At 41.3% G+C, this 144,179-nt stretch overlaps 1 protein-coding gene and 1 non-coding gene across 4 annotated transcripts; both read right to left on the bottom strand.

The window, feature by feature from the left end:
- Positions 1–43,293: 43,293 nt before the first annotated feature.
- MTPN (myotrophin) lies at positions 43,294–92,460 on the bottom strand. 3 transcript variants are annotated; one of them, XM_067536126.1, is made up of 5 exons: positions 92,386–92,454; positions 92,032–92,240; positions 71,402–71,515; positions 70,258–70,341; positions 43,294–46,590 (listed from the first exon to the last, which is right to left on the bottom strand). In XM_067536126.1, the coding sequence occupies exons 2-5, from the start codon at positions 92,101–92,103 to the stop codon at positions 46,504–46,506; spliced, it is 357 nt and encodes a 118-aa protein (XP_067392227.1). In that variant the 5' UTR covers positions 92,104–92,240; positions 92,386–92,454; the 3' UTR covers positions 43,294–46,503. The 3 variants fall into 3 exon arrangements, with proteins under 3 accessions (XP_067392227.1, XP_067392226.1, XP_067392229.1); XM_067536125.1 differs by having other exon boundaries at positions 92,032–92,457; XM_067536128.1 differs by lacking the exon at positions 43,294–46,590 and adding an exon at positions 68,701–69,433 and having other exon boundaries at positions 92,032–92,460.
- Positions 92,461–96,721: 4,261 nt separating this feature from the next.
- Positions 96,722–96,933, bottom strand: LOC137145509 (small nucleolar RNA U3). Its single transcript, XR_010917672.1, has one exon. It is a non-coding gene; the product is annotated as a small nucleolar RNA U3 (small nucleolar RNA).
- Between the last annotated feature and the right edge of the window lie 47,246 nt (positions 96,934–144,179).

Here is a 144,179-nt window from a genome sequence, read left to right as displayed (position 1 = left end):
TGTTAGCTAACACATGTTAACAAACATGCTTTTAAGTCACTGTGGCCAGGCCTACACTACAAATTGTTGTCTGAATAGCTGTGTCAGTTAGGAATGTGATTTTGTTTGCTACGTTTCTGTGTTGGCAAAAGCCCTAGTGTAAACGCAGTTATACCGACAAAAAATGTTCTTGCCAGTATCGCTCATTTCTGTCACAGACCAAGGTATGGGAGGCCTGGCCTAGCGGTCAGAGCTACAGTTGGAGCCCAGGAGTCAGAGCCAAAGATCAAAGCCAGAGTCAGGATGGAAGCAGGGCTAGAGCAGACTGGAGCAGGATGGGGAGTGAGGCTGGGGACAAGGCAGGCACAGGTGTGATCACAGCTGCAGGCATAAATGTTAAGCAGCCATCGGTCTAATGCTGCTGCTGGTCTTAAGAAAATGTCTGTTGGTTCCTTTAGCCAATTGGCAGTCTGGCCAATCACAAGGTTCTGCTGTAAACCAAGCGTGATTCAGCTCTGAGTTCTCTGTTGCTCACTAGGGAGGTGGAGCTAGCAGATCCTAGGCTCTGCCACAACCCCTAATTCCTGACAATTTTACTCGCAGAACCAGTGTAAAATATACTGGCAAAAGCAATTGTTACATATTTGCTAGCTGAATCTCATTTTCCTAATCTAAATGTGGACACAATGTTGTGTTATCAGTTATTGAATGTACAATACATCAAATGAGCCTTACAAAATGGTCATGAAAATATACCAGCTCAGGCACATAATCTCTTCATCCACCCTTTACTACAATGATCGATGAGATTGAGAATAAATAAATAAATACATTGTACTCACCTTTGCCAAACAAAACTCCACACCCAGGAGTAATATGGGAATACACTTTCTGCAAGAATATATTAAAGCGGTATTGGAAAAAGGAGACAAAGAGGAACAATTTAAATATCAATCATCTGGTGTATAAGGCCCTGGATTAGGATGTGGGAAACCTGGATTGTTTTCCCAGCTCTGATCTGCTGTGTGAATTCAGGCAAGTCATTTTATCACTTTGTCCTCCATTTTTCCTCCCATCCTTTGTCTGTTTTGTCTATTTAGATTGTAGGGTAGATTCTCAAAGGTGCAAAGGGCCGTTAGGACCCTAGGTTCCATTGAAAGTCAATGGGATTTGGGCATCTCTCATTTGTGTCTGAAAATCTCTTTTGTAAGCTCTTTGCAGCAAGAAGTGGTACTTCTATGTGTTTGCACAATGCCTAGCAGAAATGGAGGCCTGATCTCAACTGGAGCCTTTAAGTGCCACTGTAATACAAATACACTGGCGTATGCTCAACTGGTCAAGTAAAAGCCTAGGATTTTAAACCCCTTTAATTTGAGAAGTTTAGCACATGCTAACGTACACCTTTGTCCTGACTACAATTTTAGAAGGTATTAGTTAGATCGGGCTAGGTAACTCACTCTAACATCAGACCTTTACTTCCTAATTTAGACAAGGCCTTAAAGTGAGTTGGCAAAATGCTAGAAAATATATGATAGGTAGCAATCCCGGATTGGCTGCAATGGACAGATTGAATGAACTAACAGGTCTTTTTCATCTCTGACTTCCATCAGAATTTTTCTCAGCTTTTTCTTAAACTTCAATCATAAGGCTTGGATCTGTTTTTAAAGAGTGCAAATCAGAGATAAAAAAAGAAGGAACTCCTGCCAGCTGAGCATAAAGCAGACGAATGTTAGAAGAAACTGAATGATTTGTATTGCCAATGAAACAAAACACTGGAGGAGAAGGGCGAGATCTTGTATATCTGTGTAACTCACGCCAGAAGCTGACAATTATGAAATATGTGTCTGATTCATTAGCTCTAAAGAGACCAGACATTATTGATCTGAAAATGGATTGTACTGAGGCTGCCCTAGGAAAGGAGGGGAGAATTCAGTAAGCAGCAGCAGCACTGAGCTATTGTCCCTATACGGAAGCAAGATAGATTATAATGAGAAAGGGACTGCACCAGGCACCATTATATCCATTGATGTAAAAGCCATTGTAGCTTTCCTTCCAACAACTCATGTGCTATGTCATGTGGCAAATATTCCCCTGGGACCTGGAAGCCTGGGGAAAAAAGTGGAATTATTTATAAATACGTAGTGTAATCACCCAATGCTAGGAGTAGTTTAGAGCACAGTAAAATTATCCAGCAAGTGAGGGCATCATTGCCTGCCTTCATAGGAAATTCAAAAGTGTGTGACACTAGAAGAAAGTCTGGGGGCAGGAGAGAATGACTCTCCTTTTCTGTTTCAGTAGTCTCCGAGGTCCAGTTTTTGCCCTAAATTACATCTAGATTCCTGCAGGTACCACTGGATATGCTGGAGTTCAGAAGGCAGAATTTTGTTCTGAGATGGCATACAAAAATCATTAGCTAAACAGAAGTGTCTGCAATAAAAGAATAAAAAGAAATCCATTCCTAAATGAAAACAATGGGCCAAACCCAGCCTTGGTGTCAGCAGGCGCATTTCTATTGATATTAATAGAGCTGCAACTGCTTTCACCAGGCCTGAGTTTGGCCCACTAATATTTTTTTTGTCCATGTTTTTGCTTATAAATCTAAATGTGAACTTTAATGTGACTAAACCTTACACAGTACATTATGACACTGCTTCTTACACAGCCAGATAATTTGCCTTTGAGGCTAAGTGAGCTGACTCCAGGCTGTGGAGCAAGGGACTGGCATTGCAAATTGAATCCAGGTCTCCTACATAGCAGTAAAGAGATCTAAACACCAGGTGACTGGGCCAACCTCAGAATACCATTGTAATCAATTTGGGACAGATCGACATTGTGAAGCTGCTTTAGCTTGATCCTATGAATTGGAATCTGTCCTTCATGTAGGTCATATAACTTAGCAAGGCATCCCACAGGCAAAACAACTCCTTTCCTATATATTATTGCCTGGTGACTTCACCAATGGCTCTTCACAGCAAATGCATGGATTCCCACTTCGATTGATATAGGCTTTCTTGCCAGTCCAGCCGTGTACCAGACATGGACTTAGTATCTGAGTTTATTCATCTAGGACACAGCCACTTCTCATTATTGAAATGCACATTAAGAAGGCAGCTCTGAAAATCTCCCTATAAACAAAGGCAATGTGATAAGAAACAAAATTGAGTTCCCTTTTCTGGCTGATTTTCCTTTGCTTGCTATCATCTTTGAAGGAGCTATCAGAGAGAGCTAGCCAGTCACTGTTAATCTTGAATGACTTCACAAAGCAGACCCTAGCCTTCAATAATGTCTTTCCAAAACGGTTCTAATTTCTGCACATGGCTATCAAGAGTGGCAGTAAAACAGCCTGCCATTTACTTGTGCTGTTTTCACAGTAACTCGAGAGATATGTGGCAATGCTGAAGCTCACTGAGGGGAAACCAGACTTTAAAGAGGGACATTTTCCCGTGAAACATACCTTGCTTCCATGGTCTGAAATAAGGTCTGCATTTGTATTTTCATTTTATGTGGGCGTGCGTGTGCGCATGTTTGTGACATCACTACATTACTCCAGAGAGATGGGAATATGTTGGGATACATTGCAAATGCAGGGCTGGGATAATGCTACTGTGGGCTTTCAACCCAGAAAGTCTAGCTCTTTAATGGTGAGATCATTGTCAGGAAAGTGACATGGTTTTAGATCTCGATTTTTGTTTGCTATCACATCCTGGCACAAAAGTTTTTTAAAGTCCCTAAATCTACCACCTGCTCTTGCTCGGTTTCTGCTCCATCCCCCACACATCTGCTCTCTCCCCTTTTGTTCTGCTTCCTTCTATTCTTTTCTCACTGTGTCCCAAACTGGCTGTTCCTGCTCATTTTTTTTATGTCCCAGACACATGTCTTGTGCTGCCTCTGCTTTCAACTTCCCTGAAACGTAAGAACTAGTCTACATGTCTGGATTCCCCTCTTCACATCAGTTCTCACTAGTGGTAACAACATACACAGTGCAACAGTAGCCTGAGTTCCTGTGAGTCGACGCGGGCCAGCTGCAGGTGTCTTATTGCAGCACAGATATACCCTAAACCCCAAAACACGAAAAACAATGGGAGCATCAGGATAACTGAAAAGCCTCTCCCCTGCCCCAGTTCTGTCTGTGGCTGTGTTCATGTCACTAACAACATGAAAGGTCGGTGAGTGTTCTTTGTATAGGGATGGGGTGATATGTGGGGGAAAGAATCAGACAGCACAAGCCTCTCTCCTCACCTTTTGTGAACCTTACCAAAGGGTGTCTCACCACTGTAGTCCCTGCTTTCAAGAGGCACACATCATATAACCCCTCCCCCCCCTGCTGCTCCCCTTCATGGAAAGATCCAGGTGCATCGAGAAAGCAGGAATCAGCATTTTAGGGGATGATTCAGCCTGTGCATTTCCCATGCCCCTGGCTGGTTAGGGGAGAAGCAATCCCTCCTTCAGCTCCCACTGGTGAGAGGGGGCTCGGCCCCATCATCAAAACAAACCAGGGCAACTGCCACACTTTCTCCCTCCGAGCAGTGCACTTCAGATTCTGCCCTGTCCTTACCAAATGTATTCAGCTACTTCTGTGTACGAGAAGGCAACTGCTTATCTCATGCTACCACCAGTTTCTGTTGGACATGAGCAGCAGCATCACACTTCAGTGTGCCCGTGGCTCTGAAAGGAGAAGGAATAAAGCTACCGAAGGTACCACCTGTAGTGTGTATTGTCCATGTATTCACTATTGACCAAATCCCAACTTTAAGGTCAGAAGGGACCATTATGATCATCTAGTCTGACCTGCTGCACAACGCAGGCCACAGAACCTCACCCACACACTCCTGTAATAGACCTCTAACCTATGACTGAGTTACTGAAGTCCTCAAATCATGGTTTAAAGACTTCAAGATACAGAGAATCCACCAGCAAGTGAGCCCTGCCCCATGGTGCAGAGGAAGGTGAAAACCCCCCCAGGGCCTCTGCCAATCTGCCCTGGGGGAAAAACTCCTTCCTGACCCTAAATATGGCAATCAGCTAAACCTTGAGCATGTGGGCAACACTCACCAGCTAAACTCCCAGGAAAGAATTCTCCGTAATAACTCAGAACCCACTCCATCTAACATCTCTTCATAAGCCTTGGGCATATTTATCGCTAGTCGTCAAAGATTAGCTAATTGCCAGAGCTCCACAACTCTTGGGCCTCCATCACTGCAGATCATCACTGGTGCCTTGAGGGGACAGGACCTGTTAGGCAGCAACAGCAGAGCTGCTCCATGTTTACTTAGTCCCCTCCCTCCCCTGGAGGCAGAGTTTGAGACTCCATCTCTGTGTATTTAGATATTTATGCCACCCATCACTTGGCTATGTGAGCACCTAGTGGAACTGTGAATCCAACAGGACGTTTAAACTTTTCTCCTTCTTAGGCTCTCTTGCCTCTTCCTCAGCACCAGTAAAGTAATTTTTAAAAGAAATCATATTATCAATGACTACTACTCTTATTTTTGTGAGGAAAGGTGTGGCAAGGAGATAGGCCTTGCATTTCATTTAGACCATGCTAAGATTTGTGATCAATCTCAGCTCCGGTGGGAGCAAATTCCACATGATGAACCAGTAATTTAGTGGGACTGGGAACCTTCTAATCTCACTTTGGGGGTGCAGATAGTTCAATTGTTCCTCTGGATCACAGCTAATGGGGTGATTCTTGGTCACCAACGGAGAGAACAGGTGGTCCTTGACTTAGCCCAAGCCTAGTCCATTGAAGAATCTGAAGTTCAAAACAAGGACTTTCAATACAACTTGGTATTTGACCAAGAGACAATCAAGAGATTGGTGCACTTGAGTGATGTACAGGTAACCCTAACAACCCAGGATGAAATTCTGCAGATCCCATGCACCATGTCACTAAATTGGCTTCTGCTCTTGTATGAAAAAAGCAGAAACCTGGACTTAAGCACTCATGTGCTGCCTCTCATATGTGTCTCAAATAAGGATTCAAGCCCAAATCACTCAGTCACTTCCTATGAAAGTAGATCTCTCCTTGCATTCTGCGGTGAGCACTGAGACCTACATGAGGCTGTTAGTATTCAGTGCTGGGCTGAGCTTGCTGTTCTGGAGTCTGGAGGGGAACATCATGCCCCTCTCCTGTCGGTGATGGCATCTTTCCAGCAGGGAGACTGCTGTTGATGAATTACTTAATACTGTTGTCCAATCCTATACAATCTCTCTCTCTGTTTAGGATTCCTCCTCTCCTGTGCAATTTACAGGGTCTCTGAGATGCAGGGCAAAAAGGCTGATGAAACGGTCAGATTCCTCCAAGATGGGGAGAGCAGGTGGAATTTTAAACAGCAGCAGGCGTGGGGACCTGCAGAAAAACAGCTTTTGTTTCAAACTAATGGCAGTGTCAAGTTATTCCAGCACGACCAAAATTACAGCTAAGGCGTAGTATATCACAGGGAATCAGTTCTTTCTGAAAGAAAAAAGAATTGGCACCAATACTCTGTAATCACTTCTGTTAGGTAACCAAGGGTCGCCTGGTGACAGATTTCAGCTGATGACTCGATTGGAGAGAGAGAGTGACAGAGCATACAAAACAAACCTTGAAAGCAGGCAGTAGGAAGCCAGAAAGGAGTGCTAGGTGTGCAGATACCGAAGTGTCCTCCCTTAGAAGGGAGATTACAGCTCTCTGGGGCCTAGTTTCCGTGCTACATTTCTCTCTTCTGCTCATTCACAAAGAAGCTCTGTTATGTGGGGAGGAGAGACTGGGCCTGGAGAACATAAACAAATAAAGAGAGACTTTTTTAAAGACTTTTTAAAAGTCTGCTCCCTTGACACATTTCAGCATGCAAGCTGTGTTTTATCCAGAAGGACTGCACAATGCTCTACAGTCTATATATCATGCCCAGCTATCCCTCCTCTCGTAGGGTAAAAAGATGTAACTGCTTAACAACAATCAATGTAAGGCAAAAAAGTGAAGTAGGAGAGATGGTCTTGTGATTAAGGCACCAAACCGATACTCAGGTAATCTGGATGCAATTTCAGGCTTTTCTGCAGACTCCTTTTGTGACCTTGGGCAAGTCACTTCCTCTTTCCGTGCCTGGGTTCCACATCTGTAAAATGGTGATAATAATACTTCCTTCCTCATGCTTTCTGACTTGCCTATTTAGACTGTAAGTTCTTTGGAGCCAGGATTGTTTCTCACTATGTGTTTCTCACTAGCATAATGGGGCCCCCATCTCAGTTAGGGTCTTTAGGCACTAACCCAATGTAAATAATTAATAAGAAGTTAAATTACTCTGGCCCCCTCCTCAGTGGTACGGGTTGGGCAGAACAAATCAGCCCTGCAGCTGCCACAGTGGGATGGAGGGAGCTCCAGGTCTTCTAGAAGCTGATGGGTCAAAGTGGGAGGGTTTGTAAAGCAAGAGCTAGGGACAAACACTCCCACATAATCATCAATTCTTAACAACAAGGGAGGGAAGGAATGACCAAGAACCTCAAACAGAGGCAAATGGATCAGGGATTCCCCTCACCACACATCCACTTATATAGGGTGGAATGCTATAAAAGACGTGTCTTGTGCTGAGGCCTCCAGATGAAGACACACAGATGCTGGTGAACCAAAAAGAGTGGCACATTTTAGAGTTGAGAACCATCCTTCATTGGTAATGCTTGGGGTTCAAAGCTAGGGGCTGACCGAGCAAGCACCTCAGCTGTCCTAAATTGTTGGGATGGCACTGGGGGAGAGGTAGCTAGGATCTAGCCAATGTAGGATTTACAAATGTAAGCCAACATGTAGACGCTAATAGTGAGCCAGTGCTGCATAAAGATTACAGGTGCAATGAGCACAGTACACCTTGCAAAATTAAGCAAGTGGCTTGCCTATGCCCTATAGTAGTTGAAGCCTTGGAATGGTCCAGAATACATTAGACTAGATGGACCTGGTCTGACAATTCCTATTTTTTTAAGTTTTTTTCTGATTAAAAGTGAAATTCTATTCCTATCATTATAGGGTTAAATGTTAGTGATAAATCCCGAGCTGCCTCCAACAGGCAAGGCAAAAACATCTAAACTTGCACACATACTGTACACAGAAAGTAAAATACATACATAAATCATACACATGCACCCTTGATATTGTTAAATATTAATGCTCACAATATTTTACCTTTCTCATAAAAAGAGCAGCAATATATTTGAGATCCTCGTATTGGTAGAAATCAATATGTACTTGAGTATTTGTGGGATCTCACTTACATTAAAATGGGGTTTTTTACTAAAAATGTGACTGGGATTCCTTGCTGTATTTATCCTTTATTCCTAGATTCCTTCTCAAGCCTTTGTATTCATTTTCTGCCCAGCCTTCCAATCTTAGGGGAGCATGTGTTTGTGAGAAAGATGCGGTATCATCCAATTCAAGATGTCCATATAGCTCCATGCTATAACTTATGAAGCTTTGATTAAGTAAAAAGACAGGATGATGGGGGAGAAAACCTACCACTAAGGATTAAGATCAGATAACACAAAACTCATTTCATTTGCAACCCAACCAGATTTTGCACCATCCCCCCCCCCCCCCTTTTTTTTTTTTTTGGCAGGGAAATGGCTGGTGTACCAACCACAGTATCTTTGATGTCTCCACTAATGCTTATCTTATCAGATGAAACATTCCTGCTTTGGCTGTCTACGTAAATGTATAAACAGGATCTGAGCTTTCAAAGACATTTTTTTCTATATTTTCTTTTCCGTTTGCAAAGTTGAATATGTAGACACTTTTAGATACCTACTGCCTGTCAGCTGATCCCGAACGGGAGACAGGGTTTAATTACAACATTTAATCTTCCCAAGTCTTCTACAGCAACGTCGTGTCAGGATATTTCCTGCCATGACACATTTGTTGAATACTTTTTCTCAGAAAGGCCATTCCAGGGAAATTTTATTAGTGAAGTATAAATGCCAGAGAATGAGGATGTCAACACCAGGGCTATGCTGCCTAAAGCCAATCTAAACTCTAGCTGGAAGAGGGGATGCTAGTTGTCAGCTAAGGCTAAAGTTCCTGGAGATTGTCATGCTTATTGTAGTTTCCTTGGGGGATTTGCCAGTTCTACAATCAAACAACCTAAAGCACCACAAAAAGAACATTTATGTTTGTGACAAGCATGAACAATTTACTCTGTGTTTTTATTGTCCCCTAGTGTAGGCATACAGACAACTGTTAATGGGGCACTCCTTATCCATGATTAGCAAAATCCACAATTACACACAGGGATAATCTCTCCTCCAGGGTGAAATTACAATTGACAGCCTACGTATGGAGGTCAGGTGGGTGAGGTAAACATTTTTCCTTGGACCAACTTTTGTTGGGTGCAGGAAACAAGATTTCGAGTTACACAGAGCTTGTCTTCAGTTCTGGAAAAGGTTTTCAGCGTGTGGCGGAGTGTTTCCCAGACCTGATGTTGAGCTCTGTGTAGTTCAAAAGCTTGCCTCTTGCATCTAATAAAAGTTGGTTCAATAAAAGTTATTACCTCACCTCCATCTTGTCTTTCTAATACCCTGGGAACAACATGGCTACAACACCACTGCAACAGGCTTATGGTCTACTATCAGAAAGGTGTTGAATGAAATTTTTAGGAGAAAGAAGGGAGAGCTAACTGAACATTATGCAAAGGTTTTGTAATTTTCTATAAAGGTTGGAGAGTCCCTAGGATTATATTTAAACAGGGAGACAATGGGAAAACCCCTCTGAAATGCAGAGAGATATAAATGTAGATTGGGAAATGAATTAATGGTTGCAAGAAGAAAAGCAGGTAATTATCATATGCATTCTCAAAACGGGTTGGTGACTGAAACAAAAGCTACTCTGTCTTTTGTCACATTCAGCTCAAAAGAATACACTGCAACCACAAAGGAAACTCCACCTTATAGGCTGAGTTTTCTAAAGCTTAGCACATTTGTTTCTCTGAAGAGAAGCCATTCTTAGATGTATTATAGTCCTGACAATTTCAGAGGCCAAATCTCTCTCTACAAGCCTCTGTAGTTCAGTAATCTTGCATAATATTGCACCTTAAGTTACACAGTCAATTTTCTTGGTCTTATCAAAGATGTCCTATAAAACCCTGTTCTGCAATGCTTTTTAACTACTCATTATTTCGGATTTCCCTTTTTCCTCTAAATGGTCCAAAAATAGCCTTTTAATTGAATTAAGGTTTCACTTATATTGGAGTGAAGTTTTTGGCTGGCACCTTAAAGGGAACAAAGTTCTCTCTGGGGAACTTGACAGGTGAATGTGACTTCATGTTTACAGGATCAGGCACACAGAGAAAAATGCTCTCTTCCTTCACAATGGTGCTGTAGAAGGACTGGTGATGGATATATAGGGCCTGATCCATAGCCTACTGGAGTCAATGGGAGTCTAAACTATTTTTCATTGGCAAAAGGTGGTTAAAAAAAAAGGTGGTAAAGGTGGTAGTTTTTTTGGAGAGTGGGGATGTGGAGGGGCAAGATTTAAGTTAGATGTCTCTAACTCCCTCAGACAGAGGCATGGCCAGAACTGAGTTTTTGGCAGGCCATTGGTTGACATGGGTGGACACAAGCTTTGTATCACAAAGCGAAACAGAGGCTGATTAAAAACGCAGGATGAATTGCTTAAAATCTGATTGGGTAGGCCTGCTTTCAAAGTGGGTGGACTATGACCCAACCAGGCCCACCTGTAGCTACACCACTGCCCTCAGATAATATTTAGGGGTGCTGGCAGCCAGTGAAGAGAAGCTGTCATTTTCAAGGTTCTTGGACTATACATGATTTGAGGTTAAACAAATTATTTTGGCAGAGAAAATCTAAGCAGGCTGGAGAAAGGTTCCTTTTTCCATTCCTTGTAGGAGACTAAAAGGACTCCATTTCCTAGGGCAACAAAAATTATTCCTTCATATGTAAATTATCTTCTTATTTCCATTATATCACACAGATAGATGTAAACCTCTTTGATACACAGTAAGGAATATTGGTCTGATTCAGTGGATAACACACAAACAAAAATCCCCCTTTACCACTTCATTTTAAGGAATTTGAATCATTCATTCTCCCTGTGAAAAACTGGATCTTGAATGCCCATTACACTGTTAGATAGGAGAAGCACAAGCTATTTGTTGTAGTCAGCTGTTTCTCCCTTGTCTTATACTTCAATTGTGAGCTCTTTGGGGCAAGCCCCATCTTTCTGTTATATATCGGTACAGTTTCTAGCCTAATAGGACCCTGACTGGGGCCCGCAGGTGCTACCACTATACAAATAAAGAATAGTAAAACAATAAATGATGAGGAGCTCTGTTGCAGAGAAAGTGGAATAACCAAGTGGAAGCTAAAAGGAAAAATAGTGGAAAACTTCTTTCATAGACCTGAGACAATTTTAATGAATGCTTGTGAGAAAAACCTCATAGGGAACTCCTTGATTTTATAGCACAATAAGTGGTAAATATCATAGAGGATAGCCTGACCATGAAACGAAACAAACATTTGTAAGCCTTCTGCGTTTTAAGCATTCCTTCCAGCCACACTCTCCTGAAAAAAAACCTTTGCCATTGTCCAGTCATGTACTCTACCTAGTGGATACTGTCAGGGAAACTAAACCCACAAATTAGATTAAAAGCTTTTTTCCTGTTCTAGGAAGATGTGTTACATCCATAGTAGAAAAGAGAACAGGCAATTCATCATCCTGTGTCACAGGATGGGATTGCAGAATTAGTATGGGGTTAGGAGGTTTCTCCTCCTGCTAGGAAATGGAGCTGCATTTCATAGAAATCATTTATAACAAGAGACAAGCTTTTTATCGGGCTGCAGCTCAGGTCTTTTATGAAACACTTTGCTATCCTATTTGTCAGGATGAAATTATTAGCACTCACTAATATTCAGTAAATTAGGTCGTCAGCCGGGACCCCTTGAATGGCAGATGAAATGTGTGCAGTCTGGGATCATGTTGCTTTCACATACTATCACTGCTTTGCATGGGATGTAGACTATATTATATTGCACATCCATAGAGCTAGAAGAAGAGTGCTGAACTGTATGAGCGTTGGGCCTAAAAGGTTAGTGTAGAGATGGAACTCTGACAGTTGGTCCGTGTCTGAAGAGAAAATTGGCCCCTCTCTCATGTTGTCGCTACAGGGACTCTATGGATATGGAATTTCAGGGAGAGCTGCAAAGGACCTGACATCTTCAAAAACCATCCAAGGGACGGTTAGGACAAAGCAAAATACCCCACAATTTTGCAAGAGTGAGATAAGAGCTCAAGAACCTCCACAGTCCATTGGTCACTGGTTCTCAGGAACATGCCAGATTGCTGCAATGCTGACTGCAGTGTTGTTATACATGGGTCAGCTCCCTGTTGGCACACCAGACTGCTGCAGTGCACTCTCTTCTCAGAGTGGCAATGTCATTTAAAAAGAGACTGGTTGTGATGAAAAAAAGCTATGCTTTGTTTTAGAATGGATTTACTTATTTAAAATAGGATTTTTAAACCCATTTAAATTAAATACAGGCGTATAATAACTTATTAAACTAGATTAAAATTGTTTAAACTAATTACAAAAAATTAGACAGTACATATTTGTTGCTAAGTCATAAAGAAAGTCAAACCACTGAACTGGAGGCAACAAAACAGCAGCAATGTATACACTACGGCGCTCTCCCTCCTTTCTTTGGCGACAAACTAAAACCATCTCGCTGAGAGGCGTAGGGCTTTTTGCGGCAAAGTTAAAGCGACAAAGCATCAGTGTAGACACTGTACGCCGTGACTGTCTCCAGGAGCTATCCCACAATGCCCACCCTGACCACTGCTCACTGGTTTGAACTCTGCTACACTCCCTGCATTCCAGCTACACAGGCTTGTGCCTCTTCCCCTTCAAAGCCCCAGCAAGTTTTGAAATCACTCTGCGTGGAGAGCTCACACAGCCACTGCCCAGCTGAGCAGGCCGGCTCCTGGCAGCAAAGCGGCCCAGCTCCTGCATGAACTGCAGGGGTGGGGGGCAGGGAATCATTCTCCTAGATCTGTGGAGAGATGAGGCTATAGGAGAATGCAGAGGGAATCAATCCTGCTCTCCTATGGCAGACATGCAGGCAGTGCGGGCTGCTGCTGGGGGAGTGAGGAAAGTCTCTTGATGGGCTGTGCAGATCCAGGGAGGGAGGTGGATGCCCCTTTCCCCGACCAGTGTACAGGTCTCTGCTGAGGATAGGTGGACACCAGCTGTCTGCACACCAGCTTCTGCCTCAGGACTGGTTGCTTCTGGCTGCTGTCTGAACTTAGAGACAGCATGAACACACACTAAATATCCCACAACTCACTCTTTCACTCACACTTCTGTGGGTTTCTCGAGTTTGTGTTCAGCAATGTCAGTTTGGCTGATGGGGAGTTTACAGCGGCTGTCAAACCAGTAGGGATGCCCATGGAACGAAGTGGATTCAGAAACCTTCATCATGCGATGCTGTACCTGCTCCATGAGGCATCGCAAACCCTTCCCAAAAGCACCCTGTATGCAGTTGCACAGTGGGACAGCTACCCACAGTGCACTGCTCCCTGTGTCCATGCACAAGCTGGTAGTTGAATGCACTTCACTGACACAAGGAGCATAGTGAGGACATGCAACAGCAGTTTAATTACAGCGGTGGCCGTACACCGGCATAACTTGTCTACATTACACTACACAGTGTTTGTTGACAAGGCCTAAATCAGCTTTTAACAGCAGTAGCCTTTTCTGCAGGTTGAGAGAATATTTTCTTCATTTCTGTTTATTCAACTAGTTCACTTTAACTACTAGTTCATTCAAAGTTAAGAAACCAGTTAAGAATTCAAAAAGTAGGAAAGTTTGGTTTTTCCTCTTCCAATCTATGAATATAAATTAGGTGTGAAAGGATAAGATGTACTCGTTCTAAACTCTTGCAGGACATGGCATGCTGAACTCATTGGTTCTGATCACCAACTAGAGATAATGATTACATTGTTTAATAAATCAATTAGTTTTAATTGCAAAACATGTTTGATTTTTCTATTCATGATTTGTGTCATGCTGCATTTGGATGGAAATTAGAATTCAATTAAAAATGCACAAACACAGCATTTTATTTATTAGTTGAATAAAACTACCCTTAATTGTGCTGGATACATAAGAAATAAGCTTATCAATCTAGTAAATAAGACAAGCATCATCCACCATTTTCTAACAGAATACAAATGTAAACATTAAAAATCTGAATGAATGTAAATTAAGCTATATAATTGCTTAATTAAATATGTATAGAAAGTGTATTTTCCTGGTTATCACAAAAGAATTATATTTAATGTAAAGATTATGGTTAGTTGCAAATCATCATATTTTAATGATTACCAACCAATGGGGAGAAAACAAAACAAAAAACCTTTCTTCAGGAAAATAACTAAAAAGTACAAATGCAAAACATGATTAAAATAGATAAAATTTCCTGCTTGCTGATTTCAATTATCTAAAGAATGATTAAAATTTGTTATTTAAATCAATCCACTGTGAAGCTAAGTATGGCATGAAGTCAGAAACACAGTGTGACAATAGTGTTTAAGGTATGGTATCTTAATATCCATTCTACTGGTCCCAAGCTCCCTCTTATTTCTATAACTTTCTCCTTAATACACACTCAGCAAGACAAACCAAGAATGTTCTTTCTACAGTTTCAACAAATGCAACAAATACTCTAATAATAGCATCTCCCTCATTCAACTGAGAGTCTGTGTCACACTCTGTCTGGTGCCAACCTCAGGCAGACTCCCAAGAAGCTGGGCAGAGACCCCAAACTGGTGGCATGTTCTATAATTAGATTTCACCAACCCACTAACAAGTGTGAACTCCTAAAGCACTGTAACAGTCTTACCCCGCAGTCACAGACAGATCCTTTGGACATTCCGGTCTATCTTAACACCCAGGCAAGCTGGATTTAGTGATAGATGGTTTCTATACAAAGATCACAGAATACTCAGGTTACTCTCAGTTCCAAAGGACCAGTCAGTCACTTACCTTAGGTCATCTTGTACCTTAGTTCTCACACCAAAGACTACTATAGGATTGGCTACAAGTATTAACTATCTAAGGATTTATTAACTAAGAAGGGGGAAAAAAAGAGTTATTACAAGGTTAAAGCAGGCAAAAATATATACACAAGTGAGTTACACTCTATGGTTCAAAAGGTGACAGTTGTAGTAATCTATCAGCTCTGACTGTGTTTTAGGCTAACCTAGGTTGACACTGGGGGGTCTCTGCTGCTGTTTTGAAGCTCCAGCCCTTTGAGTCTATGTCTACACAGCAAAGAAAACCCCGTGGCTGGCCTGTGCCAGCCAGGTTGGGTTCACAGGGCTTGGCCTGCGGGGTTTTCTTTGCTGGGTAGACATATCCTGAGAGTCCAAAAAGCAAAAAAGTGAAAAATTGTCGTCATTTTTATTTCCTTCTTCCACAATTCAAGCTGATGGAATGAGTCTGTTTGCACATGGCCTCTTCATGGATGAAAGGGGGCAATTAAAATCTATGTATTGTGATGTTCCACAATGGCCCATTTAGTTTTGATAAGCTTTCTTGATAATCCCTCCTGACTGGTTCACCGTTTCAGAGCAAACATTTTTTACAGTTTCAAAGCAAAAACTTAATTACCTTGCAGCATGTGTTAAAGAAATTATAAATTAGATTAATACATCCAGCAATTTACAAGCATTTCATAAAATGTAAGCACTAAACACATTGTTATAAGTCCAGTACTCATCTTAACCATACTAACACACAGGTGAAACAGACGAGTTTCCAGCAATGAATTTGTCAGTGCTCAGCTGGGGCCTAAAATCTTGGCGGGTGCTGGCACCTGGCCTGCCAACATCACAATCTGTTATAAATTGAGAGAAGGGGTATGTAATTATCAAATGTATAACTGCTGTAAGTTAAAATAAAATAAAAAATAAAGTCTTAAGAATGTTTAGTTAATTGAGATCTCAGACAGATTGAACAAACCTTTGTGGTTTAAAATTGCTGGGGTAGCATAGTATAGCGTAGCTACCACAGCATAATTCTCCTAGGCTGTCCTTGGAAGCCTTAGATGTTGTATCACAATTACGTGCACAAAATAGTGGGGGGGGGGGGGGATTTCCTGTTTGTGGTGACCATCATGTCATATCTAAAGTACTTGAGGTGTCTCAAATCAGCTTAACCACAGGAGATCATGGCAACCTAGGGCCTGATCCAGAACCTACTATAGTCCATGAGCTGTGTCATTGTCCGCAATGACAGCTAAATCAGGTTCATGAATAGTATCTTTCCCAATTAGCATTTCCCAAGTTTGTGTCTGAAGCTGAAGTTTACCTTTCAGCAGGAGTTTAAGAAGGTGGCAGACAAGCATGGGTGAGACCAGAATTTGAATCCTGACTAAAGATAGACAAATTTTTGTTAAGCACATAAGACTGAACTAGGACTTCCAATCAAATAACTCATGGGTGAAATCCTAGCCTCATTGAATTTGATGGCAAAATTCACATTGACTTCAATGGGGGCAGGATATTGTCCATGATGCCTACAAAACACTTGACATTGATTGGGAGCATGTGTGCTGTGATCATTGCTTATTAAAAGATGGGGCTACTGGCATCACCTATCATCAAGTTGCCTGACACTTTCTATTATAAAATCCTGTTTTCAGTGGCTCATAACGTTGCCAAATTTGAACCATTTGGGCTGAAATTTTCCATGTTGGATGTTTACTGAGGGCTGAATTTCTTTTGTGTTTTGAAAGTTTCAGTCAAAATAGTTCAGCCATTTCTGAGAATGAGATTAAGGGAAAAATACATTGTTCTGGAATGTTAAACTAATTATCTCAAAACTTTTCTTTGAGCAGCTCTAACTCCCCATGCTCAGGGACCTGAAATTTGGCAAAGGGGGGGGAGGGAGGTAACCTTTCTGCCGGGGATATGCCCTTTGCTGTTCCCATGAAAAGCTGTCCAAATTTGGCCATGTTTCAAAAAGCTCAATTTGCACATGCTCAGAGACTTCTTAGAGTTCAGCACTTAAAATCTCTGAAGATTCCATATGCAGTGGGCATGTTGGAGCCTCTTACAGCTTCTAATGCTGATGAGGCTACACAAGGACCATCCCCACAGAGCTGTAACATGCAACCAAACGTTGTGTGTGTGTGTGCACGCGCCATCCCCACAAAGCAATGTAAAATGGAGGGGGTCAGGGCATGGTGGAGTGATTTAAATCAAGGCGAATTAAATCATTGCTTTAAATCACCAAGAAAATTGTTGATTTAAATTAAGTTTCCCACTGATCCTTCTTCACATATTTCTTAAACAATGGTGCTAATCTGATCACTAGAACATGTGAATTTACAACTCACTACAGCATTTTACAACATCTAGGAGGGTGTACTTTGTGTAATCATTGAGATAAATTAATAAAAGTCAAATTAGGAAATAGTACATAATACTCATTACCTATGTCAAGCTGCAGATGCAGCAGCTGTACATTAAGAATAGTAAGAACTAATTCACACACACAAAAGCACGTATTTTATTAAACTAAATCTTAAATGCTACATAAATGTTTCACATTTGCAATTGCAGCAGTCTCCTGAGTTGCCGGCTGACGGCTGTCTTTAAATTCTTTGTTTTTTAAAATTTCAAATTGTATTAACTCTAACAGACAAGTCGTCACAACACTAAACGTACGCTGTCCTTAAAACTTCTACAACTAGCTCTCATCTTCCCCACTCCCACTGTCCTTTTTATTCACAGACAAACAGAAATACGAATGTTCCTGATTTTCAACTCCCAGTCGATTTCTTAGCTTTGAATGAATAATACTAAACGATGAAAATATTCTCTTTGTGCCTGTAGAGGAAGCTACTGCTGTGAAAAGTTGGCTTAGCAACTGAAGGAACTCTGTTTCAAGGTTCCTGGCTAATGATTTCCACCAATTCAGGGGAGTGACTTCGTTCAAAACATCACCAGTAAACCTGTACTGTTTAAATGGTTCCGCTCCAACCGTGAAATTTATTATGACTGGCATAACTGAGAAGTGATTTTGAGATGCCCGTGCCATGGCAGCAGCATCTTCTTCAGAAGTTAGGCATCTACCTTTATATCTGGGGTTGAGAATGTTTGCAAGAAAATGAAGTGGACTTAGTGCTTGATCCATTTGCTTCTTTATTGCCTGCAGTGTGGAAACGGAGAGGAAAACTCTCAGATAGGTTTGGTTTGGGATACGGGGGGTTAGCGAGACAGTGATGATTCTGGGGGTTTGCTTAATCAATAAACCCTTTATTTTACAATAAACAATCCTATCCTTATAATAAAACAGTTCTATTTCTATAATAAACAGTTTCACAGCAAGCAATTGCACAGCAAACAGTGATAGCAAAGGGCAGGAGAACTCCGTGCACGAAAGGACAAAATGTGCCACCCAAGACTTTAGCGTTTTGTGATCTCTCCTGGATCAACGCGTGGCTGCCAGCATGTGACACTAGGGTGCCCAGTTTTGGAGTTCCCCAAAGAAGTTACAAGACAAACACAACAGAAAACAGTTAATCCATACTCACAAATATTATATACAGGTATACCATGCTGGCAAATTCAGTTGCCGTTTGCTTTAGATACTGCAGACGGGAGAGAGCCACTGTGAGTGATCAGTTCACAGCAAAGCGGGCTGGGGAAGATGCGTCAGCCCGCCGAGCCAACACGACCAAGAGATACACAGGGTGCCAGGTAGATTCAATTCCTCTCTGCCTTCTGCTACCTGGGTTTGAACTTTTATAGTTTCCCACGGTCAGCAGAGACTAAGCCCCATTGGTTGCTATTTCCTGCATGACCTTCTAAGGTCATGGCTCGGAGTTTAGCCAGCCAGGTGCTCCTGATTTCCTGGGCAGGTATGAACCAGCCAACCAGGTGATTACAATTAGCCTGGGCAGTTGCTGACCACGCACCAGCAGGTGGGGTCACTTCATTTCCTTATAAGGAGACAGGTACATGCGGCTTGTGCTGCTGAGTCAACCCTCCCTAGGCTGCCTCTTTATCCACCGGGGGGGCAGTGCATGTGGTGCTGCAGACACCACTATGTGATTCAGTCTCCACATGCAGTTTAACTTTCTGGTGAGGTATTTCTTCAAAATATTCCCAGATAGGGTCTCTCTCATGCCCAGAAGCAATGACAGTTTTTCTATGGCAAAAGTGTGAGGGGAATATAGGAAGCTGTGCATGTACTGAATAAATGTCTTTTGCTTTCCAGCCCATGCCACTGTTCCTTTCTACTCTGCCTCCGTCCTTTGTCTCTGTCTTAAAGACAGTCTTAACTAACTCCTCTGCCTTTCTTGGCCCAGTTCACCATCACATAAGCACTGAACAACAACATTCCTATCCAGCCTGTGTCCTTCTTTGCACATGTGACTTTAGTCTGCTGAGAAACAGAAAGCCCAGAACTTTCAAGAAGCAAGAGCTGGTAGTTAAACTGGACAGACTAGAGCCATTAATTCATTTTTATGAGACTAAGTGTAGGTTTACCATGTTTTTGAGGAGGTTTAATTGTAACCGTTATTTTTTAAACAAGAGAGAAATTTAGTATTTTATTGATGATTAGATTTTTTTAATTTAAATAAAAATAATCCAATTTAAATTTAAAAAAGCCATTGATTTTTATGCATCCTGGGTCAGGTATAAAAAGCAGAGAGCCTGTCTCTCCTATGCTCTCAGTGACACTCCCCACCCGCTTTAGCTCCCAGGTAGAGGGGAGGAGAAAGCTGCATGACTCAAATCCAAAGGAGACAAGAGCCAGACTGGGGGGGAAGGTTGAAAATAGTAGATTGGGACAAGGAGCCTGGTGAGACCCAGACTGGAGGAGGGGAAAGAAACTGATGAGAATTTGGGGCTGGGGTGGGGGCAAGAGGCCAGCAGACTAGGACAAGGTGGGAAAGAGATGCTAGGATTGGTTGGGCAAGGAAACTGGGACCGGGAACCAGTGAGGGAACTGAGCTGAAGGAACAGTATGGGGAGGAGAGACTGGGGATTGGCTGGGCAAATAGACCTGTTCTGGGGATGGAATCGGGTTGTGTAGAGAAGGAGGCTGTTGTTTTGGAGGACCCCTTGCCTCATCTGCTGCAGAAGTTGGAAAGTCCATAAGGCAGAGGGATTGCAGGAAGAGAAAGAACAGTCTTATGATTAAGGCAGTTGAATACTGCCCCGGAGATCTGGATTCCATCCCAGCCTCTCTCACAGAGATCCTGTGTGATGCTGGGCAAATCCCTAAACCCAAATGTTTTACAGGTGGTCACAAATTGTGTGTGCCTCATTTTCTGGATGCTTAATCTGAGACCCTGAGGTCTGCTGTGCAGAACTGCTGAACACTCATAGCTGCAACTGAAGTCAATGGAACCTGTGCCTTGAACCCATGACGTGTTACATAATGCTCAGTATGCTGAAAAATCAAGTTCTAGGCAGCTCAAATTAGGAACCCCAAAATGAGTGGATATTTTTTTACCATGCCCTCACCTCCCCTCTGTAAAATGGGGATAATACCACCTCTTCACATCACAGGGATTTTGGGAAGCTACATTAATTAGGGTTTATGAAGCTCTCAGACACTGTAGTAATGAGTGCTGTAGAAAAGCCCATGAAGAAATTAATAATTCTGTCTTCAGAGCAGCAGGATTTGAATATTATGCAGTAAATAAAGCCTATGGCCACACATTGAAGAATGAGGATAAAATAAAATATTGAACAGCTGCTGACTAAATGAGACCATCCAACCTATGCACTGAATAAGGCAGGTGTCCTGTGGAAAACTAGCATGTGATCATGTAATTACAGACTATCAATGTGCAGACAACCTTAATGCTGGCATTTGTAACTTTTGAGCAACTGACTTTACAACTTCAGTATAGTTGTGTGTGTAATTATTAATTATTATGGCTTCACCGTCACCTTGTTTTACTCCTCTGTGTTTGTTGTATCCATCCATTGTCTCTCATCCCATGTTTAGTCCCAGTCCCAAAGATCTTAAACCTTTTGATTGTATGTACAGCATCTTGCACAATTCCTGACTGGGGACTCTACTCTCTACTACAATACAGTTAATAATAATAATAGCAGTTTATGAAAATTTTAACTAAGTAGCTTAGGAGCCTAAGTCCCATTGACTTTCAAGGAGATAGGCTCCAAGGTACCTAAGTCAATGTTGAAAATGGGGCTTGGGTTCCTAATTCACTTAGGCACTTTTAAAAATTGTACACAATGATTAACTAAAAAAAGTAGGTTGCATTCAAATGGAACCATTCATAACTCTTTTTTTTTAAACTGAGTCTGGTTAACTTTCAAATAGCAGTTTTTCATTTTAACAGAACACCCTAATTGTATTTCTTACCTGATTAGAAAAGGGAAATTTGTAATTTATTTCCCATTTTGTATCTTAAAAGAACCTGTCTCTATGCAGTTTCCAGCCAATCCTATATTGCACAGTCAGGAAACCTACCTTTTTGTTTAGATAAAGGCTAAAAGAGAATTCAAACACTTGAGTACTTACCTAACCTTTAAGTCATTTGACATTTGCTATTATTAGACGCATTCCTCAAGGCCATAGCAATAATGAAACTTTGAATAGAAAATTGACATGATGAGGACTAGTCCTGGCTCAGAAACACATAACATCAGAGAGGTTCACGTTATTCTTATCTAGCTCAGAATACGTGCGGCTATAACAATGCAAAGTTATATTACACTTACCTAGTTATCTGCTTCATGCAGCTAGATGAGCTGATGAAATCAGCTGCACTCTTAGAGCCAGCAGATGTCCTTTATAAGTATGCAGCTGTGAGGCTGGTTGTTCTAAGAGCCCTCAGACATAATCAGGACTAACCCAGACTTCCTGCACTTACATATGTGAGTAATGATTATTAAAGGAGACCTATTAAAGGACAATATTTATTTGTGCTTTTTTTTTTGCTTATTATTTCTATTAATGTAGCACCTAGGCCCCTAGTCATGGATGAGGACCTCATTGTGCTAGGTGTTGTATAAACAGAAAACAAAAAGAAAGTCCCTGCTCAAGGCAGCCTTAAAGTTTGAAGTTTTTCAGATATTTTTCTTCTTCTTTTTCACCTTAAAAATATTATCAGAAATGTCAAATCTTGTCTTCTCTGTTTTTGTTGGACTCTTTAAAGGGCTAATTAACTGGAATGGGAATATTTTCACTCTTTGAATGGGCTATTTGAATTTTCAACAAAGATCTTTCTTCTAAGAGATTATTAGTTTGAGATAAATATATGTTTAAAAACAAAGGGTTTTGTATAGTCTGATTAAAATTCCCTTCTCCTTTCAACTGCTCAGTTTCAGTCTATTGTGATATTCTAATCCTTTTAATTCTCCCATCAATGATAGCATTCCTCTGCAAAAGCAAAGTCTGTAAGATTTGATATTTCTAATCTAAGAAAAACAATCAGGGGAAAAAATACCTTAAAACTTATAAACCTTTTGAGGATTTCTTCAGACATCATAAAGAAGCAAAACATGGTTTCATGTACAGATTACACTCGGAACTTGTGTAGAACTTTTCATCCTCAGAACACTTATACATTGAATAATTAATTGCTCCTATGATGTTAATTATGAGGGCATATGGAGTGGAGCAATTCAGTAAATGATGAAACACTCCTTCCACCCTGGCCTCATGTTTTCCAAGGGCTCATAGCAATAGAAATAATTGGTGAACATAGAGCAGCTGGTTTGGCTTATATTAGTACTGTTGCAAGCTGTGGAAAGGATACCTTATTTCTTTAGATTTGCAGCCTGGCATGTGAGGTGTCAGAAGCACTTAAAGTGAAAACATACATTTGCCACATGACAAAAGAGCCACATGTAAGGAGTATAGCTTAGGTTTTATATGGAGTGAGCCAATAGAAGCCAATTATCTCCTGAGCTGGTCATGAGTATGTTTGGTTTGATTGCTTCTGTGAAGTGGGAACATTGGCCTAGCCACATCTATCTCATGACAGGTGGACAATTCAAATGAGGTGGAAGTAAGAGTTCTAGAAAAAACATGCAGTTATAGTGGATACCCCCTTACTTTGAGTGCTCTATGAAAGGCCAAAATGCCTTCAGCAAAGCGAGGAGTTTATATACTCTATCTGCACTGATTTGAAAGGTATTAGTGCTTTTATAAAATATTTATTTGGAATTGCCCGTAAACTCTTGTTCTCTTCTTACCACCATCCCTGCCTCGGCATTCCTGCTGGTTGTCTTGCATTTTCATAAACCAAGGATTTTGGTATGAAAAAGAGTATTTGTTTGTTAGATGTTGGTGATTTTGTGAGCAAGGTGGGTGTGTATGTTGTTTAATAAACACATTAACAAAAGCACATTCAATGCCTGGAAGAGCTTACAGTTTAACTTAGGCAGATGCAATATAAACAAAAATAGTTCATGCATAGTAATGTGTTAAGGACCAGATTCAGAAAAGAAAGTGGTTAATTGCCATTGATGTTAATCATTTTGAGTGCTTTGCTGAACTGCGACCTTATTGTGTCTCTAGACATTCCCATACTTGAATTGTATTTCTCTGTATTGTTCTAGTAATAGAATGTATTCCTATAAATTAATGCAATCTTCATAATATAGCAGAAAAGCTGTACATGTGTTTGCCTACCCATTACCTGTATGGAGATAATTAATAGTGCACAACAAAGTAATATATTAACTTTGAGACCTTATCGGAAATTACCTTTCAGATGCTATGTGGTAAAACCCTCACTTACAAATTATTTCGAAATAAATCAAGGCTAGCCATTCACACATGTGGGGTGTCCATTTCTACTGGATATTTCAGAAAATAATATATCATTCAGAAGATGATAATTATTTTTATCACCAACAACTGCGGACTTCTCCCTTCCTCTTATTCCAGAAGAGGGTGGTGCCATCCCGGGTAAAGTATCACAAGTTCTCTACCTAGGAGGAGGAAGGCAATCCTTTGTGAGGCATCCTAGGTTTATCAGGCTTCATTTCCAGCACTAATTTGTCTGAAGATAAGTGGCAGTACTAGTCTCTGGTGTGTATGTGGGTGTACTGTACATTTTCTCTATTCATGGGCGTGCATGTCTAATTAACATTAAAATGGAGTAGGTTGATGAAACCTCAAGTGCAGCAGTGCAAGCTCCTGCAGTCATGCTGGAGATGTCTGTCACAAATATTATACATTATTGCTCATTTGTTGCACATCTGTTCCAAATGAACTTTCTCCAAACAGGTCTCAGAAAAATTATCTTTCTCCCCTCCCCTGCCTCTTTCTTCCTTCCTTCTATGTTTGTGTGCTGGGGTTTCTGAAAAGAAATAATAAAGCCTCTCATTCTCCTTGTGTCACTCTTCAGATTACCCGAATGTCACTAGGGACCAGAGAGAAGAGAGTTGGAAGGTTAGAAAGGGGATGATATGCCACCCCTTTTGGAGGAAGTCTGGAATAGTCAGAAAGACTACCTGGAATAATTTCCTTTCTGTGTATGAATCCAAACTATATATCAGCAAAGAAATGGAATTATTCATGGTGTAAGGTATCACAATCTGGCCTCATTTATGTAAAGAGTACATGGGCTATTTGTTTACATCTTTTATTTTTACTAAACCCTTTCCCCACTTACTGCCGTCTTTTATTTGTAATATTTATTGTATCATATACGGAAAGGCTTTTGGATCTAGGGTACTGTAAACACATAACTACTACGATATCAAAGGAGTAATTATCATGAGATGATATTTCTGGGAGTCAGAGCATAGAGCCTTGTATTTATAACTAGGAATCACATATGAAGAGAATAACCAGCACAGTTCTACAGAAGACAGGTCCATTCTGTTTTAAAATACTGGGCGTGGTAAACACAATCCTTTTCACATCCCATATTTGCATTGGTTGAAGCCATCAACAGCTGTGAAGCATCAACAGAAGTTTTATTCTGTGGAGAAAGCTGTGATTAAGCAGCTGCAGAGTTTCCATAAATTCAATTAATTTAAAAACAAAATCCACAACAAATTGGCAGGAAGAAGTTTATTTTGCATAAATGCTGAATCTCTGGGACAGAAGCCCTATTAATTGGCAATGCAATGATGTTGAGGAGAACTGAGGATTTGTCAACACATACAAATTCCACTGCTTTAGCTATACTGGTATAATCCCCCTAGTGTGGATGCAATCTTCTTTGTATGGCTGATGTAAATGTAGAGCGACAACTATAAATTTAAATTCAGCTGGTTAAATTTTCACAGTTGCAGGAAATAAGAGGGGAGGTCAGACAATTATTTATTTATTTACAAATGCTGAGATTAAAAAAGTTAAAAGTTTTATAACTGTTTAAACACACAGTGTCAGCATCACATGTCAAAATACCCAAAGTAAATATCCTTAAATCAAACTCAAAGATGTTCTCAAGCAGCATTCTTGTTACTTTGCCTATCTGTACCTTTTGACGATTATCAATGGAAATATTTTTTGTCAGTTTCTGTGTCTATGGTGAAATTGATGTTTGTCAACAATTACCAATAAAAATCTAATCCTTCCAAGCCGAGTTAAATTATGTCCAGAACAAAATTGAACACTAAGGCTGGCCAGACCACCATGATCAAAGTGTTAGACTACTATCTATCAGCTCCCCAAACATAGCTATTATATTTCGCAACAAAATCAATGCTATGGCTCGAGCTCTTGTCTATTTTCTGGTTCTCACCATTTCTCTAGCCCCCAGTCCCTCCTAATTCTTGTATTACCTCTTTTTTTCCCTTACCTATGTCTCCTCCTCTTACTATACCATGGTTTTTTCATTCTTTTCTCTTCCGTACTGTTCATTCCCTTTTTCAGCTCTCCTATTCTTCTTCATCTACCATGCCTTCTCCTCTATCTTCTTCTTTCCTCTCCCTGGAGCAGATCCTTATCTAGTATTAATTGCCATCACTCCACAATTTCACCAGCTGAGGTTCTGCTCCCTCACCCCCGTTTCCCTACGTCTCCCCCCCCTTCTTTTCTCCTCCACATCTCTTCTGCTTCTTTTCCTCTGTTTCTCCTCTCTCGGACTTTGCTGCAGAATGTCACTTGGCTCTCAAAGTTCATCAGTTTACTTATTTATTTATAGTTGTCTCCATCAGAATCATTAGGCACAAACACAAGTCACAAGCAAAAACCTTTAACATATGTTATATTAACTATACGAAATACAGATCTCCTAAAAAACACCTTTCCCAAACCACAAACTCTATTCCAACAGCCCCCCACACCTTCTGGAAAAGCCTATAAAAATGAGCAACTCCTGTAGCATATCCTGAAGGTCACCAACTCTCGGCTCTGCCGCGCCATATTCTTACTGGCATACCTCACTACTAGTGTTGGTCAACATTTCTCAGTCAAAACTTTTTTAAAATGGCTCTTTTTTTACAATGAAATCTTTCACTGGAAAATTTCAAAACCTACAAAACGTTTCCATTTTTCAACCACAAAAATGAAAACCTGATTCCTTTCTTTCATCTGTTTTGCCATTGAAAAAGCCCAGAAGAGGGGAAGAAAAATAGGATAGAGAAGATGGGGAAAAAACCAAACTGAAATACTGAAAACTAAAATTTTGGTTTCAAAAACTGAAAAATTTTGCAGTTTTCAGAAAACGTCATTTGCTTTGCTTTTTCCATTTTTTATTTTATGGGTCAAAAAAATTAGAACAATTTTAAAAAATCATGACTTATGTTTCAACAAGCTGTACTCTACTTGTTCAGATTTTAACGGAACACAGAGCGAGAGGCAGGAATTTACCTAATTTAGGTACTTCTATTGTTCCTATCACTGGGAAACCTCCTTGTCTGCTATTTCCATCTCTAATTATTGTGGGGATGCAAAGTTCCCTGTGGAAGAAGCAAGTTTTAGCCTCTGAACCCCACAGATTACAGAGGATCTGGAACAGGCCAGGGCCCACCATGCTGAGCACCCTCTCCAATTCTGCAGTATGGCTTGTTAACTCTCAGACTGGGATCTGCCATTAGTGTGCTCAGGAATTGACACGACTCTCTTTCAATAATGACAGAAAGGCTTTAATTACTATACTTATAAACATATAAAATGAGCCCCCAAACCAAAAGTCCAGTATATTTCAGCTGCAAAAGCAATTATCCACACCAATGCAGGCAAAAGGTGGCTTACCAGCTTCCCCCAAGAGCCTGGATCCCTGGTCTCAGAAGACAGCCGGGCAAGATGGCAGGTCTCGTCAATTTCTTGTCCAGAGTGATTCTTCACTCTTTAAACTTGCTTGCCTTTTTCCAGTTCCATTGCTTCTCTTTTATATTCTTAAATTCAATGTTTTTCAAAGCATTTTGGTAACTGACATGAGTAAACACAGGATTTTCAGAAAAGAATACAAGAGGGAGAGACCCATGTGCTTTACTTAGTTAAAAGGCACTAGCCACCTAGATTTGTTGTTTAGTTTTGTAGGATGATTTTGTGTTGCTTGACTATAGCTACTCCATCTTAGCTAAGTTTCTTTGTTCATAACTGCAAGGCCGTTCCACTCTGTGCAAGGCTCATGGAAAGTTTTCAAAGGAATGCAAAGGAGATAAGCCTCGGCCGGATTAAGCAAGCTATGCAACCTTGATAGATAAGGTGTAGCTAGAAGTAAACCATCCTAAAAGCATCTTATGAATATGTAATGTCTTTATACGTAGAGAAAAAGATAAGGTAGGCCAATAGTTGTAGGAGAAATAGGTTTGTGCCCTCGTAAGGGGGATATGTATGCTTATGTTATGTGCATTTAGGTAATGATAAGGTATAAAACTGTCTGTAACTTTGAATTCGGGGTCTTTTTCCACTGCCTACATGTGGGCTTGGAGACTGGCCTCTGCAGAATAAATTGTTTATACGGAGACTGTCCAGACTGCATCTGTGTGGGTCTCTATCGGTGCAGGGAAACGAACTCTTGGGAATCTTTTTTTCCAACAGTTTCAGTGTTCCACCCTTCAAACAAAGGGGTATTGGGGTTATTGTGATTAAATTGAGCAATACCTGGGGTGGCATCCAGCCAATGTCTTTGATCATAAGGTATTTTTAGAGGTCTGGAGCCATGGAAGTCTAGCACGCCCTGCATTTAACACATTTCTGTTTGCTGCATAGATGAGTTACTCCCAGAGGATAAATTCATTAGGGAAGATGGTCCAGACAAGAGAGGCAATTAATAAACAGTTATCTTAATGAAATACCAGACATACTTTGAGAATGGAAAGACAGCATGAGTGTGTTGCAATGAGAAACAATCACTCCTTTTCAAAAGGAACTCCAGCCACCATTTCACATACTCTGCAATATGCATCTTATTAATATTTGGTAGCTTAATTTTATAAGTAGGCCCAGCCTAGCTGAAATTTCATGGTCTACAGGCTGCTGCTCACTTCGCCAACCCCTTCAGCTGGGATCAGGGAATGCAGCCATAGAGAGGTCCTTGTGTGTGTGTAAATACTGGTGGACTTGACTGGAAATTCTTGGAGAACTGTGAGTTCTAGATCCATCATTACTGGCAAAATGTAAACAGAGGCTTCTTGGGCTCATTTTATTTCCATGTAACTCCACAGCTCTCTTCAAATTGTTATGTTTTTACTGAGATGGACGTCAGTCTACTGATAGACCTCATGTTGTGGAGAATGGGAACAAAATGCCAAGCCAAGGCACTTAGTCTGCTCTTGGGAAGAGTTTTCTGCAGCTTAACGTGAACTCTGAGAAAACCAACCAGCCTATTCTTTCACTTCCATCCTGCTCCAACATAACATGAGGAGATTGGTGGAGGTACACAGGGAGGAGGGGGAAGGAAGGAAGGAGACGGAAAAGCCTAATGATGGTTTCTAAGTACAGCTCTGACTACCTGATGCCTATATACTATGGGCCAAGTTCTGACCTCACATCCAGTACAATCCTAGTAAGATCTGGGGGACTAAAGTGTGTAGGTGAAGGCAGAACTGGAGAATGGATATTTGAACTAATATATGGAGATGTCAGAGGATGGAAATGCAGGCGTCATTTGTGTATGGTTGACAGGCAGGACAGAAGTAGAAAGAATTGCACACTGTCTGGTCCCTTCTGGCAGTCATTGTGAATTAAATGGCCCTCTGCCCCAGGGATGGCAAAGGGGAGGAAGCTAGGGAAACTGGGTAAACATATACTTAGCCAGCAGTCAGCATGGTTCCTCCTCATCAGGTGGCAGCTCTCATTAAAATCTGATTTCATTTACAGACTGTCATCTCCTGAGCAGCATCCTATTAGCATTGCATTTCCATCAAATTTATCATGAGTTAACTATTTACTTACAAGCTTTGTCCCTGACGTGATTCTTTGCTTTCCCTTTAGATTGTTTATCATGGTGCCGAGGAAATCAGAAGTAGCTTCTCACTTTGTGAAATTTTATGCAAAGGCCTCGTGTGGTCTCCCGATCGCCGAGAAAGGAGGCTCTGAGGCAGAAAGACTATGTTCGTATTGAGTGTATAGGAGTACATTCCTTGTGTATTTTTCTGCTTGACAAACTGTACTTTATGGCTGTTAAGATATTCATGTATGCATTAAAATGTAAGCCTTATATATTTTAAACACTGACTATTTGACCAGTGTTTATGCGGTATTTAAAATACAGGGTTCAAGTAATGCATTCAAAGATGTCCAGGGGCAAAGTGGGGGAACATAGATGAGCACCGTATAATAAAACAGGGACACACCACCAGAGTTTTTTTAACATTAATTAGAATGATTACACAGTCAACAGAGGATCGTATACAGTAGTAGCCATATGTGGAAAAGGCAAGTTTGTTAAGACACAGCCTCTCTTTTTTTATTATATAGGTTTGGACAGCACCCAGCAGAATGAGGCTCTGATCCTTGACTAGGGCCTCAAGGCACTACCATTATACAGTAATAAATAATCAATTATTTGGAAAGGCAGAACCAGGCAGAGGATAACAAACTGGGCTGAGAGTCCAGAGACCTGGATTCTTGCCTAACTTCTGTCCTATAGATTTTAAATAAAACTAGCAGACAAAATTTATTTAGCCTTTCAAACGGCTTTTGATAAAATCCCTCACACGAGGCTATTAAAGAAACTTGGTAACTAGGATGACAGGTAAAGTCATGTCCTGGTTTAAAAACTAAATAAGAGATAGGATGGCATAAATGGCCATTTCTCACCGCTGACAGAGGTTAATACTGAGGTCCCCAGGAACCAATACTAGGACACTACTCAATATACGTATTAACAGTCTTGAAGAGCAGGTGAATAGTGAGGTGACTAAATGTGCCAATTATTTTGGCTGCTCACAGCCATGGAGGATTGTGAGGAACCCCAAAAAGGCCTAGCAAAACCAGGCAATGAGCCAGATGCAGTTTATCCACGGATAATTACATAAAATCTGTCCTTGCTACTAGGGCTCAGGGCTGCATCTACAAAATCTAACTAGTAAACGTCAACTGAAATCCCTCACAGTCTTCAGTGTATTTCTCTACAACACCTCTGTAATGCAGGATTGTGCTTATTATCCCCATTTTACAGATGGGGAACAGACGCAGAGGAAAACCAGGTGACTTGCCCAAGTCACAGAAGAAGTCGGTGGCAGAGTAGGAGATTGAATACAGATCCCCCAAGTCCCAGGCTACAGCCCTAGCCACTGAACAATTCTTCCTCTTTACAGCAGAAAGCAGCACAAGCTGAAGCTTTGTCTACTCAGGATTTTGTCAAATTCTCCCACAGTTGCACTAGCACTGGGGCTAGCGAGGGCAGGAGTGGCTAGGGTGGACAAGCTGCTGTGGATTTTACCAATGTAACATGTAACTCAGCCTAGAGCAAGCCTAGACACCATAGTGGTTAAAAACATATGTAAGTGGCCAATCAATATGTGCACTCCCACCATTGCTAACACGGTTGGAGCTGCACCAATGCTAGAGCATTGCTAGGGAAATTGAAGACGGTTGAGTTTGTTAACTTCAGGGTATGCTACCAGGTTTATATTTTCTCCCTGGCTTGCCAGGAGAGGGATTTGTGAAGGGAGAAGGGTTGCTGCTGCTGAATTTTGTGGAAAGGCTGACATTTTAGCATGTCTCTGTTGTTGCTGGACTATTGCATTGGGGCAGTGGTGCTCAACATTTTCCATATTGGGACAGTGTTGCAATAGAAAAAAGTTTCAGAACTGCATCTAGCCATAAAAGAGGTTGGTGCTCCCTGGAGGTGTGGGAGAGAGCCTGGAAACTTTGAGACTCAATGGACTAGGGTAATTGAAAATCTGGCTATTTACTGGTTTATTGTATATTTTTAAAACACATGTCAAAGATCCTAGACTTGGGGCAGGTGATCTTTTTGTGTACAATGTAAATTGAAAGGATCAGTGCTGTACATATTCTGCTGCATATTTTTCAATCCTATGGCATTTCAGAATGCTATTTTGATACTATAGCATTTCATGCAACACACAATAGTTTTACAATTCAGCATTAAATATCACAATTTATAAAATGAGTATACAAACTTCAGAGCTGCACCTTTCACTTCTCACATGAAATATCCTGTAAAGTATTTACAATAGTTTTAACATTTGTTCCTAGTCTCAGTGAAAAATAGAGTAAAACAATGAAAAAGTTCATTTCAATGATAATTTGCAATTAGATTCTAGATAATGTCCTCACATATAGACTTATTTCTCTCTCTCTCAAATTACTTCAGCATAAACAGCACACACAAACCTTCAACTGTTGTCACATTAGAAAGAGCTAGTTAAAGGTCTCTGGAGCAGAACCCATCTGACTGTGTAAACCTTGCAGCTCATTTGTGAAGCACTGCAGTGGAGAGGAATATTCCCCATTGCTTTCCATTTTCCATACAATCATGACTATTTCCACTGACTTGGCTACATAATAGTCCTGGACTGTTGTCTGTCACGATGTATACAGTAACCGAAGAACAGTGGCTTTAACCTCTCTCTCTGTTCTGCTAACATTTCATCTCATTATGCCGTTAACAATACTAATGCAAAACCTGTCACAATTTCATTTTGCCTGATGGTTCTCCCCTTTTGTGAAGCAGTACAGAGTTCCCCAGCTTTCCCCAGCTTCTTGTCACTGCTACCCCGCACCCTCAAGGATCTGTATTGTGACCACTATCTTTCATGCCATTTGAGAAACACTTTTGAAACTCAGTGTCACTCCTTCGGCAGACAGATTGTTATGGAGAGATGTGAAGAATTATGTCTCAACCAAGGACACCCACTGCTTCTGCTGCATTCCCAGTCCCTGGTGGGCTCAGCGGTGAGATAGTTGGACTAGTTGGTGGCCTCACAAAGAAGGGCACCACCATCCCATTGGGCAGCACACAGTCCAGACTCTGCTACTCAGCTACAGAACCTGGCTCAATGGGATCCTGCTGAGGCAGAGTGCCTACAGTCAGTGCTGTCCGTCGCCATCTCCTCTCCGGACGAGTCTTTTCTAGGAGCAGGCATGTAAACTCCCCGTGAGTATAAAGCTCACCAAGAGCCGTTGAAGAGGGTGACCCTTAAACCTGGCCCTACAGGTGGAGGTGATGAGTGTCCCCCCATACCCTAGTTGACATTTTAGCTGTTGCAGACCCCTCAAAATAGACCTGCTTTCAATGAGGCTAATAGGGACCCTGTTGTAACAAACCCCCACCTCCCTTCTCTGACATCAAAAAGGGCTGAGCAAAAATACTTTGTTCCCGCCCAGGGTTATGAGTTCTTGTACACCCTTCCCCAGATTCCTGGTGATATCCACTGCCAATGAGAGGGAGACAGTGGCATCAGGGTGCAACCCCGAAAGCAAAGGACTCCAAGGAACTTGATTTGTTCAGTAGGAAAGTTTATTCTACCGCAAAGGGGGTGTCAGGTCCACAGGCTTGGTGCTCATGAACAGCTCTGAATCAATCCCAGGCAGGACCCTCTTCAATTCCTCAGGGCACACACTCAGTGGGATAAACCTTTTAGGCTTCATCGCCTCAGGAGACCAAACTCAGAACGTCAGTACCCGTTTCATGCTGTGAGCTTCCTGCAGTGAGTCCACTGAAAGAAGACACATGGGGAAGCCTTAAATACATACCCAACTCCATCAGTTAGCAGTGACCCTCAGCCAGCGTTATAAAACAGAAGGGTTTATTAGTTGTCTGGAACAAAACGTAGAAAACTTCTTTGTTACACAGAGAGCCAGAAGTCACAACAAAGCCAATCTTGGTCAGAATCAAAGCCATGGCTCTCCCCCCAAGAGCCACACTGGGAAACGGATGTGCTTCCTACAGCCCACACTAAGTCACACCCATTTATCTTTCCTCTGTCCTTTGTGTTTCCTGGGCAAAACAGGGCACCTGGCCTACACCTCTTTTTATTCTCCAGCCCGTCACAACTGGCTGGCTTCTTTCAGAGGTTGGGCTGCCCAGTCATCAATTGCTAGGCTACAAAATATCCAGCCATTATCTAGACCCAGACAGTTAAATGGCAGTCACACCTGGTCCTCTGGGGGGTCTCTTCAAAGATCAAACACCCTTATCCCACCACCTGGTTAATCATGCAATATAGAGGGGAAACTGAGGCACACACATTAAGAAAATTCCCATTTTGTCACAGGGGGTTATAACTTAGAATTGGTACCATCATAGTACAACATGTAAGGCTGCATCTCAGGCCCCTACAGATGTGGCAGGCCTCAGTGTATTCACCAAACGACCATCTAGGAACGCAAAAGGAGCTAGCAGATCACCTTAGCAGGACTTTCTCTAGTCACCACGAGTGGTCCCTTCACCTGGTTGTGGCAGATTCCCCAGACAGACCTATTTGCAACCCAGTACAACAGAACGTGTCATCAATTCTGCTCCTGTGAGACCACAGGCCAGGTTCTATCACAGAAGCCTTTTTTCTACCATGAACAGAACACCTTTACTATGCTTTTCCCCCTATCCTGCTCATGCACAGAGTACTGCTAAAGATCAAGCGGGACCAGGCTCGGGTCATTCTGATAGTCCCAGCATGGCCTCGCCAACATTGATTCTCCACTCTGCTAGGCCTCTCAGTGGCACTCCCAATCCCACTTCCTGCACTCTGAGGACTACAGTCAGCTGCTCCACCTGAACCTGAGGTCCCGTCACCGAACACCCTGGAAGCTCCAGGGCTAGAGCCCAGAGAGTAGACTTGCTAAAAGTAAGTTTGTCGGGTGCTATTAGGTAGTAGGAAGCCCTCCACCAGTGCTACTTACCTTTCAAAGTGGAAGCAGTCCTATTGGCCTTCCAACGCGTAGTCTTGCCCACACAGTTATCTTTACAAAAAATACTCAAGTATCTATTGCACCTGAAGCAGCAAGCCTTAGCTATCTCCTCTATCAAGGTTCATCTTGAAGCAATATCATCTTCCCAGTCTTGGGTGGATAATCAACCCATTTTTTCAGATCACGTGTCTATGTACCCCTCAACGGCCTAGAAAGGCTATACCTCAATACCTGAACTTGGTCTTAAATCAAAGCTTATGGGACCAATGTATGAAACTCAGGGAACTTGCTCCTTATTACACCTCTCCTGGAAAATGGTTTTCTTAGTGGCCATCACTTTGGCCTGAAGGATATTGGAGCTCCAGGCCCTCACATCAGAGCCTCTGTACATAGTCTTCTTTAAAAATAAGGTGCATTTACATCCTCGCCCGTTTTCTCCCAAAAGTGGTTTTGCAATTTCATAGCAATCAGGCAATCTACCTACCTCTCTTTTACATAAACCCAAATAGGGAGGAACAATGCTTTCACTTATTGGATGTTAGATGGGCGTTAGCTTGCTATATAGAAAGGACTAAACCATTCCAGAAGTCTATCCAAACTGTTCACAGCTGTAGCTGACAGGCTGAAGGGTGTCCCAATCTCCTCAGACAATTTTGTCTTGGATCACTGCATGCATTCGTATTAGTTATAATCAGTTCTGATCAGACATTTGTTCTGCCCTCAGCTAATCTGAACTCCTCATTCCACAAGGGCACAAGCATCAGCAGCAACATTCCTAGCGCAGATCCTTATTCAGGACATTTGTAAAACAGCGACCTGATCATCAGTGCACATGTTCTCCTCCCATTGTGCCATCACTCAGTCCAAGGATGATGCCAAATTTGGTCAAGCTGTCCTGCGGTCAGTATGCCCATGAACTCCAGTGCCTCCACCTAGTCAACTGCTTGGGAATCACCTGGAGTGGAATGCACATGTGCAATCACTCAAAGAAGACAGTTACTAACCTTCTGTAAACTGTTGTTCTTCAAGATGTGTTGCACAAGTCCATTCCATGACCCACCCTCCTGCCCCTCTACATCAGAGTTTTCTGGAAAGAAGGAACTGAGGGCAGCACGGAGTCGGCTAGGTGCTTCATACCAGCACCAGGACTGTGTGCAGAAATTTAACTTTGACCCCTTTTAGGTGACTTCTGTGCCCTCCCCACTCCACCCACCACTGTGGTCCCGGGGCCAGATGGGTTGTGCCCCCCAACGATTATTGGAGAGGCCCATGCCACTACTTTGCCCCCTTGTGCATGCTCCTCACCGGCACTATGGGTGTGCAGCACCAGAGGGCGCCTGAGCCACCCCAATGGGTACCACTGAGAGGAAAATTTCCAGCAACTATGCTTGGGGCACACACATACCTAAAGCAAAATGGACATATCCAACACATCTCAAAGAACAGTAGTTACGGAAGGTTAGTAATCATTCTTGGTCTTGAGATTTGCGTCTGTTGTACATCCACATACACTACAAAAGAGATGCTCTCAATGCTTTTGCTTTTTCCCATTTCAAAGACATTGATTTCTCCCTGTTCACATCCCACCAATTTTTTCCCATGCAGTTTGAAACCAGTGCATGTTTGCTTGTACAATATTAACACCACTGTTAAAACATGCTATATCCAGAGTTAGCTGCAGCACCAGAAAGTGTTTCTGAAGTCTTCTGGAGCACAGTATCTGCTGTCCAGTATGAATTTTACAAGCATGATTTTAAAATTTTGTCCTATTGTTAATCTATGCAACCAGTAAACTGCCTGTGAAAAGGGCTATTTTTATTTGCATAGTAATTGAAGTCTCCAAAAGGTGATGGAAACAAATAATGGGACTCATGAAGCTTCATACAATCCTCTTACACCCAGATAAAGTTGTATCCCTTAAACTGCATATAGTTGTTGGAAGTAGCTTTCAAATGATTTTAAATGTTAGACCTTATTTTGAACCCCCTCATTAACATTAGGGTTTGCTTTATTTTAGTGTAAGTAGCAATGTGTGTGGTAGATTCAAGTGTGTGTGTTACTGTGTTTTAAATGTGGAGATTGTTCACTAGGCCATTTTAAATGTAGGAAAAAAGGCTGAACTTTATGGGCGTGTCCTTTAACTTCAAAGAACATGTGAAAAATCCCAGAATGTTTGTAGAACAAGACAGGCAAACTTCCAAGGACAGATACATGTTTCCAATACTAAAATCCAGGAAGTAGCAGTAAAATTGACCAGATGTAACTGACAAACATCAATGATAAATTACTTCTGAGCCACAAGTCAGAGGGTTTTCTACAGGAGTTGAACAAAGTCTAATTGAGGCTTCAAAAAGCAAAAGCATCAGGAATGGTAATATTTTCCCAGTGCAAATCCAGCCAGAAAAGCAAGCCTCGTACATTTATCAGATATAATTTTAGATGCAAGTCTGAAATGATACCTTCCAATTTCTCCCTCAAGGAGATGACAATTCTGTAAAGCGTGAAAACTCAGCTCTAACAAGGGAACTACTTTCCTTCTTAGTAACAGATTTTATTCTTGAATCCAAATGACCGCCATGGGGCCACTTTCTTTAATCCACAATCTGAGGTAAATTTAGCTATTAAAGTGAGTAATCGCTTCTTTATAAGCAATCTTGATTATGCAAATTTTATCTACATATGCTGCAGATGAATTACAAGAATTTGCTAGGCACTATTGGAAGGCCACTGAAGCTAAAAAATAGATGCGGATTATGTACAAAACTAAATAGCTTAATTAACTTTAATTCCCCCCATCTCTGACAATTGTTATCCACCATACTGATATTGAAACAATAATTCATAACGGATAGTTTTTGTAGAAAATTGCTATTGATCCTATTTTAAGCAAATTATTTTCATGATACTTAGTTTTCAGCAAGTTAAGACCTAGATGGCAACTTCCTATCTTCTGACAGGATGATCTGAAGCACAAACTAGTTAACAAGAAAACAGGGTTACTTACCAGTAACTGTTGTTCTTTGAGATGTGTTGTTCCAATATAGGTGAGTGCGTGCCACCATGCACTGGTTCCCAGAACTTTTTTCCCCTTAGCTAGCCCCGTAGGGTTGGCTTAGGCGCCCCCTGGAGTGCTGCGCTCATGCTGCGGTACATGAGGCACCGCTGACCCTGCGGGCCCTCAGTCCCTTCTTTCTGCCGACTCCGACAGCGGGGACAGAGGGTGAGTGTGGAATGGACATGAGCAACACATCTCAAAGAACAACTGTTACTGGTAAGTCACCCTGTTTTCTACTTCGAGTGATTGCTCATATCCATTCCAATATAGGTAATTAAATAGCCATACCTTGGAGGTGGGTAGGAGTCATCAGAGAGCTGCTCTCATAAGCACGGCCCTGCCGAAGCCCGCGTCCTCTCTCGCCTGTTGCATGATGGCATAGGAGAACGTGAAGGTGTGCACTGACGACCAGGTAGCTGCTTTGCAGATGTCCAGCAGGGGCACTCTCTCCAGGAAGGCTGCCGACGAGGCCTGGGCTCTGGTTGAGTGCGCTGAAACAGCTCCTGGAAGCGGCACCTTCGCCTGCTAATAGCAGCACCGGATGCAGGCGGTGATCCAGGCTGAGATGCACTGGGTGGAGACAGGTGCGCCCTCCATCCTGTCTTCCACCGCCACGAACAGCTGTGTCGATGTCCGGAACGGCCGCGTCCGCTCGATGTAGTAGGCAAGGGCTCGTCTCACGTCCAGCGAGTGCCATCTCCGCTCCTCCTCTGACCCGTGCGGTTTAGGAAAGAACATGGGGAGGAAGGTATCCTAGTTATAATGGAACTGGGACACCACTTTAAACAGGAAGGCCGGGTGGGGTCTCAGTCACACCTTGTCTTTATAAAAGATGGTGTAGGGGGGCTCCGAGGTTAAAGCTCTTATCTTGGAGACTCTCTTAGCTGGTGTAATGGCCACCAGGAAGGCTGGTCGATAATGGCAGCCATCGTGTCGAAGCGAGGCTGTGGGAGGAAGGCTCTGGCCTGAGTGGCATCCAGGGTGGCCCTGATAAAATCTATGCGCTGCACCAGGGAGAGAGTGGACTTCTGCTCGTTGATGAGCAGCCCCAGTCTGGTGCATGTTGCGCAGGTGAGTGCCAGGCTGTTCCTCATGTGGACCCTGGATCTGCCCCGGATCAGCCAGTCATCCAGATAGGGGAAGATCTGGACCCCTCTGCGGCGTAGATGGGCCGCCACCACTGCCATACATTTTGTGAAGACCCTGGGGGCAAACGAGAGGCCAAAGGGCAGAACCGAGAATTGGTAGTGGCAGCCAGCTACCACAAACCGGAGGAAGTGCCTGTATCTGGGAAAGATGCAAATATGCAAATATGCATCCTTTAGGTCAATGGCAGCGTACCAGTCTGCTGGATCCAGTGCGGGAATGATGGCAGCTAGGGAAACCATACAGAACCTGAGACGTCTGATGAACTTGTTCAGATGACGAAGATCTAATATGGGTCTCAGGCCCCCCTTTGCCTTGGGGATGAGGAAATACCTGGAGTAGAAACCCCTCCCTATTTCCTGAGGAGAACTGCCTCCACAGCCCCGAGGAGGAGGGAATTCACCTCCTGCAACAGGAGTTGCTCGTGAGAGGGGTACCTGAAGAGAGACGGGGGTGGGGTGGTGAGTCTGGAGGGAAGGCCGTGAGCTGAAGGGCATAGCCCGAGAACTATGCCGAGGACCCAGTGGTCTGATGTAATACTTCGCCACTCGGCGTAGTAGGGCCTGAGCCTTTCCGCAAACGGAAGGGACGGATCCAGGAGAAGGGTATTGGTGCCGCCCCCGGGTGCACCATCAAAACTGGCGCTTGTTGTTGAGCCTTGTGGCTGGATCCTGTTGGGAGGCTGCAGATGACCCCGATCGGTCGCGGCGGCCAAAGCCCGTTTCTGTCACGGCCCCTCCGGGGCTGAGAGGACCTGGGTGGTGGCTTAGGGGGCGGCTTGGCTTGGCACTGGGGCTGTGGCCGAGACTGACGCCTCAAGGCTGAGGGGTATATAAGCCCAGTGACCTAAGTGTGGTTCTAGAATCTTTCAGAGTGTGCAGCTTATTGTCCGTTTTATTGGAAAACGGACCTGCCCATCAAAGGGCAGGTCCTGGATGGCTTGCTGAACTTCTTGGGACAGCCCAGAAGACTGCAGCCACGAACACCTCCGCATGGCAATAGCCGAGGCCATGGCTCTGCTGGCTGTGTCCATGGCGTTGCTGGCTGTCTGCAAGGCCGCCCCTGCCACTGCAGCGCCCTCCTCCAGGACCATTGCAAAGTCCACCGCCTGGTCCTGGAGCAACCTCTCTGCGAACTGGCGCATAGAGGTTCAGAGGTTCAGATTATAGCAGCCGAGGAGCGCTTGATGGTTTGCGATCCTCAACTGCAAGGCCCCAGTGGAGTAGATCTTGCGGCCGAACAGGTCTAGTTTTTTGTTGTCTTTATTTTGTGGCGTGTTGCCCGGGCCGCCTTCTCTGTCCCTTTGGTTGGCAGCGTCAACCACTAGGGTCCCGGGGGCTGGGTGCCTGTAGAGGAATTCAAACCCCTCAGATGGAACATAGTATTTTTTTTCGGCGCCCTTGGAGGTGGGGACAACCGAGGCAGGGGTTTGCCAGAGAGCCTTAGCCAGCTTCAGGACTCTTGTGCACTGGCAGGGCCACGCTGGACGGTCCTGCCGACCCAGCCACCCCAAAGAGGGACCCCGAGCCGCTAGAGCCATGCCGGTGGTGTCTGTGGCTCCTGCCTGCCTTCGTCAAGGACCTGCTCCGTAATGATGCCGACAAAGACAAGGAGCGCTGGTGCCATTGCGCACGGTGCCGACGGGGAGGCATGTGGCTTGATGAGCTGGAGTACGATCTCTGTCTCGGTGCCGAGGTCTTGCGGCGGCGCTTCCCCTTCGGGAACCGGAAGTGGTGCCGGGCATGCCTTTTCGGTGCCAAGTCCGACTCCGAAGAGCGCGAGTGGTGGTGCGGTGCCGTGGTCTGCGCCGCTGGTGCCGGACTGCGGTCCGAGGATCGACACCGGTGCCGTGGTGATGAGGGACTCTGTGCCAGGGTGCGGGAACGGCATCGCCTCAAGCATGAAACCTCCCGTGCCCTGGACCATCTTCGGTGCCACGGTGCAGAGGAGCTCAATGACCCGGAGTCGGAGCTGGTGGGGAGCTGGCACGCTCCACCCTCTTTGACCATCTGGGGGGAAGACTTGGACTGCAGTTTCGACCACCCACCGGAGGCACCCAGCGTGGGTTTACCCAGAGATGCCTGTCCCTGCACCCTCAGCCAAGGGGGCGACAGAGGCGTGGGCTTGGCCATGAGAGCGCGTGCTGCGAGGAACGTCTCTGGCATTGACGGCTCTTGCAGGGGTGCTCCCCCGCCCCCAGGAGTCAGGGGAGGCTCCCTGTGTGGAGATGCAGGTACCGGAGTAAACAACTGCCCGTGGCTGGTGCATCTCCGGATTCCCCCCAGGCCGCGCAGGTGTGTCCTGGCGCTTGGTGCCCTGGCGCTTCTTCGACACTGGTGACTGGCGACGGTTCGACTCCAGCGCCGATGGAGAGCTCCGCACTGAGGAGATGCTCAGTACCATAGGGGAACGCGCAGGTTCAGAGTCCAGGTACAGCACCGACTCCATCAGGACAGCCTTCAGGCGCGCATCCCATTCTTTCTGGGTCCACAGCTTGGAGGCTTTGCAGATCCTGCACCTGTCCTTCCTGTGCTGCTCTCCCAGACAGCGGTCATGAGGGTCACTCACCGGGAAGGATTTGCCACAAGCGGTGCAGGACTTAAAACCCATTGAACCAGGCATGGCCCAACTCTAAGCCTCTAAGGGCTAATCTAATCTAATGCTAACTAACTATACTTAACAACTAAGAACTATGCTTAACAACTACTTAACTCTAATCAATCAACTACAAATAACGAGAACAGTTCAAAATGGGGAATGCTACTTGCAAAGGCAAGAGGCAAGATGTTCCAGTAACTGTCAGGGGTGGAAAGAAGGAACTGAGGGCCCGCAGGGTCGGCGGTGCCTCATATACCGCGGCATGAGCACGGCACTCCAGGGGGTGCCTAAGCCGACCCTACAGGGCTAGCTAAGGGGAAAAAAGTTCTGGGAACCAGTAGCACGGTGGTGCGCACTCACCTATATTGGAATGGATATGAGCAATCACTTGAAGTAGAATTTCATTTCCCAGACTTATTACCATTACTCTAAAGTGATACTAAATATACAAAGGTTTATAACAGGGGGGGAATCTGGATAAAATAAGATGTTTGTTTAAAACTAGTAATGTAGAATGGAGGCAACTGGAATGACAGTTCTCTCTATGGTACACAACAGTATGCAACTGTATCCAATACTTCATGCAAAGAAAGAAGAACTATATGAAGGAAAAGTGATCAAATTAATCTGAAATATTCTACAGATAGAGCAAGATTACTGAGGAAAGAAATGTTTTTAGAAGTTAGAAATTCCATACTACAATTGCTCTCCCCACATTGTGCCATATAATATGGGCCAGTAACTTGGCTTCTGTCCTCCCTTTAGGTGGCTGGATTTCACTAGTGTAGAATAGAAAAGCACTTTGGGTTGACTAGCATTGTATGTTCAAATTAACTTCTATTAACTGTGCCCTTTCAAGATATTACCACGACCAACATAAAAATACTTCGTTATCCTCTTTGGATGTACTCTATGTTTATTCAGATAATGAGATTGTCTTTCTTAGCCAAATGCAGCTAGGCAGACGTGGGTTAACCCATGTTATCTTACAAACACATCTGAATGTCAAATGACTGCATATATACACATACAATTATGAATTGTCATCGGAAGTGGCACCATTTGAACAGCTTTGGAATGCTAACAATGTGTGGTAATGTGTCCCACACCTATTTATCACTTTTTGAGAGATACACTGTCCATACAGCATTAGCAGATAAGTTTGTGATTTCAAAATTGAAAACTACAGAAAAAAATTCAAGCGTTTAAGTGAAGCTTCTCATTTTGGAATACTAATTTGTCCCTTTTTATCACTATTCCATTTCATTAAAAGAAATGCCACTCTGGACCATAAGTTATTTCCTTTAAAATACCTGCATTTAAAACATGAATTTGTTTTGTACAAAATTTAAACGAGACCTAGATTTCTTCTGCTACGTTAAACAGTATTAACTATTAAAATTCTGTTATCAGTGCTTTCTATTAAAGATACAGAAATCAATACAAAATGTGAATTTATATGCAACATTTACCTATACTCCAGCTATACTTACTTCTGTAAATGAGCTCTTAATTCAAGTGGACAGCAAAGTTGAGGAAGGAAGGAATTGCATTATTCTTGAAGGACAGTTGAGGCACACAGTCCAGAAAAGTTTTTCTCCCAGGTCATTTTAATCCACTCTAGAAGGTGATCTACAGTAAACTGATTTCAGGGACATCAGGCCTTTAGAACCATGCATTCCTATATAACAGGGAATAGCACAGACTCGGAGCAAAGGATGAGAAAAATGACATTTCTTTCAAGATGGGCACTGATGTAATTTGGAAACTACACTTGCACTTTGTTTCCGTATCAGTCCCTATTTTCACAATTTATTAATATCCCTTTTAACTCTGAAGTTGAGTTATCACAAAACATGAACTGGAGTTTATTTGCCTCGTAGGCAAGTAAGAACTGAAGCCAAGACAAACATAAGCATTCCCTTAGAGCAGCAAATCTCAATATGATGAATTGTCTATTGAACAGTAAAAGTCTCCATGCTCATTCAGTCCCAGACTTTTTTGAGGGGGTGAGGAGAAAGAAAGGGGTAGAAGAGACAGCATTTAGGTGCTCTAAATCACACATAGCTAATATGAAGATTAATGACCACTCAAGACCAAGACTAGTTTCTCAGATTTGTCCACATTATTTGTATTAATATAGTGGAAGTTACTCTACACAGTCCCAGTTAAATTGAACTACTACAGATCTGCACAGCTACATAGGTATGAACAGAGATGACAGATACAAAGTGTGGAGGGAAATAAAACTGCAGATTCTTCTGTAGCACAATTCAAGTTTATTTCATTCATTCTTGCAACAAACTTAAAAATACAGTTTCATTTAGCATTCTGATGTCCATGAACCATGATGATGATAAACCCAACTGTCAAAATAGCTACACTGGTGAAAAGAGGAAGTCAAATATCAAAATGCACAAAGCACTAATTTTCTTCCATCACTGCGTAGAAAGATATGATTGTTTCTTCATTTACAAAATATAATTAAGACAGTTCATTTTGAAATTTTGCATGCAACACTGCAATTGCTTGAACTAGGACACTCCACTCTTACCAGCCTCTTCTACAGACAAATTAATGCATTCAATGTTGTATTAAAGGAGGAGAAAGCTCCATTTAAGTCTCACACATTTTTTTTAAATAAGGAAGAGGAGCAGAGGGTGTAAGACCCAAAATACATTTTAGTTTTTAAATATTCAACCCAAATTTAAAAAGGAAAGCAATTAAAAACTAAGTGGATTTCCAAATGCATGCATTTCCAGTTGGCTTTGTCAAGATAATTAAGACCTTGTGTTGGACTATTCTACAGTTTTGTGTGTGTAAAAGAATTTACAGTTTGATAGTTTTACCTATCAAAGTGCTAGTGTGAGAAACAGGTAGTCACCCAATTTCTCTCACAATGTGATGAAAAGGAAGTAAATGAATTAACCTATTGTCTACACGCAACTATAAAACAGGAAGAGTAAAGTGTTTAACGTTTCTTAAAACCTGGACAAAAATGACAATCCTTTATGTAGTGCAAAAAGCAAACAAGTTTTTCTTCTTTAGTAAAAACAAGCATTTAAATACCATCTTTTAACTATTCTGGCAAAGTGGCTTGGACTCATATTATATTCAAATTAAACAAACACTCGCAGTTTTTTTCACGTGAAATAGGTCAAGAAAAATTAAAGTGTTTACATAATTGTAGGAAATGAAGGCTAAATAGTCTCCACTGTATCACCAGAAGAACTAGTACAAAGAAGGTTCAACTGATCCAGTGCTACAATAATGATCACTTAATTGGAGATGGGGGTGGGAGGATAAAGCAAAGAGAAAAGGACAGTAAGAGGTTCTGTTAGGGCCAGATACATCATTTGTTGACACTACTCACCACAAACAACTTGAAATTAAAAAAAGCTTTTCAGATTGCAGTTTTCTGGACTAGTATTTTAATAGCATAAAAAGAGATTAGTTTATGCCAACGTAGTACTAATTACTTTAGTGATATCTTACAGATAGTCAACTGTATTCAGAGTTCACACTACTGTAATGAGATGATAGTTCAGCACTGATTAGAGATGACAGATTAGAGTTCTTTAAGTAAAGACTTAATAAAAACAGTTTGCCAAATGTGCTCGTTCATTTATCAGTTACTCGGTGATTAGAAATAAGTTTAAAAACTGTAACCAATCTTTCCATTCTTCTTTGCCATCTATATCTCCAGTAACTCCAAGAAACCCATCAATAATTGCTCAGTATTGTTTTTCATTGGCCAGAATGACCGCATTCCCTGATTGTTTTTATCCTGTGGGATGTTGCATATGTATAAATCAGTTTGTTCTCATTTTACATTCTAAATACAATTGTTTATAATTTTTTTATAATTGAAGTACATTCAATTTTATGCAACATGGTTAAAATATAAAACCAAAACATCTCAGTATATATTTATCTGGATGGAAATCACCAAATACTTTATTGCTCAGCCTTCTGACATCACAACAATTTCAGACATGAGAAATCAAAATAAGATTTGCTTGTTTTGTTTAAACATACTCTGCATTAAACGTGATACACAACACATTATTTTCTGCATGTCAATGCATGAAAGCTGCATATGACACCCCAAAAGGTAAATATGCTATTTTATAACGTATGTGTTTGTTTGTTTTTTTAAAGCTACTATGAATTCTTTGGGTGAGCTAGTATGTGTCTAATGCCAATTAAAGATGAAAATCAAAAGCTCAGACTTTCCCAGGAGGAATGGGGTGGGAATCCCTTGTCACAATTTTAAATCTGCTTCCATGACTTATCAGTTCTACTGCTGAAATATTTACTAGTACAATAACTTTCACATGAGAGTTAAATATACTTGCAGGATCATAAATGCTACAGAAATGTAGCAGGAGCTTCAGAAGAAGCCTGGTGGTAACTTACAGATTTCACTGCAACTGTATTCAAGTCTTCCTTTTCCTGACAGTAGACTATAGAGAGCTTTTCATAAAACATTTTTTGAAACTATAAAAACATTTAGCAACTTTGATACTTGTTTCTACTGAGAACTTTAAGTAATTGTCAGCAGCACTAAGTTTAGATCATTTAAGGCAGCAGAGAAATTCTTCTTGGATACCAGGTGCCCTGGAGCTTTCACCATGTGCACCTATATAGTTTATATTGACACAGCGAATAAGGAAATTCCAATTGACAACCTAAAAGGGTTATCTGCATTGACATTTCTTATCACAACCACAAATATTACAAGTCAAACTGGTCAGTTCTGGATTAGAACAGCAGGGGAAAACCCAAAGTTCAATCCTCCCAAGATATCTTGGTAGCTCTTTTGGAATATAACAAGGTCTTGCCTAAACTGATCTTTACTGATTTAAAAGGAGGCAAAGAAAAGTTAGTGTGACATCTGATTAGTTCAGGTGGAGACACCTCCTTTAACTAGTATCAGAAGTCTTCAATACTTCAACATATGCTTTCAGGAAGAATGATGTATCTATGAAGAGAAAAGCAACCCAAATGCTTCAATTACTATGCTTTATATCATGGCAGACACTAACAGCATTGGACTACTGCCTCTTAGTTAAGATTTTAAGAGTACTTAATACAGTACTTTTGTCTAAACTGATCTTTCAACACAACTTAATAGAACTTAGGAACGTATCCAAACCAATTTTTAAGTGTATGTTCTCGCTCCCTCTTGGAGAAGTTTGTTTTCACTAGAAATCGGGGGGGGGGGGGCAGGGGGGAGGGGGAAGATTGTGCATGAAACAGAAAACCTAAAGGACAATGATTATATAGATTTCCATTCTCTCTAAACAGATTATCTTTTTGATAGAGGCCCCTAGTTAGTTTGATTTATTGTGAACTCCCCTCCCCCCCGAAGTATTTAGCTGAAGAAGCTGGAAGATACAAAGAGTGACAGACAGGCAGCAGTGTGAGGCCACAGAAAAGACATTAGTTGTATCAGTCCATCCGTCACTGAAGAAGAGCTTTGATTGCCTGGTTGTCAGTGGCTTCAAAGGCAGTTAATCCATCTGGGCCTTTCACAGTCTTATCAGCGCCCTGTAAAGACATGAGAATAGTCACTTAAAAAAGGAGCTTGTGCATCATAGTATTGGCAGTTTCTTGTGAAGGGGTTCTGCCACACTAGTAATTCACATTAGAGAACTATTTTGAACAACTCCTTTTGTGAACAATTCACAACATTTCCTTTACTTCCTGTCTATTTCTCAGTTAGAAACCACAAGCCACTTAGTTGAACAGCTAAATATATTCAATCATTTTGGTTTTCAAGTACACTGAATTTGAGCTAATATACAAAAATTGTTGTCAGTCCACTTTGAATGGTACATAGTGCTGCAGAAAAGTCATATTAAAACTATTTTATGAATTACAGTACAGACTATTTACTAGTATAGCACATTAGATGTCAGAAAATTAAAATTAAACCAGTTGTCATAAAATGGATGAAAAACAGTATTTCATTATGCATTCTCATTTTATTTGTTCACATATTTGCTATGATCCAAAATTCAGTAAGTCAGAATAGTTCCCAATTTCTATGAATTAGTAATATTATCCTGTATTCTTAATTATACAAATACCTTCAGAACAGCCTACTAAGATTCAATGAGGTGGAAATCAATTAAACAAGAAAAAATTAGTGAGAAACACCATTCAGCATCACATCAAAATTCTCAACGATTAGCCTGCTCACCAATAATTCACCATAATTTTGATACATTAAGTCCTTAGTGATGGCTAAATGTACTTGACTTCATAACTGTTATTCATCAAGATGTGTTGTATATGTCCATTCCATGTCAGGTGTGTGCGCGCTACATGCATTGGTAAGGGAGATTTTTTTTTTTCCTTCTGTGATATCCGTACGGCCGGCCCTAGCGCCTGCTAGGGTCACATGCATATGTGCCCATATAAAGGGCACCACAGGCCCAACCCCTCTTAGTTCCTTCTTGCCAAGAACTCTGACAGAAGGAAAGTAGTGTGTGTTGTGGAACGGACATGAGCAATACATCTCAAAGAACAATAGTTACGAAGGTCAGTAATAGTTCTTTCTTCGAGTGCTTGCTCACATCCATTCAATGTCAGGTGACTCTCCAGCAGTGCCTCTAGAGGGGGGCAAGGAGTTCATGGACATACTGATTGTAACATCACTCTGCCAAAGACCGCATCATTCCAGGCCTGTTGAGTAATGGGATACAAAGATATGAACGGACAACCATGTCACAGCTCTGCAAACTTCCTATATTGGTACCTGAGCGAGAAAGGCCACCGCCGATGCTTGAGCTCCTGTAGAATGAGTGGTCAATAGAGCCGGAGGTGTGACCTTTGCCTGCTGCAGGACTGGATGCAGGCAGTGATCCAGGATGAAATCCTCTGGGATGATACCGGCAGTCCCTTCATCTGTTTGGCAATCACAACCAACAGCTGCATGGATCTACAAAAAGGCTTAGTCCTGTCAATGTAGAAAGCCATAGCTCATCTGACATCAAGTGTATGAAGATGCCTTTCCTCACTAGAGTTGTGGGGCTTCAGGAAGAAGACTGGCAGGAAAATAGCCTGGTTGACATGAAGTTGTGATATTATGTTTGGCAAGAATGCCAGGTGAGGGCACAGCTGGACCGTATCCTTGACTTCCAAACCCCGTTACACAGTGTTGTACAAGGCCTTAATTTTGGAGACTCACCTTGCTAAAGTGATAGCTACCAAGAAGCAACTTTCCATGATAGGTGTAGAAGAAAACAAGATGCCAGGGGCTCAAAGGGAGGTCCAGTGAACCTTGATAGGACCAGGTTGAGATCCCATGGATGGATTGGGTCTCATACTGGTGGGAAGAGCCTCTCCAGGCCCTTGAGGAATCTGGTTGTCATCTCATGTGAAAAAACTGATCTGCCCTGAATAAGGGGATGAAAGGCTGATAAAAGCTGCCAGGTGTACCTTAACTGATGATAACACTAGACCTTGTTGTTTTAAGTGGAGCAGATATTCCAACATGGATTGAACAGATAACTTAGCTGGGAAAAGATTCCATTCAGATTTTCAGCAGGTGAAACGCTTCTACTTGGCCAGGTATGAAGCTCTGGTGGAGGGTTCTCCGCTTCCTAACAGGACTTGTTGGACTTGGGTGGAATAGACCCATTCCTCAAGGTCTAGCCATGGAGCATCCACACCGTCAGGTGAAGAAAGGCTAGGTTTGGATGTGAGATCAGGTCCAGTCTGTTTGGGAGGGCCCAAGGAGGGTGGGGGGGGGGGGGGTCACCAATAAATCTAGGAACATTCCGAGCCAGTGCTGGCGAGTCCATGCTGGAACTTTCAAGATGACTTGTGTTCTGTCTCTGTTGATCTTTATGAGGGCCTTGTGAATGAGGGGAATTGGTGGGAAGGCATACATCAGATCCCCTGACCATGATAGGAGAAAGGCTTTGGAAAGCAAGCCATTGTCGAGCCCTTGAAGGGAAGAGAAGTGATGACATTTTCTGTTCTATCTGGTAGCAAAGAGGCCCACTTGGGGAGCTCCCCACCTCTGGAAGATGATCTTGACAATCTGCGGATGTAGGGACAACTCATCGCGAGAGGAGAAGGAACTGCTCAGGTGATCTGCCAACGTGTTCCTGAACCCTGGTAGGTGTATAGCCTCCAGGTGGATAGCATGACCCACATAGAAGTCCTATATGCAAAGGGACTCTTGCAGAGGGCTGGGGACCACGCTCCCCCTTGCTTGTTGATGTAAACGTTGAAGCTGTGTTGTCTGTTAATGCTTGCACTGCCTTGCCAGACAGCTGGGGAAGAAACACCACACAGGCCAGTTGGGTCACTCTGAGCTCCCTCACATTTATGTTATGTCAGCTCCTCCTCGGACCAAAGGCCTTGGGTCCTGAGTGTGCGAAGGTGGCACTCCCCCCCCCCCCCCCAACTCTAAATGCGAAGCGTCCAATACCAGGAACAGTGCGGCTTCAACCACCTTGCTAGGGAGGTAAGTATTGGTGGAGGGATCTTGAGGGCCTCGTCAAATGGTACCTGGCTGGGGAGTAAACTGATGCCAGCCACAGTTGTAGAGGTCTGAGGTGTACCACGTAGGTGCAAGCTGCCATATGCCCTAACAGCCTGATGCATACCCACGCTGTGGTGAGGGGATAGGCTGTGACTTGGCTATAAGCTACAATATGGCCAAGAGGCTGGCCTTGGCTAGAAATGCTCCGGCTTGGGTGGAGCTGAGGACTGCACCGATGAACTCTATCTTCTGTACCACTACCAGTGTTGATTTTTGTTAGTTTATTAATGGGACAAGCGCTTGACAGGTAGCCCATATAACCGTGATGCTGTATTGGACTTGAGCTTTCGAGTGGCCTTTGATGAGCCAGTCATTGAGGTGGGGAAGACCTGTATGCCCTTCCATCTGAAGTAGGCTGCGACCCGAGGCAGGAAGACAAGAGGCCCAGCACAAGTCTTGCCTCTTCTCCTGTGCCCCTTTAATCCACTTCTTAGTGCTGGTGAGCCCCCTCTCCCGGTATGTCTTTTTGTGCTTCTTCTTAGGTACCGGGGATGGTGATCAGTGCTGGGAGTAACTCTGTGCCCGGGGTGTGTGTGGGTGGGTGGAGGATGGTTCTTCACCACGCTGCCAACATACTTGACCCAGAATCTGAACAGAGCGGCTCAGAGACCGGTCTAAGATCCGACTCCATCAGAAGTGCCCTCAGTCTAATGTCCCGTTCCTTTTTAGTGCGAGGTCTGAACCCTTTACAGATCCTCCTCGTCTTGCACATGAGCCTCTCCCAGGCACTTTGACCCACAACAAAGCTGTCTATTCATCACATAGGCTTCTTGCACAATGCACAAGGTTTGAAGCCCTGGGACTGGGGCATGCCCCGTCCCTGGGGCTATGTCTGCCGTCGAATCTACAGTATGACAGGTAAACTAAAAGGTAAACTAACTTTAAAGTATATACATTACTACTAGGAAAAGAACCACTGGGTTAGAAGAGCTTGACAAGGGAAGAGGACATTGCAGCACAGTCACAAGCAGTAAGAACGAACTGAGAGGGAGCGGGGGACTGGTAGTACCCTTTACACTGGCACATATGTGCGTGACCCCAGAGGACACTAGAGCCAGTCCTATGGATATCACTAAGGAAAAAAATCTCCAGCAGCAGTGCATGTGGCATACACACACCTGACAAGGAATGGACATGAGCAAGCACTCGAAGAAGAATGAATTTTAGAAGATCCAATGCAGTGTACTTAATTTTACACTATTTAAGGAAGTACTGAAATTTGGATGACTGTGTCTTTACTACACAGCCTTCCACAATGTTCTAGGACATGGAAACAAAGAAAATGAATAGCAATACATGGTTTTGATGTGTAAGACCCAAACCTAGTACAATACACTTTTCATCTGGTCAGTCCTAAACTACAGGAATATGAATAGGCTACTCTATACCACAGTTCAATGTTATTTACTAGTCTCATTTTTGTTCTTTTCCTTTCTAGATTGGACAATTTTCCTTCCTCTATATCATAGCAGGATCATTCTTCCCACCAAATTATAGAAGGTTAGGACAGTATGGAAGATGTGTCATTTGACATTTTAAAAAGTCTAGGAACATTCTAAAAGTGTGCAACCGTAACACTGGTAGGAAAAAATGGATTAACCAAAAGCAACATGTTTCTGAGAAGGGAAGCAACAGTTCCTTTTCATTACATACCAGTTCAACTACACTTACAATACTGTGTACATTTAGCTATACTAGTTTTCCCCCCCCCCCCCCCCCCCAAAAAAAAAAAAAAAAAAATCAGAGGGGGCTCAAAAAAGAACAAAAATATCAGAGCAGGAAGTAGAGATGACAGAAAAATTAGAATTGGATGGACCCATCTCCACTGCCTTGCACCTTCTGAGATCAATTATACTCACTCTGCAATTTGTGTAGTCACACGATGTATTACAGTGGAAACTAAGGACACATTACGGGTAATTTAGCTAAAATACTAAGAGGACATGGTAAGTGTGTAGATTAATTGTAAAATACAAAAGGAAAGGAATTTGAGACAGACAGAAAAGGAGTAAAAATTAATAGGATGAAAGGAAAAGTTATTCAGGAAAGATATTTCCTAAAAAATGAGGTATGGGACTCTCTTGGGAAGAGGTAGAAGACCCATTGATAGGGACATGTAAAGTTAGACTGGACAAGGTGCCAGAAAGTATGCTGTGATGAAGACTTGCTCTGGAAATCATTTCAGAGACTTCCCAGACGTTTTCCATCTTTAATTCTATGTACTACCCCATCCTTAAAATTAAAGAATGTACAATGCTTTTATTTCATATTAACACTATACTGAAAAAAGAAAAGTGTAGAAGGATACTGAATTACTACTTCAGCTGTATCCTAGAGAAGATATTATGCACTTGGAAACACTTAGTTGTTCCTAATTTTTAGGAGACTAAACCCATATATATAAACCTATAATTTGACGTTTCATGCTTAGTATTCATCAATTCCAATGACGACAAGTCCCAGGGCCTCATTAACCTCCTCTGTTGTGAGACCGTCTGTGATAACTTGGGAATCTGTACAATTTATTAATTCTAAGTAAGATTATGAACTTCATGTATCTCTCTCTACCAAGCTGCAAACTCCATTTTGAATGTAGGTTTAAATACCTTCTCTGTGGTCTGAACACTTCCATTTTGGACTGAAATTCCACAGTGTAGTGATGCAGGGCTGACATAGAGGGTCAAACATCCTCAACAATAGGTGGGGCTCCAACACAGAAAAAAATGGTTTACTGGGGAGAGGTCACCTGTTGAGGCTGGTCAAAATTTCACTTGACAATAGAATGGGAAGATTATAAAAGGCCAGATTATTTATTTGGGTTCTTTTGGGCCATTTTCACCAACTCAAGATGAGGGCGCTTCTGCAGGAGCCAGATGAGTCAGGCAGAAGCCTACCTACCTGAAATCAGATGTCTCTCACCATTCAAGGGTGAGCAAGGGGCATCAAATTCAGGGTATTTGTTATTTTCTATATGACCTGTATTCTCTCTCATGCTTAAATAAGAGCAATAGTACTGTAAATGCCTATACAAAGTGTAAAACGGTTACTGACTTTTTAACTGTTGTTCTTTGAGATGCATTGCTCATGTCCATTCCAAGACCCACCCTCCTACCTCTCTGTTGGAGTTATCTGGCAAGAAGGAGCTTAGAGGGTGTGGGGCCACAGCACTCCTTATACTGGTGCATAAGCGCACGGTTCCAGAGGGCACTAGAGGTGACTTATCAGATAACACTGAAAATTCCCTGGCAACAGTGCATGCATATACATACACTTAGCATGGAATGGACATGAACAACACAGCTTGAAGAACAGTTACAAAAGGTTAGTAACTTTTTTCTTTGAGTGCTTGCTAATTTCCATTCCATGCTACATAACTCACAAGCAGTCCCCCAGGAAGTGGGCTCGGAGTTCACGGACATGCTGACTGCAGCAATGCTCTTCCAAAACTGGTGTCATCATGGGTCTGTTGGATGATGGCATACTGTGATGCAAAGGTATGCACCGACCATCAGGTCACGGCTCTGCAGACGTCCTGGATTGGGACTGTGCAAGGAACACTGCAGATGACACCAGAGGCCCTGTGGAGTAAGATGGCCGGAGGTGGGACATTCACCTGCTCGTAGCAAACTGGGCTGACACACGGATCCCTCTCATCCTTTCCGCTATTGCTATAAAAGTTGCATGGATTTGTGGAAGGGTTTAGTCCTCTCAATATAAAAGGTGAGGGCACACCTAATGTTCAATGTGTGAAGCTGTCATTCTTCAGAGTTCTTGGGAAGAAAACTGGCAGGAAAATGACATGGTTCTTATGGAAATGTGACACCAGCCCAAGCCCAAGCTCAAGTGTCTACACTGCAGCTTTAAAGCCCTGCAGCCTGAGACCCAGGACCCCATGTCAGCTGACCCAGTCCAGATGTTTCATGGGTCTTTTATCGCGGAACCCAAAGAATACAATTATCAAGACTGCAGCCATTCTGTTTGCTTGTTGGAAGAAAGCACTAGGGGCAATAATGGTAGCACATATGCATGTCTCAGACAGAATTTTAAAATATATTCAAGGACAGTAGACTTTCAGGATCCCCATGCCGCCATACCAAATGATGCTTGTGAGTTGGATGTTAAAACCTGTGCAGTAGGAATTGGAATACTATCAAGTCATTTCATATGTTTAAGAGTTTTGTCGCAACTCATCTGGGCAAGATTAAAGGGCTTTAAGGCAGTTCATTTTTATTGCTATCTACATTGATAGTAACATTGATGAAAATGTTTCCTACATGTGTCATGGTCTGAGTCAATTCTGCTTAGATTGCAAACAGCTAAGTAATCTTCAGAGGTGGCATTTTAGAATTTTTGGCAAGGAAACCAAATTTTTAAATTAAGGACTGGATCAATCCTAAACTCTTGCTTCTAACTGTGCAACACCTACATAGTGTAGAACACTATAAAATAAGTTTTCAGGACAGAAACATTTAGCCTTGTATACGAGCATAAAAGTAATATTACACAGGGAGGAGGACAAATAAAGGATGCCAGTTGCTTACAACAGTAAAGTAGGTTCTGAATACATTAATTTGTATTCCAGATGGTTACTGCAGGTTTGAAGAAGCCATTCAAGAATATCCTGCAGTACCACGAGCAAGCTAACAACACATTTTTGCATGGTACTTTGAGATTATTTTAGTGAAAACATAAGAGCTTCATCCTCAGCCATTTTAGAAGTGCAATCTCAAATGATTTATGTCATTTAGAAAAGTTGAAGAAAGTTGAAAGTGGTGCCAACTTTATGGAAATGAAAGCCAGGTGTTTGACTCAGCTTGTTCAAATCTGAGTTTTAGGCTAGAAGGGACCACCAGATCATCTAGCCTGACCTCCTGTATACCACAAGCCACCACAGCCACCCAGCACCTGCATACTAACCCCAAAAACAAACACTATAGTTTAAACCAAAGGAACTACAAAATGGGGAAGTTTCTTAGTTTTCTCCTTCAGATCTTCTATACCAATTACAGATGTCCTCTGTTACAGTGTGATGAAGCAGAGAAACTACTGACTGGCACAGAAGGGGTTAGAGAGCCTTTGGACCCAGCTAGCCCCACCCCATTATACCTGCATCCAGTGCTGGGCCTGGAGGGGAGAGAAAAGCACAGAACCTGGCTTAGTTAAGGGTTGACTGGCAAAGAGGTAGGTCCTAGCTAACTCCCTACCTGAGGGGACGGATCACTATAGGCTGCCAGGCAAGGCAACCACTAGAGAACAAGCATTGTCTCCCTGGCCAGAGGAGACTGAGAATGAGTCCTAGGAGCACTTGGCCTAGAACAGAACAGGGTGCATAAAGCATGGATACCTTGTGGGGTTCTGACCCCACCAAAAACTTATGGCTGCCCCACCTAGAGGAACCACTAGGGGGCATTATTACAAACAAGCTGTCACTACAACTTGGACTATAGGAGCCATGCTCCAAACTGAAAGGACAGCAGTAGGAAGTAGCCCAGGTCAGTTGATGTGGACTCACCACTGGGAGCTCCTCTACTCAGAGGTTGACTTATACAGGGCCTTGGGCTAGGACTGAGTGAAGTGGGAGGGCCCGGATCCCCTACCTGCCCCCGAGCCTCAGAGACTGAGGTACCTCGACCAAGCAGGGGGCTGGAAATCAACTCCAATCACTAGGCCACCCGGCCCTCCAAGTCCCGTTACACAGAGTTTAACAGACTATGTTCACCATAAAATGTGATCAGCAAGTTAGCTAATATTTACCTTGAATCTGTGCTGTTTCCTGAGCCATGTCCACAAGATGAATGATTTCCCATGCATGCTATTATCTATCTTCACCACACTGGCTATGCCAGTTTATTGTATGCAGTTAAAACTAATGTTTTCTGCAAAACCATCCTGATAAAGAAAAATTTACAATCTGATCCCTGCAAGGCAAAAGGGAAGAGAAACCTAAAACTCTCAAAGAATGCTGAATATCAAACCAGCTGCCAAGTAAGTGTGATGTACTTAAACATGAATTAAGCCAGTTAAGCAAGTGGCTTATTTGATGCATGGTAGCAGGATATGATCCTCTGCATAGTCAATGAAGTTCTTGTATTCTAAATGGGTCACTAAGCAGTATTTGGCAATGGTACAACTTGCCAGTTACCAAGACTAGTAAAAGCTGAGTGCCATATAGTTTTTCCATTCTTAGAAGGGATTTAGGGTATATCTGGAGACTAAGGAAAAAGAAAATGATCCTCCAAACAAAGATCTTGAAACTTGTGTAGTCTTCTTCTCAGTCCTCCATGTAATCCCACCACAGAGCAGCAGAATTACCTAGGTGAGCAATGTTGCTGTTTTCAAGTCTAGCTCCTGATGTCAACTGTCCAAAAGACATCTAGGCAATCTATTCAGAAGAATTCAAGGACCTATTCTATTAATTCCCTCTGAATCATCTGGCATTGGCCACTGTCAGAAGGTAGAATACTTGGCGAAAGTGACCATTAGTCTGACCCAGTATGGCCGTTCTTCTGACCATCATCAGTTTTCATAGGTATTTGTTCTCTTAATATGTGGATGTAAGACCCCATTATCATTAACTCTACTAATGGAAGAAGTTACTGACCTGTGAGAATGTCACAAGATGACATTCTCTCATGCCATTATTCACACTTCCAAAATTACAAGATTTCATTTTATTCTTGTCATGACAACTTACTAGAAAGAAAGCATTACTGAAAAGTCAAAGATGCCTCTATTTTGTAATCCACAGTATTGCAACTACTTATCTTCATTTCATTGTAAATGGAGGAGTCATGAATTTTGAGGTAGATTTTGTTGCTTCAGCTCAAATTTCACAAAATTCTTAATATAGGCAGGTTTCATCTTGACTGTACTTAGACCAAGAAAAATCCAGGTGCTTCAGAAATGGAGACTCAGTAGTTGGGACTTTTCCTTATTAGGAGTACTGCCTCTTCATGCATCAAATTTTAAATGACTACATAAAGTTCAGGATCCAGTTGAATGAAAGGATCTATATAAAAAACCTTGATTGTTATTCTTATCAAGGCCTCTTTCACATGGAAATCACATGTGAGTGGCTGGAATGTACAAGACAAAGGGATGTGGGCAACACTGTTCTGTGCTGCTACAACAGTAACCTACTGGAGCTGCCCAGAATCTGAAAGGCAGACTTGCAAAGCAATACTCCTTCCCCACTCCCTCTAAGCAGGGGTAGGCAATCTGTGAAGGCAATGTTTATTTAGAGCACTAACACTGTTTGGCATTTATTAACTGCATTGTAACCCTACTGGTCACCAATTAGACCTGCAAGTCCTTTAAGAGCTCTATGAAAAGCCAGCAGACTTACAAGTCCCTTAATTTTAAAAATATACATTGTTGAGAAAATTTCTTTTTTGTAATAATCCAAATGGCAGTTCTGTTTTAAAAAAGAAGATTAAAATTGGCAACAACAGAGCATGTTGCCCAGGAGATTCACTTTGGTACTGAGTCTCAAGACAGATGACATGAAATGCATCAGAGGTGATCTGCAGGCACTCCAAGGGCTGAGGATGCACTCCCTCACTTTCTGGTGAAATCACAGGGTTGAACTAAAGAAAATCAACCTCTAAAAATCTTTGAAGAAGCTGATAATTTATCTTTTCCTCTGGTTAGATTAAGTGAAGTGGAGGGAAAAAAACAGATGTTATCTAACAAGCATTGAGGAATTTACTATATTTAATCCAATTCTCGTCTATTTCAGATTTAGACTACATATTTTGGAGGGTAGGTGCAGTGTTTTCATGCACATATACTGTACCTAGCACAATACCTCATTGTATTTTAGTAGCTCAGAGGTCTCAAACGTTTCATAGATTGTTTCCCAATTCCACTGATTTTTTTTTTTTTTTTAAAAACCAGACCTATATTTATTGAAATGTTTGTCCCAATTCTGATTCCCCAAACAACTGCAGTTTGTCCACTTTCCTTTAATTTTCCCATCTGAAGTCACACATTCTGCACTCAATGGAAATTAAATGGGTCATTTACAGTTTTTCACTATCACCCTAATTCCCTAGAATTGAAGAAACAGGGCTTTTTCAAAAATGTGGGCAAGTTTAGTGTGCACAAGTAAAGGATTTTCAGTGCAGGAGTGAACCAAGATTAATTCAAGAAACTGTGTAGGGCTTGTCCACACACTTTTGCCAATTCACTTCAACTTGCAAAACTGTCATTGTATGAATGAGCCTTAAGACTTTTTGGAGTAGAAATATCTTTGAGAAACTGGGATTCAGCCCCATGCCCACACAGGAGGGAAAGGCCAAATTAATTCTAATGTGACACCCAACTAGGATTTGAAACTAAGTTTTGCTAAGTAAACATATTGGCTATTAATTAATCTTTATGCTTCCAAACCAAGAAGTTTTTGGGTTTTTTTCAAAGAAAAAAAAAAACACGTCAAAATGATCAGAAATAGCATTAGGGAGATCAAACTTGCTTGCCAGGGAGCTCGTAAGTGTGCACTTCATGCTTCATGTAACTTTCTTAATATACAAATCTAGAGAATTTACAGTAATTTCCTGGCAAATGCTAAGTACAAAAAATTACCTTCTACTACCATGATCCTCAGACTGAGAATCACAAACTGCAAAGTGGTTCTTTAATGTGTCTCCTGCGGCTCTTTACAGCACTATATTAACACACTGGTTAATCAATTAGATTAACAACATAGTAAAAGCATAAACCAATCAATTGTATTTATAAAGTAATTGCTTGGTCAGACATTTTGCTGTGAGAATTATATGTATAAAACACTAAATATTTCCCATCATACTGTTTAAATAGTTGTATGGTAAATGAAACCATGAATTCACACTACTCTGGCTCTTTTGGGCAACACTGATCACTAATTTGGCTCTTGAACCACTGAGATTTGAAGATCACTCCTCTATCAAAAGGTTATTTTTTAACATTGCATCTCAGGTTATGTCTCAAATTCATTTGAAACAGTTTCATATTAGTTGTATACTCAGCCACAAAGGTCTTATTGCACCACAGAAGAAGAGAGAATTACTTCAGTAGCCCAGTTTTCTTTTCAAAGGGGTAGGACAAAGTGCTAATTTATTGGGGAACCCAAGTGCATTAACCTCAAAAATTTGCTGTGCACCTCAGAAGGTCAACATTTCACACACTTATTTTAAACATCACATGAGTTATATTACTATCCATTGTTTAGGTATTGGATAGTATGAGACTGCAGGTACTGGTAAAATGGGAAAATACAGTTCTATTTTTCCCTAGGTACAACTTTTTCAATATAAAATACTAATTTAGAGCACTCAGGAACCTGGCATTAAACCATGGAACTTGTATCTACTATTCTGATTAGTATTCCCTGGTGACTCTACTAGCTATGAAAGTTTTGATGGGAATTAACCTGTATGCTAAAGAAAGTAAAGAAATAAAAGGAGTAACCCACATTTTGGTTTTGTACCCCAAGAAACTGGAATTTTCCCTCAAACTATCTTTTGCTCTTGTAATGTATAGAAAGGAGTTCACATGTATTTGACATGTCCCCTACCGTAAAGAGTAATTCTTGCTACTTAAATCTGTTTCAATAATTGCATAACTTGTTGCAAACCTAGAGGCTAGGAACACCAAACAAGTATTAGTGAGTTTTGACCCTTTATTAAAGGTTTCAGGAATAACACAATATGGAAGAATTCTCAGCCCTATCTATCAGTAATCCCAAAGAAAAATGTTACCTTTGTCCCTCAGGAAGTTGCCAAGCTGAACCTGATGGTTTATCAGTGCTTGTGTATTAGGTGATATCAGGCAGGCCTGAACCATCAGAAAAAGACAATTGATCCAAAAACATTTAATGAACCCAATCTGTCAAAATCATGCCTGTAATTGACTGCAGCGGATCACGATGATTAGCGTGACAGCAATGCTCAAGAACACTCAATCACCTGCAATCTCAACATTTTCAAAATACACCTCACTTTGGTGCAAGTAATAAATCAAACTGAACAAATCAATTTCTACTTTTTAGAGAAAAATGCCTGAATAGAAACAGTATTTCCACTGAAGCATGAGCTCTGAAGGGCTAAGACTATGAGAAACAGACACCGCTAACTTTTGCGGAAGCATCTGGCTTAGGGAAACCGTGTAGAAAGAGAACAGAAACCATGCACTTCAGGAGAGTCAAGTGTCTCAGTGCCATAACTTTATGAAAGAGTCTTGTCAGATTTATACTGAATCACTCACAAATATCATGCTAAACATCAATAGGTTCTTTTGTATGTTATTTTGCATTGAAGAAATGTAAATGTCGTGTCTCTTGAACAGATTACATATTACTTAATGATTGATTACATTTGACTTTCATATTAGATGAAAATGCCTGTACTTGTATAATAATCACCGTCTTAAGGTATATTGATGTATTAAACCAAAAGTTCAAATACCTTAACCGTAAGATCATGCTTCCATAACACATGAAAATAATGTTTGTTCTTCTTAAAAGATAAGATCAAAACTATTATACTAAATTTTGTTCTAAATTTCCATTCCCCCAGGAACTTCAGTGCAAATACATTAGTAGGTCAAAGCCTGAGAGAGAATTCCCTCGTAACCAACCTCAGTATTGTTCAAGTATTGACCAGAAGCAGCAACAGGAGAAGCATTAAAAGCAGTATCTTTAACTATGTACCAGCTATATCTTTTTGCTCTCAGAAAAGTTCTTCTTATCCCCCATTTGAAATTCCACTGAGCATTTCAAATCCATAAAGATAATTCAAGCCTCTAGTTTATTGATGGTTACTCTCCAAGGCCAATCAAATGATGAAAAATTGCTTTTCCATTCTTACTAGAGCCAACAGGGAATTCCAGAGATGGATCAAACTTTATGCATATTAACAGATTCTAAAAAGAAAAGTAGAGTTAAGGATGCTTGCACTGAGTGCTCTATTCTCTTTGTATCTTTCCTGAACATGGATATTTAATACCCAATGCTTAAATGTTAGAAAATCAAGAAGTGCAAAGTTAAGGCAGAATTTTCCCTACACCTTTAATTCTACCCCTGTACAGATGACAAGAGAACAGAGAACACAATGTATTATCACTCCCTAACAGGCTCTCACATCCACACTAGTTCCAGATCAGAATTCCTATTCATATACTCCAAAGTTAATGTAGTCTCTGTGGCACCACTGATTCAGAAGTAACTGCTCCAGTCTGACAGAAATCACAACAAAACAAAGACACAGAGAAGTAAGGTATTGGAATGTTCCCAGTTTCTCAGCATCCTTGTATTCAAGTACAATATTCGAGTGCTCCAAGAGTCCTGACTGCGCTTGTGGCCTTCCCATTTCCTGCTTCAAGCTCTCATTCCACCCTAATTCCCACGGTCTCTTCGCAGTCCCTCTATGTATACATGCCTTCACATTATAATAGAGCTCTATCTCTGATGTAGTTAAGATTGAGTGTTGGTTTTTGTTTGAAAAGAACTATTGTAATTTCTCCAAAATCCACATAGTTAACCTGGCCTACACAGTAAATTTCTTTATGGGGGTGCTGAGTAGTGTTAGTGACTCAAATTTGGGATTATTTGAGCAAGGAGTTCCTGAGATATAAATCCCCCCAAAACAGCATTTTACAAAGTCATCTTGCTCTTAACTTTATTTACCCACACCTGGGGCTCAAACTCTGGCTCTGATCCTCTCCAAGCTGATCTTAGTTGCTCAACGTTTATCTTAGCTAGTGCATAGTACCGGTTGCCCCTTGGGGAAATCAATAATGAAAAAGTTAAAAATATGCAACTCCAGATGGGTGTGTGTCAAAATGATACGTCTAAAGAGTGCCATGAGCATGTCTAGTAAGACTAGAACTCTGTTGAAGCCAGAAGTTTTCCTTGCTCTCTGCTTGTATTCTGCAGGGACTCCTTTTGGAAGTCTTGATCCAAGACCAACATTTCCAGTTTACAAGATTTTAAAATGCTCTAAAATCCACATGCAGATTCAGATTTTGCTTTAGACATTTTATCAAGGAAATTAGCATTAAATAGAGGGAAGATAAACACAGTAAGAAGTTAGGGTAATGTAACCGTAACTAAATTTTCACCCATTTCCTGAACAATGAAATGGAACATGAAGAAAGGAAAGCAAGTCTCTAAGTCATTTGCTCACCGGGCTAATACATGGGACCTTTAACTTAAACTGCTCATAACATTTTCTGATTCTTATAACTTTTCATCACAGGTACAATTCAAACCTTACGTCCACAAGAGACTGCTTATTGTCTGTACCCCAGCTGGGGATAATCCTCAAAGAGGGAAGAAGGGTATAAAAATGAGAGACAGTGGCCTCCCATTCACCTCCCTTTGCCCCATTTCTGCTCATGGCAGCTACAACACTTGGAAAACAAAGAAAGCATCACTAAACTGGGGGAAGGGTGGTCCTAGCTGGAAGGCTTTTCAGCTAGTACAGACTGCTACAGCATATGGTGAGACAAAACCTTTTGCTTTTAAGTTTTTAGCTTGAGTTTTACTCATTTCTTTTGTAAGCAAACCTGACTTTTATGCATTAAGGTACAAGCATAGCAAGGAGATTTCTACCTATGCAAAAATTGCAGTATACCAGATTTCTGACCACAGGACCAGTGCTGGCCTTAGGATTTTTGGGAGGGCCAGGAAAATTATTCTCCTGCAGCAGATAGGCAGCAAAGAAATGGAGCTCCCCATTTAATGGAAAGGAGGAAAAAGCAGAACCAGGAGTGGGCGTGTAGGTAGGTAAATGTTCAATAGTTAGAAATGTTTAATCTGGGTTAACTATCTTTAAAACCTGGTACACAATTGTATCATCCCTACCACCTAGTGTACACTAGGTGGGCCAAGAGCTACATCATCAGTATTTAGCACAGTGGATGAGGTATGCCTTTTTTTTTTTTTTTTTAGTATTTTATTGCAGTAAATAATATTTTAGTTATGTTGTCTTGCACATTGTTAACCCCATTTGCATTCAGCTCATTTTATAATATTTTGTACTTCTAACAGTAAGAGCTGATCGTAATGGACAGTTGCTATGCAAATTTCACACAGCAGTACAACAATTCTTATTTACAGTTTCTGTAGATATTCTTATCTACTTTGCCACTCCAGAGGTTAGACAGAATTTTGCTAAGAAATGTAATGATTTTAAAAGAGTATACCGGGTATAATCAGGAGAAGTTTAAACTGCACTCTCGTATTACCCTGTAAAGAAATTGCATATCATATAATATTTTCACAAAAAATATGAAAATCCTAAAGCGCTGGGCTGTAAAACAGCAAGAGCTAGGGAATTCAGAGGCAAGAATAAAGTTTCACCTACAATCTTCCATCTTCCCCCTCATGTCCAGGTATTGAAGGCAAAACTGAATTATTTCTACATATCTTATTGACTCCAACAAGGCAGGTGAAGGATGAACATTCTGCCTCAAGTCAGTTTTCTTGATTTTTATCAATGTCAGACACTTCTCAAAGGTGAATTAATTGACAAATGTCCATGTTATAAGTGTTCAAAAGGGACTAGATCCAAAACCCTAAATTCATTAATCATTTACCTAATTTTAGGTGTTTTATTTAAATACTTAGAATAACTGTTAGTGAGAGAACCAAACACAAACTGGACAATGTGGAGAAAGTCTATTTTAACAGAGGCCACATAAGATTCTAATAAAGACTATACTGGAAGCAGTCAGCTATGATGTACAGGAATTTTTACATCTCTGTATGTCACAGACAAGCTCAGATTTCCAATATATTGATAAATATTACAGGTAAACCCCAATTAGATGTCAGTGTTATGGAAATACTTGCGGATTGCTACATAAATTTAAATTATGAGACACAAAGGAGTTTTGGATAACCCTGAGTTTGATATAATTGAGGTTTACCTGCATACACCAACTGCAAACGTTGCCAGGCTCAAGATTTCTTTTGAGGTCTCTCAATGCTGCAACACAGCAGTTTGATTAATTGTTAGGTACTAAAACCCAAATGGTCCAGAATTTCTTTGTCCTGCAATTTCAAGAGACTATCAAAGTTTTTGCAGTTACAATCTCATCTCAAAGGATCACAGCTTGAAAGTTTCTTGCTTCAATGGACCTTAACTTCCATACATTTAGTATCCTATGCAAATAAGTTGTGTCTAAATGCTTTTACTGCTTCCAAATAGAGTAATCTTTAAAGCAAGCTCCGTTTTTATGCCCTGTGCAAGAACAAACAGTTTCCCTGCATCAGTTGAATCATTCTCCCCTAGAATTTTTAAAGCTTTTGTAATGTAGGTCACCTCAACAAAGCCTAACTTTCTTCTTCAAAACTACACTTTTATAATAGCACACATTTTGCACTCACACTCTTTGAACAGTTCTTGGTGCAGAGAACATACTCTAACCAAGGTCTTGTCAGAGTCTTATACAAAAAGGTAATGTATTGATAGTAAAAATCTCAGGTTTTAAATAAAATCTTCAGTAACCACATATGCAGCAAGTGGTAGGGGGACATTTTCACTTAAAAGATCCTTCCTACTTGTTCTTCACTTGGATTCCTTATTCTACTTTAATGACCATAACTCAACTACACGCATGAAAATGGTCTATATTCTTCCTACTTCACTAAACTGTTTGTTCCTTTACTTATATCAATTATCCACTTAGAAGCATTATTAAATGCAAAAATTCTACATCAATGTAATGTTAACAGAACAAGGAAGTCAGGAAGTGCATAAGTTAACATTTCAGAATTTCCTCATCTTGAATAAAAACAAATATTATTTAACAAGGTGGTTAAGTCATGAACCTCTCCTCACCAATTTTGTATTTGACAGTAGGGCTGACATCACAAGTGTGTGGAGAAAGGGGTAGGGCGTATCATGTTCTCAGGGTTCAGTTAACTGGGATTCAAATTCAAGCAACAGAAGAGATATTTTCAGCCTGAGTAGGCAACAGTAATTAAGACGTAGCCTGCTGAGACAGGGGTGGATATATCTAAAATAGTATCTTTTGTAGCAGCAGGATTACTAAATGTACAGAGAAATGGTCCAGAAGGCAAACCTGTCACTGTTTACCAATCCTGCTACAAGTTCATTGGTCTTCCAGCTGACATCTGTACTATTCTGGAAGAACCATCACCTTTTGGGGTTGTCTGGGACAGTATCAGTTCTACCCATCTCCACCTTTGATCCCATTTGTAAAGCAGCAAATAGGGGGTCAAAATCCTATTATGTGACAAAATACTCCACTTTAGAAGTTACTTAGAAGAAAGAGAGAGAAATGCTGAGTACTGCTTCTGTTTCCTCCCCCTTCCCCCACAAGCCCTGATACATGAAAGGCTGGATTTCAGCAGTTGGGAGTTAAATCTGACTTTCAGCTGGGATCTAACTGTCTCCAACTCACCCAAGGGAATCAGTTACATAGGATTAACAGACAAAGTTTCACAGAAAAATGAACACATTCTCCTATGTTAAGGTGGACAGCTAAAAATAGAGGCCCTCCATTTCAAAAGCTAACTGTATTTGTATTTCCCACAGTAACAGGTTCTGAAGGCCACTTATAGTTAGTTACCCATTGGCCATTTCTATCAAATGTTCTGTCAAAGTCATAGGTCTTCAGACAGGGTAGAATGGATTTCCTCCCATCCTAAAAAAAACAACACATTCTAAACCTAGGTTTTTCCTATATTTGGACTTCTAAATGCTCTTTCACTTTCTGCAACATTACTTCATTATATTTGCAGAGGAAGTTAAAAGTAACTTCAGCTCAGAAACCTGAAAGATTTGATGATAGGAACACAGCAGAATCAAAACCAAAGTATCTCTTTTGCAGGACGAAATATAACCGCCAATATAAGAGTTGATTTTGTAATGAATATGACTGTCTTGTTTAGCCACATGCAAAGGTACAAAACTAAGCAGTCAGGTCTTTGTGGGCTTTGATGTGAAGTCTTTTAGAAGTGTTTCAAAATAAACTTAAAGCACACAGTGTCAGATCGAGCCATCACTGAGCTGGAAACTGCGCTTTGCTCACTCTAAACCCCATTATGAAGAAGTCTCTCTCATTTAACAACTCCTATATATTCTTGATTCTCTGCTTAAGCTATAGTCTGTTAAATGGACTTCCTTCCTCCAGTCATTTTTCAACACATTTTTTTTTAGCTTTAAGCTAGTCACATGCAGACTTGACTATATTTTAAAATTGTTTCACAGTTTAGGTAACTGCACTTCAAAAGCATGAGTAATTCAGATCATGAAACAGACAAAGCATAACAATATGCCACTTGGATGAGGGTCTTAAGGTGTTTAATACACTGAACAGGTCTGTCTTATCACTGAGAACACCACCTCAGATATTTAACTGATCTGGACAGAAAGTTCAAGTATAGCTGAGTCCCGAAATGCAACACTTTAACCCATTGCTTCCACTGGTATTGGCTAACTGAAGGAAGTTGGAACAGTGCAACACTAAACTCTGCCTGAAGAATTAGAAAACTGGCAGTTGCCATAGGCTTTTTTATTAAAAGGTAAACATTTCAAACAAACAGCCAGAAAAATCTGAGGCAAATTTTATGTATTGGAAGACATACAATTTAACTTTTTTTAAGTCATGAGCTAACACTGGCTGATGAAAGCCAATATCTGCATTATGTTTGGCAAAACACTGTAGTAAGCTGTGGTGAATCAGTTCCATGAAGATTTGTAATTAATCTGGAGGTACTTATACAAGACTGTAACAGCATTATGACCATATCCAGCTTTGAGGTATCAGTGTGTAAGAATTGGTTGACACTTGCGTTCAGGCTTCTAAACTTATATCAACATTGCTATTGTACACCAGGTGGACAGTGATGTATTTATGAAAAAGCCTGACTCAGACAACAGTGAGGTTCAATGTTTAACTTGGATAAAATGCACCTGAAGCTTTTGGCTATTTAAGGAAAATCTCACACCCCTTCCAGAATCATGCAAGGCATGATAATGCAGGGCTGGAAGGGACCTCAAGAAGTCATCATTGTCCTGCCTCAGCTCAACGTGCTGGACATGTAAACCTAGACCATCCCTGACAAGTGTTTATCAAATTGTTCTTAAAAATTTCCATTGATTAAGCTTCCACAATTTACCTTGGATGTCTATTTCAGAGACGAACTACCCTTTAGTTAGAAAGTTTTCCTAATATCTAATTTAAATCTCCTTTGCCGCAGATTAAGCAGTTACTTCTTGTCCTATCTTCAGTGGACTTGGAGAACAATCAATCACAATTCCCTTTATAATAGACTTTAACATATTTGAAGACTTATCAGGTTCACCCTCAGGGTATGTCTACACTAGAAACTTAACTCAACCTATATTAGGTCAACTTACAGTCACTGCAGTATTTACCTTGGAGGTTCATGTCCACATTACCTTCCTTTGGGCAGTGATGTGCATCCTCACCAGAAGTGCTTCCACCAACTTAGGAGGGGCAATATGGAGAACTGAGCACAGCCTCTCAACTCCATGGCAGCTCCCTGCAGAAGTCTGGCTGCCCTCCTGCAGCTGTGAAATTGACATGGCTGCCCTGCTCCCGGCGGGGTGGGGGCACTTTGGCTTCTTGACCTGACCCCCAACTGGGAATGGAGTATGAAGCCACCCAGCTCTCCAGGGCAGCCAGGGGATGTTGGGGGTGCAGGGCGGGAATGAGGAGGGGCGCTTGGCTCTAGCTTCCTGGCCTTCTTGTCCGAAGCCGTGAAATTGACAAGACAGTCAACAGCCAGTGTATGGGACAGTGTCTACATAGACACTGCCTCACCCTACTACACTGACATAAGAGACTTACACCTCTTGTGGCAGTGGAGTTACGATGCTAGTGTAGTAGGGCACTTATATCAGTGGGAAGAAGGCTATTGTGTAGACCAGGGGTGGGAAACCTTTTTTATGTCAAGGGCCTGATGGTGGCCCTGGCGGCTGGGGAGAATTCGGCGGCGGCACGGTTTCACGGCGGCGGCAGGGTTCCGTGGGGGGCGTGGGGCAGTGCCCGCCGCCGAAGTCCCCCCGCCGCCGAAAAGGGGCAAACGGCGGCAGAGTTTTGGCGGCGGGCACTGCCCCCCCCACGGAACGCCGCCGCCGCTGCGAAACCACGCCGCCGCCGAATTCCCCGCCGCCGCCAGGGCCAAACCAAATGATTTCGCGGGCCAGACATTCCCCACCCCTGGTGTAGACAATGACATATTTAGGTTGACGAACTGCCTTATGTTGACCTAACTGTGTAGTGTAGACCAGCCCTCAATCTCCTTTTCTCAAAATGAAACATTGCCAAAAGGAAACTTTTTTTTTGGTTAAACATTTCCTCATAGGTCAGGTTTTTGAAATTTTATTTTTGTTGCTCTCCTTTGGACTCTCATCAATGTTTTCACAACTTTCTGGAAACATGGTGCCCAGAACTGGACACAGTACACCAGTTGAGATCTTACAAGTGCCAAGTAGACTGTGACAATTACCACCCACGTATAAACACTCCTATAATACACCTCAGTATAACAATAGCCTTTTTCACTGGATGACTCATTCAATTGCAAATGACTATAAACCACCAAATCGTATTCTGCAGTTCTACCACCTAGCCAGTTATTCCCCATTTTGTAGTTGAGTATTTGATTTTGCACTTGTTTTTATTGAATTTCATCTAGTTGAATTCAGACTAATCCTCAAATTTCTCAAATTTGTTTTGAATTGTAATCCTGTCCACCAAAGAGTTTGCAACCGCTCCCAAATTTCACCTGCAGATTTTATAAGGCTATTCTCCTCTCCATTATCCAAGTCTAATGAGAATATTGAATAGTACCAGACCCAGGACTGAATCCTGCAGGACCCCACTAGATTCATCCGACCAGTCTGACAGCGAACCATTGATAATTACTCTGAGTATGGTCTTTCAACCAGTTGTGCACCCACCTTACAGTAATTTCATCTAGACTGCATTTCCCTAACTTATGTATGAGATGTGCCATAGTACCTTACCACACCAGAACAGTTTAAAAAGGAAATTAACTTGAAAATTAACACTGCTACTGTGATAAAAACCAGAGACACAGTCTTAATTTTCTTGTACCTCTTTAGAATTCATATTTATATACTCCATTAGCTGTGATCATACTAAGTTCTTTTGGTGTGCCTTTTCTTGTCAATAAATCAGTTGGTAATCTAAATAAGAAGTAATATATATTCCAAGCAGAACCCTTTAACAATTGTTTTAATTAATTTGTGAATAACTCAGGAAGAGTTCTACCTCCTGGGCCACGAAAACCCTAACCGCAGTTTGAAATATATTCACATTTGTGGAGAATTTACAATGTTAACTTGAAATTGTGTAATTAGATGTTGTAGGATAAGCATTAAGCAAAATTGTATACTAAGTATGTTGTGGGACAAAGACCAAAAATAACATAAGCTGCTGGGATGCACAAAAAAAACACAGGAGCTTGTACTCTTGAATAGACGCTCTACCGAAACTGCCTGTTCGGAACTTTGGGGGGCTTGAATTTGAAGGATTGTCAGTTGGCGCTTTAGGTGAGATAGATCACAGAGGGGCTGGGGAGCTGGACTGTGATTGGAAAAAGCAGCACTCCTTGGCTCTTATAATATTAGGTTCTCCTTAGTGTAGTAAGTAGTAGAAGGGTTAGTGACAGCTATTATGTTTAATCATTAGAAGTTTGTTTGTTTTTCACATCCAAAAGTTGTAGTCAGTTGGTGGGATTCTGAAGAGATCTGCAGGGCCCTCAAAGTAGACTCAGGAAAAACAGGCAAGTTCACCTGATATTTTACAGGCATGTGTCCTAAAGGGAAGCTAAGGGGTAAAAGGTATTGATGAACAAGTGTTGCACAAGGTATGCACTAGGAAGAGGGAAGATTGTAATAGCACTGTATTCTGAAATTTCATTAATTAAGTATCAGTAATACACTTAGAGCAATCTTAATTTATGCTTTTACTAGTTTCTCAAAGTGTATCAGTTCTGTAATAATAAAGTTACAGAAACTGTAGGATGTCAGCAAAGAGACTAAGCCTGACATTATATCTACACTTGCAAGTCATTCAACTGAGAAAGCTGTACTCCATTTTGACAATGATCTTAAGAGTTCAGTAAAATAACTTCTTGTTTCAACTAAATTCTACTCACTAAACAGATTTTCTACTTCTACTGCAACCAATACAGACTATAGGGCTCTGCATAACAGTGCCCAAATAAGAGTGAGGCGATAAAAAGATATTTTAGAATTAAAGAAAATAGTGAGAAAAGAAGTTTGTAAGTAGGATTTTTCCATGGTCACTTTGCTTTTTAAGAATCCAATATGTTTGCTAGAAATCAAGTTTGTTGCGTCTACCAAAATACGGAATGCCGAATGGTGGTCGGACCAAAAAAACCCAAAAACCAGTAGACAACCACTACTTCTTCTTCCTGCTCCCTTGGCCCATGCACAGGAAATCAGCAGCACCAGACGCTAGTTTCTGTATAATGAAGTGACGGCCACTGGTCTGATGACATGAATGCTTATCCTGTTCAGTTATTTTGAACCCACATGGTCCACCTTGTTACTGTTAAAGTCAGAGTACTGAACTTCATTAATGGACAGGTTAAAAGAGCTAGTACTGGGTAAACATTTAAGTCTCACCTTTGACAGAAGCAATTTCACACAACTGACATGGCCCTCATAGGCTGCTGATAGGAGTGGTGTGATATGATGTTTATCTGGAGCCTGTAAAGACAGGAACCAAGACATTTACTTTAAGCACAAGTTCACACTTATATTAAAAAGGTCACATTTAGCTTTTATGCTATGTACATTGATTTTTAATATAATTAAAATTTAAAAAAAAACTACCCCCATTAAAAAAAAAAAAAAAAAAAAAAAAACCACATCAGGAGTTTGAAAGTTACTGTTTTAAAAGATTTTCCTGTTGCAGACTTGTAACTTTTGGGACAACTTTCTTGGCTCAGATGTCCACAACAGCTTGGCTTCAAAACACCAAGTTTGATTTATTTGCCTTGCTGGAAAGTCCATTTAGTTTTGTTTTGTTGATTTTGGAGCGAAGCAGGGGCCAATTGTTAAAGATATATTAAGGCCACACTATACAGAATAGCTACACAGAAGGAAAAGGAAATCAGGAGAGAGAACACAAGTTGAAAGAAAATGTCCACCTTTCCCAAACCCAAGGAAGCAAAGAAGAGAGACTTGTAAGTTAAGTCCTTAGCTGTTCAATTCCAAACATTCCAAAGTTTTAGGGGTTTTAAAGTGCACAGAATTATTGAAGTGTACTGTTTAGAGAGGTGTTAACTGTAGTCCACACAAACCTCTGGGTGAATAGGAGAGAAAAAGTTTCCCTTGGCAGCAACTCTGTCATAACTTAAGTCTAAACAAAAATCTTCTCCCGATACAGCTATGTACAACTCCACAATATCTTAACTCTCATCTATCTGCAAAGTGCCAGATGTGACTGCTGAATCCTGGTTTTCACTGACCAGACTTAGCTTGCATTTTTAATGGAAACTAGCAAATAGAACTTAATTTCTACATTGCGTGTAATTTACATGCTAAAATGAACATATAGATATGCTTCAAGTCTGTTTTGTTCTTTAAACATTTCACTCAGTGATCTCTCTCAATTACATGAAATTGGTGTATTTCACTTGAGACATTTGCTTCAGTCTTTCACAATGAGGCTTTTACAAAAAGCACTTTGCACATCTAATCCAAACAATTACACAAGGCACATAACATGTCAATCTAAAATCTACCTGCAATTTGCTAAACATACATTAATATCAGCTCCTTTTAATAGCAGAAATTCCAGAATCTCAAGCTGCCCACAATCTGCTGCATAGTGAAGAGGTTTCCTCCCACCTTCCAGTGTCCGGTTGACATCTTCACCCTTATAAAGAATAGAGGAAAATTCATTAGATTTCCTTACTTATGCAATATCCTTTAAAATAGAGCTAGAAGAGCCAACATCTCAGATAATGTCTGGTGAATTATTTAGTGTATTACTCAAGAAAAAACACAAGAGATGAGTGGTCCTGCCACTTTTTCAGATATAGTCAACTTTCCAGAGATTGCTTTGCAGTCTACTTCCCCTTCTGTGATTGAATTAATATCTATATGTCAAATAGAGCAATTGCTTACTTGGAAAAATAAGTACATGTATTTTTAGACATACTTAATGAAATAAATGTTTGTTGTTTTGAAGAAAGATAATCAGTCTCATTTTGTGTCCCCCATCTCCCTCTGCACATATTTTCATGCAACTCGATTCCCTTTTCCTCTAAAGGAACTGTGCAGCCTTCTAACCCTACTGCACATGCTGCTCAGCTGCCTCTTTTTCCTCCTCCTCTAAGCATTCTTCTGTTGGTGGATGGCAGCTCCAGTAACAGCCAAGAATGGCTCTTGTTTCTACCCCCTTTTCCTCCTCTTGTATGGCAGCTGTCATGCCAATCACCCCTCACTCGTTGCTCATCACCCCTACTAACCAATAAAGACAAACAACTAGAAGGCAACCTAGCTATCTGCTTTTACAGGCCTTTAGGCTCTTTACACTGAGGAGGCTGGATACCTGTAGAAGACAGTCAGCATCATTTGATCAATAGTCTAAAACCTAAATGGCATTTTTTGAAGTATCTTAAGTTTATGGAAAATGAAAGGATATACTGAAAACAGCCAACCAAATCAGGGTGAAGGAAAAGGAATAAATTAATGCTACTCCTTTAACAGGACCAACGTAAGTATTCAACTATCGGAATTCACTAGATGAACACAGAAAAACAAAAACAAAAACACCCTAATTATAGAAATAAATAGCTGTATTCCCTCTGCTGGTTTACACAACCCAAAATAAAACCAGGTTGTTACTTACAACAACTGAAAAGTTTTTGACTCTGAACAGTGTTAAGTGACTCAGTGTGCAAATAAATTCAGCACTTGAGGGAATATGCTGGTTTTTCCAGCCTTGCAGGCCGAAAGTCCTCCACGTGTTTTTCTAAAAGGCAATTCAAGGTTTCCTCAAAATCCCCTGCCAGTCCCTACACCTACCCTGCAAATCTCATGAATTTCACAAAAGAAGTCTGTGGGACCCCAACACCACACTGTCCTAGGAGTTCCAGAGATCAAGTTACACATTACTTTGTCACTAATTTGAAGCCGTTTCAGTTCAAGAGTTGATCAAAATTTCTAACTTCAAATATTAACTAAAACTTTGGTTCTGTACATTAATTCTCATTTGTGGGGAATTCTGCAAACAAAATTCTCACTCTTGGGTGGTTTTGGCTACAGAGTGGCAAATGAAAAAATATCAACAGTTGCCTGAACAATTCTATTTTTAGGGAGTTATTCCTGAATCCTGTGTCAAATTTGCTTGGAATTTAGTAAAATAAGTTCTACTTCAGTCCCAGTTTACTCATTTTAAGGCCATGAGATTTGTAAATTTTAGAAGAGGGCCAAAATTGGGCTTGTAATGGAACCTGTTGCAACCTTACCTATGGACACCTGATGCTGTGCCAGAACTACTACTGGAGGATTCTGGATACATGTACCTTCAGCCACTAAACTGATGTTTATGGCCACAGTAGGAGTTCACTTTATACTCTATGCAGTACGAGACAAGACTACTTTCTACTCCTTTATCTTTCATTTGGAAATTTTAGGCAACAGTCTCAGTAGGTTCCATAGTTAATACGAATTAGCCAGATTGCTGCCAGTTTTGGTTAGCTCAGCATAAATATTTATGGTCAGAAAAGTAAGCAAATAACTATGATCCTCCTAACAGGAAGTTAAACTGTCCATTCACCTCTCTCTCTCACTTCCATTCCACTATAAAACAATCAAGGGAATGCTTTTATATTTTTGGTATTAGAGTAAATTTGGAAAAAGATTAAGCTAATTTGGGATAAAACACACTTTTTCTGGAATGAAAGCTTCCACACATGTAGTTAATCTGGAACAGATAATCTGGAGTAACTCCACCTTGTAGGCGACCACTAGATTAGAGTCAATATTACTATATTCTAGTTTAATTTAATGGCACATTCTGCTACCCACATAATTTACACTGTTGTACCACATCTTCAATTTGTAATAACTTGGCATGTATTGATTTTGTCTCTATCTTAACATTTATAGATTATGGAGTGGTGTGGAAAAAGATTGTGATCTTGATTTATTTGCTAGAGTATGAACCTTCTCTTAAAAGTTATTAGAAATGGCATTGAAATTTTGTGTCTTGGAGTATTTTGTAAACTAGAACATTTGATATAAAAACTTTTATATTACTATCATCATCAAGTGATACCAACCCAAATGCGTTCAGTGAGGTGTGAACTGTAACCAACTCAAACGCACTAAACAATTTTGTTGATGCACAAGGAATAAAATCTAGCTACTCTGTTTTTGTTCTGTAGAGTTTACTAGACTAAAAAACAATCTGCTCCTGTTATGTATTCATAGTCAGACTTTTCAGAGAAATTGTTAAACCTGCTGGAAAAAGTTCTGAATAAAATTGTTCTTCTAGTACAAAAATTAGGAGAATTTCATAAGAACCTTGTCAATATAAGTTTATTAAAACCTTGATAACACTTAATTATATTAATACTGAACATTTCAGAGTGGAAGTCCTCCATCCCTCATTGTGCCCCTCCCTTCCCCCACAGGATTCCTGAAAGCCTGAGTTCAAACTGAAGAACAAATCCAGTTTAAGATACCTTCAAAAATCTTTCAATGTTTCAAAATTAAAAGGCCTCATTTTACAGAGGTCTCCATTCTTTGAGAATAACTATCACCATGTTTCTGGAATGTGGCAATTCACTATTAAAATATATTTCAGGTTGTTAATTCATAGACAAAAATGCTGTCAACAGTATGTTTATTATAATTGTTTAACAATGCATCCTTGAGGGGAAAAATAAGCCAGGTTAGCTTGAGATTTCAGTTTTGGACAAGGTTCTGAATTGTACTAGTCAGTTCAGGAATTTGTCAATGCCAGCCACCATTGTCTCATTTCTTAAAACTGAAAGGGCAGGTTTGTAGTATCTGCACTTAATCAGAAAATTATTCAAGTCCAATCATTTAATTAAATTCTTCAATTTTTTTGCAGCTCAAATTAGAAAAGTGAATTGGCTTTGTTCCTACAATTCACTATGACATCAGCCCATTAAAAAGGCACAATGAGGAAGTTTAACGACAAACTATAAATTCCAAGTGGTCACACAATTAAGTGATAATTTAAAAGTTCATTACTTTCCTGCTAGCCTATTAAACCATGCTAGACTAGTATCTTTCCATTTTGGCTCAATGCCCTTTAAATGTCACCATTGTGCTACTAAAAGGTTGTTTATTTGGAAACTGTGAAAACTATAAAGGAATGTCTACACCAATATCCAACCTCTCCTGAAGCAATTAAAGTGCACATTTTTTGGATTCTGAGATGCCTGTTCAAATCCTAAAAACAAGTCCACATACCACTTTTTCCACTTCTCACTAATAACCACCAGATGCAACAAGATCTCCTGGTGATTTAGATAATTGGATAAACTTATTTCGACAAAAGTAATATGACTTCAGTTATGTACCCACAGAGTAAGCAGCTTTTTTTTTTTTTTTTTTTTTTAAATTTCAACTAGACTTTTCTACAGAAAGGAATTTGAGGGGAAGCCATGAGTAATAAATTCCAATTTATATTTTCCCCAAACATTCTCTATGAAGATTAGAGAATTTATTTTAAATCTTCTCCACAGATCTTTGTTTATCTATTAGATATTCCGTGAAATAAAATTTCAAGGAAAGCTTTCAGTGCTAAACACTGCAGTTGAACTTTATTTTCAACTCTCCTTTTCCATTCTCAACTGATGTCTATTTCAAGAAGGCCAGGGGGCAGGAATATTTGGTAAATGCTGGATGAACTTTGGATCTTTGATTTTAAAATTGGTACCTAAAACCTTTGATATCGCCAATGTAAAAAACTAAGTAAAAAAATTCCCACTACTTCAAACCTTTGATTAGGGTGCACTTGTCCAATAGGAGCTGTAAGAAACCAAATTAATGCTACAGGTATCAAAATATATTTTCCTCTGCCATTTCTCTGAATTCCCAGTTACATATTAGTTTGTTTTATGCAATATATCAGGGTATACATACATACATCTTATGATAGTTTCTATTAGTATTGCAAAGAACTACATTTATTTCCCCCTTGACTGAGCATGAGAGAAAAATAAAGATATTTACTAATGCCAAAAGTTAGACTTGGGGTGGGGATTAACAAATGTGGAATTCTGTATTCTGAAACTATGGTGTGGCTAGTCTGTAGTGTACAGTGGATGCAATAATTGGGAGGCACGGTACTGTGGGTGAAAGAATAGAGGGTATGTGAGGTGTCTTAGTTTCGTTTCATTGTTGAATATTGGTAGTCCACGCCCTAGGCCATACCAAGATGGTCAAACATGTCAAATACAAAAAAATAAATCAAAACAAAAATGGAAACTGTCACCTACACAGCATTCATAAATGTGAAAAAAAAACTTATGTCCCATGAGGAAACTTGGCACCTCTTCTCTGTTCTGTTGGCAGCGGGTACCAGAACAGGGAGTTTGCCAAAGAATTTTGGTGGACTCTAAGATGTCCTCTTTGTAAGTGGCAACAGCAGGTGGCTTCGGCCAATCCCGAATGTCCCATTTTTAGTTTAGGGAAATGCAGTCAATCCTACTCTCTAGGTGGAGCAGGCAGGGAGCTGGCAAGCAATCAAGGAGTTTTTTTAGGGGGGAGAAGGGGGTGAGACAATCAGGGAGTATGGGGAGGGCAATATGCCTACCATAATTTTATTTGATAAAACCAAATTTAATACACTCTAAATGCAAAACAAATTCCAAACTTAAAACAGTTGCCTGAAAGTGTTTTAATGCTAATATTTGCATCTATTTGACATTGAGAAAGTACATAGATAAAAAGTCTCAGATTTGTTAGATGTTTCTGGAGGTTATTTTTAGATTATAAGCACTGCAGCCAAGCTGACCTAAACTTCCGGTGCAAGTACAGCCATCAACCTAGCTACTGTCACTCAGGGATGTGGAGTTACTACAGTTACAGAAAAACCCCTTCTATCGTGGTGGTATCTACACCAGTCGTCCTCAAAATGTGGGGTGTGCCCTCTAGAACAATTGGGGATGCACCACACTTCCAGGCTCACTCCTCCCTCAATCCCGTTCCACCTCCAGGCTGGGGCCAGCCCCATGGGGGGGGGAAGAGGGGAGGGAGGGCCATGCTTCCAGCCCATCCTACCTCCAGGCCCAAGCTCTGCTGCTGAAGCCACCCTGGCAGTACAGTAATGAGGGGAGGAGGTGGGGCACAGACAGACAGATTCCATTAATGGTAAGGTGAATGCAAAAAAGTTTGCAAACCACTGTTCTACACTATGGTACTTACTACAGCAGCATAGCTATAATGCTATAGCTGTGCTGCTATAGCACCTGTAGTTGTAGACATGGCCTAAATATGCATTTTTTAAATAAAACCTCGTTTCTGTTGCTGCTAAGTGCTTCCACAAGCTACAACAGAGTGAAAACTGGCTGGCCTAATCAGTTTTCACTGATCTTTTTTATTCTTGTGTCTTCGGGGTGGGGTGGGGTGGGGCAAGGCAAGGAAGGAAGCAATGAGACTGACAAGATCAGCTCAGTTTCAAGTTGGAGCTGAATGAAAGAACTGAGTAATAAAGGGGCTTGGTCCTCACCTCCCCCCACCCCCAATCACTGCTTACTTCCTCTTCCATACAGGTGGCTCCCTTCACTCCTCCATCTATGGCTTGAGGGATACTTTGAAAAAAATTCTCTACCTTCTATTCCTTCGTCCTACTGAAGTGAAAGTAGTAGCAGCCTTCACAAGGACAGAGCTCTGGAGAGCACAACAGGCTCAAGAGATGAACTGAGCAGGCAGACAAGTGATGAGAAGAAACTGTTCACAGATACGGAGAAACAAGAAATGCATTTTTGGCAGTGGAAAGGTGCATACAGACCAGTGTTATTGGGGTAGATTCAGAGCCTGTTTTCTCCAATTAGTTTCACTAGTGAAACCAGGGAAGGCAGTGCAGTCGAAGTGACTGAGCACAGGGCTGGAAGCCAGGAACTCCTAGAGTACATCTGCACAGGAAGATTGCATACCTATTTGCAAACAGACCAGCTGTTCTCACAGTGTAGCAACAGTGCAAGTGCTAGTACTCAGGACTAAGGCATTTTTATTACTATATCAGAAGCAAGAAAGACCCATGTCTACCCTAGTACTTACGCCTTGGCTGGAACACAGGCACAGTATTTTCTTGTTTTATAAAAAAGCCTTGAATTCCCAGGAAAATTGACAAATTAAATTACTTGCCCTATCTCTGTGAATCTTGTCTGCTTAAGGGCATGCAAGTGCTTTGAAAGTGCTATACAAGCTCTAAGCACTATTATACTTCTGTTGGCTTATGACAACAAAGGATAAGCTATTAGAGATCTTCTTTGGTGGTTGTAATGTTACCGGTAAACAAATCCCAATTTACCCCAACACTAATCATATGCAATCTGAAACCCTTCGTCTCAACCTAAAGAACAATTCCAGAAACAAACTGCTAAATAAATTAAACTACTGAGTCATCTGTATTTTAGCTGTCGTATCAGTATTTTTAGACAATAAACCTGCAAACCATTTGAACATATCTACAGAACAAGGATGAACTCTACATTTTCTAGTGAGAGCTTCTAGAAACTTGTTCCCTTTCCTGACTTCAGAAAAAGCAGAAGTTTTATACATGCATAAAATGAAAATCAAGCCCATAAACTTTAAGCAATGATATTGAGTTCAAAGGGTAGAAACTCACCGGGTTAGAATATTTAGTCAAATATTTCCAAGAGAATAAATCTTAAAACGTATACTTAATAATTGACTCAGTACTACTAATTAACATTTTACTGGTAGATGAGGCGCTGCACTGAACGTAGGCTCAAAGTTAACACTATTAGATGGAACAGCAACATAAATCTGTTATGCATGTCTGATAAGCTGATAACAGAACTGTTCAAAGTAAAAAAAGTGTAAAATTAGGTCCTCCAGTAAGTTCTCTCTGTGGCAACATTCTCAATCTCCCACCAGTATCAAATACAAAACATTTGCAAGCCAGAAGAGTAAGGCCTCATGTACACTTAAAATGGAGGTTCCCATAGCTATGGGGCTCAGGAGTGTGAAAAACTCACATCCCTGAGGGCGTAGCTATGCCAACCTAACTCCTAGTGTAAATATGGCTAGGTCAATAGAAGAATGCTTCCATCAACCTAGTTACCGTTGCTCAGGGAAATCGTGTTACTGCGGCAACAAAACCCCTTGTACTGCTGTAGGCTACATCTACACTGAGGTTATGTCAGTATAGCTACTGTATAATGCACCATATTTAGACCACAAAGTGGTGCCAAGGTTTGATAAGTGTGGGATATTAAATTTGTAGAGGATATTTTGGTTTTTGCATACTACTATGCAAGTGACTGACACCTTGAGTAGTTTTCACTGTAGTTTAGTTTGCAAGAGATTATATGACCAACACATAGATAAGGGCTTAAATTGAGTGGGACACGACAATGTATTTCTCCCCGACTCCCAATTTTGAGTCCCCACTCAAGATCATTCTTGCATATATTATTTCCCCTGCAGTGCAGTTATGGACTGAAATATGAAACTTGGTCAGTTTTACATTTTTCACCGCTGCGAGGAAACAATATGCAACAGGAAAATAATGTGATATGGAGGAAAAATGAAATCTGAAAAGTCAACATACTTGTACTTCTCCTGCATATGGTGCTTCCTCTGTGGCACGGCAGGAACAAGGTGAGACTGACCAGATCATCACAGATTTCATTCTGGCACTTCTAAGGAAGTGATGTGTGCAGAAACCAAAAAAGCAGAAGAGACACATGCAGGAAGAGGAGCAAGCCAAAAGAGGTGGCCTAGTGGTAACAGTTAAGCCCGAGCTTCGTCTCTCACTCCCTGAGCCATATTTAAGAGAAGCATCAATAGACTGAGGAATGAGACACTGGCAGAAATAAATAAGAGGGAGCAACAGGCATAAAGTTCAAGGGAAAAAGGAGAGAGAAGAAAAAGGAATAACTTAATACTGTTGGGGGGACTATTCAAGAAGTCTGACGACAAATGAAGTGGTTTGTTGAATTGGTAGCTGAAGTATCAGATCAGCCCACCCACAGCAATAGTAGTCTGTAGGAGAAGAATGACACAAAGTCAGTTCCCACATTTATTTCTTTAACATTTAAGTCCCAGGTGAAGACATGGGAATACATGGACCAGTGGCCTAGCTTCTCTCAAGCTACTTAGAGACATAGCTTAAACTCAAGGATTCCCAATCAATCCTTTGTCCAAAAAACCTGGTATCACAGACTTTCTTCTGAGTTAAAGAGGCACTTGAGACTTCAGTAGAACTAAAGTATCACCCTTTTGGGAAAATAGGAAAAACAACAGAAAGCAGCATAGGAACAAGCTAAAATAATTCTGAGTATCAGAAATAGAGCAGTAAATAAGATATTCTAAGTGCTGTTACTAGAGATGGCTACATGTACATTTTCTGTAAGCCATGTATTTTTTTTCTGAATCTAACAGCATTCAAAACGGAACATTTTTGAGGGATGGGGAAGAAAATCTCCACACCTGATATATCAGCTGAGCATACTTTAGTTTCCGTTCTCTTTGACAACCCTGAATTTTACCAGACCATCTGGTAATTCCATATTTTAGTGAAGTGGTTGTCCAAAGTCAGCACAGACTTTGACCCAAAACCAAGCACTATTGCCACTTCGGACTGTTTAGCCCTCCAGGGACATACCAAGTGGAAAATGATATTTCAGTCCACCTGGGAGCCAGATGATAGTTAAGTAAAATCATCCAAGCCCAGAGGGCAACAGACATAGTTGGTCTGAGCCAGTTAGCGCCTACAATATTAATGTTATTTATCTGATCCCAACCTACTAGTATGGAAAAGTAGCCTTCTCATCTACAGAAATTTAATCCTCCTGCCATTTTCCCAAAATGTGTAGGAAATTGTATCAGAGAGTGGTGTGGTCTGATTATAATGAGAGTTCGGAAATGCATTCCTTTTAATTGTCCAAACACATTGCACTATGACCTCAGACAAAGCTAAGGATTTCAATTTCCTGTATTGTCAATGATATATTTGGGCTCTGTGTTTCTTAAAAAACCTTTTAAGTGTCTATTTAACAGTAACAGACTTCTTGAAAAATACTGTACTCTATGGGAAACGTGTAAACACTATGAGTGCAATATAATTGACTACATAAACAGTACATTTATCAACATGTTTTAGTAAATTAAATCTGAATATGAAAAAACTCAAATGGTATCTTAATATTCTGGAACATAATCTCTTCTAAAAACATCTCTACTCAAACAAAATGCTACTCACTTCTCCAGTCACTGGGAATTAACTCAATGCTCAATTTATTACTTTTCCCTGTTATCCAATTGTACCTGAGACAAGACTGCTTGGATCCCACTCACCCTTTAAAATTTTTCATTGCTATCTCAAATCCAACCACGGGGGAGGGGGGGAGAGGAGGGGTGTGTGTGTGCGCGCGCGCAGTTTGATCCAAAAGTAAATTATACCTGTTTTTAGTTAATATCCATATTACTGCCCTTTACATTTGTCAAGATATTATCTTGGGGTTTGGCTTTGTTTGGTTGTTGTTTTTGTGTTGGTTTTTTTTTAAATCTTATGTAGCTATTCCCTGGTGTTACCAGCCATAAAGGGATTACTCACAGTACTGAATTATCACTATTCCTCAGTGAGATTAACAGTCACAGATGTGGAATTAAATTTTAGTGTGACTACATGCACAGAATCACATGAATGAAATGAAAAAGCTATTTACAAGAACAAGTTTCTGTGACTCCACAATGTTGAACCCCTTTTCAGTTTAGGAAAAAAACCAAACAAGTTGGGTAGTACAGACAATAATATCCAAACAATACTAATTTTTATCCTGAAGTAAACATTTGATGTAAACAATTAGAAAATTCAGTTTTACAGCAGTGTCCTAAGTGTGTTTTAGTTTAAAAAGTTTATCTTCCTATCGCAGCTTTATATTAATATATAGATAGAAGATCATCTACAGGAAGCTTCTCAAGTTTCATCAGAGTTCAGTATTAAAAAGAGATGCCCAGGTGTGAATATCAGAAAGGTTTTGACTATGGACTTTACTACCATTCACAAAAACTAAAAGAATACAATTTTCAGCTATGAACTCACGTGGGAAACTTTTTTAGGAAAGGTCATTTCCTTGTTTAATATATTTGTTGAACATACGTCAATTTTCCAATAAAATCTTGCAATAAAGTTTGTTTACTGTTAATGAAGAATTTTGCTAGCTGCAACACATGAATATAAGTGAAATGGAGTGAATGGTTTATTACAACCCCCATTCAAGGCTCTAAAAGATTACATCCTCTAGCCAAAGAGCGGGTGAATGTTGTACAAGAAGGTTTAGCTATACAGAAAAGCAAGATGCTTCCAAATATCCCCATGTGAGTCAGGTATGAAGGATCCTACAAGGCTTTCACTGTAGAAGCACATGAGCAGGAACAGCCAAAAGGGTGAATAAAATTCTATGATTTTTAATAAAAATGGATTTTTAAAATTTAAATACATTTTTCTTTTTAAAAATAACCTTTGAAATGAGGTCTTACTATAGGTTTTCATAATCGATTAAACTAATTTAAATAAAATAAAAATATTAAGCATACATGTTTGCTGCTGAAGTTATAAAGAAAGTCAGATCATCGAACAAGTAAAGTCACTGGCTAAGCACCTGGGACCAGAGTTTGTCGAATACTACAATCTCTTGACTGCAATAGCCTCTTCTGCAGGTGCAGAGAGAACACTTTTCATTTCAATTTAATTCAACTAGTTTAGTTCAACAACAAATTTATTCAAAGTTAAGGAAAGTTGAAAAAGCAGGAAAGGTTGTTCTTTCCCCCTCATCCAAGTATAAATAAGAACAGCGTAAAATGAGATTTACTAGTTCTAAAATCTTGAACGAGATAACTAGAAACAATCAGTTCTAGTCACTAACTACAGATAATACTTCCTTTGTTTAATAAATCAGCTTTAAAGCAAAACATGTTTCGATGAACTTACTTTTCTTATGTATCCGGCACATTTAACGTAATTTTTATTTAACTAGGTTTCAAAATGTTGATTTTGTGCATTTAATTGAATTCCATTTTCCATCCAAATACAGCCTGACACATCACTAGTAAGAAATTAATCTAGTAAACCAAAATGAATCATTCATCATTTTCTCAATTAATGTAAAATAATCCACATAAATGTATCTTAAGTTACACAATGGCTCAAATAAGTGTAAAGATACGGTGTACTCTCCTGGTTAGAAAGAAGTATCAGCTTTCATATAAAGGCTAGATTAGTGGTGAATGTTTTAATGGTTACCAACCAATGAGAACCAACCTCTCTTTAGAAAATAACTAAAGAGTACAAATGCAAAACAAGATTAAATGCAATTTAAATTTAGGTTTCCTGCTTACTGATTTATATCATGATTAAAATTAGTGATTAAAGTAACTGACTTAAATCAATCCACCCTGGCTCCCAATAACTGCAGCCAGACCTAAAGAGCAACTCTGTGTGGCTCGAAATCTTACGTCACTCACCAAAAGAAGTTGGTCCAATAAAAGATATTACCTCACCCACTCTGTCTCTCTAATGGTATGTCTTCACTGCCACGGCAGCAAGCACTGATGCAGCAACATCGATTGAGTGGGTCTGTGTAGACCTGCTCAGTCGACTCAATTAGCTCATCTCCCTGAAAGAGTAAGGCTGCGTTGACAGAAGGATGTCTCCCTTGGACAGTGTCATGAAGACGCCATGCTACGTGAATGTAAGTACATCGATGGGAGATACGCAAGCTACATTACGTAAGAACCACAAAACAGCTTTAAGCAGTTACTCTTAATACTTTAAATTTCTCCCTTTCATACCAAACAATTCAAACATGGACCACATTCCTAAGAGTGCCTTAAAACATCTTTACGTTTTAGAGAAGTACTGGAAAGATAATGACTTTCTTCCCCCCTTCTAGGGCACTTTTCCCACATCAATAGGCAATCACTTGTGCAGGGACAAAAGTGGTACATAGGCAAGTAACATAGGGACCTGGTTTGAAGCTGCTCACATGGAGGAGATGCACCATAGTATCCCTGCTTACTTTCAGGCGTGAGATATCAGCATTTATGGCCCCCACCTGTGGAAAATGGTGGTATAATTTGAAATTTTGTCTCTATCTACCTGCATCAATACCCCGAACAACCATCCTCAATCTCTCCCCCTGCTTGAGTGCCCTGGGCACAACTCACCATGCCCTGGTTGATCATTGAGCTGTGCACTTGCTAGGGGACAATGAGAAAAAGGTGTATTTTACAGTAATGAATCAATGTTGTTATTGCACTCGCAATCATGCTTTTGTTCATTGTTTGTGCTTCTACATACGTGCCCTTGTGGGGAAACCCCTCCACACGTGCTGAGTGCCTGCAGATGATAAGGAAAAGACCACCAAAAAGCAAAGAGAAGATGCTCCAAGAACTCCTCAGTCCTCTGAGACGGGGGGAAGGAGGGAGAAGAAAAGGGGCATGCGACAGTGTCCAAAAATCAGAAAGTCGATAGGCAAGAGAGGAGGAAAACCAGGAGTGATAGCAGGCACAAGCATGTGATAAAAGCCACCAAGGAGCAATCGGAGCTGCTAAAGTCATTCATAATGCTGCAGACTGAATTCATGCGTGCTCGCTCACCCATCCCTTGCAGCCAATACAGAACTGCTTTCCATGCCCACCCACACATTCCTACCGAACTCCCGACCAATTTCAGTACCCCATTAATCCACCCCTTCAGACAGCTTTCAGAACAATAGTTGGACTTGCACCTAACTGTCACTCCCCCTCATCGCTTTCTCCCCTCCAGCCCAGCTTTGTGTGTTGTGAATAAGTGTTATTTAATAAAGACACATTCTGTGAAGAAATCTTTATTTGTCTCTTGCACACAGTGGTTGCAGCTCACATTGGTACACAGTGCAAGCTGGTCAGCAGTCATAGCATGGCACAGCGCTGTTTACAAAGACACCTTATTGTTCCTCATTGTAAAAATGGCTCCTCAAGGCCTCCCTGATTCAAATGCCCCCCCGTTCTACGTCTCTAATAGCCCTAACATCTAGTTGTTTATAGTCAGCCGCAAAGCAATCCACCTCTGCACTCCACCCAGAGGAAAACTTTTCACACGGCAATTGTCATGTGCTTCTCCACAGAGGGCAGCTCTTATTCTGACGTCCTTGTGCAGCAGGGTCGAGCTCCACACAGAGTTCCATGAAGGTGGCTTTGCGCATTCGAAAGTTCTGCAGCCACTGCTCATCATCCCAGACCTGCATAAAGATGTGATCCCACCACTCAGCAAGTTGTTTCACAGGCCCAAAAGCAGCAGTGCACCGTGTGCAGATGCTCAATGAATGCAAACAGGAATGCAGCATTGTTTGTTTGCATGGCACACAGCAGGTCAGGCATCTTGGATTTCTGTTTCAATTGGGAGCTCATGATGTACTGCATGACCAGCCGCGATGTGTTCAGAACCCTGACAACAACAGTGGAGACCTGTGCAGGATCCATCCTTTTAGATAGGAAACTGGGCCATTGAAAAATGCCATGAAATGCAATCGGACACCCAAGGAATGATGGGGCAGAAATCACTAACATGGGATGTTGAGTCCACACCCATGATGCACTGCGATCCTCTCCGCCTCTCCAACCCCAGTGGCACAAGGCGGTGAGTTTCACAGTGGGATAGCTGCCCACAGTGCACTGTTCTCACTGACAGTGCTAGAGCATCAACTGTGGACGCACTTCAGCGACACGAGTGCTGGGTGGACAGGCACAAGTGATGTAATTACAGTGCTTCTTGATCATCGCTGTAACTTGCATCGACAAGACTTTCTGGTGTAGACAAGGCCTTGATTATATAAACCTCTTGGCGCTTTTCCACCCCTCAGTTTTCTCCCTTATTTCCTTCCTTTGAATCTCAACTTTACCCATATCCCGGCAATTCAGCAAGTCTTCATTACAAAATGAAGGTATGATTGAGCCTGCAGCAAGCCTGGAATAATATCTCCAAAAGATGTTAATTTATCTCTCCCCTCCCTCCCCAAAGAACTATTTAAATCAGTGATAATTTCATAAGATGCATAGGAGGAAGGAGGGCTTGAAAAGAAGATAATGGACAAAAGAGGGAGTATGAATTGTTGCAATGAAAGAAATGCTGAAGGAAGAAAGGAGGAGACAGACAAAGGGTGGGGGGAGACAGAAAATAGGATGAGAAAGGAAAAGAACAAAGGGATGAAACAGCAGTGGTCTTAAAGATGAGCAGATGTTGAATGTGACAATTAGGAACTCCCAGTGATGTAGTAATGGATATTTGATTATTTTGGTATCTACGAGGATCACAGGTAACACACACAACACTATAGGTGGAAAACAGCCCTCCTCACAGAGTGAGTTTGACTTCCTTAAGGTAAAAGCTACAATCTCCCAATACAACCAAATACTAGTTACTTGCCAACCTACAGGGATGAAAGGAGAAAAATAAATCAGAGTCCAGATTATTTTTTAAATCCTTCCAGATGGAGGGAACTGCATGACTGAAAGTGTGCCATTATGAATTAGTAATAGTACAGCATTCCCATTTGGCTCAGATCTTCACTCCAATGCCACATTTAAGACCCTTCACCTGTCTTGATCATATTATGGTATGTATGCACTTCATTATATGGATATGAGAGCTGTAAAGACTTTGATATTTGAGGAATATATTCAGAAATTTGGAGTGTGTCCATTAATATCAAGGGGTTAAACTGCACACAGATGTGAACATCTCTTTTGCTCATCAGGTCCAACCATCAGTGCAGAATTATTAATTAGTGTTTGCTTTCCACTACTATGTCAAGCCTACTTTTAAGGTGTATCAAAGGCTGGAGCCACCGTCATTTCCCTTGGAAAGGGATTTCACATCATGATCAGGAAGATTTTCCTCACATTTGTCCTCTATTTTCATTTTAATGGCATCCCATTAATTATACCCTCCTTATACTATAGTCATTTCAGTCCTTTCAAGTATAAGCAGACAATTACATCACTTCCTAGCCCTTGATTAGTCAAGCTATACATATTTAGTTCTGACTTATCCCCAGCTCCTGTAAGAAGTTTGCTACATACAACGTTTCAAGGCTCTCTGGCCACTGTTGCATTTCTAATATTAACTTTTATATAGTCCATTCCCTACACTCATTTGCAGGACTTTGCTTGATGTCCCCTTACTGCTGCATTCATGTTTGCCTTCCACAACCTAACAGATTTAAGAAAGTGAATGATTTGACCATCTTTAAGTGTCTTTGTTTTACTCTTATTATAACCAAGTTAACGTGTACTTCTCCACATCATACCAGTTGTTGCTGGATCTGTCATTATGCCCTAAGATCAATGCTCTGTACTATGGAAAATTGTTTTACGTTGGCCCAGTACTATTAAATGTATTTCAATATTAAAAGCCACAAAATAAAACACATTGAATCCAGAATAATTACGCAATAACAAAAAGATGTCTCAACTCCCATCTCCTTAGAAAACTGGGGTGGTAGAGACATAATTTTGGCTCATGTTAGAGACCACAAGATGTTGAAACTGGGGCCAGGTACGTGGAGTTAAGATGACAGTATTGCATGTGATGTTTAGTTTTGTTTGTCTTGGGCACAAAAAGGAGAATACATCCAACAGAAACTCAAAAGAATTGAAAATAGAGTCTAAAATTAAGCTACTAATTTCTCCGTTTTCATATTTTTGTCCTTGCTTTTTATAAATTAAAAAATCCTACCATCCTTTTCCCCCTACTTCCCACCCCTTCTATCCTATCCTTTTTTATGATACTCTTTCTACTACATTTGCTTTCAAATCATGCCCTTTTCTTCTTCAGTCTTTCCCATTGTTTTTTGGAGGAGCTGTCTGACAAGATTCTTTATCTCCCAGGAAGCCCCTATGAGATTTTACTTCCTCCCTCTGGTCAAGTGCTGACATTGCTCCCTCTGGAGCCTGTCAACAATACTCCTTCAGATAACTAAACAGAAGTTAAGGAGAGCAATACAAGTTGTCTCTATTCTGCATCACTCCCAAACCTGCCAATTCTAGCTGTTTTCCCCGGAATAGACGTGCACCATCATCAGCCCTCCAGAAAAAAAAAAAAAATCTAACGTCTTTTAAAGCCAGGTGGATCAACAGTGTAACAAGGTTATGATGGCTGGAACTGTTCCTTTAAATGACTTAGTTACTCCTGCTTTCTGCCGTTTTAAATATAGAAGTTAGAAGAATAGTTCCTGCCACCAGTGTGTTAGAACATTTTTTTTGTTAGATTTGCATCACATCGAGACAGCCTTAGTACGCAAGATCCAAGTTCTCTCTCATTCTAAGTTCTAACAGTTTATGCTCCAATCAATTGCAATAAATTGGGGAAGCACAAATGATTAAGTGCTTCACAGAAGTCATGGTGAACTTGTGTTAGTTTTGTCTTGTATCCACACTAGCACAGTCTTAATTCAATCCAATGCCCTCTTTGTACCCATGCCCATCATGGGAGAGGTAGCATAGCTATTAGCTCAGCTCCACAGCAGCTTGAGCCACTGAGCCTCCTTTTTTCACTAACCAAGAATCCCCCATCAACCATGTCGACTAGTTGAAAGCCACCGAGAAATGCTGCCCATCTCCAATAGTGGCCCCACCTTCCCGTTACACTCTCAGGACTTGTCTTCACTTACCTCTGAGATTTGGTGGCAATCGACCGGAGTTACGCAAGCTATGCAAAAAAATTGCGTAACTCCCGTTGACTTCTCTGTTTCTGTTCTGCGCACCGTCTTCACTGCACTGCGCCACTTGAGAAGGTGGTCTTAATACGTCGATTTCTGGATCGACTGAACGGGTCTTCACTGACCCCTCAGTCGATTCAGAGAAGTCGATCTGACAGCAGCGAATTTGCTGCCGTCAGTGAAGACATAGCTCCAGTCAACGAACCAACTCTAGTTTGCTGGCTGAGTTCCAGTTTCACAAGCTACCTGTTGATCTGTTATAGCTGGTAAACTAGACAGTTTGCCAACAAAGTACAATAGAACCTCAGAGTTACGAACACCAGAGTTAGAAACTGACCTGTAACCCCACATATTTGGAGCTGGACGTACGCAATCAGGAGAGACGAAAAAAGAAGAGCAAATACAGTACAGTAGTGGTTTAAACTTAGATTACTAAGAAAATAAAGGAACAGTAGCATTTTTCTTCTGCATAGTAAAGTTTCAAAGCTGTATTAAGTCAGTGTTCAGTTGTAAACTTTTGAAAGAACAGTCAATGTTTTGTTCAGTTACAAACAATTCAGAGTTACGAACAACTTCTAATCCCGAGATGTTCATAACTCTGAGGTTCTACTTTATACAAATTGCAGCATTTTTAGGGGGGAATAATGTGGGCAATATCCCAAAATAGATCGAAGAGGATGTCAACCTCAGCCATCAAATTACAGAAACTGACAATTATAGAGCAAAAGATCAGTATAAAACATTTGCACCAGTACTTCCATCCATTCAGTGATTAAGCCTGGAATAAGACCCAACATTACTTTAATCCCCTAGTATGCCTTCCACTTCCCCATTCTGTTTGGATTCCCTTCTGCCCAAGGTGAATCGTTTTTATACTATTGCACATATGATCTTCCCCAACAGCGTAGCAGTAGTGATCCTATTCCATAGGGTTTCCCTGCAATGGAATTTTAAGAATTTGAGTGGGTAAGGGTAGGAAGACCACACAGAATTCCTACCATCCAACATACAAATTAATCTCCAGCAAAGGCATATCTGAAGTCAATAGATACTATTCATTGTCAAAAAGGAAAGGAAGATTAGCCATAAACAGCCAAGGAACAAGGTGGAACAAAGTAAGAATCTGCTGTTGCTTGTTATCCAATGACCTATAGCATGAAGAAGAAAAAAAATCTATCTCTAGTAAAAATTAGATAGGCATAATAGGAGACAGCTACTACTGAAAATAACTGAATGTTAAGCATAAAGTAAACATATAAGGAAGGCTTGAAAAATTCATTTGCCAATGGGAAGCTTTCACTGGCAAACATGGAGGCCTAAGCTCTCAATATCTGCAGAATTTAAGCTTTCATTTTAAATAAGTCAAATTTCTAGTCTTTAGTTAGATCAATAACCTTCCAAATATTAGTGTTGTCTTTCCAAGTATGCAGACAGGCGGCTTTAGTGCTGTTACGCGTCAGCTAAGTAACAGCAATGACATTACTGACAGGCATATGGCTTCTTCTCTCTTCTAAGCACAAAATGAAAGGGTGTCATTTAAGATTTATTGAACACCTACTAGCCAGCCTAACAGCTGATGTGAAAGAACAGTATAGCATGTCCAGAGTACAGAATCTTTACAATCTGCAGGGGCACAAGTGGAGAGGAGACTGAGCTGCTCAACAAGGCTTTGCTTCTGTACCTCACTGGTGAAGACCACCTTGGCCCTTATCTTCCATGATTATTTGTAGTTTTCTGTGAGAGCATGAAAACATCTACCATGTTAATAACTGATTTGGTAAAAGACTGAACGCTTTAAATGGAAAGAAAGGGCATGCCTGCGACATCAGAGGCAATGTGCATAATTAAGATTAAAAGAACAACAAACTGGAACAAAGGATTGTTTTGTTAGGGCAACTGGAAGAATTTCAGAAGTGCTGATGGGAGTCACTAGGATTATGAGATAAACGGGAGAAAATGGAACAGCATCCAGTTTTCTGAGTGCATAGCCACTACAAAGCACCCTCCCATGTGAAGTGGGAATCTCTGCTACTGCAATATGATGTTTACATGATTCTGGTAAGATTCTTGAAGGCTACACTATGCTAGTGGTGGGAAAGCAATGGACAACAGCAGATAGAAGTTTGATAAGCAGAGGGAAAAGAACTAGAGAGGCAGAATGTGTGTTGGGAGAGAGAGGAGAAGAAAAAATAATTCCTCACAACAATCTGATTGATACAGCTAATAGATAAGGGAGAAAAAAGGCATCATTAATCTAACAAGCTAGTATGCTTTGTCAGAAAGACTCCACAAAGAAAAAAAGGTGGTTTCAAATTGAGGTGCAGAGGAAGAATAAACAATTTTCAATCAGCAGCAAAATGCAGGCCTTCCTTATTTTTAGTCACTTTCCATTTCAAGATTGCTACTAATGTCAGAGATGGCTGAAGCATTTTGTGGCATCAATTTATAGCTGACATTATTCACACATGCTCAAATAGTGGTCCATGGAGAGTTCTCTACTCTCACACTCCTGGCTCCTTTCAACAGCTTTACAGGTAAACCTGAATCTTCATGAAAAGAACCTGGAGGCCTAAAAAGCTACTGAAAACAAGCCCATCTAGTGTCTGACTCCCTCTAGATTAGAGGAGATAAATGAGCAGAAGACAATTACCTTTTTCAAAGAAATTAAAACACTTATTGCCTTCAATACAATAAAGATACATGCAATATTAGGAAAGTAGTTAGTGTAAGCAATTGTCAGGAGGGAAGATGGCCTGCAAGACACACTAGTGAGATGCAGGACCATGCTATAAAAGTTTTACAAACTCTGCCAAAAGCATTATTATGGTAGAGATCGTATCTACCTCCCACAGCACCTTGAAGATTTGCAAAGGCAGAATTTGCCCCCAAATGTGTGCAATTCCCACAATCTTCAATGGCAGCTGCAACGGAATTGGGGCAGAAATCAGCCCCTGAAGCGCACATAGTAGGAAAACTTTATAGTAACTTCACAGATGTTTACTACCATGTTGCACCTTTGTGTTTCTCCTGGATCTCAGAGCATTGTACAGAAGAAAGGTTAGTAAGTTAAGCCTCAACGTGCCCGGTAGATTAGCATTGCCCCTGGTGCACCGGGGCACAGAAAGGGAGCATGACCAGCCCAAGGCCACAGAGACACTCCTGAAGAGTCAGGAGAAGCCAGGACCCAGCCAGCCCTCAGCTCCACGTGCAGGACTTACAGCCACTGCCAGAGGAACAGCACCCCCCCAGTCAGACCCCCCGCGAGTACTCCGCCTGCCTGTTACACCCTCCGCCCGCCACAGCGCTATCAGCCCTGCAAGTGCCCACCCTGGCCCCTGGCAACGTGGGCCTCGAGGAGGCCAACTCATACCCGGCCCCCGCCCTATCCCCAAGCGCACGGCCAGGGCGCTGCTGCTCCCCATCATGGCCCCACCCCGGGCGGGACCCCACCTCTTACCTTGGCCACATAGTCCTTCACCTCATCCAGGTCTCCATTTTTGAGGGCCCACATAAACTCCTTGTCAGACATAGCGGCTGCCTGACAGAGACACGGGGAGGCAGGAGCGGCGAGGGCCCAACAGCACCCACACGGAGAGGGGCAGCGCTGCTCAGGCCGGGACTCGGGGGCTTAGGGCGAGGATCCCTCCCTGGCCGGCTCTCGCTCTCCTAGGGGAGGAGGGGACACAGACGAGCGGCAATTAGGGCGGTTATAACACAACGTTCCGGACCGGCCGCTCGCGCAACTCGCTAAGCCAGGAACAAACGGAACGGAGGAGGGGGGAGGGGAATCCGCCCGCCCGGCCTAACCGACCAAAGGGAAAAGCGTTACAGCGGTTTCGCACGCAGCGTTTCCGCTTCCGGTTTTCATTCGGTCAGCAGCAGCAGCAGCAGCCCGGCCCCCTCCCACTGCCGAAGTTCCACCGCCCCTTCCACTCACGCGGAGAGAAAGGTCACCAAACTACGCATGCGCCTCCAGGCAACTCGCTGGGTCTCACTGAGCATGCGCCTCCGGAGCCGTTCGCAATGCGGCGCTAACGGGTCGGTCGAGCGCTTCAGTCGCTGTCGGAGACAGCTGGCGTGTGAGCTGTAGGAATTGAGCCGGACAGCGCATGCGTGCCGAGTCCGTGTCTCTGACCAGTGGCCATGCTGCTGACCTGAGCTGAGGCTCCGCTGTCCGGTCCATACGAGTGCAATGCGCGCAGTCTCCTCCGCAGTCCGGCGACTCCTGCAGGTGGAGGAGGGGCTTGTTCCAGTCCTCACTGTCCCGCGCGCTGCCCGCATGGATGCTTGCTCCCCCTCACGTTCTAACACACGGAGGAGGCTGAAGCCCCAGCCATACTCTGCCGTCCCTTGCTGACAGGTTGTTCCCTGAGCAAACTGAGGAGAACATAAAAACAGGGCCAGATGGACGCAGACGGGTGCACAGACTGGTAACGCAGAGGGAGGTCCAATATTGGGAACAAGGACTTTTGCCCCTCCTGGGGTGGCATGGCTTCATGCTGCACGGGGTAAGAGTTTTGTACCCCTCTTCCTTTTGTTTTTTTAAGTAAGGGTTGGAACGGATGCTATCTCTCTCGACGCTAGAAAACTCACGCTTATGTATTCGATTTTCCTAAAGAGACAGTGTGGACAGCTGAAGTTTACAACATCCAAGAAATGTAACAAACCCAATTCTCTCTTTTCTATACTGCCTCTGGTATCTGGAACAGACTCCAAAAACCTAGTTATCAGGCCACTGTTCTAAACGTCAGCCAATTCACTCCTAGACCCTGGCTACAAAGCCTACACAAAGCAAACTATTTAAAATGTAAATTAAAAAAAACTTTGCTAAGATTGTACACAAAGTGACGCCCAACATCATATTTACATCCTTCTTCAGCTTCTCTAATTTGTTTTGTCCCTCCATTATTGCTGCCAGTCTAAATTTTAGGACAAGATCCTACAAGTGGACTCACATGGCCCAGGGTTCTGCCCATGAGAAAATGCAGGGGACAGCCCTGATCGACAGAATCTCACTGCTAGATTTTAATATGCCACACAATATAACACAATATAAATAATAAATAAGTTATTTGATTTGAAGTGCTTGCATTTTAGAAGTGATGTGAAAAGTTGTCACTTTGTAAATTTAACTGATTATTTTACACCAAGTATCAGTCATCCTCCTCCCTTTCTACCCTATAGTGCAAACAGTGCTATATGGAGATTGCACACTTGAAACCAGAAATATTTCAAGCGCACCTTCTCCAACAATCGTGTGCAGAAGTATAAATATTATTTTAAATCAGAAACTTTGCTAGAAAGTGGCAAAAATAGGCAAAATTCATGCAAAAAATAGAACTGGAAACTTTGTTTCATTGGTGTGAGATGATGAGGCAGACATGATATTTCACTTATACTCATTTCTCTAGTCAGAATATGATTCCCTGCTGTGGGCATGTACTTCAGGAGATAAGAATTGGGGAGCACTGATCTGAGGGACTGTAGCAGGTTGACTATGTAAGAGAAGCATAGGAAATTTTGGACTGGGGGAGGCAGCAGAGTGCTGAAAAGGCAAGGCATAGGAAGGTTGGTAAGTGGATGAGCCAGAACACTGCTCTGCCTCTATCCCCATTACTTCTGTTGGGATGAAATTCATCACTGTTCTGTTATGGCTCACTTACATCCTATTTTGAGGGCTTAAATGGTGACTTAAGTGGTGCACAGGCCTCTGCACAGGAGTGAATTTAACTCTTGTTGAATATAAATAGCTATCTTAAATAAGTTCCAGAAGGGTAGCCGTGTTAGTCTGTATACAGCTAAAACAACAAGAGTCCTGTAGCACCTTAAAGACTGGAAAATTTCCGCGGGCATAAGCTTTCATGGTCTGCAACCCACTTCATCAGATGCATGAAGTGGAAACCACAGATAGGAAGTATATATATATACATCCAAGGGCGATAAACATAACAATGGGGAGGGCAAGCGTTAACAAAGTCAATTCAGTTAAGGTAGATGAGGTCTATTCACAACTGTTGATTAGAAGGTGAGAATATGTGAACGGTGACAATTACTTCTTGTAATGAGATAACCATTCCAAGTCCCTATTCAGATCCAGTCTGATTGTGTCAAGTTTGAAAGCTTATGCCCTCAGAAATTTGTTAGTCTTTAAGGTGCTACAGGACTCTCATTGTTTTATCATAAATAACTTTTTTATTTATATGGTTTTGAGCTGGGTGGAGTTAAAATTCCCACCTAAGATAATAGGAGTGTGTGAACATGCCCAGGAGAATTGGCTGAGTATTGTTTTAGGCAAGAGGGTGTGTGCATGGTGGGAGGGAAGGCAGAACAAAATAACTGGGAAAGGGAGAGAGAAACTGCCTACCATTCAGGCTTTGTCTACACTACAGAGTTATGTTGATGCAAGTTAAGCCAATGATCATAAACTGCTATGACTGCATCGTTTGTGCATGTTCACACAATGCTCCTGTTGGCGGAGCGCATCCACAGATGGTGCAGTGAGAGCAGTGCACTGTGGGTAGCTATCCCACGGTGCTACTAGCCGCCTTCTGCAGCTAGGAGTTGTGGAAAGGTGAAGTGGATCGCAGTGCATCATGGATGCAGGCACATGATGCAGTTTTTTCCTGTCCCATTATTCCATAGGCTTCCAACTGCATTTCACACCATTTTTCAACGGCCCCTGTTTACTATGTGCCTGCCATCTCTGCCTGAAAGGATGGATCCTGCACTGCTCTCTACTGTTGTGGTCACTGTTACGAACATATGGCTACTGGTGCAGTATGTCATGAGCTCCTAGTCTGAACAGGAATCAGAGATACTTGGCCTGCTGTGTGCCATGGAAAGAAACAATGCCAGATTACTTTTGGCATTCATGGAGCAGATGCACAACTGGACTGTCACTATTGGGCTCAGGAAACAAGCACTATATGATGGGATCGCATTGTTTTGCAGGTCTGGGATGACGAGCAGTAGCTGCAGAAAGCCACCTTCTTGGAACTGTGTGCGGAGCTTGTCCCAGGACTGTGGTGCAAGGACACTAAAATGAGACCTACCCTCTCAGTGGAGAAGCTCATGATGATCGCTGTGTGGAAGCAGGCAACTCCAGACTGTTACTGGTCAGTCACGAATCCTTTAGAGTCAGGAAGTCCACCATTGGGGCTGCATTAATGCAAGTCTGAAGGTCTATTAATCACATTCTGCTATGAAGGACTGTGATTCTTGGAAATGTGTATGAAAAAGTGGATGGCTTTGTGGCCATGGCATTCCCTAACTGTGGCAGGGCGATAGATGGCATGCATATCCCAGTTTTGGCCCCAGAGCATCTTGCAATGGAGTACATCAGTAGAAAGGGTTTTTTTCTCTATGGTTTTACAGGTGCTTGGGGATCACTGTGGTCGTTTTACTGATATCAGTGCAGTGGGTGATAAGGGAAGGCACATGACGCATGCATCTTTAGGAACATGAGCCTGTACAGAAAGCTGCAAGCCGGGATTTCCAGATCAGAAGATTCTAATGAGGGATGTTGAAATGTCCACAATGATCCTGGGAGACCCAGCGTACCCCTTACTCCTATGGCTCATGAAGCCTTAGTTGGGAACCCTGGACAGCAGCAAGGAGTGCTTCAACAATAGGCTGAGCAGGTGCAGAATGATGAAGAATGTGCGTTTGGTAGATTCAAAGCTCACTGGCACAGAAATTCACTCCTGGCTCTCCTTCCTCTCCTGCCTATCTATTTTACGATTTTCATTTACAGTCTCTTTCCATGCCCTGTGTTGTTTTTCAACCTCTGAGGATTGGAGCACCTCTCGAAACATGTCTTCCTTGCATCGCCTTGGTCACTTCCTTATGTGGTAGAGGCACTCTGATGATGTGTAGGCAGTTCCCCTGAAAGCTACTGTCCAGAGCGGTCAAAATGGGATACATTCCGGAGGTCAATTAATTCTATTTAAGTCCCGTTGCATCTACACTGCCACTAAATCAATTTAACAAAGTCGAATTAGGCGCTACGCCACTTGCAGAGGTGGTCTTATTAAGTCGATTTTACAGGCACCTTAATTCGAATTAACAGTGGCACCAGTGTAGATATGGGTGTAATTAAATCAAATTAAGGGAGTTTGAGTCGACCTAAGTCGCCAGTGTAGACCAGGCCTCAGTTTGTGTTCTTTCTCTTCTGCATCCCAAAAGGAAAGAAGGAATGGTCATCGATAACAGCAGCTGCATTAAAGCAGCACTGTCTGCTCGCTTCACGCTTAGAAGAGAACACTTTAACTCCTCCTCAAGATTAGCAGGATCAATCACTTTTGGCTACACTTTTCTAGTTACCAACTATAGAAATGACCCCTGCCTAAAGGAGCAGCCAAAAGCATAATGGCTGAGCCTGGAAGAAGCCTGGGAGAGTTTTTGGGTCAGGATGAAGGCTGAAAAGGGTGCTTTTGGTACTGTAAGCAAATGAAGCTATTTCCTATTTAATTCCTTCTGCATTCAGAGACACAGGACTTTGTACATTCTTTGTAAATAAACAAAACAAAAACACCAGATTCTATGAATTTCTACTTTCAGTCACAACTCCCTCAGGTCCCTGAAACTTTGACTAGCTGCTCAGCTCAATAAGGGGCAATAATACATTTAAATAAATAAATAATAAAGGTAGGAAGGAATAAAATAAGCACAATAAATTATTAATATTTTCTAGAATCAAAGAGCATCCAACTGTTTTAGCTATCCAATACAAAAAAACAAACGAGAGACTCAGCTACCTATTTGTACCCCTCCACACTTTATTTTAAAAGCCCTATTTGCTCAAGGGGGAATTACATCCGTTTGGTCAAGGAAGAAACCTACTATGTACTACCATTAAAGACAATATTTATATTAGAGGTAATAAGCAAACATAAATGCAAAATACAATCTTATATAAAACCCTTTTCTCAGGAGAGAGAAATCAAACCATCTCAGGAAATAATACACTAACCTCCTAACACCACTCTAAATTCAGTATGGTTATTAAGATGTTACTGGAGTTCTAGGAGTGACAGGTTTGAAAACTGGGGAACATAATTATTTTCTTTTGGTAGTTTGCTACATTTCTAATGGATTTGATACACTTTGTCCCCCATTAAAATCACTGGAGAAGAAACTCTGAACTATTATCTGTAAGCTGTGCATTGAGCAATTGTTTCACCTCATCACGATCAAAACAAAGGGTTTTTTTTCTCCCACCAATTTGAACCCATAATTTAGCAGAATAGAAAATGGAAATAGCGCCTGTTTCCATAAATTCTTTCTTCAGCTGCATGAATCTTTGATGACATGATTGAAAAGCGTTGTTGCTGTTGGAAATACATTTATTCTTATCCTGTGAAAATTCGCTCTCCTCGTCTAAATCACTTTAGAAGTAAACTCATATGGTCTAGTTTTGCTTGGTGTGCATATGAGGGAGGGTGGGGTATAAAAATGTTCTCCTCTCCTCCCTTTTCTGAGGGCAGAATTGAATTTGGGAGATCAAGAACTGTTCACTCTGTTCCAACAAGGGTGTTCGGCACACCAAATGGGACCAGGAGGAGGTGAGGCCATGGCCCCACCCTCTCTGCATTGGCCCATGAATCCCTATGGAGGGGGCTGCACCCTATAAAGGAGTATAATAGTAGTTATGCTCCCTTTCTGCACCAGACAAGGATGTATTCTGCTTCCTTGAAACAGAAATGAATACGTCCATGTTCCTCCCTGGGCAGGTGCTGTTCCTCACTGCCTTTAATCCTCGGCAATGCCTAATGCCCCATAGCCTATCACTTAGTGAAGCAGTTACTGAATAAGGGCCTGATTCTGCAAACTGAGTGTATCAATACTCGCACAACTACTCTGACTGAGCTCAGTGGGACTACTCAGGTGAGTAGGGGTTTGCAGGATCAAACCCTAAATAAGTATGGTGGGCTTACCCATCATCTCATGAGACAAGTATCCTTGCAGCCTTGAACTCTCTTCTTTATCAATATCTTTTGTAGATGCCAATATGCTCCATGGACTGCTTTGCCTATCTCAGGGTTAAATGCTGTTGCCTCACTCCTCATTTTACTTAACAAAAGCACTGGTCCAAATCGTTTCCTCCATCTCTGTGAATAGAAAGGGCTAAAACCACTTGGGCCTCCATCTCAGGAGCCTGGAAGAGGAAGTCCTGCTTCTGTGACATAATTTTCCATTTCGCCAACACCTCATGGAAGCCCCTCCAAGGAATTGGGGATCTGCATATGGAAGGTTTGGGGGACCGAGGTGCCAAACAAAAGTTAATAATGACAGAGGCAGTATTAACTTTTATGCCTCACCACCCTGTGCTCTGGAAACCAGAATGGGATGGGGGAAGTTCCAGGCACAGCAGCCAATAGGAGCATCCCTGGATGAAGCCTTTGGAGGATACAGGGTGTCCCGGAACCAATGTGAAAGCACAGGGCCTCTGTGTGAATGGTAGTGTCTTCCAGTGGATTTCCCAAGACTTGCATTTTTGCGGGAGGTTACACCAAGGCAACTCCTGTACTACAAATTCCAGTAAAAGAACATATTTAGGGAGGTATATAATCTTCATGAGTTTCTATACCTTGGAAAAATGAAGGGATGACTTGACTCTGTTAAACAAGCATGTTCAGGATGTATATGGCCGTGTCTGCATTCGGAATTTACCTGGGTTTCAGTGATCAGGCACTCGTGTAGCTGCATCAGTGCAAACTGCATGGGTAGACAAAGAAAGCTGGTTTGCACCAATGGAGCTTACCCCTGCTCGAAACCAAGATGAGCTCAACTAGGGCAAATTGTGTTTTTTCTTGGCTGTGCTAACGGCTTGCATCAGTGCATCTACATTGGTGACTATTTACCGATTGGTAGAATCAGGGCAAATGCCAAAGATAGACAAAACCTAAATATTTAAAATCTGAGGCTTATTCAACTGAGCTACTTCTCTGAAATAGAAAATGGAAATAAGTACAATGCATTCACCAATGTAATTTCTCTAAAATTGGCTATAACACTGTTGTTGCTATTAAAGTTAAACATCAGGTAGCCTCAGGCTTGCATGAGAGAAATGGAGATCTGTATTCTGAAGAGTGTGACTGTTCAGTGTAGCTGAGCGTCACAATCAGAAGAACTTAGCTCATAGCTTTGCTGGTAATGCATGAGTTGGAATAGAATGCAGCTCGCTCTTTCACAACTCTGTTGGCTTTGCTGTTCTGACAATGGTGAAATTGTTTGTTAGTCAGCGAATAAGATTTGGACACATAGAGAATTGATATGTAAAGTAACAAGATGATATTTTCACAATAAGTCTTTTCACCATCACACTTAAAGCAATCTAACTGAGAGAGTGGAAGGGTGGGGTTTTGACAGGAAAATAAACTGAAAGAAGTGCAAGATAAACTAATGTCAATCTTGCTTTCTCAAACGTATTTTATATGCTGCTGCTGGTTGTGTTTTCTGCTAGACACCTCCACTTCCATGCTCTCAGTGTGTGACTTAGGCAGATTAACTTATGTGTTACACACAACATTTATGTCACCCCTGAATTTGACCTTATATGAGCAGAGGAATTTATACTGTGTTCTGCCTTTTGAGTTTTCTGGAACTATATTTAGGTGTGACACACTGCACCCCTAGGTACACCCTTATGGTGTGATTGTGAGTCATTCATGTTTACCCTTATAGTGTATTTGTGTATTGTTTAATGCAAAGTGTGTCATGTAAGATACTTTTTTGGAATGCTCATGATACACTGAGCCTTATTGTCATAGTAATATATTCGTTGCAACGTCATATGTATGGTTATGAGGCTTCGTTGTGTAATGTTCCCAAAGATGTGTTTCATAGCTTGAAGGAGATTCAGGCAAAACTCTAAAGAGCTGAGAAGTTTGTGCCTCGCTAAGGTATGCATAAAACAAACCAGCTATTCCAGGAACAATGGACTAGCCTAAGCATCGATAAGGGGATACTCGCTGACTCAAGTTTGGAGGAAGCCATACAAGGATATTGTTTGTCATCTGACCCTGAAAAGGAGGGGGTTGAGATACCAGAGGGGGGTGAAGGAACATGTTAAAAAGGAGAGATATTTTGCAATCTCTCTTTCTCTTCCACCTCCATCTACAAACATCTCCAAGCAACTGAAATGCTGAGCAAGGGGAGAGCCTGGTGGGGAAGGAATCTAGCCAGCCTGTGGTGAGAATCATCTAAGATTGTAAGGTTGCCGAAAGTGTTAAACTTAGTTTAGAATGCATTTAGCTTTTGTTTTATCTAAGTCAAATCTGACTTATTTTCCTCTGACTTATGATCATTTAAATATTTCTGTACTTAATAAATTTGTTTTTATCTAATGCAGTGTATGTGCTTTAAGGTGTGTTAAGATTCTGTTTGAAGTGACAAGGCTGGTGCATATTAATATCCTTAATAAATTGACGAACCAATGAGCTGGCAGTGGGCAGCACTGAACATTGTAAGATGGCAGTTCCTAGAGTTGCGTCTGGGACTGGCAGTGTTGTCTGAGGTCATACCAGTGAGTGATCCCAAGAATGGCTGGCCAGAAGCACTCACCCACTTAGTTGAGAGCAGCTTGCTTGCCGTAGGCTGTACATCGGCTGACCCAGGAGTGGGGGTTCACACAGCAGGGCAGGGTAAGATGGGCTCCAGGAGTGAGAGATTGGGGTGACACAGCAATACACAAGTCCAAATTGCAGAGGGGAACGTCACATTAGGGATCTAGCTGTGAGCATTTCTTGCAAATATAGTCACCTGGCCTATGCTTACACAAGTTTATATATCTATTGTGTGTGTTGATTGTCCCAGCCAGCACAGACTTCTCAGTCATATATGAGGAAAATTTTTTGGCTAAACTGCAGGGGCCCACCATCTTCTTCCCACCCTACACCCATCCCAGAAAAGAATAACCAGGTAATATATATATATTTATTACAGAGGATTCAAAGAGCTATTTACATACAATGTTAAGGGTGAGAATTCAAACTGACAGATGTCAAGAAATGTCTGTGTTAAAGCTCCTGTCACAACAATACCTCAGTCTTGGTCCCTGATTCTGCATCCCAAGCTGCTTGCCAGGACTTTTATACCCATGGCTTCAATGGGTCACTGCACAGGTTCAGGGGGTCTGTACTGGCAGAATCTCATGCAGAATCAGGACAATAAACCTCAATCTTGCCTAGCACTTAAGCATATGAATAATTTTGCTTACTTGAACAGTCTTATTTATGTGAGCAAAGTTATGTATATACTTTAGGTATTTCTAGGATTGGATCTTTGACTGTATGTCCCTCAGGACAGGGACCATATCTTCCTTTGTGTCTGCGACACTGAAGATCACACTGTTGACACTTAATCATTAAGTAATAATAATAACAACCAATCAATACTACAGGGAGACAATGTTATCCAAACCTTACCTTTCCATGCCTTAGTTTCCCCATTAGCAATCTGAGGATGATGATACTTCCCCACAGTTGAAAAATGCTTTGAGTCTCAGATGAAAGGTACCATGTAAGTGATAAATAATATTAATGGTTGGGTGACATGAGTGTTCCTAGCAATCATATGCCAAGATATTTGAGATCTAGGTGTGGGGAATCAATTATTATTAGTACTACTGATCTCTGGAGAAAAAGTTTTTAAAAAATGTGTCAGGACATGTTTGCAAAAGGAGAATTAGCTTCCAAAACAGAAAGTATTCTGCTGTTGAAGAACATTCATGTCTAAGGACTAATATATATGAAAATATACGAGTCAAGAAAGTACTTAGTCAAACATACAGATGTCTTTTTCCTGTTGATAGAGTACTTAGAAAGATTGCTTTTTTCTATTCTAACAAAATTTCATCCAGTGCTTTCAAAATTACTGTCCCCGAGTCTACATATTTTTTTTATTACAAATCTTTCTGGTTATATTTCTCTCTTTGTAGTATGAATGGGGACTGGAGATGGAATCTAAGTTGTTTCTATAACATTTATTTCTCTGAGCATAAGGTTTCTATCCTAATATATTGCAAGCATAGGTGTCACTTTAAATAGTAGGTGTTAGTTTTTAATCAGCAACTTTTGCTCGCTTCAAATGCTATTCTACTTATTTTTGTCTTCCTTGATATATTTTCCTCCTTTCCTAATTTTTCACAAGCTTCTATGTTGCTTGTTATTTAATACATTGGCTGTACTCCCTGTTAGCAGAGGCAGAGCTGTTATAATGCTCTCACCATCATCTATTTATAAATAGCATAGGCTGGGTTCTCCTCTTTCACTCTTGAAAAAGGGAATAGTTTTCCTGAGTAGGTGTACATCTGTGCTCGTGACGTAGGCTGTGCAGATTACACAGTGCCCTGCTCTTCATTTGGTGAGGATCTCTAGTCATAGATCTCTCTGGGGGAGTGTTGTATTGCTATGCTGCTGCTTCCATTCTAGCCAAATATGGTCATGCTGTAGCCTATAGAGACTTGGAGCCAAATAAATTATTCTCTCATTTACATCCCTTGGTGAAATGATATCTTATACCCTAAAATCTCACCTTGGGAAAGCTATCGCAGAGCCTCACACAGCAATAGTGTGCATCATTCTAATATTCTGTATGAGAGTAGGTCAAGAGCCTTGCAACAATAACAACAGAATGGGCAACAAATGTGCAGGGTGTTCTGTCAGATCACTTATGGCCTCAACATGGATGATGCCCAACAAGCTTGGGTCATAGTGTTTGTGGCAGCAAATACAGTACCATACAATAAAGAGCCATTTGTACAGTTAACATATCCTGCTTTTTCTTACTATTTGGCTCTATTCCTAAATCTGCCCACAATAGTTAACTAGTGCCATTTTTTAATTTCTCAGCAGAGCCTTGAGAGATTCAGTAGAGTAGAGAATAGAGAGGGTCCAGTATCCAGATCTTCTCTTCAAGGATGACTATTTACAGTATTGGCTGCTCATCCACCATGAAGCGATGAAGTCTCCTGTCATTCATGCTTGGCTCACATCGCTCAACATGCTAAGTTGCTGTGTCACTATAGTTGTGTGACTTTTCATTAAAAATACATGACTTATTTCTCTCTAGGTGGATGGCGTATACGAGTGGCATGGCTACGATAGACACATATTGGCCACTTGTTGTGCAGATCTTATTTGCATGTCCATTCTTTTGTTGTTGTTGTTGTTGTGTCCTCTGTTATTTTGCAAGAGCCCAGAGCAGCTGACTGAATGTCAGTAGCATTAACCACAGTTCACTTTTAAAATTTGATTTCAGATCATATTTGTATATGCGAATAATTAATCCTGCATTTTCCTATGCACAACTAGGTACTACTTGCTTCTTTTTCTATCCACCAGGTGTTACTCTCCACCTAGAAACCGATGTGCAGTGTCAAACTCAGCATTGTTCCACAGTGGAGGTGGTGACAAGGCAAATGACAAACTGTGCATTTCACTATGGCTTGACATCTGCTTCCATCTCTCCATGGAAACTGCCAATCATTTGGCCTTACCTGGTAGTTTCCTTGGAGGAATGCAAGGAGGATTAACATTACAGAGACATTTGCCTTTGCACATGAATTGTCTTTGATAAAACTGTAATGCAGTGTATGTGAAGCACCTACAAAGGAATACAGGAATAAGAGAATACATGAACAGAATAGATGTGGTACTCTACATTTCAAAACAAGATTTTTACTGCAAACACTGAGCCTAATTCTGCAATATTCATTCACAGTGACTGCAATAGAGCTACTCATACAAGTAACTACTATTCACGGTTAGTTGCAGTTGCAGGGACAGGCGCACAGCATTTATGTTTAGGCCTTCCTTTGTGTTTATCTGTTCAGATACAAGTTCAGAATTGTTAGGTCTTATGATTCCCCTCCTACATTTGATGCCATTTCTAACAACTAAAGCAGCCATATGGAATATGGGAGGCCTACACTTTTGTAGGTACTAGAAATGTTTCAGGAGGAGCAAGGTTATGAAGGCCAGTTCACAAGTATTAATAAATTTGTAGCCTGTCTTATTACTGGTAACGTGTATTTGAACTGAGCATTTCTACACAGGTCTTCAGTTTATTAGTTCACATCTTATGTAATTGCAAGTAAACCTGAATTTGCTTCATAATACATTAGTCTGTCTAATAACTGCTAAAGTTAAAACATGGTTAAAACAGGACTGATTCATCATACAGTGGATAGCAAACCGCTATAATGGTCTGTCTTAATTAAAACCATGCATCACCTTCATAGCAGACAAACCTATCTGCTGTGTTTTGGCAGTTATCAGTTATAGATATTAAACAATATTTAAGAACCAGAGGCCGATGAGATCACAGGTAAATGTGCACATTAGGAAATTGGTACCAAATTAAAAAAAAAAAATCCCTTCTTTTCAATTTGGGTGCAGTGTATGATAGTATGTAACCTTTACTAAGTAGGTATTTCAAGGAAGTAGCAATTTAGGATTTCAGATATTATTAGAATATGATATTTTCCATATGTATACCCCAAGGTTAGGGCTGCATTTCTCATTGAGACAAAAAAGCCAGAAGGTTTTGTTTTCTTATGCTAAATGTACAAAGAAGGTATTCCAGTAAAATATTACTTCAATTGGGATGGCAACCCATGATTGGTTAAATCTTTCAATTGTGGATAGATTTGAGGCACTGAGAGGATTGGGACCTTTACTGTGTTATTTTATACTTTCACAGAAGACTCATACTCAACTACACACAAGTTTTATATTTTATAGAATTGTGTTTGCTTAACCACTATATTGGTATCTAATCTTATGAGGCTTCAAGAACACAATTTTGTTTTTTTATGAGAAAAGGAGGGCTTTTTCTTTTTATATATGTGTTACATCTGTGGTACACTTTTCTTGCTAGATGTATTTGGAGATCTAGTCCTTTTGGAGATACTATATCTCATTATGCTATATTGTCTGACCTCTAGTGGCAATATAGGTTAAATTATGAATGATTCTATTGAGGGGCACTGCATGATATGGTAACTATCTTTTTATGGTTGACCTGGCAATGTGCATACAGGCGTCTTATTCATGAACATTTAGTTGATAGTTAGGAAAGTGAGGTGGCTAAAGGCCTAAAATCAGTTGAATCATAAGGTAAAGAGGTTCCATAAGGCTTGAATGAGGAGAAGGAAGCTGGATGAATGGATCTCATAAAACGGTTATCTGTGCAGACCATAAGAAGTCACATCTGTGGATGCCTGAGCAGAACATCATTTCCCATTCTATCAGATGTGTTTCCAACCCCATAAAGTGTATGTGAAATATACACTAAACACATTGTTCTGGAAGTGAGCATGTATGGTTTATTTGAAGAGGGCTTTATAAAAATATACATGTAATTGCAAATATACATGATCTTGAAGGATATCAGGGGATGCAAATGGGCTACACATTTACAGACTGTGGTACATGCTTTTTTGAGAGCACTACAATGAGTTATCAGACCCCAACAGTTGGGAGGCAGTGTGGTGTAGTGGATAAGGGAGCACACTAGGAGTCCGGATTTCTCAATCTGAGCCAAATTGGTGTTGCTCCATTGACATAAATTGTGCTATGCTGATTTACACTAACTAAAGACCTTACCTTCTATTCCATTTAGCCACCAACACAATGTGTGAGTCTGGGCACATCATTTGACTTTTCTCTGCCTCCATTCACCCTTCTGTAAAATGGGGATAGTAATGCTTACTAATCTTTGAAAAGTGCTTTGAGATCTATGGATAAGTGCTATATGAAATATTGTATATAAACCACTAATATACAGGTACAGCATATAACTGAGATGGTATCTTGACCTGAAATTATAGGCAGTAATGGCATCTTCTAAATCCATATAAGTACATACTGAGTGAGATTCTTGCATCATATAATCCTATTTCTGTAAGTGCAAAGTTGGTATGTTCTGAAACTTATTGTTCCCAATATATTAGTCATTATTCATTCCTAACAGACTATTGTGTGCAGTTACATTTGTGTGCTTCATAACTATCTGCATTAACAATTACAGGTGCTGTACAGAACTGTGGATGAAGGACATACATTTTGTTCCTACAAGTGCAGACATATGGAAGTGACCTACAGTTACTTGGTAGGTGAGGGAGCATACGTTCATATTGCTATACTAGTGATTTGTGCCTTACCAGATCAATCCCAGTGACCTTCCAGATGCTGCTGCAATCATCTATTTAGAATCCATTTGGGCATAGTGGCCTCATCAATAGAACAAACATCTTGTATATAATATAATATAATAATAATAGCAAAGGTATAACTGCTTCCAAGTGGGTACACTCTAAAAAAGAGGCTGTTTTTGTAGCTTTTCTTCTCTGTGAGTGAGATATGACAGCAGATCATTGAATGTCGGCATGTGCTATTTTTCTGTCTACTACTAATCATTGCTGAAGTTTTTGAAGTTGTAACAAAGGTAGACCAACTTCACACCCATGTCTTTTTTGCTATTACAGCTTTCCCTAGCAGGAGAATTTTATTTCTCTTGTGTACCCCAGGCACCGTAGTTGGTGAAATTATAGAATCATAGAAGATTAGGGTTAGAAGGGACCACAGGAGTTCATCTAGTCCAACCCCCTGCTCAAAGCAGGACCAACACCAACAAAATCACCCAGCGAGTGCTTTGTCAAGCCACACCTTAAAAACCTCTAAGTATGGAGATTCTACCACCTCCCTAGGTAACACATACTAGAGCTTCACCACCCTCCTAGTGAAAAAGTTTTTCCTAATATCCAACCTAGACCTCCCCCACTGCAACTTGAGACCATTGCTCCTTGTTCCTTCATCTTCTAGCACTGAGAACAATCTAGCTCCATTCTCCCTGGAACTTCCTTTCAGGTAGTTAAAGGCTGCTATCAAATCCTCCCTCATTCTTCTTTTCTGCAGACTAAGGCTATGTCTACACTGATGGCGGCAAAGTTGCTGCCGTCAGATCGACTTATCTGGACTGACTGAGCGGTCAGTGAAGACCCGCTCAGTCGATCCAGAAATTGACATACTAAAACCACCTCCTCAAGTGGTGTAGCGCTGCATCGACGGGAACGTGTTTCCCGTCGGCACAGTGCAGTGAAGATGGTGTGCAGAAGAGAAGCACAGAAGTCGACAGGAGTTACACAAGTTCTTTGTGTACTTTGCGTAACTCCCGTCGACTGCCATCGAATCGCCAAGGTAAGTGTAGACCAAGCCTAAATAAGCCTAGTTCCCTCAGCCTCTCCTCATAAATCATGTGCTCCAGCCCCCTAATCATTTTTGTTTCCCTTGTCCAATTTGTCCACATCCTTTCTGTAGTGGGCAGCCCAGAACTGGACACACTACTCCAAATTTGGCCTCACCAGTGCCGAAGAGAGGGGAATAATCACTTCCCTTGATTTGCTGGCAATGCTCCTACGAATGCAGCCCAATATACCATTAGCCTTCTTGGCAATAAGGGCGCACTGTTGACTTATATCCAGCTTCTTGTCCACTGTAACCACTGAAAAAGGATGGTCTTCTGGGTAAGGCACTCAAGAGGAGCGCAGGATATCTGGATTCTGTTCCTGGCTGTTCTGCAGCTTTCTGTGTGACTTTGGGTAAATCATGTAAATGCTCAGTGCCTCAGTTTCCTCAGACATAAAATGGAGATAATACTTCCCAGGTGTATTATAAGGGAAAATTCATAAAATGTCTGTGGGGTGCTCAGATGTTGCAGTAATAATAAATACATGGGTGAGTCAGGAAGATCTTTTTATGTTAGGGTTTTCTATAGAGCTCACTACAGTACCTAATTGCTACACAGGTACATTAGATCCTACATGGTTTATTCTGCTCTTTTATCCTCTGAAACTGATGGTACAGTTGTGCTATACTGGCTAAATTAACTTCATCTATAAACTACAGTTTGGAAGCAGAGAAGAAGCTTCCACCATATTGCTTCACAGTGACCTCAGCAAATGGAGCCAAATTTACATAAGGGTCAAAGCTTGGGGTTATCAGAGAGGCAGATAAAAGGGACACTTCATGCTTCATGTGAGTACTATAGAAAATAAAGAGAATAGAATCTGATTCAAGAATTTCATTTAATAGAAAGGCATGTTCTAGTCAGTGGATTGAGCATGAGACTGGGAACCTGGGATTTCTGAGTCTTAATGCCCCTCACGGTCTTGAACAAGTCACTTACCATCTCTAACTCAGTTTTTCCAATCTGGAAGTTGTGAGATTTAATTAGATAATGCTTGTACAGTGTTTTGTCCATGAGGAGTATAAACATGCTAAACATTATTAATTATGTTGAAAAAAACCCTACGTTGAAAGGATGATAAGGTTGCAAAGTTAAACACTCAAAAGTTAAGGAATGCTAGAATTAAGGTTGCCCATGTAACCAATGGTTAAACCACTAGTTTCACCAGTGGTTAAAGCTTGGCAAAATAATAAGCAATTGAAAACAGGATTTATAATGGGAAGTAGCAGACTACCTTAATTACAGGCTGTGCTACCAACTCTACCTACAATAAAAAGCAGATGACCCAGAATAGATTAAATTCAGTTTTGGGATTGTCAATAGAATCTTGTTTTTTATGTTAGTGTGGACTCATTTTCTAATTTAAAGTCTAAGGGAAAAAAAACTAATTTAAAAACTGAAATGTATATTGGCTACAATGTGCATTGGATGCAAAACAAAATATGCGACTAGTTAATAGTGTGTAGGCCTAATGCAGTACCTTACTTGAAGTAATGTTTATTGGCATGCAAATTTAAATTCTTCAAATACAAACTTTTCTTTCTTTCTTTCCCTTAGAGGAGTGGGCCACAGGGCAACATTTTTAGTTTTGATTCAAAGAAACAGAAAGGGTGAATCCATCACTGTCAGCAAAGCACATATAGTGGAGCTCACATGAAGGAGTCTTTGGGTTGCTTCTTTTACCAGCCCAAACAATGTTCAGGCAATGAAATGTTTGTACATTATTAGGCTGAATGGGCCCAACATTGTGTCCCTTTGCACACCATCTTCATAAATAATAGTTAGCCATGTGCCCATCATTGATACAGTCTTAAACTGAGTATTCTGTGGGGTTATACAATTGTTGGGGGTGAGAGAAAAAGAACACGTGGAAATACATTGTGAGAAGAGGGTGCCGACTTTGTACCCTACTTAATTGATGAGAGGACATTAGACACTGCTGTCAAACTTCCATTTACCCCACATTGCAAAGAGAAAAAAGGAAGAATGAAAATGTCAGTGCTGGAGCTCCATGCCCAGCTTACATCCAGATGAACTTATGATGTTGAAAAATTAACATGACATCAATCACAGTTTTGCCTGCATGAAGACTACAGGATCAGACTCTAAGAATTCTCATTTCTTTCTCTGGATTTCTCCGGCATCTCTCTGAGTAACACTTCTCTCACTCCAGATTTAAATTTGTGTTTTCTCCGGTGATTGCCTTTGCTTTATTAGTATTTATTCTGTGAACTGTGGCTGGAACATGTTTTTTTGATTGGGAATTGGCTGGGCCTCTCAGATGCAGGAGACAGTGCTAGGGTCTATAGAGACAGTGTATTTGCATAAAATCCTTTACATTTGACAAGTCGTAGGATACCCATGCAGTGTTTTGTATACAGTTTGTTTTGCTCTTTGTTATTTCCAGATCAGAAGCTCAGATTTCACACTGTGCATTACAAGTTATCTCTAGCAAAACATCAGCAATGAGATGGTAAATGGACAGAACATTTAAAATAGTCTATGTAATATACTAACATCAGAGGAATGAAACATACTTAGAAATTGCATTAATATTGGATTTTTAAAAAAGTATACTAAAATAATGTTAAGGGTTATTCAAATGCTATCAAATGAACTGTGTACATGGGTCAGTTTGACAACCAGATATCACCAGTACAACCCAACATAGCCTCTTCTCCTAACTTTCCATTAATTTCAGTGGCGCATGAATTTAAAGTGGCAGTATAGGAGTTGGAAGGAGGTGAAACGTCCAGCAGTGATATAGATAAATTAAGGACATTCAGAATAATGGATGATATGTCATCCTTAGAGGGAGACTTTTACTCTACAGATAATTGTACATAACATCAGAACTAAAAATAAGTCTATTTACCATTAAGAGGCCAGATTCACCCAAACTGAAACAGTTAGGTGTAAATTACTCTTCCCATAACCAGCTTAAACACTTGTGTCTCAATATCTGCATTGATGGAGGGTCTGAAGGCTTACCAACACTTTTGGATCTCAGGACTGGAGATGATGAGTGGAGTGATTTATCTCAACAGCAGAGGATGCTGAATGGATACACTGAATCCAGTGTTCCAGGCTTCATTTTATAAAAGATGGGCCTATGCTGCAAAATTGGGATCTGGATTCAAATTCCCTGAGAATCAGATAGGGTTCAGCTTTAATATATTTTTATTTTTTTTCCCAAAATCTCCCAAAGGCTGCAGATAGCTGTGACCCGTCCGTGCCCAGGGTAGCCACTTGAAAATGCCAAGGTCAGGGCAGGCTGTAAAAGGAGAGCAGATTCTCCCAACACTGGTGGGTGACACTGAAGTCAGACTTCCCAACCAGCCACAAACAGTGCTTCTGATTCCCCACACTGGATATCAAGAAGCCAAAATAAAAATATACACAGCCCTCTTTACTGCATTCCAGTCTCTGGCTCCCAATCGGCAACTAGGTCCAGTAAAGAGATCAGTTATTTAAAACTCTATGCTCTTTACCAAAAAGGTTTCTCCTGACCCCAAAGGGTCAGTCACAGTACCCGATCATTATAAGTTTAGATCTTACCCAAAATACCACACTGCCAGCCAACCCTTTAGTAACTAAAACTAAAGATTTATTATAAAAAGAAAGAAACAAACTATAAGAGAAATGTTAAAGGATTAAAGTAATCAGATACATACAAATGATTTGAAAGTCCATATATATCAGGTTTCTAGTATAATTGTGGAGTTTGCAGGCTTGTACAGTCCCTCTAGTATACATCCAGTACCTGGATGAATCTCAGTCCTTTGTTTCACAGCTTAAGTTCAGTTCATTTGTAGATGAGTTGGTCCAGAGGTGGGCTGGAGACTAAAGACAAAATGGATGTAGTGCAGCTGCCTTTTATGTCCTTTAGCCTAGGTCATGCTGCTTGTGGAATTTTACAGGAATAAAATGGAGTCCAGAGTCACATGAGTAAGGTATATCCCTGGCTTCTCCCCCTGGGTCCCTTGTACCTGTGAATTTCTTAATGGGTTATTAAGCAGGCTATTGCTGCAGTCATCCTGTCTGGGGTGTCGCCCAGACACAGCACAATTTGAAATACAGATATAACAAACATATCCATAACCTCCGTTACACATATAACACATGAACATAAACATCATCATCTTACTTAGCACATTATAGCCATTCTAACAGTACCTAACATGGCATATCTTACATGAATTATTATGATTCTGATGTATTGATATTAAATAACATAATAAATACCACCCCTCCCAATCTAGCCAATATGACAGTAGCTCCCATCATAGTTATTAAATTTCAGTCTAGAAAAAAAAGCTCAGCTTCTAAATAACGGAACTGTCAAAAGCCAACCAATGTACATTGATATTTTGTGAGTAATGTTTTATTTAATACAATGTTATAGATACAAACTAACTTCCTTCGATCAATATTTACTATCTTGTCACTTGCCTTGAAATGAAAAATGCAACCACTTTGATAAGTAGATTTGAAAAGTTATCTATTTTCACAGTAGCTTCCACAACTTAGAATTGAATACTCATCTGAACTGTTATTTTGTAGCTTCCTACAGCAATACTTCTCGGTGTATTGAATTAGATACCTGTGGCAGTAGTAGCTCTTTCTCAATATAGAGGTGTGTGTAGGTGTATAGGAGACAGGAACTATTCCTCCCTTTTCTCCACAGATGATTGCTCCAGGGTTCTAGTACTCTGCGCACTCACACATGGGGTCTCACATTTAAAGTTTCTACTCAGACCTAAAAATGCCCTAGCTGATTTTCTTTACATTGGATGAAAATTGTTTACTCTTGAACTGAAATCCATGATGCTTAGTTTTATCCTGGACTGAAATTATCATCTAAGAGATAAACAGACTTGTACCTTTGTTTAAAGATGTTGAGCCTTATGTGTTTTTTTTAAGACAAATTTTAGTTAGTTAGATTGTAGAGATACTGAATACAACAGCAGGGGTGAATCAAGCCCACTATAGACAGGTGGATGAATTGCTGGATCACAGATTCAACACTAGAGCCTGTTGCAGCTGGTTGGTAAACTTTGATTCATGATAATACTTTTTAACTGGAGGGGGGTTTTAGACTTTGTGGGCCAAATTAATCTTTGGTGTAAAACCATTTACTTCAGTGTGCTTACATGAGGGATGAGCTGATCTATAGTTCCAATGATAGGTAGGGGAAAGAGAAGTTACCTAATGGGGCAATAGCCCTGTTATCACTTGAACCTGCACTATTGAAATCAATAGGTGTTTTAACACTGACTTCAATGGGCACAGGATCAAGCCTTATACACCTTATCAAAAGCCCACTGAAGTCCATGGGAGTCTTTCCATTAACTTCAACAAGCTTTGGATCAGACCTTATGGGAAGACTAATTTGTATGCAGGATTCCAAACTAATCAAAAATATTGTAGAGCTAAAGAATCACACATTATAACAGTTATATGCTGCAGCATAAGCTAGGCAATTTATTTATATTAGAGCTGTATGACTCACCAAAAGCTGCAGATTTCCAGGGCACTGAGGGTGTCAGAAATGAGGGGTACTTATCCAAAAAAAGAAATACATGAGGACATTTTAGGTTCTGTTTATTATTACTGTTTGTTATTACTGATGTAAACTGTACTCTTGTTGATTGTTTAGAAAACATTGTCCTCCCCTCTCACTGTTGCAAATTACTTTATCTATCTTTGACCCACCTGTTTATCTTAATAGGTTAACTAACATTTGAATACATATAGTTTTTATTTGTGCAATTTCTTCTGCGCTGTAGCTTCTTGGAACTCTTTTTCTTTCCCTTGTTACGGACAATGGCGGATTCTTCATCACTGACAAGTTCTAAATCAAGATAGGACATTTTTCTAAAAGATATGCTCTAGCAATTATACAGGCAGTCAGATTAGATAACCACAATGGTCCCTTCTGCCTTTGGAATTTATGAATCTTTGATGGCCCTTGTATAATCACTTGCTTAAAATACCTACATGTATTAATCACAATTCTTTTTGTGGATTTATAGTGGATCAGATACAAAATGCTTTGTGTCGCCTGCTTTATGTTGGAATTTCTCTCTTAAGAAAAAGTACGGCAAGTGTTGATTGCAGGTCCAAATTTTAAAAAAATGTAAGTATTATTCTAAGTGTGGTGCAACTGTGACTATCTTCCTTTTTATTTAAATGATGAAGGAGATTGGAAAGGATATGGGAATTATATCTAAGTTCTTTATTCATCATAATACAGTCAGTTGAAAGAGAACTTCCCTGTGTGAGTGTATTCATGTATAACAGAGAACAATAACGGAGAACAAACCAACCTCCCCCCAATGTAAACTTCAGACTTATACCGATTTCTAATGCACTCTTCTGCATGTATACTTTCTTTTCTGCTCCCTCTTCTTTGTCCATCAGTGAGAATAATATTTTATGGTTATTTCCCTAGTTTTCACACATTATTTTTTGAAGGCTAGTTGCTCTATCTCTTGTATATATTACTCCACATTTTCACATGAGAAGAAAGGACAACTCTCTAGTGGACTGAAAAGTTATTGCAATCCCTATGCCAACTGTAAGCAACTGTGGCTTTCATGAATATTGATTGTTCTTCTTAGTCTGACAAAAAGCCTTTAGGGGTAAAATACAGACCAGTTAACAAGGTTGACTGTCACCCTGATTCAGCAAAGGACATAAGTACACACTTGAATTCCAGATCTTTCTGCAGTACACACTCCATTTTAAGATCTTTCTTCAGTTCATGCTTACCTTGAAGCATGTGAGTCCTTTGCTGAATCTGGATCTATATGTGAAAATAGATTGAGTAATAATATGAATATGTAAGAAGATAATTTTTTTAAAAGTACAAAGACAGAGATAACATTCTATTGTTACTGTTATATTGCTACCTGTCATAAGAAGCCTTTTACCTCAGAGCAGTGAATGAGACATAACATACGTACTTACCTGATGGCAGGGGCTTAGGTTTTCATTGACTTTCACTGAAGCAGTAGTAATTAGTCACAAGTGACTAATTCACAGCAAATAATTTATCTGATGGCTTTTGGCATCTTTCTCTGATCACTACATATCCATGAGCAGATTATAGTTTCCTGAAATGCATTCATTACTTGAAATTTTTTGATGAACAGCTCTTTGAATTTTTCTTTTTTACTCCTGTGATTGAAAGGAAATATTCTAAATTCATAGAACATAAGAACAGCCATACTGGGTCAGACCAATGGTCCATCTAGCCCAGTATCCTGTCTTCTGACAGTGGCCAATGCCAGGTGCTTCAGAGTGAATGAACAGAACATCCCCTTTGTCGTCCATTCCCAGCTTCTGGCAAACAGAGGCTATGGATACTTTAAGAGCATGGTTTTGCATCCCTGCCCATCCTGGCTAAAAGTCATTGATGGACCTATTCTCCATGAACTTATCTAGCTCCTTTTTGAACTCCTTTATGGTCTTGGCCTTCAGAACATCCTTTCACTAAGAGTACCACAGATTGACTGCTTGTTGTATGAAGAAATACTTCATTTTGTTTGTTTTAATCCTGCCACCTATTAATTTCATTTGGTGATCCCTAGTTCTTGTGTTATGAAAAGGAGTAAATAAATCTTCCTTATTTACATTCTCCACACCAGTCATGATTTCATAGACCTCTATCATATCTCCCCTTGGTCATCTCTTTTCTAAGCTGAAAATTCCCAGTCTTATTAATCTCTCCTCATATGGAAGCTGTTCTGTACCCCTAATCATTTTAGTTGCCCTTTTCTGTATCTTTTCCAATTCCAATATATCTTTTTTGAGATGGGGGTGACCAGATCTACACACATTATTCAAGATGTGGGTGTACCATGGATTTATAAAGAGGCAATATATTTTCTGTCTTATTTTCTAGCCCCTTCCTAATGATTCCCAAGATTCTGTTAGCTTTTTTGACTGCTGCTGCACACTGAGTAGATATTTCCAGAGAGCTATCCATGATGATTCCAAGATCTCTTTCTTGAGTGGTAACAGCTAATTTAGAACCCATCATTTTATATTGTAGCCGGGAGGTGTAGCCTCCCTCAGAGATTGATGGTGAGGGAGAGCCAAATCCCCTTTGGGGGGAGGAGCCCGGGAGTACAGTGACACCTGACCAGAAGCAGTTGGGCGGGACAGGAAGTATAAGAGGCAGGGCTTCCTGCTCAGTCAGAAGAAGGTGGCTGAGGGAGAAGGATGCCTCTCCCTTGGTGCAGGGACCTGGGCCTCCACCTGACCATTACCTGGAGGAGAGGCTGCCGGAGCTGCCCATGGCCTGGGGCCGGGAGGACCTGGATGAGCTACCCGAGCCTGGTGAGCCGGAGGAGACCCCGGGGCCTTGTGACCTGGAAGAGCTACATGAGCTGCCAACCCCCTGTGAGTCGGAGGAGACCCCAGGACCCTGCAACCTAGAGGAGCTGCCCTCCATGGATGATTCTGAAGAGTTCCCGGATCTTCCGTCAAGCAACGAGGCCAAGGGCTTCTGGAACTTCCCTTGGACAGAGTACCCCAAGGATACAGGGTACGATTCCAGGGACCAGGTACTCTAGGGAGAGGGTGGGAGGAAGTATCGCAGAGGCAGCTGACTACAGTCTGGCTGAGCTTACGCTCGCACCAAGTTGGTGCATTTTGGCTGGAGCCCTGCTGACCCAGTGATGGGACGTCCTGTCATTGCCAGGGCCCTGGACTGGGACGCAGTGGAGATGGGTGTCCTGCACTCCCCTCCCTGCTTCGTACGCTGACCTAGGGGTGATCATCCACTAAGGGCCAGAGCCTGTTCCCCGCTGTCTGCCCCGCCCTGCCTAAGGGCCAGGGCTTTGGGACTGTGTGCTTACCCCGTTGGGAGCTAGAGACTGTTTTCCCCACTGCCTGCCTACCCTTCCTGAGAGCCGGGCTTTGGACTATTGCCTCACCCTGCCAAGGGCTAGAGACTGTTTTCCCCACTGTCTGCCCCACCCTGCTTGTGGGCTGGGCCTTGGACTATTTCTTCTCCCCTCTGGGGGGCTAGAGACTGTTCCTGTTTGCTTGGCCCACCCTGCCTAAGGGCCGGGGCTCAGAACTGCTTACTCGCCCTACTAAGGGCCAGAGACTATCCCCCCTTTATTAGGATTCCCCACAGGGTGCAGGGGCCAGGAGGTGTGGCCTCCCTCAGAGATTGATGGCAAGGGAGGGCCACTGGCCCCGCCCCCAACAGGGGTCCTTTACATAGATGTATATTTGGGATTATGTTTTCCAATGTGTATTACTTTGCATTTATCAACATTTAATTTCATCTGTCATTTTGTTGCCTGGTCACCCAGTTTTGTGAGATCCCTTTGTAACGCTTCACAGTCTGCTTTGGACTTAACTATCTCAAGTAGTTTTGTGTCATCTGCAAATTTTGCCACCTCACTGGGGGACACCATTATTTACCTCTCTCCATTCTGAAAACTAACTGTTTATTCCCACCCTTTGTTTCCTATCTTTTAACCAGTTACTGATCCAGGAGAGGACCTTCCCTCTTATCCCATGACAGCTTATTTTGCATAAGAGCCTTTGCTGAGGGACCTTGTCAAAGGCTTTCTGAAAATCTAGGTATACTATATTCACTGGATCACCGTTATCCACATGCTTGTTGACCCTCTCAAAGAATTCTATGAGATTGGTATGGCATGATTTCCATTTACAAAAACCATGTTGACTCTCCCCCAACAAATCGTGTTCATGTATGTGTCTGATAATTCTGTTCTTTACCATAGTTTCAACCAATTTGCTTGGTACTGAATTAGGCTTATCTGTAATTGCCAGGATCGCCTCTGGAGTCTTTTTTTAAAATTGGCATCACATTAGCTATCCAGTCATCTGGTACCGAAGCTGATTTAAATAATAGGTTACATACCACAGTTAGTAGTTCTGCAATTTCATATTTGAGTTGCTTCAGAACTCTGGTCCATCTGGTCCTGGTGACTTATTACTGTTTAATTTATCAATTTGTTCCAAAACTTCCTCTAATGCCACCTCAATCTGGGACAGTTCCTCAAATTTGTCACCTAAAAAGAATGGCTCAGGTTTTGGAATCTTTCTCACATCTTCCACTGTGAAGACCGATGCAACAAATTAATTTAGTTTCTCTGCAATAGCATTATCTTCCTTGAGTGCTCCTTTAGCATCTCAATCGTCCAGTGGCCCTACTGGTTGTTTAACAGGCTTCCTGCTTCTGATGTACTATGTCTGGGGTGCCTAAATCTTATGGACAGGTATACCTAAGCATTTCTATATACTTTATTTAAATAAATAAATCCTTTGATGATCATTTTCTGCAATTGCTGGTGCCAGCAACCTATGTAGCTAGATTCTTCATGTAATACAATTACAAAACAGGGTGCAAACATTGCCAGAATTAATTTGGTTAAATATGTAAACAAATATGAATAGAGAATTTTTCTTGCATTCTTTGCTCAACTCTACTTGTAACATGAAATAAAAGGGACAGATCTGTGGGACTGCTGAGGAGGGTTTGGGAAGATGCTGGCTTATTAAAAGCTTTTTGGATAAAGTGATATTCAATGGTAGTACTGTAATATTTTTCCCTGTCAGCTAATCCTTGGAGGTAATGATGAAGCTGATGTACTAAAGAAAGAAATTGCCAATTACTGAAGAAAACAAGGAAAGGCCAAAGGAAGGGAAAGAAAAATAGAAAGATTATCTTGTAACTAAAGTACTCAAGTGCAGCTGACTTCATACTGTGATTTTAACCAGCATATTAATTTAGCCATCCGGGTTTCTATCTTTCTAAACATGAAGGTACTACTGGTAAGAGAAAAGATGGTCTTGTGCTTGAGGGACTGGCCTGAGACACAGGAAATCTGAGTTCAATCCCCAACTCTGGTATAGATTTTCTCTGGGACCTTAGACAAGTTACTTAATCACTATTTTCTTCAGTTCCCCATTTGTGAAATGGGGTAATTTGCTTGTCTCCCACACTTTGTCTGTCTTGTCTATTTAAACTATAAGCTCTTTGGGGTAAGGACTCTGACTATGTGTTTGTACAGCACCTAGAACTCTAGGGTCCTGTTCTCAGTTGGAGCCTTTGGACACTAGTGTAATAATAATAGCTACATATAAGTATAAGGATCATATTTTCAAAGCCCAGCACAGTGTGTTCATTCAGAAAAATGTGCATGTATCCATTATGAGTTCAACATCTGTATTTGCTCACAGAAGCAGTGTAATTGCAAAAGCAAATGAGCAGCTGCATGTGCATTCCCTTTGTGAATCCACCCTTTGTACAGGGCTTTGAATATGTGTCCTTAATTGTTTAATTTAAAGCCATTACTGCTGGGAAATTAGATTAAAAGCATTACAATTTCATCCTTAACTCATTCCACTGAGCATAAGCATTGCAGCATGTGTACATTATGTCATACCAGTTCTAATACTGTATGGTATCCCAAAAAATAAGTGTGATATTATAGCATTATGAATAAAATTCTAGCCTTTACTCTGAATTCAGTTGTTCTCTGGATTTAATGTATACTCTTAGTGTTAACTGTAATTTAGTTTTTGCAGCTGTACTTCCTCTCTTTTTTGTAGTTTAAAAAAGAATAAGGAAGAATCAAAAATGAGGAAACTCTGCCTATGTCTACACTGCTGTGGGAAGTCAACTTTCTTTAATTCAACTTTCAGCAGCCGACTTTTAGAAATCGCAACAGCGTGTACACGTTACGCTATTTGCGCTGGTCTCTTGCATTTACACTGACCAGCCTTAATTCGAATTGCAAAGCAGTGCAATGTGGGTAGCTATCCCACAGTGCAACTAGCCACAGTGGCTATTGGGACGAGTGTCATCATCCCAGGATGCAACACTGCTTCCCTCTACCTTCTCCTCCCCCAAACAAAGAGGAAAAGTATTTTCGCGCCTTTTTTACTTCCCACAATCACCATTGCTTCAGAGACATGGAACCAGCTCAACTCTGCACTATAATTGTGAGCATGACAAATACATTGCGGCTTATCATCGGTTATTTTAGAAATAGAGCAAGAAGCCGAAGCAGAGACAACACTGATACCACCAAAGCTGCCCTGCTACAAGACATCGAGCAGAACAATTCCCGATTGCTGCAGGCTGTAACGAGTCATCTGCAGTCCGTGGAGCACCGGTTCTGGTGCAGGGAAACAAACACAGACTGGTGGGACTGCATCGTTATGCAGCTGTGGGATGATGATCAGTGGCTGCAAAACTTTCATATGCAAAGTCAACTTACCTTGAACCGTGCTCGGAGCTGGCCCTGTCCCTGAAGCGTGTAAATACTCACTTGAGACAAGCTCTGACGGTAGAGAAGAGAGTCGCCATAGCTCTCTGGAAGCTGGCAACCCCCGACTTTTACTGCTCAGTTGCAAATCAATTTGAGTTGGTAAATTTACAGTGGGCATAGCCGTGAATCAAGTGTGCAGTGCCATAAACAGACTTCTGCTTCAAAGGCTAGTGACTTTGGGAAATGTGCAGGACATAGTGGATGGGTTTGCCACGATGGGGTTCCCAAACTGCGGGGGGGCCATTGCTGGGACGCACATCCCTATCTTAGCTCCTGCCCACCTAACGACTGAGTACATAAACCACAGAGGTACTTTTCCATGGTCCTGGAGGGGCTTGTGGATCACAGGGGTCATTTTACTGACAACTATATGGGGTGGTCTAGGAAGGTGCATGACGCTCGTGTATTTCGTAATTTGGGGCTGTTCTGTAAGATGCAGGTGGGCACTTTTTTCCCTGACCAAAAAAATCACATCAGGGGTGTGGAAATGCCCATAGTGATCCTGGGGGATCCTGCTTACCTCTTGCTCCTTTGGCTAATGAAGCCATACACCGCTCACCTTGACATTGACAAGGAGTGTTTTAAAAAGAGGTTAAGCAGTTGCAGATTGGTTGTAGAATGTGCTTTGGGCGTTTAAACGGTAGATGGCGGAGTCTCCTCACTAGGCTGGACATAAGTGAGAAGTACCTCCCTTCTGTGATATCTGCTTGCTGTGTTCTTCATAATGTGTGTGAAGCGAAGGGTGAGAGGTTCCCCCAGAGTTGGGCTGTGGAGGCAGAAAGACTGGATACCAATTATGAGCAGCCAGATGCCAGCACTACGCTGAGAGCTAACCGCGGAGCGCTTTGCATTAGGGAAGCTTTGAAAACCAGGTTCTGCAATGAGATGCAGGACTGATTTCTGTTTCTGTATGTTGTTTGCCTTTGCTGAACATTGCTCCCCCCCAATCGATGTCTGTACCCTCCAAATCCCTCCAGAACAAGATACGATTTAATAAAGAAAAGTGTTGAAATGATGCAAAACTTTATTTCTTAACATTCAAGTCATGGGGGAAGGGGCAGGGGAGGGTTCATTCACTGTCTCAAGGGGTAGGTTGGGAGCTTGCTAGCCAGCTATCAGTGTGTCCACTGCTGCTTTCTGGTCACCTCCACCGGGGTGGAGGCGAGCACATACTGCAGCCTGGCCATTCTCCTCCGAGACCTCTTTGGGGTGGGGGGAAGAGGGTGGCAAAGCCCTCGGTTGAGGAGCATTATGGAGGGGCTGCAGTGGGACTCTGTCCTGCCTCCACTCCTCCTGAAGCTCCACAAGCCGCTGGAGCATGTCTGCCTGGTCCCGCATGATTTGCAGCATTTCCTGTGTGGTGCTGCGATCATGCTCCATCATTTCTCAGTTATTCTCCCCGTCCCTGTCCATATTTTGGGACAAGGTCAGCCTCCACACTCTTTGGTCTCTTTGCAGCAGCCGACGTGTTCATGAGCTCACCAACCATGTCGTCTCTGCTTTTTTTTCCCCCTCTTTCTAATCTGAGACAATCTTTCCGCAGCATTTCTTAAGGGTCGGTCCAGTGCTGAGGTGTCTACAGAATGAAAGAAAAATAACAAGGTAGCCACAGTTAGCATAGTAAGAAAATGATACAAATGTAACAATTTAGATAATGACCCCCTGATACAATGTAGACAATGGTCCCCTGAAAATATGTAGCAAATGATTCCCGTGATACAATGTACACAATGATCCCCTGCTACAATATAGACAATAATCTCTATGCAGTGCACAGGGCAAACACAGAGGCTCATTCCATTCCTGATATCCCAGAACGGTCTGCTCGCTGTGCCATTTCAGAGAGGATCTAAGGACAATGTGGCGTGTGTGTGTGGGGGGGGGGGGGGAGGGGAGGGGAAATCTGCTTGTATTTTAAACCCTGACAGAGAGGAACTGTGGACAGCGTGGTGGTGGTGCGGGGGGGCGCTATGTTTAAAACACAGATTTGCTGGATGCAGCGGGGTACCAGCAGTGTTCTTCCATGATGCAGGCTCCCTTGACTGCAGCGAAGTATCCTAGCATGGAGGGAGGAACAAGGCAGCCCTCCCCTGAAAAGTTTTGCGAAGGATAACAGATTACATACATGAAAGTGTCTGTGAGATATCAACTGATGATAAACGCAGCATTTCTTATCACATAAAAAAAACTGATCCCTGGGTAACCCCACATTACAGTCACCGAAACGTCTGAGATCCCCTTTGTGTCTCCTCAATCCAATGTAAAGGGACAGAAATGCTAATAAGAAAAAAACCTCACCAGATGTGCCTTCCCGGAATCATTTGTGCTGTCCTGTGTGCTGCTGGACTGCTCAGGGGTCAGGAACAAGTCCTGAATTTCTGGGAGAATGGACACCCCGCTCTCCTGCACTCTGCTATCCTCAGCTTCATCCTCCTCCTCGGCCACAGAGTCCTCATCATTGACCATCGACTGTGATCTTGTGGAGGTATCGAAGCTGCGGAGAGGCACCGTGGTGGGATCGCCACTGAGAATTGCGTTCATCTCATCATAGAACCGGCATTTTTTGGGTGAGGAGCCAGAGCGGCTGTTAGCTTCCCTGGCTTTCTGATACGACTGGTGCAGCTCCTTGATCTTCATGTGACACTGCTGAGTGTCCGTCTTGTGTCCCTTCTCCAGCATGCCCTGGGATATCTTCCTATAAATGTCCAGATTCCTTTTGCTGGCTCTGAGCTGAGCCAGAACAGACTCCTCACGCCACAGCCTGATTAGATCTAAGACCTCTGGTTGACTCCATGCTGGAGCGTGTTTGGGCTTTGCAGTAGCCATGCGGAGAACAGTGGCAAAGCTCTCTCCACGCTGGCAGCACAGGAAATTAAAATTCAAATCTTCCCGGGGCTTGAGGGGAGGGGACTTTTCCTGCTAGCATGACCACTGAGCTGCACAGCGCGACTCTCCGGAGCAGTCAAAACGGGGCATTGTGGGATACATTCCGGAGGTCAGTAAATTCTATTTAAATTCCATTGTGTCTACACTGATGTTAAATCGATTTAACAAATTTGAATTAGGCGCTATGCCACGTGCAGAGGTGGTCTTATTAAGTCGATTTTAGAGACACCTCAATTTGAATTAACAGTGGTGCCAGTGTAGATGTGGGTGTAAGTAAGTCGACCTAAGTGACTTTAAGTTGATTTAAATCACCAGTGTAGACCAGGCTTCTTTCTCTCTCTCTCTCTTTTTATACAAGACCATCTATTAAATTATGGTTCTTCCAGTGAGATGCAAGTGAAGTACAATTTTGTGAGCCTCAAGGTGTGCATGGTCAACAATGCCCTTTCAGTTCCATAATAAGGTTTCTACAAGTATCGGTATTACAGTTCCTGGAATAAGTGGTGCAATTCATTAAGCTACCTTGTCATTCTCCCAGCTGACACCAGATGATGTAGCGTGAACATGTTTTGGTGCAACTAATTAACCCTCACAGGTGGTTTTTGCCACAATCACCAGAAGTCATCTTTATCTTTTTGCTATGAACCAAGGATACTGGTGATCATCACCCTGGGAGAAATTTCTATAATATTTGCCATGTTCAATAATGCAACAGCATATTTAGTTGCTCTTTAAAATCCTCAAATGGTTTACACAGCAATTGTAAATCATGCCCTTATGCATAAGTACTGTACTGTCTGATAAGTTATCCTAATTTTTTTGCAATCAGCAGAAACCATAACTTTATACACCACAATGGAATACAATATATGCATGACGTTAATGAGTGCATTTCTTATGACATTTTTCTTTGAGCCTGCAGCAGTTTAGTCCAAGATGCCTTTTGTTCAGAATTCCTAATTTATTATAACGTGCCACAGTCCTGTGCTTTAAAATTAGCAGGGTGAGATGTTCAGTGTCACCAGTGACATTAGGTGTCTAACTCCTACAGAAGATCAATGAGAGTTAGCTGCCTGGTTTCCACTTGTGCCTTTGAAAAGCTTTCCGAGACTTATTGGACAGCACAAACTCTTTGTGTCTGTTCTTGTTCCATTTGTTATTGCTTTGTCATAAGCACTTGTCAGTGAAGACTGGTTTTAAAAAGATGCATGCTTGGGAATCTGGGGGTAAAAAGCTACAATATGAAACATCTTTAAAGGTAAATCAATTTTGTGGCCTAATCAACTGGACAGCATCCCTTCAGCATCACAAATGCTACAGTATATTTAATTCTTTATTCCCAGGGACTTGTACTTGACTATTATTTCAGTGGAGTACAAGACATATAAATAATACAGGTACATATAAATAATTATGCATGAAATGACACTTTCTAATAAAATCTAACTGATTTTAAAAGACCTGCAGTAATTCTTTCTGTCCCTCTGTCTACATAACTGAAAGAAAAAGCTTTAAATCTAGTAATGGAAGATGGGATGTGGCTGCAATTATTAACATATTTTCCTACTCTAAATTGAATGAAACAGTAAGAATAATAAAAAAAAAGAAGAGTCAGGTAGTGTAAGAAGACTTCACTTTTCTGGATCCAGTTTATGTGCACATAATTTGAAGATGCAGAAAAATATGTCCACAAGATGTGGGTTTTGCTGTAATTTACGGAATGTGGTTACTTTTGTGGATTTCAGGCAAAGTAAATGGCTGCTAAAAGGCTAAATATGTGATCCAACTTCTACTGAAGTCAATAAAGATATATCTACATGCAAAAAGCCACCCTCAGCAGTGAGGTCATCTGACTCCAGGCATGTGCTATGGGGCTAAAAATAGCAGTACTGACCTTCCCACTTGGGCTGGAGGGAGCCCAAGCTCTGAGACCCATCTCCCTTGCTAGCCCAAGAAGGTACATCTACACAGTTAATTTTAGTCCTGTAGTACAAACCTGAGTCAGCTGATCCAGGCTTTGAGACTTGCTGCCACAAGGTTCTTTTTTCAGTGTAGATGTACCATAAGAGTCTTTCCAAGCCCCAAGGAATCAATAGCCTTGCTTCCAAATGACCTATTTAGTAAAGCATGTGTGTAGTAAACTAAGGCTGTCAAACGATTAAAAAATTAATCATAATTAATTGTGAGATTAAAAGAATCATCACAATTAATCAGTTTTAATTGCAATGTTAAACATTAATAGAATACGATTCATTTGTATATTTTTGGATGTTTTCTACATTTTAAAATATATTGATTTCAGTTACAACACAGAATGCAAAGTGTACAATGCTCACTTTATATTGTTACTTTTTATTACAAATATTTGCACAGTAAAAAAGGTAAACAAAAGAAATAGTATTTTTCAATTCACCTCATACACGTACTATAGTGCAATCTCTTTATCATGCAAGTGCAATTTACAAATGTAAAATTATTTTTTTTACATAACTGCACTCAAAAATAAAAATGTAAAACTTTAGAGCCTACAAGTCCACTCAGTCCTACTTCTTGTTCAGCCAATTGCTAAGTTTGTTTACATTTATGGGAATTAATGCTACCTGCTTCTTATTTATAATGTCACCTGAAAGTGAGAACTGGCATTCACATGGCACTGTTGTAGCCGGCATTGCAAGGTATTTATGTGCCAGATATGGTAAACATTCATATGCCCCTTCATGCTTTGATTACAATAATAGAGGACATACTTCCATGCTGATGATAGGTTCTGATCAATAACGAACCAAAGCAGTGCGGACTGACACACGTTAATTTTCAACATCTGAGTCAGATGCCACCGACAGAAGGTTGGTTTTCTTTTTTGGTGGTTCAGGTTCTGTAGTTTCTGCATTGGAGTGTTGCTCTTTTAAGACTTCTGATAGCATGTTCCACACCTCATCCATCTCAGATTTTGGAAAGCACTTCAGATTCTTAAACCTTGGGTCGAGTGTTGTAGCTATCTCAGAAATCTCACATTGGTACCTTCTTTGCTTTTTGTCAAATCTGCAGTGAACATGTTCTAAAATCGAACAACACATGCTGGGTCATCCTCCGAGACTGCCATAACACAAAATACGTGGCAGAATGTGGGTAAAATCACGGAGCAGGAGACATACAATTCTTCCCCAAGGAGTTCAGTAGCAAAATTAATCAACACATTATTTTTTAACGAGCATCATCAACATGGAAGCACGTGCTCTGGAATGATGGCAAAAGCATGAAGGGGCATATGAATATTTAGCATATCTGGCACGTAAATACCTTGCATCGCCAGCTACAAAAATGCTATGTGAATGCCTGTTCTCACTTTCTGGTGACGTAAATAAGAAGTGGGCAGGATGATCTCCTCTAAATGTAAACAAACTTGTTTGTCTTAGCGAATGGCTGAACAAGAAGTAGGACAAGAAGCACAATACAGAGCTTGCAGCCCAGTGAAAAAGAGGCTTTAAGCCATCTTTGCATCATCCCAAACTTGGGCTGCGTGTGGCCCTAGAGGTAATTTAAACAAACATAGTAAGTTATGGCAGCCTCCCTGGGCTGCCCTATAGTCCATAGCACTGCCTAGAATCTCTGCAGCGCTTCATACTGTTGCCCCACCTGAACATACTCTTTCCACCCCAGCCTTACCACTACTGCAATACAAATAAACATTAATAATATAAAGAAATGTACTTCTGCCCCCTAAACCCAGTTTTACATAAAATTGCCTTCGGCTAAATAATAGCAGCAGCAAAGGTGGGAACATATGCCCTCCTCAATGCAGCGTGAACACTGAAACCTATCTCTGATTACATAAATGTTCAAATAAATAACCATAGCATAGTTCTTTTCTTCTCTTTTTGGAAAAACAAAGACATGAAATGCACAGCACTGTTACTGTAATGCTGTAATATTAAGGTGGCACAATTACAATGATAATATAGCAGAGAATGAAAACGTTTTAGCAGCAAATTTTACAAAGCTGCATACGCAGTATTTTGTAGTCTTGTTTTTGGTTAAATATGTATTAATATATTATTGTTTAAGATGGGAAATGCATACCATAAATTACAGAGAAAACAAAAGTCACAGGGTCACCTCCAGCTTGTCTCTGCAAAAACAGGCCCCTGTCACAGACAGGTTGTCCACTCTAGATTTGTAGCTGTCTACCAAGGTGCCTGTAGCATGCTAGGAGTACAATCTAAATCCCATTAAAGTCAATGGACCACTAAGATCATAAGAACGGCCATACTGGGTCAGACCAATGTTCCAGATAGCCCAGTATCCTGTCTTCTGAGAGTGGCCAATGCCAGGTGCTTGAATGAACAGAACAGGTAATCATCAAGTGATCCATCCTGTGAGTCATTCCCAACTCCTGGCAAACAGCAATTCCTGCCTATCCTGGCTAACAGCCAATGAAGGACCTATCCTCCATGAACTTATCTAGTTCTTTTTTTTTAACCTCATTATAGTCTTGGCCTTCACAACATCCTCTGGCAAGAAGTTCCACAGGTTGACTGTGCATTGTGTGAAGGAATGCTTCCTTTTGTTTGTTTTAAACTTGCTGCCTATTAAGACTCCCACTGAATTCAGAGTAATCCTAAATGGGGACATTGCTGACCAGGGAGGGAATGTGACCAGGGCAGCTGGGACACTCAGTAGTTCAGTACAATCTCTAGGCAGCCTTGACTGACAAGCCTCCTATAGAGGTCCCCACAAAGATGCATTCTCTGGGTAACAACCCAAGCATTGGATAGTAGGTGAATGCCCCTGAGATGCTGCCAGGCAGACAAAGGGAGATACAATGAACCTCATTCAAAGCTCTGTCTTTCTATTAAAAACAATGAGCTTTGGATCAGGCCCAGTTTTCAGGGGTAAATTTGCACCCCAGGTTTGCAATGCAGCCAAATTAACATTGCTGGTAGAAACAGTTCCTGAATTTCCTGAGTTTCTGTTATTTTAACAATGCAACCTTAATTTTGCATTAACTTAGATGTTTCATGTCTAATATAGAAAAAAGTGTCCTACCACAAATTAAGGAAAATTCTAATACTTTAATGCTCCCTGAGACATAATAAGATCTTAAAGCTGTCATTTACAATTGTAAAGTTCTCTGTTCTGACTTATGTGATACTTTCATGAAACATTAAGATTATAAGAAAATCTAAAATTCAGAATTAATTCACTCATCAAAAATATTAAAGATCATTTTCAAGTATTAGGCCAAATTCTTCACTGCTTTCAATGGAGTTGCACACAGAAATTTGGCCCATTGTGTTTATATTACCATCTTTTTTTGCAACAGTGTACAACAGCTTGTGAAGTTATAGAAAAGAGCACTTATGCACAAGTGTACAGTTATCATCATGGGTGAAATTCTGTGCATTTTAGTGACACTAACTTCAAAGTAGAACTTAAATGGGACTTAAGTGGTGCATAGACCTCCTTCTGGTCAATTGGATGGTGTGTGTGGGGAGGGGACATGCAGTTAAGCTGAAATTCACCACTGTGCAGAGGGCCAGCAGAAGACCTGCAGATGAAGACATACCTGCACATGAGGAATTCCCGTGCTGGAGAGAGGCACTTCCTTCCCCTTTAAAACCTCTTTATGCCACCAGAGCAATGGATTTTACTGTAAGTGAGAATTGGGCTCCTTGTTCTTAAATTGACTCTAATATGGAAAGCCAGGAAGATGCCCATGATAAAAATAGACTCTGCATATGTTAGGAAGACATGACTGTCATAAATCCTATATCAGATATGGACGGGCTACAGAGCTTGCTCATACACTCCAGATGTGTTCATCATAAGATCCTTTAATTCTCTGCCTATGGCTGAGGTTTGTTTAAATAAAGTATTTCACACACAGTGCTACCTACTGGCTGAACCGTATAATACAGATTACCATTCTATTACATCTCCCCGTTTAAGTTCTACATTCCTACCATTTACAATATTTACACTATCACACTGTCTTTACAGTTCAATACATATCAGTCTGTTAAGGGTCTCTGGATCATACTAGTTTTCTAATTATGCAACATAAACTCATAACAACTTGGTCATCTGGCTGTCCATTAGTTGCAATGACTGGCTCTGATTGGTTTGGAATCCTTGTGTCTCCTTCTTGTTCTGCATCTGCCACCTGTAGAGTTTGCTCTAGATCTGGCAGTTCTCTAACTGAGTGAAAATCTGCTGTAAAAGTGTTCCTAAGCTCTTTTGCCCCTTTTATCTAATTTGGCTACTCTCTTCATGTCTATCCACTTTGGAAATAGGTTCTTTTCCAAAGTTGAAAAAATAATTCTGAGTTGTCTTCTCATCAGGATTTGTGCTGGACTATATCCAGTAGCCACTGTTAGTATTGATCTGTTACTCAGAAGAGCAAGGAATGAATCTTCCTGCTGTATGATTTTCCTGCTGTAGGATTTTCTTAGCTATCTGCACAGCTCTTTCAGCCTCTCCATTTGCCTGTGAGTAATGTGGACTGCTTATAATATGATCAAAAGCATATTTTGTTTGGAATTTTAAATTCTGCTGCAGTGAATTGTGGTCCATTGTTTGTCACTTTTTCTGGAATACCGAAGTGAGCAAAAGTGCACTTCAGTTTCTCTATAACCCTGCAACATGTTATGTCTTTCAAATACATTATTTCTATATACCTGGAAAAATAGTCCACTATGACCAAATAATGATATTCTCTGAATTTGCATAAATCTGCAGCTAGTCTCTTACAAGTTCTCTCTGGTAAGGGTGTTTGTGCACTCTATGATTCAGCATTGTCTCTCAAGTTGATCTGTGTACTGGATCTCCTTACAAAAGTCCAGCATCAAATACTCCATTGAGTTCTTCCATCTATCTCACTAGGCCCATCCTGGCTGCCATGCAGTGGCAGAGAAGGTGGTTGACCTTTGATCACATACACTCTGAATGCAGAGTTTTTGTCTTTGTAAGTTGTTTCTGTGGTGACCTGGCCCATGCAGTTCAGAATCACTCCATCGCTAGCTGGAGCTGTGTCAGATGACTTCAGCTCTGGGAGGGGTTGAAGGTGATTGTAAGTCCCTTCTGAGATGACTGTGACATCAGCTCCTAAGTCAATTTTAAAGTTAATAGTCTTTCCATGAATATTCAGTTTCACTCTGCCAGCAGGTTCTGTGCTATCACAAGTGGTAGACCCCAGACATAATGGCTCTTGATTGTCTGTAATATGAGTCAACTCCCCAACTGCTTTGGCGCAGTAAACAGGTGAAAAATGTCCATATTTCATGCATGTATTACACTGTGTGCCTCTGACTGGACATGCATCATCTCTTGGGATATGACTTTTTCCATACCTTGTGCATGTAGGCTGGAATTTGTTCCTCTTAGCCTGGGAGTTGTCTCTCCTTGTCTCAGGGGTTTTATGATAATGACTTTTAACACTCACCTGTCTGTTTATAGTTTCTAAGATAGTTTCAAGTTTTCTAGTTGCTTCTGCCTTTGGTTCTGTTTGACTAATTCTGACTGCTTCACTATCTGGGTAGCTGTGGCTAGGGTAAAATCTCTCTTCAGTTGTAGCTGCTTTGAAATTTTTTTATCTATTAACCCAATTACCAGCCTGTCTCTGATATTTTCATGTTCTGTGTTCCTAAAATCACAATTTTCAGCCAATATATTCAGATTTCCTTTTTAAAAAGTCAATATTTTCCCTTGATCCTTGAATTCTCTGGTGAAAGCAGGTCTTTCATACATCACGTTTCTCTGAGGTATAAAGTATGCATCAAACATAGCCTGTACCCTTTAATCGTCATCGCTGTGACTATCTCCAGGAAAGTCAAAAGATTTAAAGATATGGTCTGCTTGCTTCCCCATAGCATGAATTAAAATGTATATCTCCAGTTTCTTTAGTGCAGGTTGATAGCAGTTCGAAATCTTGCAAAATATTGTTTCCAGTCTGTCCATTCTGAAGGTGTATCAAAGCTCAAGTTCCCTGGGGCATTGAAGAGTGGCATGTTGATGATATCCTGCAAACTTTGCTGCTGGTCCTTCGGCCTGCAACCTTTGTTGCTGTTTACTTTCTGTTTCCATTCTTAATTTACTCCTGACACCATGTCATGCTCCTGTATCAGGTATGGACTGGTCACAAAGCTTCTTATACACACTAGATGTGTTCATCGTAAGTTCCTTTAGTGTTCTGCCAGGTATGGCTGAGGTTTGTTTAAATAAGGTATTTTACACACAATGCCACCTAGTGACTGAACAGTGTAATACACTTTAGCACCCATTACACTGCCCAACCCCTATGACAGCACACAGGTGATACATCTCGTTGTGTTTTGTAACTGTGATTCCAGTTCTATTTTGTGTAGCTTCTAACCAGTCACTCAAACACAATCACATTCTCACCTTTCCATCACATTGTTGTACTGCTGTTCTATGGTTAAACTCCTGCTTTAAATGTTTTTACTTACTGACGCAGCTGTTGTTGCATTGGACTGTAGCTGCACAGAATTTAGGGCCAAATTATACCTTCCCATTTCATGGGAGTGGCATATATGAGTCCAAAGGCAAAATGTGGTCCTATATCCTGATCCTATATCCATAGGAGTCTTTCCATTGACTTTAATAGGAATTAGATCAAGTTCTATAATTATCAGTTCTCCAGGGCCGGGGATCAGGAACTAGGGTGTGGACAGTCAGACCTAGTGGTCAGAGCAGTAGTCAGGCATAGTAGTTGGAGCAGGAGCCAGGAACTGCAAAACAGAGCCAAAGCTCAGAACCAGAGTCAGAAGCTGGATGCCAGAGTCAAGGGTCAAACTAGAGTCAGAGCCAGAAATTAGAGCTGAGGGTCAGAACCGGGTTATCTAATCTGGAGTCCGGGAAGGCAGGAGTGAGGTTGGGACAGAGTTGGAACAAAGTGAATAAACAGGGACAATGCAGGGTCTGTCTCAGCAGCAGGTCAGGGATCTACCTTGTTGCACAGACAGCCTCTGGGTGTTCCCCTAGGCCTTAAATAGTGTGCCTGTGCCAATGAGGGAACATAGTGGGCTCCACCAGTCAGTGCCTCCGTGGGTGGGACATCCAGTGTTGCTTGGTCCCACAAGGTTCACAGCCCATCGATTGTTGCTCTGCCAGAGCTGTCGGGGGGCGTCGTGGATGCAGCAGTCATTCAGGGACCCACTACCCCATTTGAATCCCGACACAAGGAAGATTTTATTTTTGAAACCGTCTGTTCAGTGCTGTTTGCATCTATGCACTTAATAAAAAAATGAATGGGAATGATTCTAGTCATTTGCCTCTGTTTTGCTCACAGGCTATGAGAATACATACCAAAGGAGGCTTTCTAAGTACAATAGCAAACTACTTCACCGTGTCTGATTTTCATGTCATGTAATATGTCACTACTCTACATAAAGATGAACAATTCTCACCCTAAGCAGCTTTCAAAAAGGTGACTTATTTACTTACCTTCAGTGGGAACTGACAATTATTGAAATTTTAATAGTGAAAGCCCCAGTTTGCCAATTAACAAGCCTTCTATTACTGGGGACAACAGTAGCTAAGCTTAAATTGGCTTTCTGCACTGTCATCTCTCTTGAAGGATAAATATAAGAGAAAATAAACAAGAATTAATAGTTTCTGAAGAGAGAATAGTCCATCTGCATTAATAATAAAATTAAATATTATAATCTAGCTATTTATAACCTCTCCCTTTCTCTCTCTCTCATGTGTGTGTGTACATATATATATATAAACATTCAAAGTACATTAAGGCTACAAAGTCAAGCACTCAGAAGTTAGGGAATGGTAGAATTAAGGTTGCCTGTGCAACCTTAATTTGGCCCCTTTGCATGTATGTATTATGATACAGTCTTTAATTACATGATCATATACTATTCATTCTACAAGACCCTTGCCTTATTCAGTGAATGGGTAGCTATTCATTATTTATTGTCATCCTCCTTGTGTGTGTGACCCTATGCAATATATACCACACGCCATCCAAACCATGCAATACAGCATTATTAATTTCCTTATGGACATTATTATGGTGCTCTCATAATTGTATATTAGCTCTTTACACACATTAATGTTTTTATCTTCAAAGCATCTCAGTGAGCTTTTATTATTACTTCCATTTTATAGATGGGGAATGGAGACACTGGAAACCAAAATTGTCAGCTAATTTTGAATGCCAAATTTGAGTCACTTAGGGTCTGATTTTTCAGACCATTACACATTTTATAGCACTGTATATTTTCAAAGTACAGTCCCCATTGATTTTAGTTCCAGTTATAAGTGTTCAGCACTTCTGCAAATCAGACCTCAGGATCTCAAATCAGTTACCAAGAAAATGAGGAACACACAGTGGTCATCTGTGAAAAGTTTAGCACAGCATCACATAGAAATTCTATGGTAGAGATAGTGATATAATCCAGGTCTCTAGGGTGACACTCAGCTGTCTTCACCACAAAATCTAATTTTCTCTTTCTGCAATCCCCTGTCTCATTTACCACATACTTTCTAACTTCTGCAACAAATGATGCAGAGGTCCTACAGAAAACATCCTCATTCACTACAGAACCTTGATTCATCCTCAGAGCACATCCCGTACTTGCAAGTTCTGTAAGACTGAATTCTACAACCCAGGAAGTTCTAAAAGGTTTTCAGTTAGGAGTTCCAGATACTCCCTTCTTTACTTTCAAAGCAATAATCTTTTAGGTGGTAGATTTTATGCCCCAATGACATCAGAAATTAACAATAAAAAAAGAAAACCTCTGTTCACTGGAAGTATCACTATGTTTCACTCCCATTTGAAAATCCTGATTTCCCAGTGCTAGCATATTTAAAATGTCCTTATGAAAATGAAAAGATGCAAGAAACTGGAACCTGAGTTATTTCCACTTTTAAACAATAATGGCGCCTTGTGTGAATATTCTATCATAGCTTTTTCTTCTTCTTCTTCCCTCTTTTCGAGTTTCAGAAAGGATCTTGTTGTTGCATTTATGACTGTTTGGCAAAATGATATATACTTTATAGATTAAAGAGGTTCTGTCAACCCTTCCAAATCTATTACATTTTTACTTACAACAGGAAAAGAAAATGCCAAAATCTATTTTAGAGATGAATAGATTTCTTCCTTGTTTAATCTTGATTATCTTCCCATATATATATGTATATATTCAAGAACACCTTCTCCTATTCTCCATAGTGATAATGTTCCTGTTCCTTCCAAACTTTACCCTTCACTCAGAGATCACACTAAAGCTATGTCTTCATTTCAAAACAGCTGTGTTTTACATCAAGTTCAGTAACTCAAGATGTCTATCTCACTGTAAAATCCTCATAGAGACAAGGCATAGGTAGTTTGAACATTGGTGTTGGTGCTTGAGGTCAAACCTATATGCTGCTCCTAAGGTTTACTTCAATTAGCTACACTGAGGGAAAACCTGTTGTGCCTTGTCTCACCAGGATTTTACAGTGGGTTAGCTACCTCCAGTAAAAACGCATCAATTTTTTACAGTGAAAACCTATCCTGTTTAAGGAATCCCCCATCAGCATTAGGCTCGGATTCAGTAAAGCACTTAAGAACATGTTTAACTTGAACTATGTGCTTTCCTGATTTAGGTCCTTAATTTGATAGGCCATTGTAGTGGTAGGCCTTGCATGCTGAACTGGCACGGATTGAAATCCTTGACATTATATCTCTTCCCCACTTTTAAAAATCATCTTTAAATGTTTATATCTCAGCGGCATTGGGGAAGAGGGGAGTATGATGCACCCCTTAAAGGGATGTTGCAGAATGCTCTTCCCACTATGCAGCTGGTGGGCTTTGGGAAAGCTTCCAAAACGGCCCTCGGGATGCGGCAAGCAGGCAGAGTAGTTAGCAAGAGAGAACTATTAAATGTGCTGAAGCTCAGTCTTGTGTTTGAGGACAGGCAGACTGCATCCTGACTTACATTTCTCAGCCCCTGGCTCCACACCAGACTGGGTCCCTCATGGAATCTGACCCTTTCTCTTTAGTTCCACTCAACATACTACATGGACACTAGCCTTTATCATGGGCTGTGGCTAAATTCTACAATCTAGCCCCAAGTTCTCAGAAGCCTTTTTTAGGTTTTAATGTATTTTAAATTGTTTTACCTCAAGTGCTTTGGTGGAGTGTGAGGGCTGATGTGGGGAGGAGGAGCATTTTATAAATAAAACTGCAATTAGATTTTATTCATAACTTTTATGATCATTTTATTAGAGAATAACAGCTTATGTTTGCACTTCCCCTTTTTAGTTTGCATCCACAAAGGTCAAGATTGCCCAAGAGCATTCAGTCTATCTGCACCAAATGCAGATTAATGCATAGAGATTAATGCAGAGAGAGTGTTCCCTTATGCTGGCCCAGCATTTGCCCAAGTCTCAGCTTGATGTCTGTGTCCTGGAAAGTAAAAATAAAGAAACAAGGTATTATTTCAGTGTGATCCATGCCTTGTGTGTCTTTTCACTACATTTTAGAGAGCAAACACATGGTCTGGACCAAATGAGGCACAATTCTGCTCTCCAGAAACTAATGGAAATGTTTTGGAAGGTAAAACAAATGCCTCCCTTTGGTAACCTGAGCACTCTGCAGGGGGCATCTGAAAAGAACATATACAAAGTGTCTCACGGAGAATGAAACAGTTTGAAGAAAAGAGTGCTTTGTTCCTTCCTACCACACCTAAACTGTGCCTATCCTTATTTCAAGTGTGGGCAGAGGAGCAGGACTTGACTGGAAGAGGGAAAGAGACATAGCCAAAGGATAGAGAGGATTTGTTCAGAAAAAGGAGGGACATGCAGGAAAGCAGCACAGACCTTGTCCTGCTCTGGTTCCTCAGATGCCTGGAGAGCAGCAGTTCCCAAACTTTATTGAGTCACATACCAATTTCTTTAAAAATCTGTTGTGAAGTGAATTGATGGAACATTCAGCTCACATACCACCAATGGAAATGTGACAATATTTTGGAATCCCTGAATTACAAAGACTCCCTACAGCCACTCCTTAAACAGAGATGCCTCTCCTGGTTTGGGCATGTGTGCCGAGTGAATGATGGGTGCATCCCAAAGGACATCCTCTATGCCTAACTGGCATCTAGAAAAAGACCTAAGAACACCCAAAATTGCGTTTTAAGGATGTGTGCAAGCAAGACCTCAAAGAAATGGACATGGATATGGATAATTGGGAAGAGCCCACTCAGGATGACAGCCTTTGGAAACAAGAGCTCCGTAAAGGTCTCCATAGCTTTGAGAGGAAGCAGTCTAGCTTAGCAGAGGAGAAAAGAACTCGCAAAAGGCAGAGCCCAAAGGGCCGAAAAACGTGATAAATGGGGCAGAGATTGTCTCTCTTGAGTGGGTCTCTTCAGCCACAGCCACAGCTGCCATAAAACCAATACATTTTTTACCTCTCAGGGGCGCATACCCATGGTCTTTCAAGATGGAAGGATGCCTACTATTACTACTACTACAGACATCTTATTCTTGGATCAATAGGAAAGTGTTTTCTATTGATTATAGTAGTGCCAGTTAGAATCAGGAGTCCAGAGTGACTGTGATGCAAGAGCTAAATCCAAGAGTCCTGACTGCCAGTCCCATCTCTCTCACCACTAGACCATAATCCCCACCAGAGCCAAAAGTAGAATTCAGAAGGTCTGACTTCTGTCCACGAGCTCTAGATGCTAGACCAAGAGCCACAAATAGGGTGTGCATAGGGAGCATGTGTTTGCACATCTTTTGTGTGGCTAGCACCTAAGTTCTCTCTTATGCAGGCTGCTGTATTTTGGTGTCTGTCTCTCTTGCCAAAGCATTGAGGGGACTTGGAAAGGAATGTTTAGAATTTTCTGATTCTTGTGGTTGGTTCCCTTTGACCAACAGCTGCTACAGTGTTGATAGTCAAGCAAATAGAACCCTCCCACTTTGAAACCCTACAAAGGGCCCCGTTAAACTCAATGGGACTTCTCACAGGCACATGGTCCGTGCATGCAACAGAGCTTGCAGGATTGTGGCTGAAAAGAGGATTCAAAATGTAGACTTAGTCACTCATCATTCTGGTATCATACAGAGAGAGAGAGATCCAGGTTTAAGGAGGGGGCACTGGTTATGTTGTACATTGACTACAGCGAGAAGGGAGTTTGTGTGCTTTGATTCTTCTTTTTTCCTTCCCATAGCTGAGACCAAATGCTGCAACAGGTTCTTGTTGAAAACTCCAAAGAGTCAGAAAAAAGGGGAATGGGCAATGTCACCCACCACAGCTTGCAGGCAGCATTATCAGCAATGTCTACTGGCAGCAACTGAGATCAGGGCCCCGCTGTGCCAGGCAATGTACAAACACTTAGCAAGAGACTGTCCCTCTCTATATAATCTAAAAAGAAATGACAGGTAAGGAGTGGGAGGGAAGCCATCGTGTAGTCTGGAGAATCAACTTGTTAGATTTTCATATTATAGAGGTCTAACTCTGATTTCACACTTGTTTTACATAAGTGTAACTAAATAGATTGTAGTGGAGTTGTTCCTGATTTACAAAGGTCTGAGTGAGTGGGAGAACCATGTCTCAGGCCCATGTGCTCTCAAAATAAGTAAAACAAAAAAAACCCCAAAACCTAACAACTGAAAAAACACCAATAGAATGTACATAGCTAAGGTAGAAGCTAAAAAAGAAAGAAAAAATACCCAAGACCTAATTTATTTAAATGATACATTTATACACTCCTGTTTAAACATCACATGCTGAACTATAAAATAATTCTCTGTAATGTGCTTAAAATCCCCCAGCCTTTGTTTTTGCAATTTTACAGCTGCACGCAGCCCCAGGTGCAGTTTTCAAAGAAGATTAAGGTATTGCATCATGAAGACTCCATTTCTAATCAACCAAATCCATTATAGCTAGGGATTTCAATTTAAATATCATTACATGTTTCAGAGGAAGTTGTGAAAAATGGAGAGAGAAGAAGAAAAAAGTATTAAAGGTAGTGTGAATGAAAAACTGCAGCAAAACATTTATAAAATGGGATGAAATCTTAGCCAGTGAATTGCCAGAGTCTTTCCCTAGCACGGAGCGGAGGGAGGCACAGATATTGTGGTTCTGGATGTGGTTTGGTGCGGATCTCTTAGCAGCCAACTCCAGCTCATGACAAACCCTGAGAGCTGGTGAGTGCTTGCAACTCCTTGACCTCTTAGGAATTGGCCTACATTGTACAGTGACTGAGATTAATTTGAGAAAGGATTATGTTACTACCAACACACAACATTCCCGTAACATTTGTGTCATGCAGCAGTATATGGAGGCTGAACTAGGAGACATTTGGGAGAGGCAGAATTAACGTTAAATAAGATTAGGTGTGAAAAGACGACAAAATGTTGTGTTTATTGTTTTGTTTTGTGCCAGGAGGTGGTGCAGGGGTGAGTGGCAGATTTTTTTCTATGCAGAACATCCTGACTATAGACTGGAAACTGAAAGCAAATTTGAAAAACGAACTAGTTCTTACAGGTAGATGAGGTAGATGAGGCTTTCTTTACTCAACTGGGGAAAGTTTCCAGTTCACAGGGCCTGATTCTCATGGGAGACTTCAATCACCCTGATATCTGCTGGAAGAGCAATACAGCAGAGCACAAACAATCCAGGAAGTTTTTGGAGAGTGTCGCTGACAATTTCCTGGTGCAAGTGCTGGAGCAACCAACTAGGGGCCATGCTTCTCTTGACCTGCTGCTCACAAACAGGGAAGATTTGGTAGGGGAAGTAGAAGTGGGTGGCAACCTAGGCAGCAGTGACCATGAGATGGTCGAGTTCAGGATCCTGATGGAAGGAAGAAAGGGGAACAGCAGGATACGGACCATGGACTTCAGAAAAGCGGACTTTGATTCCCTCAGGGAACTGATGGGCAGGATTCCCTGGGAGGCTAATATGAGGGGGAAAGGAACCCAAGAGAGCTGGCTGTATTTTAAGGAGACCTTATTGAGGGCACAAGAGCAAACCATCCCAATGTGCAGAAAGAATAGCAAATATGGTAGGCGTCCAGCTTGGCTTAACAAAGACGTCTTTGGCGAACTTAAACGCAAAAAAGAAGCTTACAAGAAGTGGAAGCTTGGTCAGACGACTAGGGAGGATTATAAAAACACTGCTCAAACGTGCAGGAATGAAATCAGGAAGGCCAAAGCACAATTGGAGTTGCAGCTAGCAAGGGACGTGAAGGGGAACAAGAAGGGTTTCTACAGGCATGTTGCCAACAAGAGGAAGATTCGGGAAAGTGTAGGCCCCTTAAGGAATGAGGGAGGCGACCTAGTGACGGAGGATGTGGAGAAAGCTGAGGTACTCAATGCCTTTTTTGCCTCTGTCTTCACAGACAAGATCAGCTCCCAGACTGCTGTACTGGGTGGCACAGAATGGGAAGGAGACGAACATCCCGCAGTGCTGAAGGAACAGGTTCAAGACTATTTAGAAGGATTGGACATTCACAAGTCCATGGGGCCGGATGCAATGCACCCGAGGGTGCTGAGGGAGTTGTCTGAGGTGATTTCAGAGCCATTGGCTATTATCTTTGAAAGCTCGTGGCAACAGGGGGAGGTCCCTGAGGACTGGAAAAAAGCAAATATAGTGCCCATCTTCAAAAAAGGGAGGAAAGAGGATCCGGGGAACTACAGACCGGTCAGCCTCACCTCAATCCCTGGAAAGATCATGGAGCAGGTCCTTAAGGAATCCATTTTAAGGCACTTGGAAGAGAGGAAGGTGATCAGGAACAGTCAACACGGATTCACCAAGGGAAAGTCATGCCTGACCAACCTGATTGCTTTCTATGATGAGGTGACTGCCTCTGTGGATGTAGGGAAGGCGGTGGATGTGATATACCTTGACTTTAGCAAAGCTTTTGATACGGTTTCTCACAGTATTCTTATCAGCAAGTTAAAGAAGTATGGGTTGGATGAAAGGACTATAAAATGGATAGAGAACTGGCTAGAGCATAGGGCTCAACGAGTAGTGATCAATGGCTCCATGTCTAGCTGGCAACCGGTCACAAGTGGAGTTCCCCAGGGGTCGGTCCTGGGGCCGGTTTTGTTCAACATCTTTATTAATGACCTGGAGGATGGGGTAGATTGCACCCTCAGCAAGTTTGCGGACGACACTAAGCTGGGGGGAGTGGTAGATACCCTGCAAGGTAGGGATAGGATACAGAGTGACCTAAACAAACTGGAGGATTGGGCCAAAAGAAATCTAATGAGGTTCAACAAAGAAAAGTGCAGAGTCCTCCACTTAGGAAGAAAGAATCCCATGCACAGCTATAGACTGGGGACCGACGAGCTGGGCAGCAGCTCTGCAGAAAAGGACCTGGGGGTAACAGTGGATAAAAAGCTGGATATGAGTCAGCAGTGTGCCCTGGCTGGCAAGAAGGCCAATGGCATATTGGGCTGCATTAGGAGGGGCATTGCCAGCAGGTCACGGGAAGTGATTATTCCCCTCTATTCGGCATTGGTGAGGCCGCATTTAGAATATTGTGTCCAGTTTTGGGCCCCCCAATACAAAAAGGATGTGGACAAGTTGGAGAGGGTCCAGCGGAGGGCAACAAAAATGATTAGGGGGCTGGAGCACAGGACTTATGAGGAGAGGCTGAGGGAACTGGGCTTGTTTAGTCTGCAAAAGAGAAGAATGAGGGGGATTTGATAGCGGCCTTTAACTACCTGAAAGGGGGTTCTAGGGAGGATGGGGCTAGGCTGTTCTCGGTGGTGGCAGATGACAGAACAAGGAGCAACGGTCTCAAGTTGCAGTGGGGTAGGTCTAGGTTGGACATTAGGAAAAAGTTTTTTACTAGGAGGGTGGTGAAGCACTGGAATGGGTTACCTAGGGAGGTGGTGGAATCTCCATCTTTAGAGGTTTTTAAGCTGCGGCTTGACAAAGCCCTGGTTGGGATGATATAGCAGAGGTTAGTCCTGCTTTGAGCAGGGGGTTGGACTAGATGACCTCCTGAGGTCCCTTCCAACTCTATGATTCTATGATTCTATGATTCTATGATTCTATGGTGATAATACTTTTATAAAAACCCTGGCAATGCAATAATATGATCATGAATAATATGATCAAGAATAAAACTGACATTTATGTGAAGGAATAAATCACTATGTATCAAGAACATTTAAAAAAAATACAAACTCTGTGTCATTTCTTAATGAAAAAATGCACACAATAATAAGGAACATTTTGGAAAAGGGAGATGAGAAAATATTAATAAGGATGACTGAATACAGTGCAGACTATTGAGAAATTTCTGCTTCTGCAGTATCCACTGAATAGCAATGCAGATTGAACTGATTTACTGCATGGCAGGGAACTTTTCAATTGGTCTTCACTCTTTTTAGAGCTACATTTACATGATGGCACTGACATGCTTTAAAGATTTCTGATCATGGACTATATTAATTGGAAATTTCACCAGAAAGGATAAGAATAAAAAACCCAACCTGATAAAGTTGTAAGAGGTTGAATACATATCTGCTACCTGTCTGAATAGCCCGAACAGATAGCAGCATGTAAGATTTATTTACAGTGGGAAAGACATTGGTGATGTCCTGAAAAGAAATTGAGGGGGCTCTATCCTGTTCTCATTGAAGTCAGTGGAACTTTTCCCATTGACTTTGATCAGAGCTGGACCAGACCAAAGTGAATACACAATCAATTCTCAGGGGGAAAAAAAAGTAAGTTGGGGCTCTAAGTTGGGGCTGTTACCTATGGGGGCTGCATACTTTGTACCTTCTCTAGTTAGGCCAAGGACATTGCACATACCAAGGATTCCTTGCATTCCTTTATTCCATCTTACAAGCTCCCTTTGTATCACCCTCCCATCCCCCTCTATTTCAGGGACTAACTTCCCCCTCCCAGGGGTTCTGTGTATCCTACAGTCTCCCCATCCATACCAGAGTCCTCAATTCTCCCACCCATACCTGCAGCTCTGTGTGCATCCCCCCATGCCCTCCATTCCCTCTCCCCATATGGCAGAGGCTCTGAGTGCCCCCATTGCTTCCTTCCTCCTCTTGCCCTCTATTAGGCAACCTTAGTCCCAGGATGTCCCCTGTCAGGGGTTCTATGTGGCCCCCCATCTCCTTCCCTTATACCAGAGTCCCCCAAACTCCCCCTGCCAGAAATTCTGTGTGTTTCCGTTCGCCCCATAGCAGGGTCCTCTCTTGCTTCCCGTCAGGGGCTCTGGCTGCCTCCATTCTCCCTTTTCCTCCATGCTAGGGGCTCTGTCTGCCCTCCCATATCAGGATCCCCCAGTATCCATCCCCATGCCTGTGTCTGTGTGCTTGCCTCTATTTTCTCTTCTCTCCATGCCCCCTTACCCGTCCCCAGACATTATTATTTGTATGGGATGTAAGTCATTCAGGGTTAAGCTCTGTTAGATCTGGGAGGATGGAAAGAGATAAAATGGGAGTATTGTTATGCTGGAAGGTGTTGATGGATGCCATCAACCAGTTTGATCTACAAACAATTTCAGAGGTGCTGGAAGATGTGGCAATGTTAAAAAGATGACTGGTGTTTCATATGCCCTCCATTTTCCCTCTTTTGGTTTTCAAATTTCCGTCAAAATCAATAGGGTTCTGGCCACTGAGGTCTAGAACATTTCCTGAATGTTTGGAATTGATCAGATGTGGCATTCCAAAGTTATTGGATTACATACATATAGACAGACACAGAAATGAGTTGAGTTTAAGGCCGTTCCAGGCTCAGCCAATCACATGCTAGCTGGGCATAGTATTTTTTTTTATTGAAGTGGTTTGAATTCTATTAGCCTAAGAAAAGCTCAGGGGCAGTACTGGGCAGGTGAGATGTATTACAAGGGTTATCAGAGTCAAAAAGCAAACTCACGGCACAAAGGGTTAGAATCTCAGCTGCACCCATCTTATTACTGGGTGCAGCCTACGGGGTAAAGGGCTTAAAGGAACCTGTGTCAGCTCCCTGATCTTGGGGACCATTCTACTTCATCCTAGCATGTTTTAGTGCAGCTTTCAGTAAAGAATCCCATTAACTTCAATGGGCTTTGGATCAGAATTTATAAACTCTACTACTACTGTATGGAAGTGAAAACTCACAGGTTACTGCTAGTTATTATTTAATTTCTGTGTGTCCTCTTCTCTTTCAATGTGGCAGGATGAAACGAAAGGACCATCTCATCCTGGCTTCCTAATACTCTTAATAGACTAATTCAGATCAATCCACTAAACTGAGATTTCAATTTGGTTGCAATGAAGTTTTGGAAAATAACACTATGGTTAAAGATGAAACAATAGTAACAAGTTCCCACTCCTGATGATCTTGGCATATTATGTGTCTTTTGAGATACTAGGTCTTTTCTGTAACTTTCGAAAACTATAATATGCATAACTCCAGTTCCTATAGACAATTTTTTTCCCCAGGGTGCTTGAAGTCCAAGGCCCAGGACTTACAAATACTTAAGCATATGTTTATTTTATACATGTGAGTAGTCCCTTTGAAATCATTCAGCCTAGGTATATGCATAAAAGTATAGCAGGAGAGGGGTCTCTCTCTGAAGCTGCAGGAATGTCATACTCTGATATCTATTAATACAATATAGGGCAAAATGTTACTTTTTTCCCCCAGAAAGAGCTGCTGTTGGTTGAGGATTATTGTACAGATCAGTATTAGTTTAGAGAAAGGGGGAAACATTTTATACACACACAAGCTGAAATATATTAGCTTCTTTGTTGGTAAGTGTATTGGAAGTCTGGAATATGGAAATAAGCCTCCCTGGAGACTTACTATATTACGTGGAAATTCCTGGAAAAAAACTTCATCCATTGAACTTCACCTTCCTTGGGACCCACTGTTAACTAGGTTCACTCTGTAGAAGAGAAATATGAAGTCTGAAATATTTTTGCTAGTGGTATTTTAATCAAGTAGGAGATATCCCTCATGGACCTTTAACTGGGGACTTAAAAATCTGCATTTAAATTGAGATTCTAAAATATATAACCCAAGAGCCTATGAATACCTTTTCTCAAACGTACTGTATATAGAGAGCATGATGCTTTATCTTCACTTTCATTTGTCATAACACACTAGTTATCAAGAAGTTAATGTTGAACATTTAGCTAAAAAGAAGAAAGATGAGGGTTAGAAAAT

Source organism: Emydura macquarii, unplaced genomic scaffold (genome assembly GCF_026122565.2).
Source record: "Emydura macquarii macquarii isolate MOO-44397 ecotype Brisbane River unplaced genomic scaffold, CSIRO-AGI_Emac_v2 contig_3530, whole genome shotgun sequence".
NCBI lineage: Eukaryota > Metazoa > Chordata > Testudines > Chelidae > Emydura > Emydura macquarii.
The sequence above is the reverse complement of the archived record's forward strand: the minus strand, read 5'-3'. Positions and strand labels throughout refer to the sequence as shown.

What these genes read in the sequence shown, in the direction of transcription:
- MTPN (XM_067536125.1), bottom strand. Translation starts at nt 92,103, where the DNA reads ATGTCTGACAAGGAGTTTATGTGGGCCCTCAAAAATGGAGACCTGGAT. An exon ending in TGAAGGACTATGTGGCCAAG is followed by an intron (nt 71,516 to 92,031) that starts GTAAGAGGTGGG and finishes ATTCTTTATAAG; the next exon opens with GGTGAAGATGTCAACCGGAC. An exon ending in TAAAAGGAGCTGATATTAAT is followed by an intron (nt 70,342 to 71,401) that starts GTATGTTTAGCA and finishes CTGTCTTTACAG; the next exon opens with GCTCCAGATAAACATCATAT.